The sequence below is a fragment of the Saccopteryx leptura genome, chromosome 12, assembly GCF_036850995.1.
Source record: "Saccopteryx leptura isolate mSacLep1 chromosome 12, mSacLep1_pri_phased_curated, whole genome shotgun sequence".
NCBI lineage: Eukaryota > Metazoa > Chordata > Mammalia > Chiroptera > Emballonuridae > Saccopteryx > Saccopteryx leptura.
This window is the reverse complement of record NC_089514.1, coordinates 21,005,595-21,149,773: the sequence shown is the minus strand read 5'-3', so window position 1 is coordinate 21,149,773 and position 144,179 is coordinate 21,005,595. Positions and strand designations below refer to the sequence as shown.

Sequence of the window (144,179 nt, the reverse complement as noted above, 5' to 3'; positions counted from 1 at the left end):
TATTACATTTCATATCTCATCTTGTATGGTTCAGTCTGTCCATCAGCACAACTCTGCAAAATAATAAATCCAGTCCAATAAATATATATGTCATGTTCTCTCTGCCTGGGTACCTAGAAATGGTACCTTATTTGATTTGATTACAAAGAGTAAATCAGTCAAACACTATCACCAGAAAATTTCAAGCTATGCATACTCCATAAAATTATTCATTTAGTTGCCAGAAAACATGCCAAATACTCTGGCAGAGAAATTCAAACAATCTGATTGTATTTGATTAAAACTGAAGTGAAACCAATGGGGAGAAACCATCAATCGTTCGTAGTGAAATCCCAACAGGGAAACAACTCACATAATAATTGAATTTGCTACTGGACAATATTTCAGGCTCGTAATTTGAAAAACCAGGTCTTGAGTGACCACAGGGACTAAAAGAAAATCAATTCATTATAAAGGTCTCTACTTCTGAAATGCAAGTATTAATTTTTTATGATTTTCAGCAAAGAATAATGATGAGAAATCTTTACCCAGTGGATGGGTGAGGTGGCTCACTGTGGGAGGGGCTTGGCGGGGACGGGGGTTGGGGGGTGGGAGGGCGTTCCGGGCAGGGTAAGGCAGCCATGCTCCGCGCAGTGACGGGCCAGGCAGCTCACACTATAGCGAACTTTGGCTGTGCATGACCCGTCCTGATTTCTGCCCACGCTTTTTTCCAGCAGCTGAGATACACTTTTAATAGATTCCATTTCAGCTTCAATTAGCCACATTTTCATGTGCATCTGCAACCAAGAATTCTAAAAGTACAAAATACGATACAAAAATATAAAATGTGAAAAGGAGGCGCAGGAAATAAGGGAAGGTAAAATGGAGATGTGTTTGACTGGAAATAAATATACAGGGAAGAAATAAACAAGAAGCCAGCTCTCCCCAGCTGGCAACATTGCCTGGGAAATCATGACGGGACTGACAACACGGGTGGATTTTCTGCCTGAGGGTGCTGAGGCTGTTATAGAAAGTGAAATAGGAAAAATTAATGATGTTGGAACATATGACTGTTTATTTCTCCAAAAACAGGAAGACAATCTGGGCAGATGGTAGCCTATTTGAAAGCAGAAAGCTTGAACATGATTCATCTGATAAATTCAACAACTTACGGATTTTCTCTTATCTGTGTGAACACACTTCTTTAATGTTACTCCACCTTGAGTTGCTAGTTTCCATCAAATCCATCTTTTTTTTTTTTTACAGAGAGAGAGTCAGAGAGAGGGACAGATGGGGCAGACAGACAGGAACACAGATGAGAAGTATCAATTCTTTGCTGCGGCACCTTAGTTGTTCATTGATTGCTTTCTGGTATGCGCCTTGACTGGGGGGCAGAGCAAGTGACCCCTTGCTCAAGCTAGTGACCTTGGGCTTCAAGCCAGTGACCTTTGGGTTCAAGCCAGCGATCATGGGGTCATGTCTATGATCCCATGCTCAAGCCAGCGACCTCAGAGCCTCAAACCTGGATCCTCTGTGTCCCAGTCCAATGCTCTATCCACTGTCCCACTACCTGGTCAGGATCTATCAAATCCATCTTAATGGCATATCAAGGAAATTGCCCGCTCAGGAGAAGAATGAGGACCTGCTATGTATCCCGTTGCCCAAAGTGGGACCACAGAGAGCTGCCTCTCTTAGCATGGCTCTTCTCTAGACAGTGTTAACTGAATTTTGTCTTGACTCATGTAGAGGGGCCAGGCACTCAAGGACTGGGCTGCCCGGGCACAAGTCACCTTCTCCCCAGGACTCTTACTTGCTGCCTCAGCTTCTCTAGACTGCACTGCCCTCCAGGACCTTGGACACTTCCAGTCGCATTAGTTCCGATGGCACAAGCCCACAGTGCCCTGCCGCGTGCCGCCTCCCTCCTCTCCAGCTATTGCTACTGGAGCGTGGGAAGCCGGGAACCCTCTTACAGTCCAGTGTGTGACCCTGCACCCGGGAAGTTCATATCCTGTGAAGAGTTAACATCCTGCGGAGTAAATCTTTGATCCACGGGAATGGGGGCTGTCAGATAAATCTCCTTTCTCCTCTGGGAAGAACTTTCCTAAATGCAGTGGTTTATGTGTCCTCTCAGAGAACGGCTCTGTGGGGAAGGGCAGCCACTCACTCTTGGTGTCAAGCGTGGCCAGTCCTGTAATGCACTCCCTTGTACTTGGCCTCCCTCTGTCTCTGCCTCACTTTTTATTTCCCTCCCTCCTGCTTCTGGGGGATCGCAGTCCTTCATAATATACACTGCTCACAGACATTAGGGGATCAGGGAACGTGCAGATACTCCAGTACTTTCAGCCTTTCGTAGAGCGCATTTTCACCAATGAAATAAAAGCTGGTTTGCATCTCGTTTGCATAATCGAACAACTTTCTTTGACTTGTCATTTGCTTTTCTGATCTTGTTTAATAAAAAAAAAAATCAAATGCTTCTTTTTTTTTGTTGCTTCATATTCATTTTGAAATATCTCCTAATTTTTGTGAGCAATATATATTTGAATACAAGCCTTTTCTGGCTCTGTCTCCTAGAATCAGGGCTAAAATACCCCCCTACCTTTAAAAATAGATCACTTATTTCCAATCATCCTTTCAAATTTCAGCCTTGGCTCCTAATTTGCCCCCTAATTTAAAAATGTACCATAATCAAGTTTTATCACTCGGCTTTATATTGAAGGTTTACATATAGCAAATAATTTAGGGGCAGGTCGGGGACCACAGTGGTATTTGTTTTGATCAAAACTCCAAAAGAGCCCTGGCCGGTTGGCTCAGCGGTAGAGCGTCGGCCTAGCGTGCGGAGGAACCGGGTTCGATTCCGGCCAGGGCACACAGGAGAAGCGCCCATTTGCTTCTCCACCCCTCCGCCGCACCTTCCTCTCTGTCTCTCTCTTCTCCTCCTGCAGTCAAGGCTCCATTGGAGCAAAGATGGCCCGGGCGCTGGGGATGGCTCTGTGGCCTCTGCCTCAGGCGCTAGAGTGGCTCTGGTCGCAACATGGCGACGCCCAGGATGGGCAGAGCATCGCCCCCTGGTGGGTAGAGCGTCGCCCCACGGTGGGCGTGCCGGGTGGATCCCGGTCGGGCGCATGCGGGAGTCTGTCTGACTGTCTCTCCCTGTTTCCAGCTTCAGAAAAATGCAAAAAAAAATAAAAAAATAAAAAATAAAAAAAAACTCCAAAAGAGGCCACTTAGCCAATATTCCTCACATTCAGCCTTGGTGAATTTCTCCCCCTCGCCAGGATACAAACACTTTTGTATACGTGTTCCTGATTCTTGGAAAGACCTTCACTATTTATAAAACTTCTTTTCTAGTTATGCACACACATGTGCTTTCACTAATTTCTCTCAGGGTGCCTGCTGGCCCCTCCGACCCCCCACCCCAGAGAGAAATTCTGACCTTCATAATGATACTTGGAACCCACAGCTTGACAATCTTGTCTTTATTCGTTCAATATCAGTCTGAATTGAGCTGAGAGTGACAGATGTCATCACCAGAAGATACTGTGTCAGAGATTTTAATCTTTTCTAATAAGTCAGATAACAAGTGTATAAATAAGTGTACCAAGGGCCACATCCTCTCCTTACCAACTTTTATTTTTCCAAAAGTATTGATGAGAAATAATAAAGTGACTAAAGGTTGTATTGTTTGTTTTTTGATGGGGTCCCCTCCTGTCATAGGAGAGGTAAAGTTAGAGTTAAGGTGAAAAACTACTGATGGGTAAAAGAAATTTTCACCTTGGCCAGTTGGCTCAATGGATACAGCATTGGCCTGGCATATGGACATCCTGGGTTCGATCCCCAGTCAGGGCACACAGGAGAAGTGATTATCTGCTTCTCTTCCCCTCCCTCTCCCCCTTCTCTTCTTATTCATCTCCCATAGCCAGTGAGTGCATCAATTGGTTCGAGGGTCGACCCCAAGCACTGAGGATAGCTCAGTTGGTCTGAGCATCGGCTCCCAAAGCGGGTTCCTGGGTAGATCCTGGTTGGGGCCCATGCAGGATGAGTCTGTCTCTCTATCTCCCCTTATCTCAAAAAAAAGATAAAAATAAAGAAAGAAAGAAAGAAAGAAAGAGGAGAGGAGAGGTAAGGAAAGGAGAGAAGAGGAGGGGATGGGAGGAGAGGGGAAGGAAGGGAGTGGGGAGGGGAGGGAAGAGGAAAAGAAAAGAAAAGAAAAGAAAAGAAAAGAAAAGAAAAGAAAAGAAAAGAAAAGAAAAGAAAAGAAAAAGGAAAAAGAAAAGTTTCCATACCTGACATACTTTAAGCACATGCGTTAATACGGGCCAGGCTGCTCTGCTGAAACGTCTTATACTGAGGCTCTAACAGAGCTTCTGCGGTTTCAAAATCATTTTCTAATGCCATCACACAATTAGAATGTATTTTATTTATTTATTTTTTTATTTATTCATTTTTAGAGAGGAGTGAGAGACAGACAGACAGAGAGGGAGAAAGAGGAGAGAGAGAGAGAGAGAAGGGGGGAGGAGCTGGAAGCATCAACTCCCATATGTACCTTGACCAGGCAAGCCCAGGGTTTCGAACCGGCGACCTCAGTATTTCCAGGTCGACGCTTTATCCACTGCACCACCACAGGTCAGGCTAGAATGTATTTTAATGAAATTTCAAATAACAATCTCTTTTTTTGCCTTATCTTACACATTCCTGAGTCCAAATATCACCATCAATGGTGTATCAACAGCTCTGAACTTAGGGGAAGAATCAACATTTCATTTCAAAATGATGGAAATTAACAAAGACATTATTTTCTCCAACAAATATTTGGATTAAAAGGCTTCTTTCTATCTACTATGTTGATGCTCCAAGTTTCTGCTAGAAATCATTTATCTCTAAACAGCAATTTCAGCCTATTTACAGAAATAATCAGATACAGAAAGAGTTTAATTACTCCTATAATGAAAACAAAACTGGTGATCAGTCCAAGAATTCAAGGAGTATAATGACAAAATTCTAAAAGTAATCAAAAACCCCAAAACAAAACCCATAGTTAATAGCTCGAATTAAAAAACCGAGAGGAAGAGACTTCTATAGAACAAAAGCCGCACATGAAAATCAAAGTCCCAGGAGACAGTGAGACAGAACAAAGCAGGCTGATGTCAGCTCTGCTCTCAACCATTCACACGATACATTTCTGGGGTCTGAGCTAAGTGGCAGCCTTTGGCCACCAGCCTCAAATGCCCCTCCTCAGAGACTCTACGGGCTTGGAAACCAGCCATCAGGCTAAGAGCACGAGGCAGGCAGATTTCCTGAGAATATATGTTTCCTGGAAAGTGGGTAGCAATACCTACCTATTTCAGATTAGGAAATTGCGAGGATTAAATAAAATTTTAAAACATAAACCAACGACATAGAGCTGGCACTAAGTAAATCTTCAATAAATTATAATAATTTTATTGTCATTATTGATGTAGAAAAATCACATATCACACGTGCTCACAATGTTTTTATTTCAGATCATGTTCTTCTTGCTATAAGTGCTCTTCCCTGCCCACACTATGGAGTTAGGCTCCTTTGCCTCACCTACCCTATTTATATGGAAATAAGACAGATGGTTCTTCTAACTCTGGTTTTTTTAAGAGAGCAACTAAAGTTAAACTTTTGAATCAGGTCATCTTGATGGGCCAACGCAGGAGATAGACTAGTATTTAATATATACTAACCTGGTGTTTCTCAATGACAGTATTGCCCTTCATGGAAACTTCTGGAAATTGTAAGGACATTTTTGGTTGTGTTTATGACTGAGGAATTCAATTGGTATTTAACGTGGGGCCAAGGATGCTAGACAGTCCAGAATCACAAAAAGATGCCCCACATTACTCTGAATGTTCAAATATTCCTCCAGACAGGCACATGGATAAGAAAAACACACCAGTTTGCAAGCGTCTAAAGACAGGGGTCCCCAAACTACAGCCCGTGGGCCACATGCGGCCCCCTGAGGCCATTTATCTGGCCCCCTGCCGCACTTCCAAAAGGGGCACCTCTTTCATTGGTGGTCAGTGAGAGGAGCATAGTTCCCATTGAAATACTGGTCAGTCTGTTGATTTAAATTTACTTGTTCTTTATTTTAAATATTATATTCATATCTGTTTTGTTTTTTTACTTTAAAATAAGATATGTGCAGTGTGCATAGGAATTTGTTCATAGTGTTTTTTATAGTCCAGCCCTCCAACGGTCTGAGGGACAGTGAACTGGCCCCCTGTGTAAAGTTTGGGGATCCCTGGTCTAAGATAAGACACTGTTGTTGATATATGCTCAGTGATATGTAGAAGTTGGCATCTTATCCAACCAAAGGAAATAACTTGACCCTCCAAAGGAGACCATTTGAGTGTTTTTGGTTTAATATTTGATACTATTATTGAATAAAATTGTTGATTTTTATTCTATCAAATGAAAAGTTAAGCAGTAAAACTAAAATATTATGAAATTACATGAACTCTTCTAAAATATATTTAAAAATTTAAATGAGATCCTTATTAAACTGGAAGGAAATGAGATTATTAAAGTAAAAGAAAGTTTAATGAGAGTTAATAGACAGTTTTACAGAATGTTAAGGTAAGCTGCCCACAGAATTTCCAGAGCTTCTGTTTTTACAGCAATCAGAAACTGATCGCCTTACACTATTGATTGGAAAATACACTACTCCAAATTGGGAGCTGTTAAAAAGATTTGATGATGACATTTAAAGATCTATACCAGGGGTTGGGAAACTTTTTGGCTGAGAGAGCCATGAACGCCACATATTTTAAAATCTAATTCCATGAGAGCCATAAAACGACCCATGTACGTTACACGTTATCCAATAAAAATTTGGTGTTGTCCCAGAGGACAGCTGTGATTAGCTCCAGCCACCCGCAACCATGAACATGAGCGGTAGGAAATGAATGGATTGTAATACATGAGAATGTTTTATATATATTTTTTTTTATTTATTCATTTTAGAGAGGAGAGGGAGAGACAGAGAGAGAGGAGAGACAGAAGGGGGAAGGAGCTGGAAGCATCAACTCCCATATGTGCCTTGACCAGGCAAGCCCAGGGTTTCGAACCGGCGACCTCAGCATTTCCAGGTTGACGCTTTATCCACTGCGCCACCACAGGTCAGGCAAGAATGTTTTATATTTTTAACGTTATTATTTTTTTATTAAAGATTTGTCTGCAAGCCAGATGCAGCCATCAAAAGAGCCACATCTGGCTCGCGAGCCATAGGTTCCCGACCCCTGATCTATACAATCTTTACAATAGCATTTTTCTGGGACTTGCCTATTTTAAAAGTGAAATGGAACATGTTAGCCAGCATTTTAGGAAGAATTAACTGAGCTAAAAATTGACTTGGAGATTAAAGCATAATTTTAAGTAGCGTAACTACAAAAGAACTGGAGCCATTAAAACTTTGGATTTATTTTTTTGAAAAGATCTAAATTACTTATAGATAGTATTTTCAATTACATATTTGGTGGGAAAAAGTTTCAAGGAAAAAGTGAAGATGTTGCAAAATATCAAAGCAACACTGCATTGAAACAAAAGAGATTACAGGCTCCATTTTACAGGTTTGCAACAAAATCTTATTAAATTATCAGCTATACATGGAATACTCCAGTATCACTGTTTTAGTGATGATTGTTTTTAAAACATTTCCTGTTATTGATATACTCTTAAACTTTTTTGAAACGTAACACTAAGCAACCTAAGCTGTGAAAATTCGATTGTGGAATCCTTTGTGCCCACAGTGCCGGCTGTTCTTCAGCGTCACGGATCCTGTGGCCAGAACCCAGGCCAACCCGCTCCCTCCTGTGCTGTGTGCTTCCATTTCTTCTCCATCCACCCTCTCTTCCTCACAATCAGTAAAGGTCGTGGTCTTTGGGCCTTTCCCCTTTTTCATCTGTAAAGACTCAAGTATGTTTCTCTGAAAAATTCATTTTTAAAAATATATAACCCATACTCCATTATCACATCTAACACTATGACGGTATGTTATTAGGCCAAACTTGATGGTTTTGTTATTCATATAGTCTGTTACACGATGGGTTTATTTTTCTATTTTTCCAATCTACCCTTGCTCCTGGGGTCTAGCCCCCTCTGACACCCTTACAGGAACGCTGGGTGTTTCCAGTGCCCTTCCTCTTTGGGGGACCCTGAAATCCTCGTTCTTCTCTCTCCACCCTTGTGAGATGGCTCCAAGCTCTACTCAGATTTGTAGCTTCTTAGCAGCAACTGTTTGACTTCTAAGTTTCTCAGTTTAGTGTCACTTACAAATCCACTGACGTTTGGACGGGGAAGGCACGGGCTTCTCTTCTCTCTGGGATCTCGGTGCCTTGGTTTCTGATGGCCTTGGTGGTCATCTAAAGTCTTAAAGCCACTGTTTGTTTCTTCTGTCGCGCATTTCTAGATGTCTTCAGTGCGAGCGTTTGCCTTCCATTAACTATCACTGCCAGAAGCCAAGATCGGCCCTGACGTTTTAGCTTAGAAAAATTCAGGGCGGACTCATCTTTTCTCTACCGTATCCACCAACAGTGCTCCCAGGACCCGACAGACGTTCACCCTCACACAGCGGTCCCCAGCTCAGCCTGCTTCTCTCACTGCGCCGGGCAGCTCTCTGACTCCCACCCCCCAGTCTGAGCTTCACTCAGTCTGTCCAGCTTTCATGGTGATGGTACGTTTCCCCTCAGGGCCTACTTCAAGATCCCAGCTTGACATTGGATATTAAGATTTTTTTTTTTTTTTGTATTTTTCTGAAGCTGGAAACGGGGAGAGACAGTCAGACAGACTCCCGCATGCGCCCGACCGGGATCCACCCGGCACGACCACCAGGGGCGACGCTCTGCCCACCAGGGGGCGATGCTCTGCCCCTCCGGGGCATCGCTCTGCCGCGACCAGAGCCACTCTAGCGCCTGGGGCAGAGGCCAAGGAGCCATCCCCAGCGCCCGGGCCATCTTTGCTCCAATGGAGCCTTGGCTGCGGGAGGGGAAGAGAGACACAGAGAGGAAGGGGGGGTGGAGAAGCAAATGGGCGCTTCTCCTATGTGCCCTGGCCGGGAATCGAACCCGGGTCCCCCGCACGCCAGGCCGACGCTCTACCGCTGAGCCAACCGGCCAGGGCTAGATATTAAGATTTAATGATCAATTATTCCATTCAAATCCCTCAAGAAGCCTGAAGGCTATCAAGCATTCTGTTCCCTGAGGTTGACCGACCTATCACAGCATTAATGTCTTGGTCATTTGAAATCGCATTATCTTCTCTTTTTGCATTGATTTCTTCTGGGGTAAATGAGACACAAAGACATCATATTTCCTGGTCACAGGGCTAGTTAGTGAGAGCTAGGACTGCAATTTATTTTAATATATGGGCCGCTTCTCATAATATCCAACTATATTTTTTAACTGACATGTAATATATTAGGTAGTGTCTAAAAGACCTTTGGAGAAATCAAAGTAAGAGGTCTGGCGTGTGTATCAGCTAACGGTAGTCACTTCGGGAGGCATCCTCCGGTCGCGGCCTAGTGGTTCTCAACCGTCCTCCCCGGCTCTCGGTGTCTCCTGCTGCGGCGACGTTACCGACACTCCAGCATACCCGAGTGGGAAGTGGGGAACCCCATCGCCCTGGCTTCGGTCTCCCAACGCTATTTCTAAAGGTTTGCTGATTCTCTCAGGAGTGCCCCACACTTCCTCAACTGACTGAACTACATTTGGCCATAGTCTCAAGATGGAAGCAAAAACCCCAATGGGCCAAAATGAACCTGGCTTGGTGTTCCCTACGTCTTTTGAGTGCAATTCAGTGGCCTATGCAAATGAATGTCTCACTTTGAGGATCATATAACCTTAGTCTGGCACTTTCCTGAAAAAACAGAATCTCAATACAAGTGGCGTCCATACAGACGAAGTACCCCTGTGTGGACTTCCAATTCAGTTATCCTGACATTCACATCGGCAAGGACAATCTGGTATGAATTCTCACCCCGGAGCATTGGTGTTTGGTGGCACAGAGGTGCAACATTCAAGGAAAATCTCAGGAATTCGTTCTGCATATGCCAGGGTTTCTGCCCCATTGGGGTGTTCACATGTGTGCCCGTATGCAAAGGCTCTCCTGAATTCACTCTGATACTGTTCCCTGGAAGGAAAGTAGGGCATGCCCAGCACTATTAATGCCAACTGCCACTTTTATTTTTTAAAGTTTATTTCTTCGGTTTCTTTATCTGTCACTACCTACATGTGATAATTGGTTGGTTAGTAACTAAAATTTCTAACAGCAAATAATCAAATATATACTTGAACTCCTAATGTTTAATCCTTCAAAAACTAGGGACGGTCACTACCACCCTCCTCCACCACCATCCCACCCTCAGACATGGCCATCAGTTTCAGGTAAAAAACAAAAACAAAAGATCCTATATGCTATGAATTGGAAACTTTGTGAGCCAAAGTGGCTGGTCCCTTGGGGCCCATAAAAGGAAAAAGGTTTTAATAAGGATTTGGCATTTCTATGGTTTTTTTGAGACATTTTAATTTTCACTGTTATCAAGCTGTCTAATTAACAAGGATGGAGGTGGTTACAAGCTAAAAAGTTACGTGCAAAAATCCTTGAAATTAAAAATAAAAATTCTTTTGGCTTATTTATGGATTTCTCAAGATAATTTTAATATATTCTTGAAGGAAGAATACACCTCTACAAAAGGATGTGGATATATACCAACAGTATGGGAAAAGCACTGGTATGTGAAGGAAAAGTGTCAAACATTGTTCTTTATATTTAAATGTGATGATCATTTAGTGAAAGGCATTTCTGTCAGCATGTTTAGATGTTTCCTTAATCTTTGCCATGAATAAAAAAGATTTACTTCATTTCTTTCAGTTTCAGCATCCAATAAATTTCGCCTTTATTTTGCATGCACAACATTAGAAATCTTGTCACATAGATGAGTAGTTGCAAGTGGTAACCATTTATAATTGTTTTCATAGTTTTTATTTTTTTAAAAATTAAACCAACAAATTTGCAAATATAAAGAACTTTCTTACACCTTTCATCTAGCTCCCCCTAATGTTAACGTCTTATGTACCCACAGTACAATTATAAAAATTAAGAAATTAACAGTATCAATAAACTAAACTATAAGGTTTATTTGGATTTCCCCAACTTTTCTGTAATGTCTTCTTTCTGTTAAAAAAAATTGTTCCTTTCTTATTATTTCTGCGGATCAAATCGAGCATTTCTCTTGAGAAACAACTAATGTCTTTAGGACCCACTCTCATGTCATGGGAAATACAAAATATGTTTCAAAACAAAATGTCTTTCACCTAGTTTCTTTTTTTTGGTTAATTAACCTCTTGTTTTCACTTAGACCCCGGAACACCAGTCTCATGGAAACAGCCCCCAGGGCAAAAGCAGAAAATACAGTTGAGTTCCTTGATAATAGAAAGAATGATTATCCAGGCATCAAGTTTGGTTTTTAAAAATTCTTGAATTTTTTGACATTTATTGGGACCTTTACAGTGCACACTCATCACAATGTACAGTGAGTTTTATGGGAAGCTTGTAAGCCAATTCATGCCCCAAGCTGAATTATGGAATTGCAAAAAAAACTCAGAGTGAAATGACAAAAACAACAACAACAAAAACCTAATAATCTGTCCTGCATATAAAAAATTATAAATATTTAAATAATTTATGAACTTAAAATTTATAGACTCTCAAACACCACAATCTTATCATGCACCTGGAAAGCACTCATGAAACTTTTTGTCAACCATAATATTCCTTGCAGTGCTAAAAACATTTGTGGTGGAAATGAACTGTTTATTTTCATCTATTTTTTATTAGCTTTGCAATCCACAAAGGAGAAAAGGGTAATGACATAAACAACAATGAAAATGTTGTGATCTGTTGATTTGGGATATGTACTTCAAAACTCCGATTGTTTTTGTTTCGTACGAAATGGTGACTGTTATGAAACTATAGAAAATAAAACCCAAGATGTTTCTTTTTTTCATTAAAAATGAAGTACCTTCTCCCTAAACATGGGGTGCCAAAGATTTTGAAAGCAAGTTTAAAAGATATGTATTGATTGTATTAGCCCGCTTATGTATAAGTGTACAAGACTGTCTCTACACACAGGTAGGCTCAAGTCATGTCGTATCTGGGGTTGTGTTCAGCGAAGTATAAAATAATGGTTTTCTCTAGCATAGGGGTCGGGAACCTTTTTGGCTGAGAGAGCCATGAACGCCACATATTTTAAAATGTAATTCCGTGAGAGCCATAAAATGACCCGTGTACATTACGCATTATCCAATAAAAATTTGGTGTTGTCCCGGAGGACAGCTGTGATTGGCTCCAGCCACCCACAACCATGAACATGAGCGGTAGGAAACGAATGGATTGTAATACATGAGAATGTTTTATATTTTTAACGTTATTTTTTTTTTTATTAAAGATTTGTCTGCAAGCCAGATGCAGCCATCAAAAGAGCCACATCTGGCTCACGAGCCATAGGTTCCCGACCCCTGCTCTAGTGGAAAGATGTGGAATCAAGTCTACTTAAAACTTCATATTTTTCTTGATTGTTTGAGTAGCTTTCCAAGAAAGACAATTTCTTTTTATCAATATAGTCAAAGCACAGGCTGGCTCTACCAAACTGAAAATGTTACTTGGGCCACGATCATGGTTCCCCAATTGAAGCAAGGCCTCCTGCCCGCCTCAGACAATGGCTAGGGTTCAGCTTCTTGCACTGAACAGCCCATTGCTCCTAAGAGCACCCCTCGGACAGGAACTGGAATAATATCGTGTGGAGCTTTTTAGTTACCAATGTGTATTGGCATAAATTTTTTGACATTTATTGGGACCTTTACAGTGCACACTCATCACAATGTACATGTCCTGCCAATGTGTATTGGCAGGAACCTCTCAGTCATCACCTGATTCTCTCTCCTTTTCCCCCCCAGGAGATGACACTCACCAAGCAGCAATGCTCAGTTCTTACTTAAGTGTAACTGAGCTGGAGCCTGATAATCTTGCAGATGCTGAAACACACCAAAGCTCAGAGCACCTGGACTCAGTATATCCCAGTCAATGCTCTCTACGATAGGATAGAGCCTTCTGTGCACCGCCCATCCGTCCGTCTTCAACAACCAGTGAATAGTCTCTTTCAAACAAAATAAAAGTCTACTGGAAAGTTCTGTCCGTTTTTGGAATAAAACAAAATACAAATTTTTCTTACCATCAATAAACTTTATTAAATAATATAATTGCCATTATTATTAATGATTTCTTGCCAGCATGAGGGCACTTTGTATATCCCATTTTTGAAAAATGTTTTATCTTTTGATGTGAAAAATTGAACCAGTGCTTGTTTGATATCTTCTTCATTTTTGAATTTTTTGCCCTTCAAAAAATTTTGTGGCCCTGGCCGGCTGGCTCAGTGGTAGAGTGTCAGCCTGGCGTGCAGAGGTCCCGGTTCGATTCCCGGCCAGGGCACACAGGAGAGGCGCCCATCTGCCTCTCCACCCCTCCCCCTCTCCTTCCTTTCTGTCTCTCTCTTCCCTTCCCGCAGCCAAGGCTCCATGGGAGCAAGGTGGCCCGGGTGCTGGGGATGGCTCCTTGGCCTCTGCCCCAGGTGCTAGAGTGGCTCTGGTCTCAGCAGAGCGACACCCCGGAGGGGCAGAGCATCGCCCCCTGGTGGGCGTGCCAGGTGGATCCCGGTCGGGCGCATGCGGGAGTCTGTCTGACTGTCTCTCCCTGTTTCCAGCTTCAGAAAAATACAAAAAAAAAAAAAAATTTTTGTAAGGACAAAAACAAGTGATAGTCGGAGGGTACTAAGACCAGGGAATATGATGGATGCAACGGACATGCTTCTGTAACATTTCTTCCTTGTTGAAATTTGTAAAAATTACAGTGGCGTAAATGAACTTTATCAGTAGCCATGGGTACACCATCGCTTCACACATAAAACTAACGTGAATCAACTTTTAGTTAATTTGCTACCTCAGTATGTATACATTAAGTGATAAAAATAGAGAGGCACACATGCGCCAAATAAATATGTGCTTATGTGTCGAAACTTGTTGTGATAGAAACGGACAGAACTTTTAATTTTGGTGGAACTCAATTTATCTATTTGTTGTTTTGGTTCCTCTTGTTTTTGGTACTTTTGCCTATTTCAAGGTCATGAGGATTTACTTCTCATATTCTACAGAATAACCGAGATGATGTATATTAGTTCTGGACATGTAAATAAGAGAGAAAGTGCCTGACTGGTGCTGGCACAGTGGATAGAGCATCGACTTGGGATGCTGAGGTCTCAGCTTCAAAACCCCAAGGACGCCAGCTGGAGCACGGGCTCACCAGCTTGAGCGCAGAGTCACTAGTTTGAGTGTGGGATCACAGACATGACTTCATGGTTGCTGGCTTGAGTCCAAGGTTGCTGGCTTGAGTAAGGGGTCACTGTCTCAGCTGGAACCCCCTGGTCAAGGCACATATGAAAAGCAACCAATGAACAAAATACTAAAGTGACACAGCTATGAGTTGATGCTTCTCATCTCTCTCTCCCTTGCCCTCTCAAAAAAAAACAAAAAAACAAAAAACAAAAAAACACAGTAGGAAGTAATGATCATACTTAATATTATCATTCAGATTCAGAAAATTCTGAACTCTGTCTTCTGCCTTCATCTGGTTTCTCCGGTTTCCACCCCAGTTCTCTCTCCTGGATTTTCTCCTTGGTTGGAATGGCTGTCTGGCTCCATTTTCAGACTCTTCCTGATACACTGCATCAGAAAACCACAGGGAGCAAGTGATCTGACCCTCGTGTAATCCAGGGTCTGGACTGTCCAGGAGAGGGCGTCAGAGAGGCAGAAGAGAAGCCCTTAATCAGCGTTCAGCAAACAATATCTACCTACCTGCTGTGTGATATCCTCTTTATACGATCTCCAGTCATTCGAATAACTGTGGTCACAGATATTATCATCCCGATATTATAAATGACCCAAATGAGCTTAGGGAAGCAGAAAAACTTTTTTGATATGTCTCAGTTTAGTAATTGATGAACTGAGATTTGACTATGACACCTGTGGTCTTTCTTTAATGCTAGCAAGTCTCAACCTTACAGGGTAACAAGAAATCTTGAAGCAGCATGTGTATGTATTTCTTTTAGTAGCTTTAAACAGCATTAAAATATTAACAAGAATGTGCTAAGAGAATATGTATCGGACTTAGAGGACAATGACAAACCTGAAAATCAAGTTAATCAAGTTCATTGACCTCAGGGGTTTGCAGTATAAATTAGAACGCATCACACAAACAAATAGCATGCCCTGCGAGCAGCTGTAGGTAGTAATGCCTCTATAAATCACCCTTTCTCTTCTGCACTGGCTGGAGATGTTTGTTATTGTGAAATACTGGTGTAACTTTTAAGAAACTTGATCCCGATCAACTTCTCCAAGTCCCTATGCTTACAATTTGAATATCTACCCTGGGGACAGTTAGCGGTGCCTTCTTAAAATGTCGTCTGGGATCACCTGTAGCAGAACCCCTGCAGTGCTTATTAAAATGCAGACTCGAGCTGTCCCCGCCTCTGCGGACATCCAGGCCTGGTGCCTGCCTGGTGCTTTTCTAAGCATTCTTCATTATAAAGCAAGAAAACAGCAAGTAACATTATCATCACTGGGTCCGACATTTTGCCTTTCAGAAACAACATCTCCCTCTTAAGCGCGCGCTCTCTCTCTCTCTCTCTCTTTCTCTCTCTCTTATTAGAGTTCTAAACATTTTAAAAGTTTATAAAGCCAGTAAAATTTATATTGTTTGGAACACAGTGATAATAATAACTAACATGTCCAGAGCAATTATCGTAGGCTAGGTACTATTCTAAGCCCTTTGTCAGCGCATTAACACATTAAATCCTCACAATATCCTGCTATTGATATGACTAACTTAAAAATCATTATACAGAAGAGGAAACAGAGGTCCAAAGTCAAGGTCATGTAGCTTGAATTTGATAACAGCCACAACATGAATCCACAGGTAAATGGACTTCATAAGCTCTTGAACATTATAATTCTTCTTGAAAAATTATTTAAAGCAAAAGACTGAAAAAAAACAAACCGGTATGCCCACCAATGAGGGACTGGGTAAAGAAGTTATCATTTTTCCCAAATAATGAAGCCCAGCAATGAAAAAGTATGAAGAAACTATCACTAAGCTGGAAGGCCAAATACAGAATATATACAGTGGTCCCTTGTCTATCACGGGGGTTAGGTTCCAGACCCCCCCCCCCCCCCGCGATAGGCGAAAATCCACGAAGTAGTGACCTTATATTTATTTTATTATTTATATATTTTTAAGGCTTTATAAGTCCTCCCCACGCTGTTATTAACTTTTCCCACACTTATTTTGCTGCAAAAATAATTAAAATAATATATTAAAATAGCTATACTCTGCAAAATCCCACGATATAGCGAACAATCTGCAATACAAAATTAGATATATACAATTTAAAATCTGCAATATAGGTCCTGGCTGGTTGGCTCAGTGGTAGAACATCAGCCAGGCGTGTGGAAGTCTTGGCCAGGGCACACAGGAAGAGCACCCATCTGCTTCTCTACCCTTCTCCCTCTCCTTTTTCTCTATCTCTTCCTTCCCCTCCCGCAGCCAAGGCTCCATTGGAGTAAAGTTGGCCCAGGTGCTGAGGATGGCTCCATGGCCTCTGCCTCAGGCGCTAGAATGGCTCCAGCTGCAACGGAGCAATGCCCCAGATGGGCAGAGCATTGCCTCCTAGTGGCCTTGGTGGGAATCTCTGTCTCCCTTCTTCTCACTTCAACAAAAATTTTTTAAAAAATCATTTTTTTTAAATTGATTTTTGTTAGACCTCTACCCATGAGAAACCTGACCTTTGGTTGATACAATTTTTCCCAGTCTGTTGATTTTTTTTATATGCTGATGGTGTAATTTGCCATGCAAAAGATATTTTTATTTTATGTACTTAAATTAATCTTTCATTTTATGGCTTTTGGATTTTGAACCATCTAATTAGAAAGACTTTCCCCACTTCAAGGATCTACAGAAATTCTCCCAATATTTTCTTCTGGTGCATTCAGGGTTTCTTTCTAAATATATTTTTAATGTTTTTTAAGTTTATTGTGATATACAAGTGAGGTATAAATGAGCTCCCAGTTTAATGATGCCCTCTATTAAACTGCCCTCTTTGCCTTCCTGCTAGGAGATTGCCCTCTTTATCATAAAGTGAATTCTCTTACGTATTTTGGATTTTATCTGGACTTGCTAGGTCCCTTTGGGGAACATCTTTTTGATTTACGAGGCAGCCGGAGGCCTTTGCCTTTGTACTTAAATATTATTTCAGTCCTAGAGTTAAGTTTATGGCCTGCTTAATGTACCATGCTATTGCCAACATCCCCCATTATCCTGGGGAAGTTGCAGGAGCAATGAACAGTGGTTCTACAGTGAGGGCTTTGGAAGTTCGCACATCCAAGGAAACGCTGTCCTTGTCGATCAAGGCATTGTGCCACTCGTCTGAGATTTTCAAGTCGTAGCATTCTGTCCACTCATCTCTACCATTTGGAAAAGCGCAGCCATGAGAATTGGGTTAGATTCACACTGTCTGCACCCAAAGGAGAACGTGTACTACCTCTAGCCGGTCACATCTCCTTGACACTGTGTGAAAGCACCAACTCAAAAGCAAAGGTTCCGATCTTCCGAACTCCTACACTGGGTGCGTCTGCCTGTGGCTGGCTCCCAAGATCGGCCCATTTTCCCCAGACGCCATAACAACATAGCAGCTTGACTTAGGAGTCGGGTGAGAGTGTCACATTTTTCATACCACAAAGCTCTCCCGTGGGTCATTCTGATTCAAACTTTTGAAACCCCTAGAAAGCCCTGTTTGAATGGGACGCACTTACTGAGAGTTTTTGAACTCTGCCGACTTCATATAAGACTCCGCATCTTAGGCTTCCGGCGCACAGCGGGATCGGTCATGGAACAGGAGCTCTGGGCCTCAAGACCTGTGTATGATCCGGCCAGCGCTCTTGGCTCCACCCCTGCCCTGGGATAAGCTTCCGTAACTACGGTCAGGTGTGTACGCGTGCTCCCTCGGCTTGAGCAGCCAGGAGGACCGGGGCGAGTCACAAATCAAACTTGGAGGTGGGACATGCTGCAGGAAGGAAACCGACCAAGATGGCTAGAGCGCGGGCCAAAGGGCGCTCGTTCACAGCCCCGCCACAATTCCATCTCTCGGTGTATGATTAGTCTCTAAGCTGCATTAGGGGAGATTTCACGCGTCTTTAACCTCTGGGTGTCCTGAAGAGAGAAAGAAACAACAGCACCTGTTGCGGGAAGAGTTTCCAAGCAGGAGGTTCTGTTCCCCAGCAATCGCACACGCTTAACTCTTCCGCTCTCTGGATGGAAAGAGCCTCTGTTTTAGAAACCAACCTCTTCCAGAACTAGCTGAATAGTACAACTGTTCCTTTATTGTGATTTTTACAATGTATTGTCTTCGAGTTATCTCTTGCAAAGTCTAAACTTCTTTAATAAAAGACCTTGGGAAGACTCAAGCTTGCATCACGATAGTACGGATTGTTTGTCCTAATTCAAAGCACCTCTCACATGGTCTGATGACCAGGAGTTCCGAGCAGGAGACTCACTGCGCACGTTTCTAGACCAGAGCCGCAGAAGCCCACCGCACAAGGAGCTCTGCCCGCACAGCCTGCAGGTTGGCAGTGGGTCGCAATAAAGCCGCTGGTGACTGGCTTTCTAGGTCTGTTCGCACTTGCTGGGGGGCCCACACAGGCCCCAACCCCCTCCAGCCGTTCCTTGGCCTGCTCTACAGATTTGCAGGTAGTCTCCAGTAAGAAATGCCCTTACTCCTGACGCCAGCCACACACGGGGGCCCCGGGCCACTTCTGTACTTGTTTGCTTTAAATCTAGGGGTTCCCACAACCATGTCCTTAGTTCTAATAATTTACTAGAACTACTCAAAGAATTCAGAAAAACATTATAATTATGATGACAGTTTTATTGTAAAGAATAAAACTCAGGACCGGTCAATTGAAGAGAGGCACATGGTGAGGTCATGCTACTAGCACAGCAAGGCATTGGCCAACCAGAAAGCTCTTCTGAGCTTTGATGCCCAGAGCTCCTCCTCGGGGCGGTTCAGTACAGACAGACAGGGGCGACTGAATCATTGGCCATGTGCTTAATTGATTTGTTCATGGTTTTTTTATAGTCTGGCCCTCCAATGGTCTGAGGGACAGTGAACTGGCCCCCTGTGTAAAAAGTTTGGGGACCCCTGGATTATAGTCTACTTCCCAGGAACCAGGAATAGAGGCCAGTCAACATCTTGATTATACAACAATTAAACATCCATAATTACCAAAATCCTAAAACAACCCTAAAGTCCTTCAACTGGTGAGTATATCCATACTCATCAATTGGGTATACCCATACCATGGAATTGGGTATATCCATACCATGGAATATTAATAAGAAAAAGGATGGGTTATTAATATATATAACAACACATGAACTTCAAAAACATGATTTTCCTTACATAGGCATTGTAAAATGCAGTAACTAACTATATAGCATTGTCTTATGATTTGTAGCAGTAGAGGAATAAGTCCTTTTTTATAAAGCTGTAATGATTTCATTTAGCTCAGCATTTTGCAGCCTCAGTGCTACTGACATTTTGGACCAACAGTTCTTTGTTGTGGGGGCTGGATGATGTTTAGCTGTTTCGCCGGCCTCTACTTATTAAGATGCAAGTGGCAACTTGTCCAATCTTAGCAATCAAAAATAATGCCCTGGGCCCTGGCCGGTTGGCTCAGCGGTAGACTGTCGGCCTGGCGTGCGGGGGACCTGGGTTCGATTCCCAGCCAGGGCACATAGGAGAAGTGCCCATTTGCTTCTCCAACCCCCCCCTGTCTGTCTCTCTCTTCCCCTCCTGCAGCCAAGGTTCTATTGGAGCAAAGATGGCCCGGGCGCTGGGGATGGCTCCTTGGCCTCTGCCCCAGGCGCTAGAGTGGCTCTGGTCGCGGCAGAGCGACGCCCCGGAGGGGCAGAGCATCGCCCCCTGGTGGGCAGAGCGTTGCCCCTGGTGGGCGTGCTGGGTGAATCCCGGTTGGGTGCATGCGGGAGTCTGTCTGACTGTCTCTCCCCGTTTTCAGCTTTAGAAAAATACAAAAAAAAAAATAATAATAATGTCCTGGCCAATTGCCTCAGCAGCAGAGTGACAGCCTGGTGTGTGGACGACCCGGGTTCATTCCTGGTCAGGGCACATAGGAAAAGCGCCCATCTGCTCCTCCACCCTCCCTCTCCCCCTTCTCTCTCTCTCTCTTTTCCTCTGATAGCCATGGCTCAACTGAGTCTAGTGTGTTGGCCCAGGGCCCTGAGGATGGCTCCATGGAGCCTCCACCTCAGGTGCTAAAGGTGGCTTGGATGCCAAGCAATGGCCCCAGATGGGGAGAGCATTACAGCCCCTTAGGGGGCTTGCTGGGTGGATCCCAGTGAGGGGTGCATGTGGGAGTCTGTCTGTCTCTCCTCCTTTAAAAAATTAATCCAGATATCCCTAAATGTTCCCTGTGGGATAAACTCACCCCAAATGGAAAATTTACTAATTTAGTAAAACACGACTTTACATTTTCATGATCTTAAATGTTTTGTGAAGATAAAGATAACTTACTTGATCCATTAAATCAGTGTAGGAAATTCACGGCATTCAAATTAGCCTTTCCATAGGGAAACATTTCCCAGTCTTGTATAAATTATAAACTTTAGAGTAATATTACTTCTTACACTAATGCAAAAATAAATCTAATTGTTAATAAACCAAAATTATTCAAACTATCTAATTTGTCCAAGTACTCACTTTGTTTAATAATATTATCTGAATATTTTCTATATTTACATAATCTCCACACCTAACACAATCTTAGCATTTTTCTTCTTGTTAACCGATAACACATGTATACTGTTTCTTGCATACTAGCAATCAAGACATTAAGGAATGGCTAACTTTTCCCATGTCCTCCTTCAGCAAGTATTTTAAGTTCCCTTCAAGAGCTAGCAAAGTTGCCCATTGGATGTTGTTTGTTTTGGGAGGTTTGTTTTGTTGTTTTTTCATTTTCTGAAAATTATTTGGTTCTTTTATTTTAAATTTATAAGTTCCATTTAGTCTATTTATGCAATCAAGATAGAAATTCCATTAAATTTGAGACTTTATAGCCCAATTTATTATAAATTAGGAGATAAGCAGAGCTATCATACATGTCTATCACCAAAGATGTTTATAAAGTATTATTTCATATTCACGTAATTGAAGAATTTTATCCAACTCCTGAGCAAGCTAGGGAACTTTGGAGAAATTTAGTGTGGGATTTCTTCCTATTAGGTATGTGTATTTTGTGTCGTTTGTTTTTAACACAAAGCTCTTTTTCAGATCTTCTTCTGGTTCATCCTGAGGTTTTGTTTGTTTTTAAAGAAACGAGAAAGAAAAACCAGGCTGCTCAGACCACCAGACTGCAGAGGGAATCCTAAACTCCCTGCAAAACAGGGGTCATCTTCCTAATCCCATCCACAGTCACCACACCTGCACTGGCTGCTGGGACTGTCACCAACACCAGAGGTATTAGGTCAACTCACAGTCTAAAGCCCCATGAAACAATTTCAACGTTTTCTTAAATGTTTGCATGCACTGTTATTTGGTGGCTAATCTGTTTTTTTGAATTAGATATCCCCACAGTAGTGCATATAAACAACCAGTTTTCATGTTCAATTAATTTCCAGAAGTTATGCCCTGGCCGGTTGGCTCAGTGGTAGAGCATCGGCCTGGCATGCAGAAGTCCCGGGTTCGATTCCCGGCCAGGGCACACAGGAGAAGCGCCCATCTGCTTCTCCACCCCTCCCCCTCTCCTTCCTCTCTGTCTCTCTCTTCCCCTCCTGCAGCCAAGGCTCCATTGGAGCAAAGATGGCCCGGGCGCTGGGGATGGCTCCTTGGCCTCTGCCCCAGGCGCTAGAGTGGCTCTGGTCGCAACATAGCGACCCCCTGGAGGGGCAGAGCATCGCCCCCTGGTGGGCAGAGCATCGCTCCCTGGTGGGCGTGCTGGGTGGATCCCGGTCGGGCGCATGCGGGAGTCTGTCTGTCTCTCCCCGTTTCCGGCATCAGAAAAAAAAAAGAAAAAAAGAAAAAAAAATTTCCAGAAGTTAGGGGACACAGTCGAGTAGGTGAATGCCAGTCACAAACACGATATTATGGTCATAAACAGACTGTTCGTAAAAGGCAATTTTCTTTTACAAGAAAAGCCTTTTTTTTTTTTTTTTTTTATTACACACACACACAAACAGGCTCACTTTTACCACTTTATCCGTGAATCAGAAATAAAGAACAAAACTCACCAGTTTGTTGCAGCAGCTTTGGAAGGAGGTAGGTCAGACAGAGGGTTGCTGGGAGCTGTTCTTCCAGCAGGCACAAAACGTTTTTCTTGTATTTTTTTTAGCGTGTAGTATTGTGTAAATAAAACAACCAACACACAGCAGTCGGCCCGTGGCGGAAGAAACACTATTCCAGGTGTAGGCTGCAACGTGACCGCCTTCATAATCCCACAGGTGCGACCAACCGCTCGCCTGACTAGGCCCGTGTCTGCAATTCCAGCAGATACTAAGAATCCTCAACAGGCAAACAGAGACAAATGGCTGTTTGATAATCAGAAGGTCAGAGCGCAAAAATCAGCTTCCCAATGTTGCTTGTACCAATGCAGTTATAAAGCAAGCTATGTGCTAATCAAAAGCAGAACCGGATTTGCCCAAGACCCAAAGAAGAAGCAGAGGGAGAAAAGTAGAAGAGTCAGCAAGGATAAAAGCACTAATTGTTGAACGAGTTCATCCCCGGAGGCCGAGTCAGTGCAGAAAGTTGAGTCACCTGCGCAGCCCAGCGCAGCGTCCACTGTAGGGAACTCAGAAACAAGAGCATCTGGGGAAGGTTCACGGGCAGACTGAGAGGGAGTCTTCAGGCTTTCAAAGGACTGGCTCACAAAGTAAAAGGGAAGACAGTTATCCAAAAGGAACATACCCCTCAAGTTTCAATGTTACTGAGTTAACAGACTGGTCAGGAGAGTGAAGCGGCACCTTCTGCATTTAATCGTGTATCTCACATCTTCTAGGAATAACCGTTTTTCTTACTGAGCTCAGGCTGCAAAGCCCTCCTCTTGCCCCAGCCCCTCCCGCACCGCGAGACGCTCACTTGAAACAAGGACAAGGTGAAGTGTTCCGTTTTGCAGCCTTCCCCTCTGAAGCAGCTGGGCATCCCTTTCCCCTCCTCCCTACAAGGCGAGCCACAGAGTTGTCAAGTGCTTGCTTACTGAGTCATTAATTCAAGTCCTCAGTCCCGACTTGACCTTGTTTTTGTGACAAAGCAGAGATCAGTGTCAACTAGTTCCAATCTTGCGCCGGAACATCTTAGGGGATGACTACTGGACAGTATGCATTTCGAGAAAAACGGTGCCTGTCCCTGAGGGTGGCAGTGACCACATCTGATGTCTGAGCATGTGGAGAAGGTCCAACAGGGCTGCACATACCAACAACCAGGTGCTGGGGAACGAATCAACTGCTTTTAGAACTGAACTGTCTAAAATATTAGGGAGACTGTAAATTAAAAATGCGGTCAAGTAAAAATTGTTAATGGATTTTTATAGCTATTTCTATGGGAAAATTATCATTCTGGATGACAGGGAAGTATGAAATTTCCATAATACTATGGTAGTAAATTACTTTCCCTGTAAAAGGAAAATTAAATTCAGTTAGTTGTAAGTAATCACTCAATAGATCATCTATCAACCTGGAACGTGCATTGCTTGATTTCTAAAATGAAAGAAAAATACACAGTTACTAAAAATAAGACCACTGAGCAAGCATGTTTTAAAGTAATAAAAATACATTACTACTAAATAAATTCAACAAATAAGTTTGTTAATACTTTATTAGTATTTTCTAATGAATGGACAGAACATAACACAAACCAAATAAAATTTTTACTCTTCTTTTTAGTTCAATAAAAATAACTGACATTCTGATTGTTGTTTCTTCCTCATTAAAGAAGGGAAGTACTGACAGAATAGTTAGGCACACAGTCGACACTTACTGTACAATGATATGCACAAGTTATCTTTTTAACAATTATAATCCTAAAATGTGCTCTTTATATTTTCCCTTGTAATACAGGAGCCATGCTCCTATAAGCAAAATTTACTAATAACAAAAGAATTTTACAAGGAGTGACAAAAAAAGACTTTTAAAACAAGTCCTTAAATAAAAGGATGCAGCAACAACGGAATGTAAGTTGTTGGGTTAAGAAGACAGTTTAAACTATATAGATCTCAAAACATTAAAAATTCATTTATTTTACAATTACTCAAAATACACATGCAGTAAATGAAAATATTGCACAAAATTAAAATTTTAGATTGTGAAATTTATATTGTTCTTCATTTTTTAAAAAATTGGTACACTTTCTGGTAGCACTTAACTGTTTGATTTTTTTCCCCAAACACCAGCAGCACAAACTTAAAATGAGCAAACTAAAATAGTCAAGAAAGTTTTTGTTTCTTTTTTCTTAAAATAAAAAATTAAGGCTAGTCAAGTGCATCCACTGGTCAATGGCACAATTGTTTTCAGCAACTATTCAGAACACCGTAATTACAAGAAATGCCCATCTAAAGTGCTATATTTAAATCATACAATCAAATATTTTAGGTGAATGAACTATTACAAATTAGTAGTGATGGTTTCTAATTAGTCTGTTACCTGAAAAATCAGAAAACCCAAAGAATGATTAATTTAGAAGGTTTTTGCCTAAAGGCACAACTGACTTTAAAAACACATTCAAAAATCAAATATCAGAAGACATAAAGCCTCTTCATGTATATTCATATATGCCATAAATGCATTAAATGTAATAACTTTATTAAACATAGTACACTGTACTTGACTTATGGATTAAATATTTTACACACAGCTTGACCAAGTCATTCAAAAGGTATCTCTAATTTCAGCATGACCATGGCTCTCTCTGATGTAAAACCTAGATGTGCAGAGAAGATGCACAACTGTTTACATAGACTACCATTTGACATTTCTGTTCCTGAAATATAAAACTCTTTCAAACAAAAATTATTTTAAAAACCCACTTACTCAAACATTTTTGGTATGATGCAGATATCTTGCAGGGCCATTATGAAAATTTGCAATCTTACATGACATTTCTTTCCCTGGTTGATGGCCACCGTTCCTCACATTATCTGGAAATGTTTTTTCACATGTACACACTAGACTCTTACACAAATTCTTCTGTTTACCTTTGTGTCAAAAATATACTTGAACTGGGCAGGGGTATATCTGAAAACCATTGCACTCAGGGCCATGCTGATGCTTTCTACAGGCATGTTTCACACGGCCTTACTTGTAAAGCCTGGGGCTTGGGGTGGGACCAGGGCAGGGAGACACAATGAGAAGAAGTATTATTTCTTCCACCAGAGTCAATAAGGAGCTTTTCTCTGTTGCAAAATGCAATGAAAGTGATTTCATTTACAGAGTTCCGAAGACATGCAACACACGCTGAATCTATGCATACTACAGTATGCACACCGGCACTAATAAATAGGATTATTATTATAAAGCTTTAAAGGAAGGCTTTATTCTGTTATTAGGTTTCACTCTTTAAGTAGGACCTCAGTAAAAACAAGACAATAATATCTTGTTCCAATCTTAAAGCTCCCAAATAACTGGGATACCAATTCTTTGTCCCTTTATCTTAAGCACCCGGACGTTCTCGTAATACCAGGGTCTTGGCTCAGTGGTCTGATAAGTAGCTTCACTACTTTAAGGTTTTAGTGTTAAATATTTTAACAAAAGACGGTGACACACCTGAACCTTTTGTAGTCAGTGGAAGTATTTAAAATGATGCAGACACCCTGCATACAAGGAATATAAAGACTTCCAAGGTGGACACATGGAGAATGAGAAAATTATAGGAAATGCAGCGGCTCCAAAACTGGAAAAGGTATTTCGTTGTTGTTGGTACAAAATTATTTTAGGGACTTAAAAGTGTACACTGAAGGGTTTTGCCAACTTGCTTTATTTAGTAGAATTTTACATTATGCAAAATATAAATAAAAGCATATTTTAAAAAATATCATAGTTCTGTTTTCATTATTTATTTTCATATATGTACACTATAATAGAGTTAGGAATTTGTTATGTTTACATATGACTAAGAAGCTCACTTAATCCTCTGATTTGCTATTTTTGCAATCACCTAAAGTATGTCTAGATCACACAATTTAAAATTATCACATGGTAACTTTCAGTAGAGTACTGTTTTATTTTAAATTTTCCTATTTTTAGAAGGATGGAATTTATTTGGCAGTTCTTTCAACAAATTATATTCTCCTACTGTATAAATAGTAATCTCTTAAAGGTAAAGAAAATTGCAAGAATTCTAACACCAAAATGAGGGCCACCATATGCTTCTTTTTGCACACAGAATGCCAAAAGAAAACGTAGAATGAGTACCATAAGAGCAAAACAGAGCTCTCAAAGCACATAAGAATCAATTAAAACTTGTTTTATACCAATGAACAAATTCATTCTGTTTTTGATTGGTTATATTTTATACTAGATTTTATTTATGTCACAAAACTATAATTTGGGTATAAGGTTAAATTCATACTTTACGGGCATTCTATCATTTTCCCCAGACCGAAAATAGATGTTTCAAAGATAATTCACCTGGCTAAATCCACTATATATCAAAATCCTGACAGAGACCTATAAAATCATTATGCAAAACAAATCCCTCCAAATCATACATTGCACACTCTCCCACTGTTAAACAAATTAGTCAACTGATCTGTGAACCGTTGTTTTGTGCTTTCCTTAGCTTTCCCAGATACACTCTGGCACTTTGTCATTGCTAGAGAATGCTGATTAGTTTAAAACAAAAGAGACCAATGACATTCCTGCTTGAGATGGGGGCGGTAACCTCTCCATGTTGCAAAAACCTGCACCAAATCACTTGAGAGGCAGCTCTCTTGGTGGGGGCTGGACGGCAGACGGGACAGGAGAGAGCCGCGGCCTTGTGGGTGTGTTAACGATCTATCGGAGACACTGAGAGACTGGAGCAGACACAACAGTACATGAGCGAAGCCCCAGATCTGTCCACACCATTAGTTCTGGACAAAATGAACACCAGCTTCATAGATTGGAGTGTCACCTTTTCTGTAAAGAAGGCGCTTGAGTTGTTTGAAGTTTCTGTTTATATTTCTGCATCTGCTTTGACCGTGAATGCAGTTTGTTGAAAAGTTCACGAAATTTATACTGTGGAAATAAAGTTTCCAAAAAGCCTTCCAAGAAGACGTAAACCATTCTCCTGTTTAACTGGTTGTGCTGAAACATTTCAAAAACACGAAGAATGCCCTTCCGTGTTGTCTCAGCCCCAATAATGTGCTTCAGTTCATCTAAATGGGGGGGAAGATAAACACAATTCATTACTCCAATAAAGGACACACAGGGCCTACACAATGCTCAAAGTTAAATCAAGCCTGTCAAGTACACAGCGGAGTCAAGATAAAGAGCAGGTACAGCTAAGCATGTCAGCTATGTAATGGACTGAGACTCCCATGGACACGTGGGCGCACATATCGGTGCGCTATGCAGCAGGGACCGGGAGAGAAGGCGGCGCGTGAGAAAGAAGTAGGAGCCCCAGATTAGAATGACAATCCTGTCCCTTAAGGCCTATGACACTGAGCTACTCTGAGTTTGTTTCTTCACCTGTAAAATGGGGACCGATAGTAACCACTATCCTTATAACTGTAAGGATTTATAAGGCTTTAATGCAGTAACGTGAAAAGTGATCTGTAAACTCAGAAACATACAAATACTCTTAATTTGTGGAATGCACAGTGAGAAATATGCTATAAGAAAAAGATGTGTGAAAGATGATCTATGATCTCAAAAAACTGTCCACAGTAACAGCAGCTCTAAAATCCTGAGTGTAAAATGCAGATGGGGTTCCACGAGAACCCCAGGAAAGGTGCCCGTGGCGTAGGGAGGAGGCAGCCCGCTGCCTGGGCAGGACTCTGACAGGCAGACACATGAGCACTGACGGACACAACAAGGGAGGTTCAAGAGATGGGTGGTCAGTCTGGTGAATTTTAGATTCCTGTTGAAAGAGTGGGGAAAGAACGAAAACTTTTTTTTTTTTTTTTTTGAAGCTGGAAACGGGGAGAGACAGTCAGACTCCCGCATGCGCCCAACCGGGATCCACCCGGCACGCCCACCAGGGGCAACGCTCTGCCCACCAGGGGGCGATGCTCTGCCCCTCTGGGGCGTCGCTCTGCCGCGACCAGAGCCACTCTAGCGCCTGGGGCAGAGGCCAAGGAGCCATCCCCAGCGCCCGGGCCATCTTTGCTCCAATGGAACCTTGGCTGCGGGAGGGGAAGAGAGAGACAGAGAGGAAGGGGGGGGGGTGGAGAAGCAAATGGATGCTTCTCCTATGTGCCCTGGCCGGGAATCGAACCCAGGTCCCCCGCACGCCAGGCCGACGCTCTACCGCTGAGCCAACCGGCCAGGGCTAAAAGAACGAAAACCTGTCGTGCTGTGCCTGTCAGGGTGAGCAGGGCTGGCGCTGCTCACAGGCAGCATGAAGTCACTAGGGAACCACATGTGTGGTTATTCTTAGTTATTCATAACCAGTACCCCAAACATAGAAAAGATTACTTTAGTGCTGCCAAAAGAGACAGGTAACTTCCAACAGGCGCATTTCTAACGAGGGGTACACATATCTAAAGCAAATAGTGTGTGAATTTACTAGAAAACAGTGAGGGATTATGTACATGTATTTCTAGATCTACCTTCACGTCAGGCCTTCACACAGTGTCACCTTCTCAGGGAGGCATTCCCGGGTCATCCATCTCTCTCTGCAGCTCACCTTCCAGTGCCTCAGCACTGATCACTGCCTGACATACTGTGCTTTACTTATTTTGTCTGTTTTCTGTGTCTGTGTCCCCTACTACAATGTAAGCTCCAGAAAGGCAAAGAAGAGTGCAAAGAACAGTGTCTGGCACATGAGACACTCTCAAAAATATTTACTGAATACGTAAATGTTTTTAGGTTTCTTCCAGCTGCATAACCGAGTCTATAGCATGATCTAGTTTATTCTAATAGTTTATTATATAACATCCAAAGTTATTGTTTATTTTTCTGAAATGATGCTGCTATAATTAGCTTTTTATCTCAGAATGCAACAGTATAGTCTATAGGGTAGAATTAATAGTCATGTAGCAAATTTCCATATTCACTGGCAGAGGAAAAAGTTGATTAAATGCTATGATGAAAATATAGTTTTAGGCCCTGGACAGTTGGCTCAGTGGTAGAGCGTTGGCCTGGTGTGTGGAAGTCCTGGGTTCAATTCCCAGTCAGGGCACATAGGAGAAGTGACCATCTGCTTCTCTACCCCTTCCCTTCCCCCTTCTCTTTATCTTCTCCTCCAGCAGCCATGGCTCAAATGGTTCAAGCAAGTTGGCCCCGGGTGCTGAGGATGGCTCCATGGCCTCACCTCAGGTACTAAAATAAAATAGCTCAATTGCTCAGCAACCGGAGCAGAGGCCCCAGATGGGCAGAGCACCACTTGGTAGGGGGCTTGCCAAGTGGATCCCGGTCAAGGTGCATGTGGGAGTCTGTCTCCCCGTTTCTCATTAAAAAAAAATAGTTTTAAATTATAGGAAAAGAAATAGGTATTATATGATTATAAAGCTGCCTTCTTTAGAGGTTCAAATAGTTTTAATATGATATTAAAGAAATTAACAAACATATCTTTTAAATTCTCTACATCCATATTCTGATCTTTCAAAGATATTCACAATGAAAGAAGGGACCAGATAACCACGCAGCCACACAAAACTGCCTGTCACATTCTACAGTCTCTCTTACTGAGAGAAGACAAAAGGGACAAAGTGAATTTCGCAGTATTCTGGAGAAGTAACTCAAACTAAACTGAGAATGACACAATGTGTATTTTCCTTGGGATCAATCAGTTGTTCCTATGTAAAGAGATTCTTTGAAGAAATTGGTTTGTTCTTTTAAGTAGAACAAATATTCTTCCTGAAAACCTGAAACTTCAGACTCCTTATTAGCCCTGTCATCTGTTACATATTTTATCATCAACTTTTTCTCAAAATGTTTCAAGGCAGAAAACTGAAGTGGTTAAAAGCACCACTCTTTTTCAAGTGATCGAAAGCAGTGGCTTTCCAGTTATTCAGTGCTGAGTCAGAATCCCAGCACTGGCTCACTAGCTCCAGACCGTGGGTGGCTGACTTCCCCCCGAGTGTCTGTTCCCTCACATACAAAGCTGCAGCATTAACCGTGCCGAGCTTCATAAGTGCCATGAGGATTAGTCAAGAAAACAGGAGAAATGCCTAGAACAGTACCTACTATATAGTAAGCAATCAAATGGTAGTTATACAAACTAACATGCTCAATGCCAAAACTCAGAACTACAAATGAATGAGACTTTTACCAAACATGTTCACTCACCCGGCATAATGGAAAGTAATTTAGTTTTTCCTGCAACTCTTGTTCTCATTCGGGTTCCTTTATCTCTGCATGGAACAGTCTCCGCTAAAATGCCATTTGGCCAAAAGGCATCTCTATTTGAAAAGATAAAATAAATTTTGTAACCATTTTTCGTTTTCCAATGATACAAGTTGGAAAAATTATTCTAATTTTCTATAGAAAACACAAATGTAAACAGAAAGAGGAAATATTTCTGAAATCTTATATAGGTATGACATTCAACAAATAGTAATTAAGTCCAAGGTTCAATTTTAGGTGTAAAAAGACATACACAAAAAAAGATAACATAAATTCTACTCTGAAATAACTTATAAACACTAACAAATGATAAGGATAGCAAAATGGAATCTATAAATGACTGTATCACAGCCATTTAATCTCAAAGGCCTCTCATCTCGTTGAGATTGAACATCTCAGCTAAATACCACTCCACCGTCCCCTGAACCTGGGGAATCTGCAGTCCGTTTCCCCGGCTCCCTTCTAACTAAGCTAACGTAAAGCAAACTGCACCCACCCCGAGCTGCACGGACTGCAGTGTTCCTTCACACAGACAGCCATTCTGCTTCACTTGCCCAGCACGCCTCATTCCTGTGCCTGACTGATGAGGCCAAAAGCAGGAATTTCAGCACAATAACTAGCTTCCACCTGGGAATCTGGTCTGAGGGAAAGAGAATCTCGGAGCAGCCCTTCTTCACTGTCTGAACACATCAGAAACACCTGCGAGCTGTAAGCACTGTAATGCACAGGCCCTCCGCTGGATTGATTAAGTCAGACTGGCTGGAGGTGGGCCCGAGCACCCGTGCCTTTTAAAGCCGTCCACGTGGTTTCAACGCGCAGCCCCGTGGAGAACCACTGCCCTGAGGAACCTCCTTCGCCTACGGAACCAGAACCACCGCACCAGGGCAGGCGGCCCAGCGGCCCCAAACAGTCTGGCGTCGTGAGGAAAATGTAGCTTCAGATTAGAGAAACCTGACTTCCTATTTCAGGCACACGAACCTCTGGGCAAGCAGCTTAAAACATGTCTAATCCTAAATTTCCTCATAACAAAATGGAGACAAAACCCCTATCTCGTGAAACCTGATCTAATCAGAAAGTGCACATACAGCAGTTGGCACAGACCAAGCACACAGCGCTCAGTACTGATAGCTCTCCTCTGCTTCTGTTAGTTTGAAATACACGATGCCAGGAATATCCCTGCCTTTCTTATCTTCCCTTCTACGCAGAGCTCTGGGTCTCTGCCATGCTGTGCTCTCCTGGAGGGGCGACACCGCTGAGGCCCTGGTGACGGCCTGGTGACAGCCCCGTGCCGGCCCAGACGAGGGCTCGGAGTATCTCTGCAGCAGGAGCACGGAACCGAGCCTCACTGTCTCCAGCTGCCCTCTTCAGAGGTCCAAATAGTTTAAAGATTAGACTATGGCCAGAGACAGACATATTTTTTTAAAGTTTTTCATTTAAAATTAAGGTTAGCAAATACAAATGAGAAACATTAATACCCAACACTAGGGATTTGATTATAGGACTATGCCTTATCTACACTAACATTTCAATTATTTCAATGCCACTTTACTGTGATAAAATGTAGCACAATACTTTAAGAATTTTCCTTTACATGCTTTTTCTATTCTGGGTTTAAAGAAAACAGAGATGAATGGGCCCATGTATAAAATGTTTATTATAATTCTTAGAAGTCTTTTTGCTCATCAGTGATCACTAAAACCGACTTTATGGCCAGGAAGAAAAGAAAAGCAATCAAAGTTAATTAGCAATAACAATGCCAAACTCTGTGCCACCTGAAAGAAGTGACTGGGTTGGGTCTTAGATATACCTGAAACGCTTCACTAAGTCCGCTACTTGCTCGGGTGAGGTCATCCAATCAACATGGTCAACTATTTTTCTGAAAGTAAAATAAATAAGGTCAAAATTTTAGAAGTTGAATAAAATAAACACCACTTTCATGGAATAAGCGACCTAATTTATATGTAAATTATCTGAGAGAAACGAACTACTTAGTGGTCTGAAAACGCCCAGTGAAGGAAATTCTCCTATAAAGGTTGAACAATCAACTTCCAGAACTAAAAGTTTAAAAGCTGAGTAAGACCAGCTCTAAGTGGGGGAAAATGTGGTACCTATTAATAGTATCACCGTATGTGGCTCTAATAAGCTGCTGAAGTAGGTTTTTGATATTTCTTCGCAACCACTGATTTCTCTCTTTTAAGTCGAATACTTCATCCATGAGAAGCAGCATTACCCTAAGTGGAATGTTGTCATCCACCTGAGGAAATATGAGAAGAAATACGCATACACTTATGTGAGTGACCGATCTACCATAAACGGATACTTTTACAAAACTATTGCTACTACTCACAGGTCAGAGAAAAAGTTATATTGCAGCTTTCAAAACCTGACATTGCACTCTAATTTAGAAAAGACATTTTCAACAGTCATTTTCATAGAATATAGAACTTTAAAGCCCTATAAACGATGAGTACATTCCACGACACGATGAAAAGAAAAGTCTCTAAGTAGATTGTGGGAAAGATGATTTGGCTCCTCTTCTTTTAGCAGACTTTGATAAGGCAAATACTAGTCCCTTTGCCTATTTCCCGGGGCATCTTTTTCAAAAGAACAAAACATTCTCAACATTTCTCCTTATCTAATACAACAAAACATAATCCACACAGAACAATGTGTTTCGCTTGGTTAGTGAATTGTGTGTATTCAGGTATTTTCAGGGAAAAGAAATGAATAAAATCTAGTACACAACTAAGTTGATATTACATAAGATATATTTCACTAAGCTACTACAGTTTTAACATTTAACAAGTAAAAATCTGAACACTTTTATAATGGGGATATTTGATTAACGATGTGAAAAGTAGAGGAAGACAACTAGAAGGCTTTGATGTGAAAAGATATATGTAAAGCCGAAACAGGTGCAGCCTGAGAACTGCGACAAAGCAGCACGTGTCAGTAAGGTTATAAATCTCTCCTCACTAAGAGACTCTTTCCAATGAGCTCTTCACCAGCGTTGTAGTGTAAATATTGAGAACACAACATGTTATACATTTGCCACTGTCATGCTGTGAACATAGAGCATCTTTCCTTTCACATGCTGACAGCACAGAGCTTAAGCAAGGGGAAGGGGTCCACCGTGGGAGGAGGGGTAAGGAGGGAGACATTTCATTACTGAGGCAAAATACATGCTGTTCTATATATATTCCAATCCAGTATATTCTAGTTTGGTACCCCATGACAATTCTAATAAAAGGTTAAACTATAAAAACCCTTTAAAAAAGGTATGATGTTATAGATATTATACCAGCACAACTCATAATTAAACATTCTGAAATATTCTTGAAAAACAAATAAAAATATATATTTAAAGACAGTTTATCATACAGAAATGTAATAAAACTTAAGGGAGACAAGGATAATGTTAAAATAAATCTGCCTAATAGAACAGAATATAGAGCCCAGACTCAAACATACACAAAAATCGGATTTGTGTCAAAGGAGAAACACAGTAAAACTCGGGAAAGGACGGCCTTCTTAGTAAATGGTGCTTGGGTCACCTGGATCCCTACCTCATTCCATATACAAAAATCAATCCTAGATGTATCCCAAATCTAAATTGTAGCATGGTAAAACAAACAAACAAAAAATTAAAGAAAATCCCACATATTTGTGACCCTGCAATAGGCACAGACTGGAGGTACATGAACAAAAGCACACGGAAGCTATCTGCACTGCACCGACACTCACATCTGACACAGAACCAATATTCAGGTTATAAAAAGCACTCTTGCTAATCAAAGACAAACACAGCCAAGCCAACAGAGAAACGGGAGAAAGCACTAGACACAGAAGATGACCCCCAAATGGCCAATGAACATATGAAAAGGGGTTCAACATCTCACACAATCATCAGAGAAATGAAAATCCACACGAGAGAGGAAAACCAGAGTGGCTACAGTTGGAAACACAGCACTGGCAGGCCACGGGCCTCTGGAGTCTCATGCATGGCTGGTGGCTGCGCAGGAGAACACACACTTCTGAAAACCACTGGGCAGTATCTGGTAAAACTGTACTTTTGCATACCCTCCGACCAAGCCATTCCACTCCCAGGTAAGACTCAACAGGAACACACTTGTTTTTTAAATCAAAAGACATGTACTAGAATGTTCCTAAGAGTACTATTCATAACACAACAAATAACTTGTACTCTATTTACAAAATGGACCACTGGAAGGAAGGCCACGAGAATGAAGAAACTATTATCACACAAAACAACATAAACGAGTATCACAATGTTGAGCAGAAAAAGCCAGACTTAAAGGAGTACATACCTTACAGTTTCATTTATATAAAGTATAAAGGCAGGGTAGAAGTCAGGATAGTGTTACCCTTGGTGGGGGAAGAGGACAGTGACAGGAAAAGAGCATTAGGGGCTTTCTGGGGTACAGACAACAATCTGTTTCTTGCTTAGAGTGCTGATTACATAGGCATGTTCAGTTTGTAAGAATTCATGAAACTTAACACTTACAATATATGCACATTAATGATATACATTACTATACTTCATTAAAAAGTTAAAAAAATCCTGTTAACTATAACTTGAATTACAATTGACTACCACCCAAAATAAAATTAACTCACAGTATCATCAAGTTGAGCTGAGACTCGACAATGTTCAGGATCTGAATCAGCCTTTGGAATTAAAGGAGGCATCTGACATTAAAACAACACAGTAAACACGCAGACAGGGAAAGAACAAAATATAATAATCAACCAAAACAATTATCAAACATAATAAAATATTGATATTTGGGACAATATATAAACAAAGTCAATATATATATTTAAAACTATTAAAAATCTAAAATTAGAAAACAAATATAAAAGGGTGATTATTTCATTACTAAAATATTTTTTTCCTTTAAAAAAAAGCTTAACTTTTTAGTTGGAAGGGGAGATTACTTAATCCAACTCCCGTACCTTTTAGAAGAATTTAAAGCTCAGAAAGGGTAAATGATTTGAAGACCAAAAGTCAGTAGGACAGCCAGGAAACAGAACGCCAACCTTCTTTCTTTACCACAGACAACTTGGTAGTGTGTTAACAGTGTGAGTGAACTAATTCACTGATTATTGGATAATGTAAATTAGGGGGGGAAGGACAGAAAAACCAGTGTCAGCTAATAATTATTTATCAGCACAGGAAGAACCATCCAGATCACTTATTATAACCCCTTCATGTTACTGGTGAGGAAAGGAAGCTGAAAACTTGAAGTGACGTTCGTATGCAGTCATACGGGTGATTCTCAGCCGAAGAGGCGTTGAAACACCCTCCTTTCAGGCTAGTGTACTTCCCAGAAGTAGAAATAAAGATGAAGTAGCAAAGAAAGGCTGAGAATTAATAGAAAAGTATGACTTACATACACTATTTTAGGAGTTGTCTCTTACAATAAAAAAAAAAAATCTGTTTCTATGTATTTCCTCTTCATTCAAACTGATCTAACAAACAGAAAACTCTAAGAGCTATATGTCTTCTTTGTCTTGAATGTAACCTTAAACAACTAGGTCCAAATTATGGAAGAGGCAAATTATGAGGCAGCAAGCTACTTGGTCCACTAGCTGTGTCTGCTAATGAAGGAAACAGATTGCTAGGACACTCTGCTACCCACACACAGGTACAGACTCGCAATGTGACCCCAAAGACTGATGATGGTGAAGGACATTTCCTCCCTTGGATCATGTAAATCAGGAGAAATCAGACTTATGTTTCCTGATGAATAGTAGTATAACTAATTTGCACAATAGGATTTACTTGTTTTATTATAAAATTTAATACTGTTACAGGATAAAAATGGTATAATGGAATAAAACAGTACAAAGAATGTTAACTTTTACCAATTTTAAGTATTTGTTTTAAACATTTTCAAATTCTACCATAACAGAGACTAAACAAGTGACTAGATTTTATAGTATCCGTTTCTGAAAATAATATATTCTCTTTAGATTTTTCTTATTATTAGTCTTTATGAGACTAGGTGCTAGCGCTTTAGACTTCTGAAAGAAATAGGTAAATCTAAGCAGGAGCTCAATAAATCTTAGTTGACTTAAAAATAGTTTTGCTTTACACATTATTGAAAATATCTTACCTTGAAAAATGATTGCTTTATGTCTTGACCTAATCTTTCTGACATTCTGCCCATGTTGTCTGACATTTTGGTCATTCCCTCTGCCAAGCTATCAGGAAGGGATTTCACTGCATTTGAAACGTTCCTCATAGAATTTCGAAGCGGATTGACAAAAGTGTCCATCTAAAGGGTAAGAGATATTATACTGTGATGTTACTGTATCCGATTTGTTATTCAATTGAGAAGCCTGGGAAAACACACAGTGTAACATATGAAAGATGTCATAATTTTTGAGTCTATAATAGCTTATTTCATTTTAAAAGTATGTAACTGTTGTCTTCACTGTGTCTTAAAAATGTATTTTCACATACAAATATATGACAAAAAAATGTGAGTGAGAAGGTGATTGCTAGAAAATAAATATAAGCTTTGGCTGACTTTTTATTTTTAAAGTTTTGAAAAAAAATACAGTTTTTCAAAACAGAAACTGATGCAAGTGGAATAAACTACAACATCCTTTTGCCACAATTCAAGGCAACAATGTCAGAGATATTTTGAAGAGATACTGAAAAGTAAGCAGGCCCATAAAATAAACAGAAAGTTGAAATAACTAACAAGTGACTTTAAAATTAATTTTTTTTAAATTAATTTTTAGGCTATATACATTCTCAATTAGAGTCTGTGCAGGGAATTTGAAATCCATTATGAAGAAGAAAAAGAAATTGCAAACCAAACATGTAAACCGCATTGTAGTAATGGAGAAAAGAAAAACTATAAAAGAAAACATGACCAGAGATGTAAAATGCAATGATATTCACAGGATTCGGAAGTATTAAAATAGACATCTGACTCTACAATGTGAGGACATTTCAATTAGGAAAAGGAGACACAACTAAAGAAGCTGAATATGGAAAATATGGGAATTTCTGAGATAAAAAAAAGAAAAAAGGGGAGAGAGCACACAGCACCACTCATACAAAACTACACAAATATTTTCCAGAAACTGTTACGTATCACAGAAACAAATTATGTCCCATACAAAAAGAAGAAACAAATAGTAAAAAAACTGAACCCCACTGTTTAAGGATCATAGCACAATGTTAATAATAATATATACCAAGAAGACAAAACTCTTTCACTCTAATGTGTTTCATAGTTTCAATCAAGAAAAGCACTGAAAAAGTAGGATAAGTAAAGAAAAAAACCAAAGCTGAATTTCAAGATAACTATAAAAGGGTTGGAGTTTGAGTTACTCCCTGGCTGAAGCTGAGCCGACAGTGCTATAGACACTTGACAGAATAAGCAACCTGCAGCGAGGGGACCTTGTCACAGTTCAACAGTGCAGAGCAGAACCAAAGGACAGAAGTGAGGAGGAAGACGGGTTTGAGAAACACTGCCACTGGTGGAGAGAGAGATGGAAATAACAAGGGTAAAAAGATGAAGCTGACTCTTGTGTCCATGCAAGCTTGTGTGTGTGTAGTTTTAATTCTAATATATAGTAACTTTTGGTTAACCAGGACAGTACTAAAATTAATCAGAACATTACAGTATTTCCAACACTGACGTTGAGTTGTTTTTTTACTGTAATGACATAATAAATGAACTAAGTCATAAAAACAAGCCAAATTCTTGAGAGATAAACATGACATATACGACATTTAAAATGCACAGCTTGAAGGAAAACTGCCACCTCTCTACTAAGTTATGATGTTCACAGAAGAGGTAGAATTTCAGATGCATAGAAGGCATGAATTTCATTTCAATCCATAGCCTACACTAAAAACAATTTGAACAACCTCAAAAATACCTAGAATTGTATACTTCTTACTCTTCAGAAATGGACATTTAGAAGAAACATGGGTTCTACTGGTACAACCGTTGGTTAAATGAATACACTCTCAATGCTATCTAGACATGAGAATAAATTACCACAAACAATCTAAATCTGTATCATAAATTAGATAATAATTTTAAATAGCTGTTTGTACACCATCCTAGACCTATAGAATTATTATTATTATTATTATTATTTTTGCATTTTTCTGAAGCTGGAAATGGGGAGGCAGTCAGACAGACTCCTGCATGCGCCCGACCGGGATCCACCTGGCACACCCACCAGGGGGCGATGCTCTGTTGCGACCAGAGCCACTCTAGCGCCTGAGGCAGAGGCCAAGGAGCCATCCCCAGCGCCCGGGCCATCTTTGCTCCAATGGAGCCTTGGCTGCGGGAGTGGAAGAGAGAGACAGAGAGGAAGGAGAGGGGGAGGGGTGGAGAAGCAGATGGGCACTTCTCCTGTGTGCCCTGGCTGGGAATCAAACCCGGGACTTCCGCACACCAGGCCGATGCTCTACCAGTGAGCCAACCGACCAGGGCCTAGAATTATTTCTTTTATTTTCTTTTTCTTTTTCTTTCTCCAATTTCTTAGGGTAAAGCATCTCTCTGTACTGGGATGGGGACTGGGGGGGCCAGGGGAACGGAAAAACCACAGCAGATTCTCACACCTAACCGTGAACGAAGAAAGTAGAATTTTGGAAGCATAAAAGTAGAGTCTACCACCATATGATAACATTTCTAAAAACAGAATTTGTCTTAAAAACAAGGGTTTAAAACAGAAAAAGAAAGAAACTTGCAAATGACCAAGCAGAGGAATAGATTACAGACTGCTGGCACAAGTATACAATTAGCCTGATTTAAAAAATGTCTCAGCATTCAATTACCACCTCAGTATTCTGTATTGACAGCAACACAAACAAAAGAATTTTAACTTAAATTTAGGTCCTATATCTTAAAATGCCTTCACACCATGATATAAAACTGGACAGAAAGATACTGTGTGTACACAGAAAACTGCTTGTCAGTTACTTTTTTCTAGGATTGGCCCACAGACTTTGCAAAACTAGACGAATTGTGTCATCAAGTTAGTGTGTTATAAAGTATTATTCCTCAAGCTCTAAATAGCGGATACAATGTTTACAGATAATTCTAACAGCTTTTAATTCCGTAAAAATATAATTAAAAAATATTAAGACTATGATTTAGCTAAAAAGAATATGTAGCCTGACCCGTGGTGGCACAGGGGATAAAGCATCGACCTGGAATGCTGAGGTCGCCAGTTCAAAACCCTGGGCTTGCCTGGTCAAGGCACAAATGAGAGTTGATGCTTCCTGCTCCTCCTTCTCTCTCTCTCTCTCCCCCTCTTCCATCTCTCTCTCTCTCTCTCTCTCTCTTTCTCCTCTCTGAAAATTGAATCAAGTCTTTATCGTTCCAATTTTTTTTTTAGTATATGTGCTGCCGAAACGAGCATGAATCAAGTCTTTAAAACAAAAAAGACTATGTAGCTGAAAAGCCCTGATTCTAGATATGCACAAAAATTATTCTGACAGTCTAAAAGATGTCAAGATGACCTTGACAACTACCAAGATGATTTTTTTAAAACATATGTTATTGTGGATTTCCAAAAATGTTTTAGAAGGCTCTCTGGACTCCAGCAGTAATTTTTTTAAAAAGTAATATGTAACTGTTTGGATATAAAGCTATTGTTTGTTAGTAAAAAGAAATTGTGTACATTTACTATAACTTTTCTTTTATTTCAAAAAGCTGTTATCAATATATTAGTTTTTCTTAAAATTGATGTGATCTTAAGAGAAAAAACATAAAAAAAGTGAAATATATACATGCATGCATCTCTATTAATAATAAAACCATTTAGAGGTAGAATTTAAATTCAGTAACTTCAATCATGAAATACAAAAATAATACCACCACAGTCTTTTCCTATCATAACATACCTGATTGAGAAGTTGTTATTATAACAAAACATTCCACTTAGAAATGTTAATATCCACTTGGATGTTAAAACCTGACATCTTTATCACATGAAGTTCTTTTTGCTTAGAGTTGTACATTCTTACTTATTTTGTACCAATTTCTTAATGTTTGGTTTTTTTTAATTGAATTCACTCGGGTGTCACTGGTTAATAAAACTATGCAGGTTGCAGGTGTACAACTCTATAATCTACCATCTGTGCACCGGGCTGTGTGCTCACCACCCAAAGTCAACCCTCCTTCCATCACCACTGAGCCCCTTTATCCTCTTCTATTTCCCGAGGCCCCCCTGGTAATCACCATACTGTCTTCTACCACTTTCTTTTTTTCTTTGCTTAATTCCTTCACCTTTTTCACCCACCCCCCAAACCTCTCCCTTCTGACAGCTAGCTGTCAGTCTGTTTTCCAGCTATGAGTTTTTTTCTGTTTTGTTTGTTAGTTTTTGTTCATTAGATTCTACATGTAAGTGAACTCATATGATACTGGTCTTTCTCTGACTGGCTTATTTCACTTAGCATAATGCTCTCCAGGTCCACACATGCTGTTACAAAAGGTAAGAGTTCCCTCTTTTTTATGGCTGAGTAGTATTCCATTGTTTAAATGTACCACAGCTTTTTTATCTATTCAACTACTGAGGGGCACCTTGGCTGCTTCTAACTCTTGACCATTGTAAATAACACTGCAGTGAACATACGAGTGCATGTATTCTTTCAAATTAATGTTTTGGGTTTTACACATATATTCCCAGAAGTGAAATCACTGGGTCACAAGGCAGTTCCATATATTTTTTGAGACAACTCTTTAATGTATTTTCTTTCCAGTTAGTCTTTTTAGGCAGAAGATTAGGCAGGGAGAGTTGGCAAGAGAATCTTTTTTTCTTTTTAATTTTCATTTTGAATTATTTCAGACTTTTAAAAAGTTGCAAAAATAATACACAGAGCTCCTTCACCCAGCTTCCTTCCCCATTGCTGTTATTGCACCCGCTACTATAGCTGCTCCCACTACGAAGATCCAACATTTACTCAGGCTAGCTATGTACTGGGCACTACAATACACACATTATCACATCTGGCAGACAGACATCTAACGCCAAACCAGCCTGGACACACTGGATTTCAGAAGCTAAACAGGGTCGAGCCCGGTTAGTCCTTGGATGGGAGACATTATCTCATCTGTTTCACATGATGCTCTAAAATGCGATTAACATGTTCATTTCTTGAGAACACTAAAGAACCAGAAAGGTTAAGTAACATGTTGCAGGTCACAGCTAGTGAGTAGAAGAGCAGAGATGAGAACCAAAGGCTGTCTGATTATAAAGTTTGTGTTCTTAACCAGTAATCTATCTTGCCCTATTTGAGCACTTAATCATTTATTGTCTTAACCTAGTATCATGTTCCAAGTATAGGTCTTGTATCCAAAAAAGATTGTGAATAATAAAGACTTCACTTAAGAGGCATGAAAAACAGCCTATTTAACACTTTTCTTATCCTTACCCCAATAAGACATTTCCTCCCAGTAACAAAGTTCCTTCTGAAGCTAATGAAAGCTGTGACCTGTCAGGCAAACCTTCCTTAATGTGTCATTTCAAAGTTCTTTTTGACTTTCTTTGAAGCTACTGATGGATTTAATCTACATGTAAAGACAGGAGTTTAAACCTATTAGATACATCTACTGACAGTAGGGTTAATAAAGTATAGAAGATAAACATAGCAGGAACATTTAATGAACTTGTCTAGTTTCAAAACATACATAAACATAAATTTGTTTCCTTCGAGCAATGGTCTTCTTACCTTGCGAGCAAAGTCCCCCTTCCCTTTACTGTAGGCTTTGTTCTCGAGGAAGTCGTAGACGTAGTGAGCCAGGGCCGGGGACGCTTTCATCATTTCTGGAGTTAACAGTAACTAGCAGGAACAAAAGAGGGCAAAACTTCTCATTTCACATTTAAAAAATTGATAATACAGCTAAAGTCATCAATAATTCTATGACCATTAACAGCCTGGTGTTTTTCTTCCCATCTGCTATTTTGACTTTCTGTGCATCTGATGTCAAAGTTGTCCAAATGGATTTACTAGTCCAGGTTCAGGTTTTATAGCTAAAATTAAGATCCATAGTTGTAAACTTTTATATTATTCACATACTAATTTCAAATTTAACATTAATAGAAAGTACATAAAACAATCCAAACAAAAACTTTTACGAGTTATAAAACAAAATATTGCTTTCACCAACTGTTCGTGATATAACCTAATGTTCTAGCTTAGTGCCTTCAATGAAACATGTTTTAATATATTGAGTTCATTAGCTAAGAAGTATACAATACAAGCACATTTAACAAATACATTTATAATATCCAATTTGGGAATAGGTGATTATTTTCTAAATCTTATAAATAATGGACATAGATTTTTAAAAAAAAAATTATTTATTCATTTTAGAGAGGAGAGAGAATAAGAGTGAGAGAAAGAAAAGGGGGGAGGAACAGGAAGCATCAACTCCCATATATGCCTTGACCAGAAAAGCCCAGGGTTTTGAACTGGTGACCTCAGCGTTCCAGGTCAGTGCTTTATCCACTGCGCCACCACAGGTCAGGCTGGACACAGATTTTAATGCAAGTGAAGTTAGTACATTTAAAAAAAGTCAAACATTTGATTAGTCAAAGAAATGGTGTCTGACATTCAGATTTAAGCCAGGAGAAGACAATGGTGAATAAGGGCAGAAATCTGTATGTTTGTGCTATCCTTTCAGTAAATAATAATGCATGAAAATTACACTTATGGTTATCAACAAACCCAATCAAACATACAAATATTTAATAGACCTTCCAAACAAAATATCCAGTATAGTACAAGCTAAGTTGTCCTAAATACTAAGGCAGGGTCAGCAAGCTTTTTCTGCAAAGTTCCTGATAGTAATTATTTTAAGTTTTGTGATCCACAGTTTCTGCTGAAACTCCTCTTAATAAAACAGGTGTTGGACTAAATTTGGTTGGTGAGCTCTAATTCACTGACCCCTGTTCTAGATGATGAAGTGAGGAGATAAATAAACAATACATATATACCTCAGCTGAAGCTTTGTCTAATAGATGAGAAAACCTTATAAATCATTCATTTAAAACAAAATAAAAACAGTATTATTCAATCTGGCATCTGGGTACCCAGGTCTAAAGGAAATTTACTTCTGGGAGTCCCTACAGCTTCTGCAGTAACTTGTAAATGTGTTTTCTCATTCTACAAGAGAAATCTGCATGCCTGGGATACTACAAGTTAAAAATAGCCTCTCAGATCTATTCCTCTCTTGAATCATCCTGTAATTTTAGAAGCATTAGACACATTCTGGATCACAGGATGCAACTACACACATTTACCTGAGAAAAAGTACCCACTAGCTTTGTATATAGCATGAAGAACTACTGTGTACCGAACTGCACACACTGAACTGTTCAGTCTGCTGTAAGCTACCTATCCCACAGCAATGCGGACTGGACTCGTGGCCTGAGCTATGTGCTCACCTAACCCTGAAGAAGCAAAGTCCCTGCACCAGCTGTCAAGAAAATTTCTTAATCAATAAAGAGAAATACATTTCTAAATTACCGAGCAGATTGCATGTCACATCTAACATGCTATTCAAAAGTGACTGCTCTCCCACTATTACAGAAAACATTCCTTAATCAAGAAATCTGTGTCCTATATTAAAATGAAAATCTAGTGCAACAATAAACATGAACTTACTTGCAAATACGCATTAAGATCCTTTTTTCTCTTTTCCAAAAAATCTCTATCCATATTATTAAAAGTCTTTTTACCAGGAAGCTTCAATATACTCGACAGATTTTCAAACTAGAAGACAAAATACATTCAATAATCTTAATTATTTACAAAAACAGAGCAGTATTTCCCTAGTGACAATTTTTCTACATATTAAAAGTATTTCAAACAGATCATTTTGAATTTAATTTATTAAATAAAAATAAGAATATAGAAAAATTATTTTCCAAATATGTTCAAACCACAGTTCTAACGTGATTATAAAGTAATCACAATTAAAAATTATAAATGTGGATAGCTGATGATTAATATTCATACAATTTTAATACTTTTTCTAATTTTGATTGTTCAAAATTTTTATAATAAAAGCTTTTTAAAAATATTGTTTTTAACAACCTTTTGACTTGTGAATAATGTATTAGCAAATACATTTTTAATGATCAAAGTTATAAGTTCCTGGCTTGTTTAAAAAAATATTATAAGGAAGTATTTTTTCTATTGATGACTTCAAATAAATTAATAATTATTATAATTGTTAATTCTTAAAAGTAGAAAAGAAAAATTTTAAATATAGCTTACAGTGGCATTACAACTCTGTAATATAGAAGGGTGGTACTACACTGATACCTCCCCACCAACCACATGAAAAATAAACTCTGATTACTAACAAAAAAACAACTAAGAGCCATCAGCATTTATAGACTTAACATTTGAGTGCGCTTCAAAGCTCCAGATACATACTAATCCGCTGTGCCTTGTTGAAGCACAGATTTTAAGCATACTAGCTGCTAACAGTTTAAAAGTCAAGTCATTCAGCCTAGCACCTGAAAGCAGCCTCATTGCTCTCCCCATGTGACAGACATTCTTAAGTGAAACAACTCTCTAAAACCATTCTATGTTCAAAAACTCATTCATTCCTGGTGCAGAGATTAAAGAAAAGAGAAAATGAAAGGGTGTAGGATAATTTTCATCCCCAAAATGAAAAATTCTGATAAATTCTTAAATGGAATGGTTAATCAGATGGTTGCTTGGAGCAGCGTGAACAAGGTCACTGTATGTTACACAGGAAAGGCAGCAGCATCTGCGGCCCCAGCCAAGGCAAAGAAACAAGTGGAGGCGATCTGCAGGGAACGGGTTACACTGCAGGGATATTCACAAATCTGGTGATTCACATGGGTATTAGAGTGAGTTCTCCTTGCATAGAAAATGGCAAGTTATTTTTTATATCACACCTTATGAAAGTAAATTTAATTCTTCAAGGTATCCTAAAAGATATTCAATTTCCTGGAATATTACTTATCTACATTATCTTAGAATACAGACCCAATTTTATATAACACACAGTATGTACTGGCATTACCAATGTGTTCTAGCCTGAACTGCAGTCCCCCATACAAAGCCCTCGCATCCAGTACTTTCAGACTGTAACTCTGTGAGGACAGAGCCTTTAGAGAGGAGATAAAATTAAAACAAGCCCTGAGGATGGGTTCTAATCTAACCTGGCTGCTGTGCTTATAACAGGATGAAACCTGGACACAGGAAGACACGAGCAATGAGAGCCCACAAAGAAAGGCCATGTGAGGCCACCGTGGGAAAGGGCAAGAAGGTGAAAGCCAAAAAGAAACACCTCAAGGGAAACCAAAAGTAGCCAACACCTAGATCTTGGACTTCTATAGCTTTCAGAACTATGAAAAAAACAATTTGTGTTTAAGCCATCTGGTCTGTATAATTTTGTTATGGCAGCCCTAGCAAACTAATACACCTAGGAAGTAGAACAGTATCCAGTAAAACACTTTATTTCAGAAACTTTCAAATATTGAAACTTATTAATAACACCTTTTTAAAAATTGTCTGAAATAGAAACATATATTAAGTTTCTCAAATATTGTTATTATAAAAGAAAAAATGGGGACATTTTACACTCCATAGTAAATTATAAACTTGGTATTTAAAAGTTTATAAGTACAAGATATTCAATTCTTGAAAAAATTGTACTTCTAAAAAAATTGTTCTTATAAAAGTTGAAAACCTCTGCCAAAAACCAATAAATATATTTTCAAAAACCATGTAAAACAACTTAGAAACTTACCTAAAGACCCTGGCCGGTTGGCTCAGTGGTAGAGCACTGGCCCAGCATGTGGCTGTCCCGGGGTTCGATTCCCAGTCAAGGCACATAGGAGAAGCAACCATATACTTCTCTACCCCTCCTGCTCCCCCCCCCCCTCTCTCTCCCTTCCCCTCCCACAGCCATGGCTCAACTGGTTCAAGCACAATGTCCCCAGGCACTGAGGGTGGCTCTGTTGAGCCTCTGCCTCAGGTGCTAAAAATAGCTCAGTTGAGAGCATGGCCTTAGATGGGCAGTGCACTGGCCCCAGACGAGGGTTGCCAGGTGGATCTCGGTTTAAGTGCATGCAAGAGTTTGTCTATCTCCCATTCTCGAAGAGTGGGGGGTGTGTGTGTGTGTGTGTGTGTGGAGGACTCAGGTTAGAGACCCCGAGGTCACCAGCTTGAGCGCGGGCTCATCAGGTTTGAGCAGAGCTCACCAGCTTGAGCCCAAGGTCCCTGGCTCAAGCAAGGGGTCACTCAGTTTGCTGAAGGCCCGCGGTCAAGGCACATATGAGAAAGCAATCAATGAACAACTAAGGTCTCGCAACGAAAAACTGATGATTGATGCTTCTCATTTCTTTCCGTTCCTGTCTGTCTGTCCCTATCTATCCCTCTCTCTGACTCTCTCTCTGTCCCTGTAAAAAAAAAAAAAAAAAGAGTTTGTCTATCTCCCATCCTCGAAGAGCAGGGGGAGGGAGAGGGGGAGAAGAACTCAAAACAATTAAAATAAAGAATATAAAATAAAGAGTGTTTCAATGTTCACAAAGAAATCAAATACTATATGTAATCACAGACATTCCAAAATCAAAGATTTTATTTTTCCACATCAAATACATCAGGTTTAGATTCCTTATACGTCACTGGAAAATTTTTAAAACATGCTTGAAATTTTATATTAGAAGGATTCAAAATATGTTTATATCCTGGAGCAAAAGTACTTTTATTCAGTTACCTTAATGCATATCTAAATTACTAGTGTTTTATCTATACATATACACAGCTCACCCAATAAGAAAGACATTCACAGTATCTACTAGAATATAAAATCCTAGAGGCAATGACTTGTCTTGTTCACTATTTTATTCCCAGTACTGAGAACTATGCCAGAAAATACTCAATAAATATTTGTTAAATAAATGAATGGGTAAGTTCAGCCTATTTCTAAAATAATGTGACATTTAACATTTCATTTATTTGCTTTTAATTTTATAAATCTTTACCCATAAATTATAAAATTAGATTATTAAAAATCTTTAAAGAAAATAAAAGTTCATATACTTAGGTTGGAAAAAGTTTACATTGCAATGTTAAATAAACAAAAAGAAACCTATTTTAAAATAAATTTAATACTTTAAGAGTTCAATGGAGTTGAATTTGTGTCAGTGGGCTGTACTGTTACCAAAGGAGAATTACAAGTCACTCCATTTTTCTTCTACTATGTTATAGGGAACATAAGTTTAAAAAAATATAGATAAGGCAGAGCTAAAAGGCAAACAGCCCGAGTCTTATTTAAAAGTGTTTAGTATTTCACTTAAATCTTGTAAATTTTCATTCACAGTTTAGTTTTTAATTTCTTAAACTCTGTGAGCAATCTAAACACCCCAGTAATCATACACTGCTGTGACTTCATAGGAAACAGAGAAGTAAAACACATCGACTTTGCCTGCACGGAGCCCTTCCAAAAATAAACTGTACTTGATCAATTTCATTAAATTCCTGGCTCTGCACTAAAAAGGGAAACTTCTGTATGAACTCTTCTATTAAGTGTTTTAAAAAGTATGGTCTTCACTTACAAATGTCAATATATAAACATAACATTTACAGTCCTAGCCTAGAACATTTAAATCAGGCAATCACTATTCCTTTTAACAGCAGGAAGAAAATTAGAGTTATTTACACAAAGAAAATTTCATATTATAGAATATCCTCATCATTTTGCAAGTAAAATAAAACTACTTTTAGCAATTCAAATTTTCTTGAAATTTGTCCTTTTTATTAAATTGAGGATGAGAAGTTATATTTGAACTATGGGTTTTAAAACAATATCCAACAGATAGTATTTGAAAAAAGTAAAACAATGATTTCTTCAATGTGGGGCAGAAAATTCTTTTACCTCTGCAAATAAATCAAGCAAAACAAGAAAAGATGTATTTTTGAACAAAATAATAAACATTTCCGAAGTTATTAATTTCCTTTTGAATATAATTCAAAAGTCCTTTTAACCTGGGCTTCTGGAGTCAACACACCAACCTGTTTTTAATCATTTTAAGCTATAATATTAATAGTTTACCTCATTCAAAAAAATATTTAAATGATATTACCAGTACCAATTATTTTTTCCACACTACTTTAAATGAAAAAGGCATTTTCTAATTACTAATCTAGTACTGTCACTTCAAAGCTTTAGTCCATCCAATTAAACATCATTATTATATACTGTTTAATGCCAGTTGTTTAGTTTAAATACCTAAATGAAATAAAAAACTCTCAAGAGTTAATATAAATTTCACCTATTCCCATTTATCTGGTGATAATTTATTTTCTTCTAAGTTAAGGACAAGAAAAAAATATTTAATAAAAAATAGAACAGAGAAATAATTTGTTTATATTCGTTATCTTTAAGAGTCCTTACACTTACACCAAACCCAAATACTTCTGCAAAACATAAAACACACACACACACAACACACACACACAATCCTAAAATAAAAAATACACACTCATTTTACTTCCCCAAGGTATACCACTGATATTTTGTCTAGTTCACAATGGTTATGATTAAAGTTTGTTTACTGGTTAAATGCTCCAAGTCGTTCTAACATGTACGCTGATTATTATACAGAAATTCTTACTTTATTTTCTTTCATTAGCTTTGGTCAATACCTTAGCACCCTCAGCACCTGATTCAGAATCAGGAAACAATTTAAAGTACACAAACGTCAAAACCTCATTACCTGTTCAGTGATCCTCATGTGGAAGTCGTGGAAGTCACTGTACCGGCGGTAGGTTTTCCACATCTCCTCACTGTTGAGACTGCGCCGGTGGACAGTGATGGCGTACAGCGCGTATGTCTTGCCATGATCATTACAAACGCCTGCCACAGCATATGGGTCATAGTCAGCATATACTAGTCATTTAAAACAAAATGGAAAGGAACAAAAGACACAAAAAGGAGGATGAAGAACAAAAACAAAAAAAAAGACAACATGAAATGAAGAATCTGAAATGACAGACTGAGACAAAAGGATGTCACCAAAGGATAAAACAGAATCCCATCCTCTGTACTCACATCCATAAGGTATTACTTATGATGGCTACATCGCAAAATAAACTACAAGTTTATGAGAATACTACCAATCACACAGTGATGTCTACTTTGGGCTATCTTCCCAAAGAACTTTTACCTATATCAGTGGTTCTCAAAGTGTGCGCCCTAGAAGATTTCCAGGTGCGCCCTATGGTATTCCAGAGAAATTTGTGCCTGTGGGGACCAAAAACCAACACGGTTTTTGGAGTTTAGATTTTTAGGTGACAGGAGGTGTGGGGAATTGGCTGTAAGCTGACAGTCTGCCCTACCCCCCACCTCACTTGCTTGATTAGGTTGCAAAAGGCTGTTAAGCTGTGGTGCTGGATTGTTTACACTACCCCCCATGTTCCCCGGAAAGACTGGAGGCAAGTTTCTTCTAGCCTTTCTTTGGTGTAAAGTTAAGATGATATGTATGGTGGGGGTTTTCTGCACTCAACACAATTAAGAGTAAAAAGAGGAATTCTTCAATGTATTGATAAGGAAATGAGAGCTTGCCTTTCAAATATATGCCCAAACATTGAAGAAATCGCTAGGACACATCAGCTCATGTTTCTCATAAACACAAGAATGAAAAAACTTAACACATTCGCACCGGGGCCTGCCAGATTTACTAAATCTTACTAAGAATGTATCTATATATATAAAAAAGATAATTTTTTGGCGTTTTTTAATTTTTTAAACCCTTTTTTACTAATCCTAAAAAGCATAACTCAAAAAATGTAACATAAAAATGTTTTTTAATGTCAAAATAAATTTAATTTTGTCATATTTATTTCATTTAATTACCATAAAAGCACGCTTGGACTTTATTTTTTTCTTTAATATTTGACTTAATTATTATAACATATTTCTCAGAAATTTGTATATAGTGTGCCTACAATTGTTTATAAGATTTTAAATGCACCCCGACTTCAAAAGTTTGAGAACCACTGATTTATTAGTTATAATATGAGAACCACTGACTTATTAGTTATAATACCATCATACCGCCTTGCAGTACAGCACTAGAGTCTTAAGTTTAATAGAGGAAAAATAACAGAAACAAAATAATAACCTTTGTACTAGCCTTCACTATTTAGTTATATTTCAATTAAAATCTCCTCAACTGAATAGAAAGTAAAAGCCATAGGATAAAATTTACCCACTATTTTGGCAACTCTTTCTCACTTTTAATATTCAACAATTTACAAAGTATAGTTTATTCTCAACATGTTTTTAAAATCACTTTCCCACTAATTTCCCACAAACCATCCAAGTACAATAGTCTTTAAAATCAAAACCATGTTCACATTTTTTACTAATCTATATTTTTTTATTTCTGTAATTTTACTTGGGTTTTTTCCCTACAGTGTTGTATTCTTATTTCTATGAATATTTTAAACTTTCTCAGGCCAGGGGATGCTGTAGTATACAATCACTTGAGGATAGCTGACTCTAAATATACCTATGTTGGAATATATTTCCAACCATGATCTTCACATTCTATGTTCTTTTCCTTGACAGTAGGCTAAAATTTTCTAGTATCTCTTTTCACTCAAGCTACCCTTTATGATTCTGGGCTTTTTGCAAAGGTCTGGGTTCCAGCTTCCCATGGCGTTAACCCATTCTCTTCTTCTACACTTGAGAACATAAAAACGCTGTCAAAAATCAAAATGGCAGTCTTAACGCCCCTAGGAGCTCCTTGGCGTCAACAACTCCCCATTTCTCTACACTGGTTTCACATGTGCCCCTTTAACTATTTGTATCTTATTGTTTTCAGCCTTTCAGTGTGGGGGAGATGGCATTTCCCACAGCATTTAGACTACCATACCGACCTAAATTGCTCTTTGACATTGATCCATATTGTGAATAAAAAGTAACCAAGTTTGGAGGTCAACGAATATTTATTTTGTATAAAATTAAGCAAAGTATGGTCCATGTAGCTTCTCAGTAAACTATTTCATTTACATAAGTTAGAAATAACACAAGCTTTCATCAAATATTTTCTAAGATTTATACTTTTAATCAAAATTGTCCATTTGCTTTCCATCTAATATCAGTGTTCCTGATTTGACAAAATATAAAACTAGGGAAAGACTGTGGTTATACTGCTCTTGGGAGCTTTAACTATAGGTAACAACACTATTTTTAAGTGTTTTCCTCTTCCAATCATCCTTTTCTCAGAAACCTATGCAGAATAAACTCCACTTTTTCATCATGTTAGAGAACTACCATCACTCAACAGTTAGCATGCAAACAAGGGAATGGCTTTAACTGTTGCATTTAAGGGAGTTTTGGTAAAGAAAATAGGGAGCAGAAGCAGAAATCAGACATGGCCAGGTGGTTTAGTGGATAGAGCATCGTCTCAGGTGCACTCAGATCATGGGCTTGATGCTCATTGAGGGCACATACGAAAAGCAGTCAATGAGTACACAACTGAATGGAACAACTAAGTAGAAGGGCAAGTGGATGCTTCTCTCTTTTCCTTCCTTTCCCTATTCCCTTCTCTCTCAAATTAATGGAAAAAACTTTTTAAAAGAAAGAAAGCAGACGTCAATTAGGCAGCAAACCGTAACCAATTAGAAGTTAACAATTAGAAGTTAACAAAAGCAAGGAACAAAAAAAGAAAGAAAAGAAAAATGAATGTAAGAAAGCATTCTAAAATAGAATAATTAGATCTGTCACAAATTAATAGCTAGGAAGATCAGGACCAGGATGTACAAACTATAGGAAACAAAATGAGGTTATTATAAAAGAAGCACAGAGGCCCTGGCAGGTTGGCTCAGTGGTAGAGTGTCAGCCCAGCGTGTGAAAGTCTCGGGTTCGATTCCCGGTCAGGGCACACAGGAGAAGCACCCACCTGCTTCTCCACTCCTCGTCCTCCCCTTACTCTCTCTCTCTCTCTCTCTCTCTCTATCTCTCTCTCTCTCCCTCTATTGCAGCCATGGCTTGAATGGTTCAAACAAGTTGGCCTGGGCACTGAGGATGGCTCCAGGGCACTGATCCTGACCTCGCGTCAGGCGCTAAAATAGCTTGGTTGTGAAGCTACAGAGCAGCAGCCCCAGAGGGACAGACATCTCTCCTGGTAGAGCGCTTGCTGGGTGGAACCCCGTCGGGGCGCGTGCAGGAGTCTGTCTCTCTGCTTCCCTGCCTCTCACATAATAATAATAATAATAATAACAATAATAAAAGGAAGCACAGAAGACAGAGGTAATTTGATTTTGATTTACCACTGACAAATAAGGTTACATATATTGATTCTGAGATGATGGTGAAATATTACAGTGGAAACAGGTTTTGTTTCCATTAGGTCAATGCTACTCATAGCAGGTGTTGTGCAAACTATCGTTACTAATCATAACCAGATAAGAAAGCAGGACTAGAATATAAAACAATCTCATCACTAAGTACATTGCTGAATTTAGCTAATACAGTTTTTAAAGCAAGATTTCTCAATGCAGGAGGCAGTAAGCTGTAGTACATGGGCCACTCTTTGAGTAGCACTGCACTAGACTATCAGTTTGAGCTCCTGTAATAAAGATGGTAAAGGCACAGGTATCTAAGACTCAGAGACTCAGAGTCCAACTGTGAGAATAAATATATATAATTATATATATAGAACAAGCACTAATATAAAATGCTCACCGTGTAATTACTAATGTAATGACTTAATTAGTCCCATAACAACCCTATGAGGTAATTGTTATTATTATCTCATTTTACAGATGGAGAAATTGAAGTATAGAAGCTAAGGAACCTGCCCAAACCCACCCGAGTATTAAGTGGCAGAGCTGGGTGAGAACACGAGCAATCTGACAAAAGCAGCGCTCCTCACCCCCCACTGTGCTGCTGCTTTACTACGTGTCCGACAGGAGTAACAGCTTACTAAAAATGTTTAGCATATTGCTTCTGCACATGTGAAGAAGCTAGTAAATACTTGTTATATAAATGGACAGAGCAGCTGGAAAATCAGAACTCCCACAGAACAGGAAGATCCACATAAGAAATATGGACATGAATGTCTTCCTCTGGACATAAAAGTTTAAGGTCTTCACTTCAAGAAAGAAGTAAAAGGACAAATACTAAACACTTGTCCTTTAACAAAGACTTTCATATTTGGAAGACAAATCAACAAAGAAAGTAGAGGTTTATTCGACAATTTAAAATTATAATGAAAGAAAAAGTGGGACAATTCTATCAAAAACTAGAAAGAAAAGCAACAAGACCTTTGATTTTATTGACAAGGGTTTTATCTAATGACCTTTAAGAGCAGAGTAATGTGTACACCAACTTATTTCAAAAATCTGGCACAAAAGAGAATACAAAATGAGATTCCAGCTCCAGTGAGAAGCAAAAGAAAACAAATTTAAAAAAATAGATGTAAATTAGCTTTAAACTGCACTTATACTATCAATCTCATCTCAGTATCTAAAATGTAAGCATTAAACTGAACTGAGATATATATATATCTCAGTATGTTTATATTTTAATAAGTAATCTGATACAACACTCATATTCTAGGACCAGGGAGAGGATAGATAAAAAAAAACATCATGAACTACTACTTATCACCTTTATTTAATAAACTAATGGCAATGATAAATATTGACTTTTTTCATTCACTATTTTATTGATTGAGACACAAAATCTTAAGAGGTTTCTCTCCAAATCCAAGCATGTCTTGAATTTCTGTAAACTCCTCTACCTAAAGCTTCATTTATTCAGTTAGCTGACTCTGCATGCATGACAACAAATTCTGAACTAAAATCTGCCCCAATGACTTCATAAGAATTATGCAGATAGTTATCAGCTAGACACAAACAAAAAGAGAAAAAGATTGGTTTCAGAGTTTATTAACAATGATAAAATGCTTAGGATTTGAGCTTTTTAAAATGTTAACAGTGACAACCTTAGATAAGGGAAATATCTTCCTACCCAATAAACATCATAGAATTTAATGAAGAACATGCTGAAAAAAATAAAACTTAAAACTATGACTACAGAACAGAAGAATGGCTTACAAAAATAAATGTGGAAAATAAAAAATAACGTAAGGGTAATAATAATAAAAATTTTTAGGTAATAAACATACCACAAAGTCTCTTACCAGTGTCTGAAATGTAAGCATGAAGTTGTATTAAGTCATCAGAAGATACATTTGAAAGGTCATCTAAAGACTGGAGGGGAAAGAAATCAAGAAACAAGACATTTTCACTTTATATGACAAAAGTGTTAGAGAATTCCACATCATATATGCATTATTCATCTTTGCCCCACCTAAGCTTTATATTTGTATTCTCCCTTTTCAACAATTATCCTCACTATTTATACCAACAGGAGAAAGAAAAGCCAAGCCTAAAAAATATATAAAACAAAGTAATTTAGAAATCAACTTATAAATCAGATTATTTCTTCCTTTGTTGCTTGCTCATATACTAAAATGTACTACTTCTCAGTTATACTCCATACATGGCAAGAAAAAAATGTATATAAAAATAAGTGAACATATTAAGTTAATGTTTCAGTATTTTAAATTGTTGAAATATACTAAAGCTGATCTGCATCATTTAACTTAACACTTTTGTTACTTTAGAAATGATTTTAGTTGATTCAGATTTCTTATTTATAAAATGAGAATAATAATAGAACCTATGTCACAGGGTATGTGAGGGTTAAATGAGAATATATGTAAAACATTTAAAAGGCTACCTAACGCAAAACATTTTTTACTATTGTAACTTATTAAATGAAGTGAATCCATAGCCTAACATGGATTTTAAATAATTAATTTTTAAAATTAATCTCATAGATAAAAATTATTAGATTGACCCATAATGAACATTTTCTTAACTCCAGCCTTCGGGTCCAGATGAAAACACTCTGCCACATAGACTACACGTACAGAGAAAAGACCACAGTCACAGAATGCGGACAGGCTGCACAGGAGCAGTCAGTGCAGCACGGGGGAAACTGCTGAAGACTCCAGGCATGCTGGACCTCGGACAGCAGCTGGGCATCTAGGTTTAGGGGAGGTTCCCAGCATTCCCTAACTGCTAGGTGGCGCACAAACTAAACTGTCCGTATGATCGCGTGGTTTATCCTGACACCGGCTCTCCTTCTGGGGTCTGGGATCTTGGCACACACCAAACGGAGGGTGCACATGTGACCTGACCTGCCTCCAATACACCCTGGCACTGGTTTCGCTGAGCTTCCTGGGGTAACGGTCCCGGGGTTGTCACATCACTGCTGGGGTTACTAAGTTTGTCCTAGAGACTTCCGCGGGAGGGGTTCTTGTTCACTTGTGCCTGGTTTCCTCTGGGCTCTATCCCATGCACCTCTCTCCTGTGCTGACTGCTCTACACCCCTTCACGGTAGGAAATCCTGGCCATGAGCGTGACTGTCCGGAGGCACGTGACTCCTCTTAGGAGTGGTGCTGGGGACCTCCGGCACACAAATGTGACTCAGATGTGTTCTACACTTTAAAAGCCATGTGGTCTGAATGAACGTGGAAGTCCTAATGTGATACTACCAGTGATATTAAGTTTAGCCCAGGCTCACCACTGACACCGTAAGAGACTTTAGCCAATATCAAATAGTCTTTCTTCTATCTCTGTTTTCCCAATGGAATAATGCCTGCTCTACAACTCTGTTAGGATAGATAATGTGAATAAAAATACTCTGAAAAGAAACAAAGGTTTTATTTTTAAATGTTCATATGGCATATAATGAAACATTGTGAAATAGAACAACCTTTGCTCTAATATTATTTTTATATGAATTATAGAAAATTGAGAAAAAAAATAGAGTATTCTATAAAATTTAGATTATCTACTCTGATCTTCCAATTACAAGCCACTGCAGGGAACATAAAACAACGTTTTCAAAAAGGCATTATTATTAGTAGAAGCAGCAGCAGTAACCCTCCCTTGTAGGTGCATTGAAAAAGTGAACGGCTGCTTAGTATTTTAAATATGACAGCATCTTACACTATGCAACCCAAAAGTTCTTAGAAAATTTTGCATATAAATGTCTTTTTAGCACACTTATAATAAACAACAAATATTTTCATTAACTAGGAGGAGAAAATATGCTAAAATGTGTCTGGAACATAAATCACAGTTACAAGGCACAGGTCGTATCAAGTAGACTATATAAAGTTGCAACTGGTGGAAAAACACTGACTACAGAACTACATGCTGACTATTTAGTAAAAGAAAACTGATCTTAAAACAAGCACATTAACGCTGTCCTGAAGTAAAAGAGAGTTTGTAAAGTAATCCTTGGGTTAGGAGTTTTTAAACTTGCAAAAAAAGAAAAGCTCTTTTTTACATTATGCTAAGACAAAAATCGAAAATTAAAATTTGCTATGAAAATGAACTCAGCAAGCATGACTACAAGGCACTGCTATAGCTGCTCAGAATTTACCTGACAATCTCAACAGCAAAACGAGTAAAACACTGCACATTCAATATTCTATTTGCTTAGAATGTTGGAATAAAGTATCATAATCCAGTTGGTAATCTTAAATTATTTTTTAAATGCAGCTACCCACTAAACTTTGTTGATGTGTTTAAAAAAGAATCCCAAAATCTCCAGCTACTTAAAAGCTTGAATCTGATTGATTTACCTAAATAACAAAATATTGCAAGTCACTGATCTCAAGAGTAACTTTGTCATACCAGAGACTGATCTGGCTTACTTATTGACGAAAGAGGCCTCTCTTATTTGAAAAGCATTTATTTCAGGTATGGAATAAAGAAAAAAAATTTTTTTGCTAGTGTTTAAACACTTACATAAGCACTACAAATGTAAATACTAGAAAATTTCAAATCAACCAAAGGTTTTTCCGTATTGGAAACTTTTTCTATAAAATGGAAACATTGCTAACATTTTCTTCATGCTCTAGGAGCTATTCCTTTTTGTTACAAGTAAATCCTAATGATACGGCATGATTTAGGAAAACATTTTAAATGCTACAACATATCTAACCTAACATTATGGCTGCTTTTCTGCAGTATTTTGTTAAAGATTATACTTTGTACAGTACTAGAACATTTACTTAATAAGGTTATTTTAGGTATAAGTGTGGAAGACAACATAGGATAGGGGAACTCTAAACCACTTAGCTATTACAAGACGTCAGAAAGAAAGTAATGTTGGTAGAAGGAAAAACAAAGCAAACAATCTCCCCTGACACCCTGCAAACTCTGGACTGAAACATTTATAGAATACTAATAATTCTTCCTACCAGCATTTTCTGAAATAAGTTATTCAACGGCAGGAATGGATATGCTATAAAAAAACTGAAATGTTCATTATTCCATACTTCACCTTGTATTCATAAAACATTAATGACAGCTTATATGCTAAAAACATGGCAGTCTTAAGCCTTATAATCAGATTAACTACTTAATTCAATATAAAACTCGCTACACATAAAAAAATATTACAATCACCAAATTTGTTACAGTGTAGACTTTAAGAAACATTTAGAAGTTTTTAGCTATCTTAGTTTAATATATCTTTTGTAAATATAAAAATATGTCACAAATTTACTGCCCATCATAGAACTAGTCAATCATTTAAAAATATTAACATTAAAAATAATGAAATAGGCCTGACCTGTGGTGGCGCAGTGGATAAAGCGACAACCTGGAAACGCTGAGGTTGCTGGTTCAAAACCCTGGGCTTGCCTGATCAAGGCACATATGGGAGTTGATGCTTCCTGCTCCTCCCCCCTTCTCTCTCTCTCTCTCCCCTCTCTATAATGAATAAATAAAATCTTTAAAAAAAAAAAAATTAAAAAAAAAAATAATAATGAAATAGGCCCTGGCCAGTTGGTTCAGTGGTAGTGCATCAACCCAGTATATGGAAGTCTGGGTTCAATTCCTGGTCAGGGCAGACAGGAGAAGCGAACATCTGCTTCTCTACCCCTCCCCTTCTCCCTTCTATCTCTCTCTTCCCCTCCCACAGCCATGGCTCGGTTGCAGCAAGTTGGCCTAGGCACTGAGAATGGCTCCATGGCCTTGCCTCAGGTGCTAAAATAGCTTGGTTGAAAAGCAATGGCGCAACGGCCCCAGATGAGCAGAGCATTACCCAGTAGGGGGCTTGCCAGGTGGATCCAGGTCAGGGCACATGCAGAAGTCTGTCTCTGTCTCCCCACTTCTCACTTAAGAATGAATGAGTGGGGCCCTGGCCGGTTGGCTCAGCGGTAGAGCGTCGGCCTAGCGTGTGGAGGACCCGGGTTTGATTCCCGGCCAGGGCACACAGGAGAAGCACCCATTTGCTTCTCCACCCCTCCCCCCTTCCTCTCTGTCTCTCTCTTCCCCTCCCGCAGCCAAGGCTCCATTGGAGCAAAGATGGCTCGGGCGCTGGGGATGGCTCTGTGGCCTCTGCCTCAGGCGCTAGAGTGGCTCTGGTCGCAACATGGCAAGGCCCAGGATGGGCAGAGCATCGCCCCCTGGTGGGCAGAGCTTCGCCCCATGGTGGGCGTGCCGGGTGGATCCCGGTCGAGCGCATGCGGGAGTCTGTCTGACTGTCTCTCCCTGTTTCCAGCTTCAGAAAAATGAAAAAAAAAAAAAAAAAAAGAAAAAGAAAAAAAAAGAATGAATGAGTGAATGAATGAATGAATGAATATATATATAAATTATATATATGTAATATATATACACATAAATAAATAAATGGAATCAATTTTTAAATCAAATGCATGTGAATTACGTAATGGTGACCTAAGCTCATTTTTAAAATGAAAATAAGGCCCTGGCCGGTTGGCTCAGGGGTAGAGCGTCGGCCTGGCGTGCGGGGGACCTGGGTTCGATTCCCGGCCATGGCACATAGGAGAAGAGCCCATTTGCTTCTCCACCCCCACCCCCTCCTCTTCCTCTCTCCTCTCTGTCTCTCTCTTCCCCTCCCGCAGCCAAGGCTCCATTGGAGCAGAGATGGCCCAGGTGCTGGGGATGGCTCCTTGGCCTCTGCCCCAGGCGCTAGTGGCTCTGGTCGCGGCAGAGCGACCCCCTGGAGGGGCAGAGCATCACCCCCTGGTGGGCAGAACGTGCTGGGTGGATACCAGTCGGGCGCATGCGGGAGTCTGTCTGACTGTCTCTCCCCGTTTCCAGCTTCAGAAAAAGACAAAAAAAATTAAATTAAAATGAAAATAAGTTTTATTTTTAAACCCTAATTCACAGATACCTTACAAGTGGACTTAACATTTCTTTAAAAAATTTTATAATGTATTGATTTTACAGAGAAAGGAGAATGGAGCGAGAAGTTATCAACTCATAGTTGCTTCACTTTTGATTGCTTGTCCTATGTGCTTTGACCAGGCAAGCCCAGGGTTTTGAACTGACGACCTCAGTATTCCAGGTCGACACTTTATCCACTGCACCACCACAGGACAGGCTTAACACTTCATTAAAGGCATAATTTCTTATAACATTAAGGAATGACTTGGGGGTTCCTAATATATCACTCGTTTTCACATGTTAAGGCTCAGCCTTTTGTATCGTCAAGCCACTTTAATAATTAAAGTACCCATAAAAGTACTTACCAAATTTATGCTTCCTGTAGGAGATCCATTAAAAGATTCTGTGGAAAGGGAAATTCAACTTAGTACATTGTAAAAAGCTTCTGAAACAGTTGCTTAATTTAAGGTTCAAATACCAAAAATGACAGTCAGCCAAGCCAAGACATAACAGAACAGTAAGAATATTGTCATACACTACTACCAAACACCTGTTCTCTTATGCTCCATGCTTTTCCTAGTCAGGAATTTCAGTGAAAATATATACAGTATACAGGGTGGAGCTAAAGTAGGTTTACAGTTGTTCACATGAAAATTAATACAGTAATTAATAAATAATAATACAGGCCCTGGCTGGTTGGCTCAGTGGTAGAGCATCTGCCTGGCATTTGGAAGTCCCGGGTTCGATTCCTGGCCAGGGCACACAAGAAAAGTGCCCATCTGCTTCTCCACCCTCCCTCATCTTCTTTCTCTCCATCTCTCTCTTCTCTCCTACAGCCAAGGCTCCACTGGAGCAAAGTTGGCCCAGGCACTGAGGATGGCTCCATGGCCCATCTGCCTCAGGTGCTAGAATGGCTCCAGTTGCAATGGAGCAACACCCCAGATGGGCTGAGCATCACCCCCTGGTGAGCATGCCGGGTGGATCCTGGTCGAGCGCATGTGGAAGTCTGTCTCTCTGCCTCCCTGCTTCTCACTTCAGAAATATACAATAATAATAATAATAATAATAATAATAATACAAGAATAAACTTTCGCGTACTCACTACTGTAAACCTACTTTTGCCCCAAACTGTATGTACAGACACTAAATACGGATGTACTATACTATAAACTCAAGATACACTAAATTTTATTATTCAGCTCCCATAGAAGTACTCCTTAAAAGAAATCTTCCTTAATTATAAAATCAAATCCAGTTAAAAGATTATTCTAATTTTACAAATAAGATAGAGTATTAATTTAAAAAACCAAGATATTATATGAATAATCAATACAAAAATTATTAAAATTCAAATGCAAACACCTGTAACTATATTTCTTAGAGTACTTGGAAAGGAAAATCTCACCGATAAAGCCTGGGGGTGGGAGTGGACAGAGGAGGAGGAGGCTAGGACACTTCCAGAGCCGAGGGACCGCTAGAAGCACTGCTCAACACCCAAAAGATCGGTTTTTTCTCCCACCCAAGCAGTCCCTTTCATAAATCTATTCATAAGTAAATGATTATAATTAAAGCACTCTCAAACTATTACTTAGTCAAATCTTGCCTATTTGTTTAGCAGAACACACCAGAAGGTTTATCAAGCCCTAGATATTTAATCAGAATTTAGTAAGTGTTTCTGAACAGGATCACAAGTAAAATCGTCACTGGGCCTAAGAATCAGGAACATTGTGCTCTTATAAGGGCTGCCTGTCTATTTTTTTCCTCACTGACTGAGGGAGGGAGAGGAAGGGCAGAGGGAAAGGGAAAGACAGAAGTTTGAAGGAGCCATCCTCAGTGCCCGGGACCAAAGCGCTCAAACCATTTGAGCCATAGCTGTGGAAGGGGAGGAGAGAGAGAAACAGGGAAGGAGAGGGTTGGAAAAACAGATGGTCGCTTCTCCTGTGTGCCCTGACCTAGAATCGAACCTGGGACTTCCGCATGCTGGGCAGATGCTCTATTGCTGAGCTAACTGGCCAGGGCTCAACTGATTGCTCCTAATAAGTACCCTGACTGGGGATCAAATCTGGGACCTTTGTGTCAGGACATTAAGCCACCTGGCCAAGGCCTCCCACTATTCTTTACTGACTATTCCTTTTTTGTAACAGAGAGAGAGGGACAGATAGAGACAGACAGGAAGGGAGAGAGATGAGAAACATCAATTCTTCATTGCAGCTCCTTAGTTTCATTAGTTGTTCATTGATTGCTTTCTTACATGTGCCTTGACCGGGGTTGGGGGTTGCAGCAGAGCGAATGACCCTTTGCTCAAATCAGTGACCTTGGGCTCAAGCCAGCAACCTGGGGTCAAGCCAGAGACCATGGGGTCATGTCTATAACCCGATGCTCAAGCCAGTGACCCTGCCCTCAAGCTGGTGAGCCCATCCTCAAGCCCACTCAAGCCAGTGACCTTGGGGTTTTGAACCTGGGTTCTCTGCGTTCCAGTCAGATGTTCTATCTACTGTGTCACGACTTGGTCAGGCCCATTATTCTTAAAAAACTGATTATTTACTACCAATAAAAGCTTTTATTTGTGTTTTAGTTAATAAATCATTTTTCTTTTTTTTTAATACATTCTTTTTTTATTTATTTTTTATTTATTCATTTTAGAGAGGAGAGAGAAAGGGAGAGAGAGAGACAGATAGGGAGAGAGAGAGGAGAGAGAGACAGAGAAGGTGGGGAGGAGCTGGAAGCATCAACTCCCATATGTGCCTTGACCAGGCAAGCCCAGGGTTTTGAACCAGCGACCTCAGCATTTCCAGGTCGACGCTTTATCTACTGTGCCACCACAAATAAATCATTTTTCATATATATAATTACATTTAAATCTGACAATGACTCATAAGATATTTATTATGAGAAGACCAATAACCCAGATTCACAGCTGAGAAAAAAGAGGTTTAAAGAAATTGTTTGGCTAACATCACACAGGTAATAACTAGGAGGACAGAAGTAAAATGTAAATATTCTATCTTACAATCTGCTTTTCTCATTATATGAACTGATAGCAACCTCTGAAAAAACTAAAGGCTGGAATAAATGATCGCTGTAGCTTCTTCCAGCTCATACGATACAGGATTTGAAATATGGTAAAATAAAAGAGAAAAACACTTTACTTTTCTGTTTTATAAAGCTTTATAGTTAATGGTACACTGTTAGAAGTACACTTTACCGTTTATGGTACACTTGCTATTTCCATTTAATCTCAATCCTATAGCTAGTCACGAATATTATTACCCACAAAAATATTTGCATGACAAAACTCAAAAAGCATTCTTCTTTAAGAATTCAAAGCTAATAGGAGGTATACATTCTAACCTGTTATGAAATTTTAAACATTTAAATTTACTATGGTGACTAAGCTTTGTCATTCATTTATAGATTTTGTAAATATAGTAAATACAATTTGTATTTGGACTTGAAGAACATTTGTTTTATCTTTTCTGAAAGGTCTTTTATTTGGTAAGCAGAATATATAGAAACACACACACACACACACAATATGTGCCACCTACCTCCATCACCATCATCTGAGCCTCTGAAACTAGGATCTTTCAACATATCCAGCTCAGCTAACATGCGCACATAAAGTGCATTCTGTCTAAAGGAAGGATAAAATCTTTCATCTCGTAGCATCAATTCATACACCTATTGAATAAACAACAATGTTTAATCATTAATACAGGTAATGTACTGATTTTCACTAAGAAGGTGTTACCAAAGCTAGACTGCGGTTTTACTACAATGAATCAAAGGCTCCCTATGTACAAGGTGCCAGCAATAAGACCAGTCAGAGCTAGCGTTTCCTTCCACCCGCCTGCACCTGACTGCACTGAAAAGGGTCCCACCCAACACGTCACATGACAGCAGGTTTTACAAAACGTCCTAGGAAGCAGTGCTCTATAAAAACGACGGCCACCTAAAGGCTCAAGGCACATTAAAATAAAAGTGAGTGACGATATTTATATACATCATCAATTTATTAAATTCTAAGACTGTGTATCTGGGTCTGTAGTTAGATTCAAATAAAATAGCCTACAATAAGCATTTTCCTCATTTGTTAAATAAATAAATAAATAAATAAATAAAACAGCCTACTTTTTTTGTAATTGATAAGTATTATTACCATAATTCATCTGTTTAGTTATGTTTTTTATAATTTTCAATAACCTTTTAAAAAACAAATACCATGCATATGGAAATATACATTTTTTCAAGAAAGAGATAATAATAAATGTTGTATATAATACCTTTCTTTGAATGTCATCAAAGATTTCAGGAGTTGGATCTTCATGATTCAAAGTATCTGCTAATTTTGCTACCAAATAATCATCAACAGTAACTCTTGGAGATGCCTAATAAACAGAAAAATAATAGTAATTATCTTTGGAATTTCTCAATACAAGTTAAGCATTGATAGTAGGAGAATTAAATAATGGAATCACATTACTGCAAGAAATGGCAGAAAACGCTTGGTTTGTAAATGACAACTTGATATTTAAGAAGGCTGAAATAAGAGAGAACCTCCTCTTCAGTGTGTCGTACAGAAGCCTAGTAGACAAACACTGACTGAGTCTGCAAAATGGAGATACTACTACATAATGAAATTGTAACAACTGAAAGAGACAGATACAAGCCATACAAGCACAATGTCTCATAGGAAATACTATCATTAGGAGCTGGTTTTTAATTCAATAATTCTGGATGGGTATTTAATATAAATAACTGCCAAAATAATAAGTCATTTGTTACTTCTCATTTAACATTACAAACAATCCTTTTGAATGCTCTTTAAAAGAGCGACCCTTATTCTAAATTTGGTTTTATAACACTGCAGCAAAGTTCCACTCTGCTGAGGAAAAAAGTGTCTGAAAAGTTAATCTGCTCCAACAACTTCCAAAATCTAATGTTCAATGTGAAAAATTCCTTTACGGAAAGAAAAAAATTCTGAAGAGCTAGAAATATGGTCATCTTTGGGATGTCAACTTTCAATTTTTAGTTCTGAAGGCTCTGGAGAGTAAATGATAAGGATGGTAAGTCTTAGGGAAACACCGGAAGAATGCATTGTATAAATAATTTCTCCATGCTCTCCAATACAGTATCTAAGGAACACAGTCATTATCTATCAGGAGGAGAAAAGAAGAAAAAGTAAGTAAATAGCAGGATATAAATATGTAGGAAAAGGGCTACAGAACTGCTAATGCTCCTCTGTTAACTCGATATTCTTGTTAGTAAACCCAAATAGGTTGTGTGGTGGTTGTTTCTTTTGGGGGCAGAGGGGAAGAGTGCTTATCTGTTGTGTATAGGAGGATGTGGGGTGGGCGTGTGTGTGTTTTCCCTGAAACACACAACCCTGTGTAGGTAACAAAGACTGAAGAACATGGTGTTAGTTGGTTTTGCTCTTTCATTTGCCCTCTAAGCTCACTAAACTGAGTTTCTGGGAAATAATAAGGGACAAATTTGAAAATAGCATTCTATATTTATTTAGTTTAATTTTCCCTATACACTCAGGTAGAGAATTGGATTAGGCTCTTTGCTATAGGGTGACCAACACTTTCAGAGAGCTATTATGAGTCACAACTTACCAGATAGTCCCACTCAAAAAAAGTAATACAGAGCCTGACCTGCGGTGGCACAGTGGGTAAAAGCATCGACCTGGAACACTGAGGCCACCGGTTCGAAACCCCGAGCTTCCCTGGTCAAGGCACATATGGGTATGGGAGTTGATGCTTTCTGCTCCTCCCTCCCTTCTCTCTCTGTCTCTCTGTCTCTCTCTCTGTGTCTCCTCTCTCTAAAATGAATAAATAAAAATCTAAAAAAAAAAAGTAATACAGAAGAAATATTTGTGCTAGTTATATAAATTAATAGGTATTATAGCACAGCCATCAAAAGTACTGGAGTATAAAAAATAAAATAGGAGCCCTGGACGGTTGGCTCAGCGGTAGAGCGTTGGCCTGGCATGTGGAAGTCCCGGGTTCGATTCCTGATCAAAGCACACAGGAGAAGGACCCATCTGCTTCTCCACCCTTCCCCCTCTCCTTCCTCTCTCTCTCTTCCCCTCCCGCAGCCAAGGCTCCATTGGAGCAAAGTTGGCCCTGGAGGGCTGAGGATGGCTACACAGCCTCCACCACAGGCACTAGAATGTCTCCGGTTGCAACAGAGCAATGCCCCAGATGGGCAGAGCATCACCCTCTGGTGGCCATGCCGGGTGGATCCCAGTTTGGCTCATGCTGGAGTCTGTCTCTCTGCCTCCCCACTTCTCACTTCAGAAAAATACAAAAAAAAAAAAAAAAAGGAATTTCTGTGGATTAGGAAAAAAAGAACTGGAGTACGAGTAATATTGAATCTTGGGCATTTTTGTGTCCATATTCATGGCATTAGTCTTCAGTTTTCTAAAATGATGTCTTTGTCTGGCTTTGGTATCAGATTGACACAGGCCTCATAAAATGAGATGAAAAGTGTTTCTTTTTTCCTTTATATTGTAGAAGAGTTTGTGAAATACTGATATTTCTTCTTGAAATGTCTGATAGAATTCACCAGTGAAACCATGTAGGCCTCAGCTTTTCTTTGTGAGATGATTTAGAATTACTAATTAAAATTCTTTATTCATTAAATATACATTCTATTTCTTGAGTCAGTTTGGCAATTTGCATTTTTCCAGGAATTTGTCTATTTCATTCACATTCTCTAATGTATTGTCAAAGCTGTTTATATATTTGCTTTTAGTCCTTTTAAATTCTATAGGGTTCGTGGTGATGGCTCCTCTTTCATTCATGATTTTGGTGGTCATTCATTATTTCTTGGCCAATCTAGCTACAGGATTGTTACTTTTGTAGTTCTTTTCAAAGAATGAACTTTGGTTTTATTGATTTTTATCACTGTTTTTCTCTTCTCTATTTCACTGATTTCCATTCTGATCATTATTATTTCCTTCCTTGTGTTGCCTTGGGATGATTTTGCTTCACTTTTTCTAGATTTTTAAGGATTTTTAAGGAGAATATAGATTGTTGACTAGAGATCTTTCTTTTTTCTATTTAGGTATTTTAAAGCTATACTTTTCTCTCTAAGCACAACTTTAGTTGCACCCCATACACTGTGTCATTGTGTTTTCATTTACATTCAATTCAGGATAGTTTCTAATTTCCTTCTGACTTCTTTTTGATCTAGAGACTATAATGTCTACCAGAAAGTTCTGTCCGTTTCTATCACAAGTTTCGACATGTAAGCACATGTTTATTTGGTGCATGTGTGCCTCTCTATTTTTATCACTTAATGTATACATACTGATGTAGCAAATTAACTAAAACAAAGTTGATTCATGTTAGTTTTATGTGTGAAGCAATAGTGTACCCATGGCTACTGATAAAGTTCATTTATGCCACTGTAATTTTTACGAATTTCAACAAGGAAGAAATGCTACAGAAGCATGTCTGTCGCATCCACCATATTCCCCAGACTTAGCACCCTCCGACTATCACTTGTTTTTGTCCTTACAAAATTTTTTGAAAGGCAAAAAATTCAAAAATGAAGAAGATATCAAACAAGCACTGGTTCAATTTTTCACATAAAAAAAAACATTTTTCAAAAATAGGATATACAAATTACCCTCACGCTGGCAAGAAATCATTAATAATAATGGCAATTATATTATTTAATGAAGTTTATTGACGGTAAGAAAAATTTGTATTTTGTTTTATTCCAAAAACAGACAGAACTTTCCGGTAGACCTTATATTTAGATAGGTACTGTTTACTGTTCAAATACGTATAGGTTTCCCAAAATCTTTCTGTTGTTGATTTCCAATTAGTTCTACTATAAGAAAAGGACATGCTTTGCATGATTTTCAGTACTTCTAAATTAAGAGTTGTTATACAGCACGCGGTCTATTCTGGAGAATGTTCCATGTGTACTTGATAATAATGTGTATTCTGCTACTGTTATGGCAAGTATTCTATAGATGTGAAAGGTCTAATTAGTATATAGTGTTAATTCTTGGATATCCAGGGTGATTTTTTAAATTAATTGTTCTATTAATTAATGAAAGTGGATATTAAAGTCTTAAACTATTATTGTTGAATTATCTACTTCTCTCTTCAATTGTGTCAGGTTTTTTTTTTTCATCTATGTGGAGGCTTTTTATAATTGGTTTATCACAGTGATCAATTAACCCTTTATTATAGTATTATAAAATGTTCTCTAGTAACAATTTTTGTCTTAAAATCTATTGTCTAGCCCTGGCCAAATAGCTCATTTAGTGTGTCATCTTGACACACAAAAGTTTCAAGTTCGATCCCCAGTCAGGGCACATATAGGAACAGATCAATGTTTGTCTTTTTTCTCTCTTCCCCTTCTTCTCTCTCTAAAATCAATCAATAAAAATTTTTTAAATCTATTATTTATTACTAATATAGCTATTTCAGCTGTTTTGGTAACTGCTTGCATGATTTGTCTTTTTCCATCTTTTTACTTTCAATTATTGTGTCTCTGAATCTAAATTGTGTGTGACTTTGAATCTCGACTTTGTCATTTAGTATTTTCATGATCTTAGCTAAATTAATTCTATTTTCTAAACATTAATTTCTTCACTTACAAAATGCAGATAAACACAGTAACACTGTTGCCTGGGTTAAATGAGTCAATGTTTGTGAAGTAGATGTGCCTAGATAAGTAATGTATAAGTATGATAAAAATTATTAATGATACTGTAAAAGAAGATAAGAACACAGTAACCAAAATATATCCTCACTTTTTCTGATAAATACTGTTCATAAATTCCAACAGCAGCTGCTCTTAAAAGACCTTTGGTTTGGTTGGTTTGATGTTTCCCATCTTTCTGACGACTTAAGAGGACTTCTAGCTGCTGCTGGGCTGTAACCCGGTACCCCTCCACTGTCATCCAGAAGAAGAGATGGGCCTGGCCTCCAGTTTGCTGCATGAAATCTGCCAGACGAAATCCGTAACAACACAGATATTAATGTCACACATTTCTGGGTGCATGCAGCTGTACAACAAGTTAAGAAGGATTAAAGTTTCAAATAGTTAAAATTCTATACTTGATAATGTTTAACAAATGTTTGAGATAAAAATATAGTTACATCATGAATTACTTAAGCTAAAAAGACCAGTTACATAGGAAACACAAATAAAAGCACATTAAAAAAGTAAATCTCATTTTGCATCATAATCTCTAGGGGGTAAAACTGCTACACAAGGCTTCACAAGAAATAAACTATTTCACCAACATTCAGTTCTTTTTCCTCAATAAAGATTATTAATCATAATATGTCTTAATTTCTTAAATATTAAAAATAAGGATTGAACTTTTTAATAAATCATGCATTTGTGTTTTTGATCATAAAAAATAAGAATCAGGAAGTTTTGCTGAAAATGACCTCCAAATAAAAGCAATTCTGATGTAATAGTAATAAAATTAATAAATATATATATATTAAAAAGATATAAAAACAAAGTCCCTCCCTTTCATACACAAAAATGATACAAACAAGTTATATATACCATGTACCCTGAAAAGTACTCTTCCTCAAATAATTTATAGTACTTTCTCCTAGGGTTTATTTTAAAAGTACTTTAGCAAACACACATTCGACTTATAACAAGCATTTATTTCTTCAAAAACAAAATAAATCTCTACTTCTGTTTTCCAGTGAAAAAGAAACATTTCAGAGAATGGGGGAAGAGAGGAGACAGATATGGCAAGCTTAATATTAAGTATTTAAAATATTTAATAATAGGCCTGGCTGGTTTGGCTTAGTGGTAGAGTATCAGCCAGGTGTGTGGATGTCCTGGGTTCAATTCCCAGTCAGGGCACACAGAAGAAGCAACCATCTGCTTCTCCATCCCTCCTTCATCTTCTTCTTCTTCTTCTTCTCTCTCTCTCTCTCTCTTCCCCTCCTGCAGCCATGGCTCTTGATTGGCTCAAGCACACTGGCCTCAGGCACTGAGGATGGCTCCATGGAGCCTCCACCTCAGGTGCTAAAAATAGCTCAGTTGCAAGCATGGTCCCAGATGGGCAGAGCATCAGCTGCAGACAGGGGTTGCCAGGTGGATCCTAGTTGGGTTGCACATGGGAGTCTGTCTATCTACCCTCCTCTCACTTGGAAAAGAAGAATGAATGAATGAGCTTTAAAAATATTCACAATTATTAAAAATTTCCAGGGTTATTTTCATGAAACGGCTTTGCCTACCCATGAAAAACTGCAGTGCAACATTGTCTACAAGGATGCTGTCCAGAGGGACTGTGCAAAGTTTCCCAAAGTTTGCTGCTAGTTTCACAGTATTTATTTCCTATAAGGAAAAGTAAATGTAGGTTAAGATTTCATCTATTCACTAATTAAGTTTAAGATTTTCATATAAAACCAATTAACTGAATCAAAGACACACTTATATACAAACACACACATACATGACAAATGTGGGCCACAAGTAATGTGTTAAAATTAATCTAGCAAACTAAACTCTTTAAAAAATGTCTTCTACTCCTTAAGAAAAATAGCAAAATTACAAGACCAGAGAGTCATGAATAAATATGCAAAATAGAAAACAGCACAAATAGTGACTATACTAAAAACTAAAGGTAATTTAAAAATGTGCTTTCCTGTCTTACAGCCCCAAATCTCTGCTCAACATTACAGTAAAACTCCTCCAAACAGCTAACAATAATTACTGTTTCTAATTCACCTCTTCCCATTTCCTCCTGGACTGACTTATCAGGGTTTCTCTCCATTATTCCACCAAAATGGTCTCATCAGATCTCCAGTAATCAATCCCCTTTGCGGCACACCCAACAGGCAATTCTAAGTTTCCTCTTTTTTTTTTTTTTTTTTTTTTTTTTTGTATTTTTCTGAAGTTGGAAACAGGGAGGCAGTCAGACAGACTTCCGCATGCGCCCAACCGGGATCCACCCAGCACGCCCACCAGAAGGCGATGCTCTGCCCATCTGGGGCGCCGCTCTGTTGCAACCAGAGCCATGCTAGCACCTGAGGCAGAGGCCATGGAGCCATCCTCAGTGCCCAGGCAAACCTTGCTCCAATGGAGCCTTGTCTGCAGGAGGGGAAGAGAGAGACAGAGAGGAAGGAGAGGGGGAAGGGTGGAGAAGCAGATGGGTGCCTCTCCTGTGTGCCCTGGCCGGGAATCGAACCCGGGACTTCTGCACGCCAGGCCGACGCTCTACCACTGAGCCAACCAGCCAGGGCCCTAAATTTTCTCTTATTCGACTTACTTATAGCCTTTGACGTACCTGGTCTCTCACTTCTTTAAACACTTTCTACACTTGGCTTCTAGAATATCACACTCTCAGGTTTTCCTTCAATCTCACCAGCCACTTACCCTGTATCTTTGGGTAGATCACCTACTTTGTCTTTAACTCTAGTAACTGAAGTGCCTCAAGACTGAGTTCTTGGTATCTTCTTACTTACACTCACTCTTTTAGGTAACCTCATCCACTCTCTTAACTTTAAACAAAGAGCTGATAAACCTGAGGATTGCCTAAGTTATGTTTCTCGATAAACTTTCCTTTGAACTTGAGTTTACCATTAGCATGTCTACTTGAATGTTGAACAGCGATCTCATACTAAAATATCCAAAACGCTTCAAAAACTCCTTCTTCCTTAACCATTTTAGTAAAGAGCAGTACTATTCATGCAGTTTCTCAAAACAAAAAATCTACAAATCAACCCTGAGTCCTTTTAAGTTTCTCATCCCATATTTAATTCATTAGCAAAGCCTGTTAGCACTATATCCAATCTCTAACTCTTCTCACAACCTCTACAGATAGCCCTACTGGACTAAAGCAGGATCTTGTAAGTGATCTCTTAGTTCCTATTCTTGCCCCCACTACTCCATCACAATTTACTCATCACAAAGAGCCGAAGTAATTATTTTATTTCACAAATCAGATCACATCACACACCCAGGAAAATCTCCAATGGATTCCTATCACAATCAGAATCTTAAAAAAAAAAAAAAAAAAGGCTTACTCTCGCAGCTAAAACCACATATGACTAACCTCCAAGGTTCCTTCTCCAATCTCGTTCCTGCTACAGCCCCTCTCACTCATTCCACACCAGCCACACTGGCCTCCTCGAACTCACCCACCGCCTTCCTATCTCGGACCTTTGCCTTTGTCCTTCCTTTGCCTGAAACTTATTTTTAAAAAAATAAAAGAAGTCACAGGACTCTTTCACATTTATTCAAGCCTCCCTATGCTCACATGTCACAAATCTCAGAACCTAGAGAAACACTTCAGTCTCCATACTTCTACTTTGCTTTATTCTTTCATATTTTACCTATATTTTACTTTTTTTTAACATATCAATGTACTTATTGGCTTTTTTGACTCTGTAACTAAAATGTAAGCCCCATTAAGAGATTTTGTCACCCTGGCTGAATGGCTCAGTGGTAGAGCGTTGGCCTGGCATGCAGGAGTCCCGGGTTCAATTCCTGGCCAGGGCACACAGGAGAAGCGCCCATCTGCTTCTCCACCCCTCCCCTTCTCCTTCCTCTCTGTCTCTCTCTTCCCTCCTGCAGCCAAGGCTCCATTGGAGCAAAGTTGGCCCTGGCACTGAGGATGGCTCCATGGCCTCTGCCTCAGGCGCTAGAATGGCTCTGGTTGCAAGAGAGCATCACCCCCTGGCGGGCGTGCCGGGTGGATCCCGGTCAGGCGCATGCGGGAGTCTGTCTGACTGCCTCCCCGTTTCCAACTTCAGAAAAATACAAAAAAAAAAAAGAGAGAGATAGATTTTGTCTATTAGATGAATATACAATGGTGCCCCATGCTCAAAATTCAATAAATGTTTGAATTGTGGCTAAATAAAAGTGATAAAAGTGGGTAAATAAATCAATCAAAAAATAAAATAAAATGTTTAATTACTCTAGCATTTTTCAGGCAGTGTTTCAATCTCTTTAGCTGGGTTTTACAAATACTTATACTACATTGTATAAGAGAAGTTTTCTGAAAGTTCTTTTGTAGAGTTCTGCATTGGTTAATATCCTGCTTTTTTTATTTGCTAGATATTTAAAATTTTATTTTTATATTATATTTGACACACAATATTATATTAGTTAAAAATATTCAATGTAGTGACTAGACATTTATACACCTTATGATGTGATCTATGTCTAGTAATATAATCATTTGCCCCACGTACTTAGTTCAGTATTACTGACTATATTCCCTGTGCTGTACATTACTTCTCTGTCACTTATTGTAAAACTGGTAGTTTGTACTTCTTAATCCCTTCACCTAGCCTCCTGCCCTGCTAAACATTTTAACAAAAAGTATTTATAACTACATGTTAACTCAAAAGAACTTTACTTACTTTGCCTGACTGCAACCGCTGTATTCTTGAGTCACATACTTTCTTTACAAATAATAAGCTATTTATTTGATTTTTGATAGTGTTGATATCTAAAAATAAACAAATTAGTTATGAACTAGAAAATGGTAGTGTTATATGTAAAAGACTTTAAACATGCACTTATTGTAATTTAACATGAAAACCAATGCATAGAGCAATTATTTTACTTACTAAATGAAATAATCTAAAATTTTATAGTAAAATTATTTAAATTTAAACCACGCTAATTCTCTTTACTTTAGCAATAAGTGTAATAACAGTCTCACATTCAAAAATGATACTACCTTAATGTTAGCATATGTTATCATGATAAACCAGATTTCAATTTACAGTAAAAGAAGTAATAGGATAAAATGACATTTAGGAACATTACAGTTTTCTTTGAAGATACAAAAATCAATAAAGAAACAAGACATTCTTTTACATAAAGTACTTACCATCACCAGCTGTATCTAGAGATCGAAGATACTGTAATTCTTCTACTGCCTTATCTCTGACTGCTTCTAGCTCTCCAATATTGTCACTCAATTTAATAATGTTCATAAAGGCCTCATAGTTGCAATTAGAATCACGGATCTGAAAAATAAGTTAAATAACAGGTAGGAGGGTGACTCTCTTATTAAGGAAAAACAGAATATTGAGTGTCTCCAATGTAACATCCCCTATGTACTACAAATCAAAATGGAAATCTCTGTCCTTAAATTCCCCTGGGTCACACACCATAAACAGAGTAGGTAAATGAGACTGGTGGTGACGGAGGCAGACCGGTAAGGTACATGAAATGCCCTCATGGTCATTCGAAGTGAAATGAAAGTTACTGGAGGATTTTAAACAGAAGAGTGGAATTCTCTGACCTAAACTGAACAATCACTGTGATGATATGAACATCTATTACTTTTTCTCTAGTCACACGTTTAAGAATAGGAATAGAGTAGACGGACAGGTTAAGTTGGACTTAACCAGAGTGTGCTTTCACCAATACAGTGAGAGAGAGAAAAGGTGGTTGAGGAGGTTGTGCAGAGAATAACCATTATGAACCCCAGTAAAATTTAAACCAAGTAAAGCAGTAAGAGGAGCTATGAAACTGTAGCAGACTTGGAATATACTACCATCATTTTTTAATGGATGCATATTACTCCATTGTATCACTACACATAATTTATCAAACTAATCCTCTATGTGAGACACTTAAATTGCTTGCAATTTTTTAGTATTATAAGCAGTGTTACCATCAGTGGCCTTAAATGTTGCAAACCTGATTACCACTTTAAGAATAAACAGCACTATTCCTAGCCAAAGGGAATACAATACATTCTTAAAACTTTTTAATTACATGGGCACGCATATTTTTTAAGCTCTTGGTAGGGCCTATACTCTATAAAAGTTGACAAAGAAAAGAAGAATCAAGTTCTGTGACCTCCAAGAAAGGATCTAACTTTAAAGAATACTAATCATCTCTAGACACGGGCAGTAAAATATCTTTTTAAATTTAAATAAATAGTAACAGCAACCAAATTGCAAAGATTGAGAGAGAGAAAAAGAGAGACAATCAGGGAGAGAAGCATCAACTTATTGTTCCACTTAGGTGTGCATTGATTGCTTCTCACATGTGCCTTGACCAGTGGATCAAACCAGCAATTTCAGGCTCAAGCCAGCAATCTCAGGGGTCAAACCAGAAACCTGGAGCTCAGGCCAGCAACCTCAGGCTAAAGCTAGTGACCTCAGGCTCGAGCTAGCAACCCTGTGCTTATGCGTGTGACCCCAAACTCAAGCCGGCAGCCCCAGGATTGAACCAGTGACCACAGATTCCAAACCAGCAACCTTAGCATTCTGGGTTGACACTCTATCCATTATGCCACCATCAGTCAGGCTTATCAACACACTTCTTAAAGAGAATTTAGCTAATACATTCAATATGTTAGTATAGATAGTGGAAATATAAAAATTACCTTCAGATACATTTTTTAAAATTACTTTAATAAATTGTTGCCTAATGATCCTAACCTCCAAATACTATTGCTACATTTTTAAAAACTATTTTAAAGAGCTGTAATTTAGAAAGTACAACCTGAAACTGTATAATTTTATTAACCAATGTCACCCCAATTAATTCAATTAAAATAAAAAGTACATACCATCCATATGATATATTGATTAATATAATCAGGATCACTGAGTTGATTTATTAATGGAAGAAGAATTCCTCGTGCAAGGATTTCCTAAAAAATAAAAAAATAAAAATTTTAATCTAATATACTTCTTAAATTAAGAGCATAATATAAATTCTCTAACACAATGCTATTACTTAGGTAAAGTACAATACACATAAAAATAAAACATGATAACCAACATGTTTATAAACAGATGAGCTAGTATACCACAGTTAAAATAAATTAAGTAGTAGAGATGAAGCTGCCTATATCAACGTGAACACATCTCCCCAACACCACCTAGAGTTGAATGGAGCAAAGAAAAGAAGATATCTCTAGTATATTAGTATTTCTGTCAAAAATTGGCAAAATACGGCAGTATAAATAATTATAGATTTATTTATATTAAGAGTATAAAAACAAAGAAGAAAAGAAAAAGATACACATTAATTTTAGAATAGAAGTTACCACCGAGAGAGGAATTGAGCAACTACAGTAAAATAGATATATTCTTTAATATATATTTTCTTTTATTTAGTGAGAGGAGGGGAGGCAGAGACAGACTTCCGCATGCACCCTGACTGGGATCCACCCAGCAAGCCCACTAGGGGGTGATGCTCTGCCCATCTGGGATGTTGCTCTATTGTTCAGCAACTTCTTAGTGCCTGAGGCAGAGGCCATGGAGCCGTCCTCAGCACCCTAGGGCCAACTCGCTCCAAATGAGCCATGGCTGCAGGAGAAGAGAGAGAGAGAGAGAGAGAGAGAGAAGCAAGAGGGGAAGGATGGAGAAGTAGATGGGAGCTTCTGTGTGCCCTAAATGGGAATCAAACCCAGAACATCCACATGCTGGGCAGATGCTCTATTAATGAGCCAACCAGCCAGAGCCTACAGTAAAATATTAACACTGATTAAATATGAGTAGTTGGTTCATAAATATCTTTTATAGCATTTTCCTATACTTGTCTGAAATTTTCCCTAATAGAAATTTAAAATAAAATAATAATATATTAATACAATTATTCTATATTCTCTAGAACAGTGATTTTCAACCAGGGGTCTGCAGACCTATCTGCCAGAAATTTCATGCTAGTCCATGAAAGAGTTAACCACCCTGATGTTGTATAAAGATTATAGACCCAATGATCTTAGTCAAATTTGCTTATACTAAGGGTGATTTCTGCCTTTGCGGTCCCTCAAGTAATTCTATTTTCACTGGTTCCCAAGTGTAAAAAGGTTGTAAACCACTGCTCTAGAATATACCTTCCCATTCTTCCCAGCTGTTTATGCTCCTACCTATTCTCCCCTTCCTTCAAGGACTGACTACAAAGTCAATTCTCCAATTAAATAAACCCTGACCATTCCAGCTCAAATTTTTATATATTTTTACTCGTATATTTAAAATACCCATATTCCCTATATTTATGGCATTTATCCTTACTATTCCCTATGTAATTCTATATCTTCTACTTCTCTAATACACTACAACTCTCTAGGAACCTTTGGTATATGAGTGAGACTAGTCAGTTGTTCTATTCGTTTAAGTATCTTCCTATTATTTACTCTATCTTCTCTACGTCATTGTTTAAACATGGCAGGCATTAGATAAATATGAAATGAATGGAAATAATGAAACTAAGTATTTAGTGCTTATCCTATTAATATATTTTCACCTGTATTTCATCTTTACTTCTTCATGACTGTAATATGTAAATTTATAAAACTCAATTTTTTTAAGAATAGAAAAGCTAAATAGCTATGAGCTTAATAGGATGTTTCTCTTTTCTAAGTAAAAGAATTATTTATCTATTCCTTGTTTCCAGATCTCTAATTTATCTGGGCCATTTTATAAAATAAGTTCATCGAAGGCAGCCTGCCTTCACTTCATCTTCCTTTAGAGAATTATAAATTCTACTCTGTAAGCTATACAGGTCTCTGACAACTGTTAAACCATGATGAATTAATAATTTCAAATGGCACTAATAAAGGCTCTAATAACTTCCTGAAGTGTCTTGCAACATCTTACAGTCTCAATTTAGAAAGAATTGTTTATTCTTTCAATGTTAGCTTTGGTCTCTAACTTCTTAAAAATTAATTTCTTCCTTCAAATTGTCTCTGGTCCATATACTCAGATCTTAAAACATACTTTGTAAGGAGAAAATTGATAAACAAAAAACTTCTTTTAAAGTTTCTTTTCAAAATGATTAAAAAAAATACATGGGAAGGAATTTTAAACAAATTTAATGCTTCTCATTAGTTAATGCAATTAGTCGATTTGTTTTAGAAAACTACTTTGGTCTTCTAATTTGCCTCAAAACAATTTGGTTAGTCAAGATGTAACCATATGACTCAACAATTCCCACATAGTTCTAGTGAGGCAAAGGATCCACACAAAGGAAAGAAGTCATCTTTAATCTATTATTTAATCTTAACCAGTCTTTGGGAAAAACTTGGATTTAATTACCAAGAAAAGAAAATTGATTAAAACGTATCAAATTAAAAGGAAAAAGAATACAGTGTTATATAATTATATTCAGATTCTACCAAAAAGAAATGAAATATTGATCTAAAAGAACAATCTATAGCAAAACCCAGTTGCTCTTTAAACAATCCTGCTCATTTTGAACTATTGAATATAACCTCATATAACAAGGCAGATCTTCACTGACAGATCCTAAGAGTCAGCTAATCTTCAGGGAGCTGCAGTAACAAGTGCACCACAGCCAGCAAGGAAGGCAAACTGTCTCCTCCTGCATCAAAACTGATTTTCTCATTGGGTATCTGCTATGTGCCAGCTACTGTGACAACCAACAAGTATGTAATAATGATAAATACAGATATATGGCCCGTCTTTACAGAGGGAAGATGCATTAAGTGAGTAAACATAACAATCTGATTCACATTGTAAAACATGGTAAATGTTATAAAGAAAATCAACTGGGTCATGACCTACAGTAACAGTTATGAGGGGGCTTTAAATTATGTGGTCAGGGGAGGTATTTCTGAGGAAATGTGTTATGAGGGATGAATACAGTTTAGTCAAGAGAATAAGGAAAATCATTCTGAGTAGAGGGGGGAAAAAAGAGTATGAGAAAGCCCTATGGTGGGGAGAAAATGGCACTTCGGGAGGAAAAAAGCCAATGTGATTGGAATACAGTGACTTTCCAGCATGAAGGTCAGAAAGGTACACAAAGCCCCATCACAGAGGCCTTGTGAGCTTCTGAAAGGACTAGAAATTTGAAAGCTTTGCTGGATGGTCATACTATTTACGGGGATGGAGAAAAGACTGAAAGGCAGAAAGGGCATGGAGACAAGAATAGGATTTCCATCTGGGGCACTGAAAGTTTAAAGGGCTCTAAGCCAATGGTGATTTCAGAGCAGCGTCAGAGCAGTCTGGAGCTCAGCAGGAGAGCCCAGACGAAAGATATCAATCTGGAAGATATTAGCATTTGATGCTGGTTAAAGCCTGAGAAGGACGGATGACCAAGAAGACCCAGACTGGAAGAACTTAGTTAAAAGTTAGGTAGAAGATGAGTTAAAGCATATAAAGGTGACTAAAAAGACAACCAAATAAGGAGAAAAGTCAGTAAAGAACAACACATGGAACCCAAAAAAGACAGTTTTAAGAAGGAAAAGATAGCCAGCATGTGAAACACTACTAAGACACTGCCTACAGTCCCAGGTGGACAAACATTCTGATGTCAAATAGATACTCAGCATAAACAAGTGCTACAATGGATACACTACATTGTCCTTTAGTGGTAAAGGTGAATCTAATGATATACATGCCAGGTATTTAGTGGTAAAGGTAAATCTAATGATATACATGCCAGGTATTTAGTGGTAAAGGTGAATCTAATTATATACATGCCAGGTATTTACCGCCCTGGAAAATGACTAGCCCAAATAATTAGTCTTAACAATATATATATAAGACTTTTCCCATCAAAACCAAGTATTTTCTACTTACTTCAAAGTACCGTTATCCTACCTGAACTCAAGTTAGGTAGGTATTAGAAAATTGAATGGTATTACTTAAATAACATCATACAAGTATAAAAGCACACCTCAGGAACTGGAATCTCATTTTGTAGGACGGCAGATTAAAAAGATCATAAGCTTTCATTTTTTAGAAAAATTAAAATTTTTTATTTTACCCATTCAACCACGTAAGGGCTTATGTAGCTAGCATTTTTCAATCATAACTAGTAGCCAAAGCCAAAAAATTATTCCTTTATACAGAATTTTACTCCAAATGTTTATAGCTAGAGAATAAAAAATCCATGACTGCTGTTCTCATCTGACTTGTTAATTCTCTAATTACAAGAAGCAAAATCTTAGCAACCTAGTTTTTTTTAAGTTTCTAACCAGAAGCATTATTTTAATTAGCCTAATTTATAGGTAAAGCAGTATTAAAAGAACATTGAAAAGATCTTGGAAAAATCCAAAATCTAATACCTAACTCTAGGACAGGCCATTCTCAAAGTGTTGTCAAGGGATCTCTGGGAGATCAAGGGAGACAGCATACATTAATTTTTTAAAAAAAACAAGGTGTGATAATATCACTCAACTAATGAAATGTGTTTGTGTTTGCTTACATATCAAATTTTCTCAATTTTCATTTATAATACAATAAATACTGACAATAGTCACATAGAAACTTTCCAAGGATCTTAATAATTTTTAAAAGAATGTTAAAAGGTGCTGAGACCAAAACTTTTGAGAAGTACTATTCTAAGTTTCTGTAAATCCATTCATTTGGTATGAGTTTAAGCTTACCCTGACAAAGTATCGCATGATCTTGTTCTGGAAATCTCCAGGAGGTAGCAATAAATATAGTAAGACCTCACACAAATCCCTTAGGAATCCTAGAAATAAAAAAGGTAGCTATAATAACATTATAAAATACAAAATTTCCACCTATTCTTGATATAAAACTCATAATTAAAGACAGAAATAAGCAGTTTTCTGATTATACTGGCTTATTATTTAAGTAATTAATTAGTATATATCAGTATTCATTAAAAATTTCCTTCTTCTCCAAATAGTAACTACTCATTAATCAAACTGATTTTTTTTATTCTGCTCAGTTACACCCCACTTTTTGAATCACTGAGAAACTTCAATTGAAAAAGTAACCCCTAAACAACTTTAGTTGTACCATGTATTCTGCACTGGACCATGGTAATTATGTATGCATACCTAAAAAGCATTTGCACATTTAAAAATATACCTGTACTTCTCCTTTCAAGAAGGAACTTCCATTTCTTACATTTCATTATCTCCTATCAGTAATAAAATGGCAATGAAAAACTAAACTACACAGTAAGTTTAAAAATAAAAGAGGATAGAAAAGGCAAAGTAAAGAAGTAAAATGTTAAACACATTATAAAAGTTAAAAAAAACAATTTCCACAACAAAAAACGCTTTTCTGTAGTTGTTCATATGCTGATACCTCATGGGAATAAAGTCACATAGCTGATACTGCTCATCAAAACACGTGCCAAGTAGGAGACTCTTAGCTGTTGCAAAATGAGGAAAAACAAGCACCTCAGCTAAATCACCTGGTCTAACCTCCCACAAAGGAGACAAGTTCATTCATCTCTGTAAATTGTATTTGAAATCATTGTGAACATTCGCTTCTACTTTAGGGTAACAAATGTATTCCTGAAGTAGAAATAATAAATTCAAGATAAAGATAAAATTACTATGATCAAAAACGTAAATTTACAATTACAGAATATTTATGCTTGCTATATTACAAGATTACAAGAGAGGTAATCTTTAATTAACATCTTCAAATTTTAAAAATGATCTTTAAAACAAAACAAAACAAAATTGGAAACTACTTTTAAGAATGAAAAAATAAAATAAAGTGAATCGCAGTAGTATCTTCACTGTGCCACCTGCCCTGGAACAAGAATTCACCCTGTACTTGCTCACTGGCTCCGCTAACTGGTCTCTGACCATCTGAACAGTTTCTGTTCTCAGAGGAGTGGAACTGAAAACCAAACCTTCTTCATCTTTGGGAGAAGTGCACACTAGATCACGGCAAACGTCCTTCTCCATTTCAACTTCAACTTCAAAGAAGGTATCTACAAACTCTTCCGCTGTACCTGCACAAAGAGAGGAACAATTCAAGATATACCAAATGACAATAAAAAACATTTTAAAATCATAAATTTCAGAAATAAAGATATTACCTATTACTTGATCATCCTTCTCGGTTATCTTCTGTTGAGCCTTTCTAAATACTCGTAGGTGTGTGCCAAAATCATCTACAATGCGTGTAGTAAAATAAGGTTGCCAGTCTATTTCTTTTGACCTTATAAGAAACAGATTAAATAAAAGCATTATAAAAATGCTTAATCAAAAAATATAAATCCATTTAATGACTACTAAAAGACAACATGATTATCAGAGACTGAATTTATCCATACTGAGGTTTTGTTAATTTAATTACTACTATATCTTAGCACTCTCTTTCCGACCCAAGGTGTATCAAATCTATTTGACTAAGACTTTAAGCAATATTAAGTATTTTATGTACCAAAGCTTCAAGGTTAAATAAAAAATAATATTTTTTTCCAGTTAAATCTGAAATGAGTCTAAAAACAGGTATATCATGTAATTTCTCACCCCAGACATAAGGATACATCAGAAATTCAGAACATTATCACTTGCTTTTGAAAGAGCATTTGAGCTATTTCTTGGTTCTTTTTCAACCCTTTCTGAATTCTCCATATTCTTATTTTTAGTTATACAGGCCAAGTTCTAAACTAAATTCCTTTGGTATAAACCTGGTTTCTGTTTGCATATACTAGCACTTAAAAATCTGTGCACTCAAAAGTCACATAGAAATAGTTTCAAGAACGTGGCCACACTCGGCCATGAAAAAAGTGATTACTAATTGTATTACATTACGTAGTACTCTTATCTCAAAAGCTAATTTAGTACACCAGCAAAACAGATAAGAAAAACAACAGATAAATCAAAAACAGTTTACACCTCTCCTTGGATTAAATCATATTTTTAATGCTGTTTTCCTTAAATTAGCACTAAAATTAATTACTCTTTTAGAAATATACCAAGTAGATAGAAAACAAAGAGTCTATTCATGAAGATACTGGGAGGAGAGGAGCCAAAAAACAGTACATAATTCATTATGTTAATTACCCACACATGTATAATAAAGATACTAGTGAAGAAATTAACTTGATTCCACTGTCACTGTTTGAGAGAAAGCCTTCAAAGGGTGATGGCATTGAGGAGTATAACAGATGGCTGTTTTCAAATAAAAACATAAGTTAACACTCATGTACTGATTTTTTTTTAAATTATACAACTATGATTTTGTATATGCTTGGAAAGAAAGAGTAAATTATAAGTACATAAACACAAAAACAAATCAACATTAAAGGGTAGCCTAAACTCAGGGATCTGAGGAGGGTTAACATTATTTAGAATGAAAAAGCCAAGCATACAAGCATACATTAAACTTGGTAACAATGTTCAGCCTCAACATAAAAAGTAAAATAAAAACTTAAACCTAGCAGTCTCTATAATCTCTTTTTTATTTAAAAAGAAAACATGCACAATCTATATAAGGATCTTTCAAAAAACTTTAACATGAATATTTGTACAAAATCATACAGAAAATTTTATAGAAACATATAGTAATTTACTTGGCATGAGCCATTACATTAGTTCATTTAATACATAAAAGGTTCCTTCTACCAAATTTAGAAGAAAGCAGAATACCTAATTGTTCAAGTTTGATCTGTTCTGTTTCATGGTACAATGCTTTTTTTAACATTGAAAATTTCCAACAAAATAAAATTTACTCACTTCTATAACCATTCACTATAGATAATATAATGACATTTAAAATTAGTGAAAATTAAAGAGCAATGCAAATATACAAAAGTTACTTTAAATGCAGATTTCTACTTTCAACACACAAATATGTAGCAGTGGGGAAGCCAGGGACACAGTATTGTATATCTCCACCCAGGGTCACTATTCTTCCTCTTCCTGACTCGGTCCCACTGGATACATGCAAATCTCAACTGAAAGGAATTCTTCTAGGTTAGAAAGATGAGAACAATAGCACATCATTTCCATTTAAAATTTAAGAAAATATCTTCTATCAATTTCTAGTAGTATTTATATTAACAAAATTTGAAAATATTTTGATAAAAGTGCAGTACTTACTAAAATTATGGGGTATGATAAATATGTAATGGAATGTGAATATAAATCAATTTTAAAAATCAATTTATATAACCACCATACTTCCTTCTACTGATCTGCATGTAGTTAATAGAATTCTTAATATCAATTATTCTAAAGTTATGCCTACAATCAAATCTCTTTTTCACTTTAATATACTCATTCCTCCATTTCCATTCTAAAAAAAAAACAAATACAAAACACAGGGATTATTACACAATGAATCCTATTACCTACACTTTTATTTTATTATTACTTAAAGCTTTCTTATTTGAATTTTAAAATAAGAACATATGTTCTATATGATCAAGTGATGTATTCAACCCTACCCTGAAAATATAATACTCTAGAGCCCTGAAGCTACATATACGACAGAATGGGTGCAAGAATTATGAAGGTTAATTAGGAATGCAAATAAGCAGTGAAGTTGTCATTTAAGCATAAAAGCAGAAGCCGAACTACCATGTGTACCCTCTGACCATGACCTCACATGTCTCCCTCTCTAGCCCCAGGACCCTCATTCCTTGACTTTTAGTTGGTCTCCCACATCCATCCTTGTTTCCCCTCCATTCTGTTTTCCATAAATCAGCCACCAAGATCTTTTTAAAAATACAAATGTGAAGCCCTGCCTGGGCAGCTCAGTTGGTTACAGTGTCATCCTGATAAGCCAAGGATGTGGGGTCAGGGCACATACAAGAATCAACCAATAAATGCATAAATAAGTGGAAAAACAAACCAATGTTTCTCTCTCTTCTCACTCTAAAAATCAGTAAATAAGCATTTAAAAATACAAATGTGATAGTACAAAATAAAAGCTTTAAAAATCTTTCAATAACTCTCCGTTGATCTTAGGTCTGAGTAGATACTTTCTCTAAAATCGTGCATATCCGGGACACTACCGTCTCGTCATCCATTCCACCTTCCCTCCCTTCTCCTGCACACTCACTCACAGGCTCTTCTTCTATTTCTCCAACTCGAATATGCCTTTTATCGCAGTGTCTCTGGACAGACTATTTATTGCTCACTGCCCACCCTCCACAAATTTCCATTCTCTCCCCCACATCCACTTGACAATTCCCACTTAACTTTAGTATTCATCTAAAAGGTCAATTCCACACTCAGCTGTTACTGACCCTTTCCCACCACCTTATTCCTGCAGACTAGGTCTACATTTCCGGTTATATATTCTCATAGCACCAAATTTTTCACTTTTTATAGCACTTACAACTTGCAGTTAAAGAACTCAATTGCCAGAAGTAAATTCAATGTCTGAGATAAAAATCTCAGGAAGTTAGGAACTTTGTTTTTCCTACTGTGTTCACTTCCCTCCCAGTGGCTAACCAATATGTTAAACACTGGGAGACACTCAATATATAGTGATTTACTGATTCTTCTTTCAGGGTCAGACTATTGCTAACAGGTGCTTGGAAAATAGTCACATAAGACACATACAACAGTTACTCCTTTACGCCTTCAAGTTCTGCAATAGTACATAAACTCCGAAGCTTTTTTTTTTTTTTTTTTTGCCTCTAAACCACCAAGCTACCATACTTAATACTAATGCCTAAAAGGGGGCAGCGAATGTCCCATATATGTGGGATGCCATGGTGACTATATAAATTGCTTCACTGGTTCCATCTATTATAAGCAGTGCACAGCTTATTATCAGACACACACACAAATCAACCAAGTACTTCTGTAACAAGCATTGGACTAGCATATACATGTGTCCTTAATTCAAGTAAAATTCACCATTTCATTAGCTGTGAAATTTCAGCAAGTCACATCACTTCCCAGGGTTTGTTTTCTCTAAGGACACTTACAGTGCTGAGTCTGTGATTATATTAACTAAATAGCCACACACACATGAACAGCGTACATGGAAAACTGGCGACTAGTAAGTACTTGTAAATCAAAATACTGTAAATCAAAATACTCAATCAAAAGAGGGAGTTTTGAATATATTTCCTTTTAATTTTAAATCGTATAAAGCTTTCAACCTAAGTTTAAGACCTTTCATGCGACTGTTTTGCTTAGTGATATTAAACTAGCCTTTGTCAGGAATAAATTCTTCCCACACTGTGAAAGTTACGGTTTCCACTTTCTTTTACATGGTATGACAACTAGACATTTGTGAACAAATCTGAATGATTAGTCCTTCAAGATTTTCCACTTGTATTTCATAGATGTCTCTTGCACACCTAACTCAACTGAAATCTATCTAGCAACTAGCTATGAGTAAAATTTCAGTGAGTGGGTTAGTTTTCATAGGAAATACCTTGCCATACTCATATTTCTTTAATCTGTGAGAGTATATTAAATTATATTATAATTAAAAGTATAACTGGGATACACAGGCTCAGAAACAAATAAAACTTCCTTTTTGAGCATGCTAAATTATTTTTCTCCTCTAAATTATGAACGCTCAGCTGATGCCACAGACCAATCTTATCAGATTATCTGGGGACAGGGCCCAGGCATCACACAACTAACTTGTGATAAGCTTAAAACTCAAAAGATGTAGGCCCTGGCCGGTTGGCTCAGTGGTAGAGCGTCGGCCTGGCGTGCAGAAGTCCCGGGTTCGATTCCCGGCCAGGGCACACAGGAGAAGCGCCCATTTGCTTCTCCACCCCTCCCCCTCTCCTTCCTCTCTGTCTCTCTCTTCCCCTCCTGCAGCCGAGGCTCCATTGGAGCAAAGATGGCCAGGGCGCTGGGGATGGCTCCTTGGCCTCTGCCCCAGGCGCTAGAGTGGCTCTGGTCACAACAGTGACGCCCCGGAGGGGCAGAGCATCGCCCCCTGGTGGGCAGAGCGTAGCCCCTGGTGGGCGTGCCGGGTGGATCCCGGTCGGGCGCATGCGGGAGTCTGTCTGACTGTCTCTCCCCGTTTCCAGCTTCAGAAAAATAGAAAAAAAAAAAAAAAACTCAAAAGATGTAAACAAAAGTAGACAGAAATACTAGAAAGTGATCTATAGGCTAGCTTTATTGCTAGGGCATAAGTCAGTAGGTCTTACAAAGGGAATAGAGAATACTGGCTAACTAAATATGAGTTAAAAGAATTTTTACTACAGTAGTACAAAATTGGTACCATTCCAAAAATAGCTTTAAATTTTGTTGACCATAACCATACACAGAAATAAGCAGAGGTTCACCTGCTGGTTACAGCTCAGGTGGTTAGAGTGTCGTCCTGATACACCAAGGTTGAAGGTTCAATGACCAGTCAGGGCACATACAAGAATCTACCAAGGATGCCTTAAACCTAAGAATCTACCAACGAATGCATAAATAAGTGGAACAAAAATCAATGCTTCTCCCTGTCACTTTCTTCCTTCCTCTCTCTCTAAAATCAACCAATAAAAAAAGTAGAATTAATTAATGTTATAATTAAAATAAGATTAAAGATGAGCAGTATTTAAATTGGAAAGAAATGATATAGAATGAGAAAAAGAGAAAATGAGCATGGTATATTCAAGAGTCATCAAGTAGACTTGCTTAACTAGAAAAGTGGGTGACCATTTGACAGTTAAAGCAATCTTCACATTCTTGGCAGAATACATTCCTGGAAAAGGTCCTTTATGTCAAAATGATAAAAGTAAAAACTAATTTTCTCATAGGAACAACAAATACATATTCCTGATGTCACCATTTTTTCACAAAAAAGACTACTAAGACTTTATTTTAAAAGTTAAAAATGGCACAGTATATTGTTTACTAAATAGTGTATGTGTGTGTGTATATATACACATAAAAGGGCAAAAATAGGTTTACAATTGTAAGTACGTGAAAGTTTATTCTTTTAATATTATTATTTTCCATGTGAACTGTAAACCTACTTTTGCCCCACCCTGTGTACACACACACATATATAGAGGAAAGGGTTTTCTAAGATACAGTAATCAATAAGGGCAATACACTATGACCAATCAACATAAAATTAAAAATATGTTCATCTCCCCATATAAGGTTTTGCTATGTAGAAAAATCAGGCATTAAAAAAAATCATTAGTGCAGTAAAATCTGAAGTTTTTCTGGGTAGATTTTGACAAGCATCTTTGAGAAGATTTTGAGAAAAGTTTTATTCCAGGGCTTTTTGATCAACTAACTGAGACACAGACATCCTTTTTGAAAGCAGTAGCATATCTGTGAAAGAAGAAAGTCTTTCTTGAACCACTGACCAGACAGTAACTTTCTCCACCATAACTCACTATAAGAAAGGATTCAGCCTGACCTGTGGTGGCGCAGTGGATAAAGCGTCGACCTGGAAATGCTGAGGTCGCCAGTTCGAAACCCTGGGCTTGCCTGGTCAAGGCACATATGGGAGTTGATGCTTCCAGCTCCTCCCCACCTTCTCTCTCTGTCTGTCTCTCCTCTCTCTCTCCCTCTCTGTCTCTCTCTCTCCCTTCTCTCTCCTCTCTAAAATGAATAAATAAAAATTTTTAAAAAATTTTAAAAAAAAAGAAAGGATTCACTCTTTAAAATACATAAACCTTTATTTGTTTTGATCCTTCCAGAGTTCTTGAGAAAACTACTCTGTTACAGTACCAAAAGCATCAACCTGAAATGGAATTTGAGCAAAATTTTAAAGGCACGGAATTATAAGCTTGCTCCTAAACCCATTAAAAGAATTCCCATTCTGTCAACCTCAATTCACTCATAAATACATGTTACATCTCTCTAGAGTACCTTTGTTTCCCTTTTAAAACCTATAAGGGTTTAGTTATAAGGACTGAATTTAAAGTAAACTAATTTTATTCACAACACTCTTGAACTTACATTACATTTACTACTATCCTCTACCATAATCCTCACAATGATATGGAGAATTCCTATTTTACTAAAGCTAAATTAGAAATCACACAAGGAAACAAGTCTCACTACTTCATGGTCACAACTCTGTCTGCCCCCTTCACATGGCTGCACCTCCTCCCAGCTGTGTGCTGAGGTCGGAGAGCCAAATGCACACCTCTTTCCTAACTCCGTGTGCACTGGTATCTTAAAATTAACCATGCTGGGACTATTCACACCTCACAGTAGACTTGTAAAACTCCAATTTAATTGTTTGTAGCATTCTATAAAGAACAGCAGTAGGTTGGATAATCAAATAAATTTTTTAAAATTTCATCAATTCAAGATTTTTAACCATCAAGAAAAGATTAGTCTAAAGTACAGCCTCAGAAATATAGTCAATAATACTGAAATAACTATGTCTGGTGCCAGGTGGGTACAAGAAAGATCAGGGAACACCCTGTGAAGAGTATGACTATCTAACCCCTGTGCTATACACCTGAAACTAATACAAAAAAGTAGTCAATGAAAAGAAAATAGGACTAAACATCACTTTTATTTATATTTTTATTTTCTAGATAAAACCACCAAAGCCATTTCCCATATAAGTAAGTATATAGGAATGGAAGAAGTTTTTCTGTATCAATGACAATGACTTTTTAAACTCCTTTCAAATTAAACATCCAAATCATATAATATATGTCATTAAAATTTAGTTTTACTAATATATCAGTTGACAATTTGATTAGATACTCCTTCAATTCTTTTGAAATTAAAAAATAGAAAACCAGCCCTGGCCGGCTGGCTCAGCGGTAGAGCGTCGGCCTGGCGTGCGGGGGACCCAGGTTCGATTCCCGGCCAGGGCACATAGGAGAAGCGCCCATTTGCTTCTCCACCCCCACCCCCTCCTTCCTCTCTGTCTCTCTCTTCCCCTCCCGCAGCCAAGGCTCCATTGGAGCAAAGATGGCCCGGGCGCTGGGGATGGCTCCTTGGCCTCTGCCCCAGGTGCTAGAGTGGCTCTGGTTGCGACAGAGCGACGTCCCGGAGGGGCAGAGCATCGCCCCCTGGTGGGCAGAGCGTCGCCCCTGGTGGGTGTGCCGGGTGGATCCCGGTCGGGCACATGCGGGAGTCTGTCTGACTGTCTCTCCCCGTTTCCAGCTTCAGAAAAATACAAAAAAAAAAAAAAAAAAAATAGAAAACCACCTGATTTCCAACTGGACTTGTTATCCAGTTAATTATACATCTTAGTCTTTAGTTTTAGGAAACTTGTTGAATATGTTATGTTATATTCAGAAAAAATTTAAAAACAAAAATATTAATTTTAAAAGCCTCAATACTTTTTAATAAAATGCTTTTATTTCCTCTCAAAGAAAAAAATAGATTAGTCTACCACATCTTCTATGTTTGAAGTATAGCATTTTATGTAGAAATATAATAAGATCTCCCACTAGTAAAACAGACCAGAAGAGTACTTTAATTTCAAAGTAAATTAAATCGAATTATCAAGCCTACAAAAAAAGAAAATTACTCCCCAAACATATTCAGTGGTGTGACATTACTACTACCTGCGTTCCAGTGGTGGCTCAGTGGATAGAGCACCCACTGACCTGGGAAACAGGTTCCGGGTGCGAAACCCCAAGCTTTCATACAGCTTGAGTGCATGGTCACCAGCTTGAACGTGAGATCATCTATATCTTCCCACAGTTGCTGGCTCGACCTCAAAGGTCGCTGGCTTAAAGCCCAAGGTCACTGGCTTAAGCAAGGGGTCAATGGCTTGGCTGGAGCCCCCTGGTCAAGGCATGTATGAGACCCACAACTACGAGTTGATTCTTCTCATCTCTCTTCCTCTCTCAAAACAAAACAAAACAAAATCAATACAACCCTGAGGGATAATTACCCCACTTTACTGATACAGAGATTGAGACATACAGAGTCAAGTAACTTGCTCAAAATACCATTTATTGGTTAACAAATACTTTATGAAAAGTCTCATACATCATCTCATCTTCCCTTACAACTACAAGTTTACTACAAGTATTAGTATTACATACTATTTTACTCATACAGTTAAGAAATTTTCTTTTAAATACACTGTAACTTAATGGTATACATAGAATTATAACACTGATGTCCCAGGGCTTTCTTCCTATGTCATGATATTTTATCTGAATGAGGAATAAAAATACATAGGTGTTCATCAGCTAAGACTCCAGTCTAATTCAAGGCCCGGTTCCAGAGAACGCAAAACGCTCTAACGATCGTTTTGCCCAAACTCCGACTAATAAGAGTTATCCTAATGGTAACATAAGGTGCTATCATCACAAAGTACTCCCTAAAATTTGATGACAACAACCTGTTAAGTACATATGAATGATCACCAGATTCAAAGAATTTATGTGTTCTGCCCACTCAAGGCTATATAGCTTAAAAAATAACAGAGCTGAAGCTCAAAATCAAGACTGTAGACTCTAAATATGTCCTTTTCTCCCTGTTGTGTCTTGAAATTAGCATTTTGTTTTATGTTGATATTCTGTAATTTATAGTCCTGCTCTGTGGGGTGGGTCCCTAAACAACTAATCTCTCCACAGTGGTCAAAGGTCACAGCCAGTCCTTGCTGCTGATGGGCCCGGGGGGAAGTCCCTCCCACTGACATGCGGGGGTGAGAGGTTGTGCACCTGGAGTGCCCAGCTCCGGTGAACAGGGAGGCTGTGCCACTAGAACCTACAAAAATACTAATTAGGGGCTCTCCCAAGCCCAGGAGACATAGCAGCTCTACTGAATACATCGAAACACAGGGAGGCAGCCAAAATGAGGAGACAAAGAAACGTGTCCCAAATGAAAAAACAGAACAAAATTCCAGAGAAAGAACTAAACAAAAGAGAAACTACAATCCACTAGATACAGCGTTCAAAACACTCATTATAAGGATGTTCAATGAACATGAGAACTTTAACAAAGAGATAGGAAACATAAAAACAAACCAGTCAGAAATGAAGAATACATTACAGGGGCTCAAGAGTGGAGTAGATGAAGCAGAGGAACGAATCAGAGCTTTGGAAAACAAGGAAGCAAGAAACACCCAAGCAGAACAGCAAAAGAACCCCCTCAAATAAAAATAGCGAAGGAGCATCTGGGGCAACTTCAAAGATACCAATATTCGAATCGTGGAGGTGCAGGAAGGAGAAGAGAAAGAGAAAGAAACTGAAAACCTATTCGAAAAAATAATGACAGAAAACTTCCCGAACATGGTGACGGAAATGAACACACAAGTCCAAGAAGCAGAGAGTCCCAAATAAGATGAACCACACCATGACACATCATAATTAAAATATAAAAGGGTAAAGGCATATAATCTTAAAAGCAGTCATAAAAAAAGCAGTCAATTACCTACAAGGGGCCTCCCATAAGACCGTCAGCTGATTCCTTAACAGAAACTTTGCAGGCCAGAGGGAATAGCAAGAAATACTCAAAGTGATGAAAAACTAGGACCTAAACCAAGATTATTCTCTAACCAGCAAAGCTATCATTTTTTTAAAGATTTTACTTACTGATTTTAGAGAGAAGAGAGAGAAAGAAGTGGTTAGGGGAAGAATAGGAAGCATCAACTCATAGTAGTTACTTCTCGTATGTTCCCTGACCCAGCAAGTCTGGGGTTTCAAACTGGCAACCTCAGCATTGCAGGTCAATGCCCCATCCACTGTGCCACCAGAGGTCAGGCATCAGAGCTATCACTTAGAACTGAAGGACAGCCTGACCAGGCGGTGGCGCAGTGGATAGAGTGTTGGACTGGGATGCAGAGGACCCAGGTTCAAGACCCCGAGGTCGCCAGCTTGAGCGTGGACTCATCTGGTTTGAGCAAAGCTCACCAGCTTGAACCCAAGGTCACTGGCTTGAGCAAGGGGTCACTCGGTCTGCTGTAGCCCCTCATATGTCAAGGCACATATGAAAAAGCAATCAATGAACAACTAAGGTGTCGCAATGAAAAACTAATGATTGATGCTTCTCATTCCTCTCAGTTCTCGTCTGTCTGTCCCTATCTATCCCTCTCTCTGACTCTCTATCTCTAAAAAATAAATTAAAAAAATAGAACTGAAGGACAGAGAAAGAGCTTCCCGGACAAGAAGAAGAAAAGGTTCATCACCACCAAACTAGTATTACACAAAATGTTTAAGAAGAAGAAAAAAAGGTCAACGATATGAACAAATAGCAATAAATACATAGCTATCAACTACTGAGTATAAAAAAAACCCAAAATAAATTAACAAACGGAACAGATTCAGACTCATAGACATAGAACATTTTGACAGTTGCCAGATTGGGGGTGGGTGGGTTGGGGGACTGGGTGAAACAGGTGAAGGGATTAAGACATACAAATCGGTAGTTACAAAATATTCATGGGGATGTAAGGTATAGCATAGGGAATGTAGTCAATAATATTCTAATAATTATGTATAGTGTCACACAGGTACAAGACTTACTGGGACAATCAGTAAGCTATATAAGGTCTACTCACTAGGGTATATACCTAAAAATAATATAATATGGTATGTCAACTATTAAAAACGATTAAAAATGTAGAAACATACATTTCTCTTCTATAAATAAATAATAAACTGAATAGTCTCCATTGACTTACGCTGTTCAGTTTCTTCTTCCTCTAGGTATGTGCCAGAGGTAAAAGAAACTAATTTCTATAACACTCAAATAAAATGGAGCATCTTGGTCAGAGGAGAAATAAATTATGAATAGATGTGGTGACTCTGAAGAATCACATGATTGGACCCTGGGGAAGAAACTGACATAGACACTGAGAGGATAGGTTTAATCAAAATAAACATTCTGGGCCCTGGCTCAGTGGTAGAGCGTCGGCCTGGCGTGCAGGAGTCCTAGGTTCAATTCCCAGCCAGGGCACACAGGAGAAGCGCCCATCTGCTTCTCCACCCCTCCCCCTCTCCTTTCTCTCTGTCTCTCTCTTTCCCTCCCGCAGACAAGGCTCCACTGGAGCAAAGTTGGCCCGGGCACTGAGGATGGCTCTATGGCCTCTGCCTCAGGCGCTAGAATGGCTCCAGTCGCAACAGAGCAACGCCCCAGATGGGCGGAGCATCGCCCCCTGGTGGGCATGCCGGGTGGATCCCAGTCCAGCACATGCGAGAGTCTGTCTGACTGCCTCCCCATTTCCAACTTCAGAAAAATACAAAAAAAATAAAAAACAAATAAATAAACATTCTGTAAATGTAAAGGTTAAATTTAAAGGAGTAATTTAAAGGTTTCTAGGGCTCTAGTTCTATAATCTCAGTTATCTGTAGTCTATACCAGGGGTAGTCAACCTTTTTATACCTACAGCCCACTTTTGTATCTCTGTTAGTAGTAACATTTTCTAACCGCCCACCGGTTCCACAGTAACGGTGATTTATAAAATAGGAAAGTAACTTTACATTATAAAATTTATAAAGCAGAGTTACAGCAAGTTAAAACATATAATAATAATTACCAAGTACTTTATGTTGGATTTTCGCTAAGTTTGGCAGAAGAAATCTTTATAAAACAACTTACTATAGTTAAATCTATCTTTTTATTTATATATACTTTGGTTGCTCCGCTACCACCCACCATGAAAGCTGGAACGCCCACCAGTGGGCAGTAGGGACCAGGTTGACCACCATTGGACTCTATACCTTTTAAAACAGTAGACCCTTGAATAACATGGGTTTAAACTGCACAAGCCCACTTATATGCAGCTTTTTTTCAAATACATTTATTTATACAGTCTGTAAATGTATTTTCTCTACCTTATGACTTTCTTAATAACATTTCTGCTCTCTAGCTTTATTGTAAAAGTATAGTATATAATACATAGACAAAACGTGTTAACTGCCTGCTTGTTATTGGTAAGGCTGAGAGGTTAGGGGAGTCAAGTTACATGCAAATTTTCGCCTGCACAAAGGCCGGCCCTCTCACAGCCATGTTGTTCAAGGATCACCCCTCCTGTTTATTTTCCCTATCGATACAAACAATAGATTTAAATTTTTCAGCATAAATACAACGCAGTTACCTTACCTAGTAGCAAACTGAATGAGTGCATTTTGAAGAGTCTGCCTAATTTCAAGAAGAAAAGTTTCATCCTCACTTAGTGTATAATACCAATACTGGACATAATCTCTTAAGGAAAACTGGATAACCTAAAACACAAATATTGGGAAAAAACACAACTCTTTAGAATTTCACTAACAGTGGCAAACTAAAACCTACAAGGATTATTTGCCAATTGATATTTATTCTCTACACACTAAATTGTGGTGGTCAGTTATTTTTATTAAAAAAGTATCAGTATGCCAAAAATTATTTCAAGACATTTTTAAAATTATTTGGGTATCCCAATGCAAATACTACCCACATTTTTTAAAAATTAAAAAGAGTTATCTATGGCCAAGCCCACCTGAAATTCATAAAGATGGAGCCTGCAGAAAAAGTAAATTTTTAATGCCATACTATAATTAAATGTTTTCACTGGTTTGATGGGATGAGATGCTGATTAATGCCAATAGCTCTAAGTCTCAAAAAGAAAATGATTTTTCCAAGATTATATTATCCGATTCATTTCAGTCAAATTACAAAAATGACATAGTTCACTTAATTTTAATACTTTTGATACTACCAACAGTGGCCATTAAATAGCAAATAATGCAACATAATGTATAGTGTTTTTGGAATTCAGGTAAACTATTGGTTCAGCTATAAAATGAATATTAGAATTTTAAAGTACACATTATTTATGATAATCATACAATCAAAATATTCAGTGAAAAATATTTTTGTGGAGAATAATTTTTTTAATTCTAACTTTTCCATGTTGTTCAAAGTAGGTATTACTATTTTAAAAAGTAATAAAACTAGTAGGCAATAATGTTTAATTTGCCAAAGCACTAAGGTTGTCCATTAGCTAAAGACAATACCTTTATAAAATTACTAGAAACATTATCAAGTATGTCAGTAAAATTTTTTCTAAATGCAAATTCAATCAAAAGGCTTTAATATTAAGTAAACCACCTCATAAATTAAAATAAGGTGGCATCTTTAAGCATAGAATCCAAGGCTAGCATTATAATACATTTCTAGTTTATTATATAAATAGAATAATTTCTTAGTATTTTCAGAAGCAGCACACAACACATGGAGCTCAGGCAGCACACACTGGGACTCACCTGCTGGAGGGGTTCATCGATTATATTGGCCCCCGTCAGTCTTCTATCGATCTTTATAGTCCTGGCTTCCCGTTTCATTTCTTCTAAGCACTAAAGAGAACCATCACATCTTACTGCATAGTTCATGATCTAAAGTTTTCTGTAGTTCACCTCTAACTGACTCTTCATTGTAACTTTGTCATTTTCTTCAAGTAAACAATAAATAACCTGATTTCTTGAGACCCCAGCATAGACCAAACACTATTTCTCAAGTTAATACAAGCACATATCCAAAAAAAACCTATCCTTAACTTCAAAAATTTAATGAAATCAGCAAACATCAAGAATGTGAAAAAATTAAAAATATACATATATTGTTGCCATATTTCAACGAAACTTTAAAACTCTAAGTGTTCCAAGTGTTTCAAGTTAGTTAAATCAATTTTCCTGTTCCCTTTTCCCACTCCCAGCCCAAAACAGCTAGCAAAGGAATATATAATAATAATTTATTTATTTTACTTAGGGATGATTATTGGCAATTAATGAAAATAAATTTCTCTATTCTACAGACACTTCAGAGAGATCAGTGGCCTGGAAACAATAAAAAAACAATAAAAAATACAAACCAAAGCATATTTTATTTATTTATTTATTATTTATATAAGAAACATGCTTCAAGTTTATATAATATCTAAGAATTTTTCATCGAACATGCTTATAAATCATTTTAGAAAAGTCAAAATTACTACTTTTTATAGCACCTATTAAAAATAGATTATAAAGACTTAACCTGTCTTGATTATGATTTATTACTGTTTGGGATCTTAATGTGTTTTTGTTTTTTTTTTACAGAGGCAGAGATAGACAGGGACAGACAGACAGGAACGAAGAGAGATGAGAAGCATCAATCATCAGTTTCTCGCGCGCTGCGACTTCTTAGTTGTTCATTGATTGCTTTCTCACATGTGCCTTGACCGCGGGCCTTCAGCAGACCGAGTAACCCCCTGCTGGAGCCAGCGACCTTGGGTCCAAGCTGGTGAGCTCTTTGCTCAAGCCAGATGAGCCCGCGCTCAAGCTGGCGACCTCGGGGTCTCGAACCTGGGTCCTTCCGCATCCCAGTCCGACGCTCTATCCACTGCGCCACCACCTGGTCAGGCGGGATCTTAATGTTTTAAACAGTTCCCATCTTCTATATTTACCACTCAAATGAATGGATCTATGAATGGCTAAGAAATGATTCAAAAAACAAAGAAAGGAAAGGTTCATTTCCTTAGAAAGAATTTGTAAGCAAACTAAAAGGAGACATATTAATAGGAGTCCTAAAGGAGGACCAAAAACGTCTCCAATTATTTTACAAGTTATAGTATTAGAAAAAAATTATTTATCAATATAAAAATCAGTGCAATAGGGAATTTTATTTCAATAATGTAAAATAATACTTTATATATTACTTTCTCTACATCTCCTATATCTTAACACAAACTGAACAAGTTAACAATTGTAAAGTTAAATTTCTAGCTTTAACTCCAGACCATTTGTCTCCATTTTGTACTTGATGAGTTCACACATTTGGAATACTGAATTATTGTATACAATTAGATGAGGTAAAGCCTGTGTTTTTATATTTAATAATTCTATGTTTAGGCACTCGTAGATTTCATAGTCTGAGTTGTTAAGTTGAACATTTTTCTTTTTTTCGAAGTTAGAAGCGAAGGGGCGGTCAGACAGACTCCCGCATGCGCCCGACTGGGATCCACCCCGCACGCCCACCAGGGGCGATGCTCTGCCCATTTGGGGCGTTGCTCCGCTGTAATTGGAGCCATTCTAGCACCTGAGGTGAAAACCATCGAGCCATCCTCAGCGCCCAGGCCAACTTTGCCACAATGGAGGCTTGGCTGCAGGAAGGGAAGAGAGAGATGAGAGGAAGGAGAGAGGGAAATCTCTGGCTTGAGAGCAGGCTCACCAGCCTGAGTGCAGAGTGACTGGCTGGAGCGTGAGATTACACACATGGCCCTATGGTCAATGACTGGAAGCCAGAGTTTGCTGGCCTGAGCATGGGGACACGGGCTCGGCTGGAACCCCGGCCCAGCTGAGAAACATATGAGAATGTATCAACAACTAAGGAGCCACAAGGAAGAATTGATGCTTCTCATCTCTCTCCCTTCCTTCCTGTCTCTCTGTCCCTCTATAAATAAATAAAAAAAAAAGAACTGAAGTCATGCAAATATGAAGCCTATCTATGTTACCATCTATAGTACTCAATTGCAATTTTATTTAAAGATATGACATTGAAAAAGAATAAAAAATTAGCAACATTCAAGATGATGAAAAATTGGCCCTAACTTATTAAAATTATAAATAATGCATAACCTAATTCCAAGCTATATTTTTTTCAAGTAAGTTAAAGAAAAAGTATCCCTTTCCTTCCTCTTGTTCCTATGTTACTTATTTCATTCAAAACAGTATATTCATTGACACAAATCATACATGTGACATTTTGAAATTCTAGGTTAAGATAGCAGGAAAACACTTCAATTTTCAGTCTTATCCTCAAATTTGCATTCCCACTTTTAACATCTAAGAAAGTTCACAAGGTAACCTTTAAAACTGTATGTTCTAAGCACGATCAGAAAGTCTCCCGTAAATTCACAATGAACATTAGTGAATTACAGAAAAGTGTGCCGCGCCACGGAGAGGATCACATTATCACTGCACAGAACAGGACCTCAAGGTCTCACATTCCCTCACCACACTCACCTTAGGAATTCCAGCTGATGTCGGCAGAAGGAATGAGTGCTCACACTGCTCTAGGTACTTCTCTGAGTTTGTTTTTCCAAATAGGAGAGTAACCACAAAACCCCTGGAAAAAATGGAATTATTGACACAAAAACAAAATTTTCCTATAATCTAACACATCTAATACCAAACATATTTTTCAGACTTAATAATCAGCTTCTTAAACACTAGTGACTTTGGAAAGGCTAGGAATTGACAGTTTGCTATGTTCTAAACTTTAAAACAACTATAAGCATTTGTGAATTTATACAATAATAATGCCTTACACAGTTTTCATCCAGTATATTTCATAAAAAATCTCAGGCAACATTTTCAAACTTCAGTAAAATTAGTCCTCATTAAATAAGTAAGCTAGCTAATAACCAAAGACACAAAAATGAGATTTAAATCTATAGCTAACTCACACACTTACTATTAACATAGGAAAAATGTGATGTGATCCAATTTATAATTTATTTAAATAAACCTGGAATTAATCAGAGAAGAGTATATAGAGTCAAGGTAAGATAAACACTGCTTTAACGCTACTTCACTACAAGTATTGACAACATACTATCACTAGTTCCTATATTTAAAATTTACCAGTTAAATCTAAACACTATTAAGTAGATAGGAATTCTATTAAAAAGCTAAATTTTAATTTTGTAATGTTCATCACAGAGTAATCTCACAGAGATTCAAAGACTGAGTGAGAAGAAGTGACAGTGAAATGCTGTACTTCTTTTGGGAAGCCTCAACTACTGGCAGGAAGACGCTCAAGGCTCTGCTTTTCCCGGCGGCTACCTGCCACTGCACTGCTCTTCCGCACCAGCGTCACAACAGCAGGGCGCAGGGGGGGGGACACAGATAAACTTCAAACCAGCTCATGTCATCCATTCGGTTTTTGTTTCTTTTAAAAAAATCTAGCTTCAGAATTATCCATAAATTTTGCCTGTGTTGTATCTGATATTATTACTAAAAATCAAGTTGGTTCTCTATTTCAGTTTTACCGGGTTATAAGAACATCTATAGACACAATAATGATTGCAGAACCAAACAAACATGACAAAATGCCATTATTAAGTAACTCATAATACCATATAAGTGGCAAGCCAAATTAACAAACAAATAAAACAGAAACAAACAAACAAATCCCTCAGTGGTTTTCTTTCCAGACGTATTCTTATAGCATAAAATACGGGATCAGCTTTGACTACAAGCAAAATATACACATTTCAACATCGTAAATAAACTGCAGAACTTAAAATGTAAGTTTTATTTGCAAAAAATAAAAGAGTGGTTTCCACAGAAAAATGTAAGTCCTCTCAAGCTTGCATTTTAAGAAAAACCTGACTAGGCAGTGGAGCAGTGGACAGAGCATCAGCCTAGGACGCTGAAGACCCAGGTTCAAAACCCCAAGGTTGTCGTCCTGAGCGCAGGCTCATCCAGCTTGAGCACGGGCTCACCAGCTTCAGCGCAGGGAAACTGGCTTGAGCGTGGGATTACAGATATGACCCCATGGTCGCTGGCTTGAGCCCAAGGTCGCTGGCTTGAAGCCCAAGGTTGCTGGCTCGAGCTCAAGGTCACTGGCTTGAACAAGGGGTCATTGGCTTGGCTGAATCTCCCCAGTCAAGGCACATATGAGAAAGCAATCAATGAACAACTAAGGTGCCGCAACAAAGAACTGATGCTTCTCGTCTCTCTCTCTTCCTGTCTGTCCTTGTCTGTACCTCTCTCTCACACACACACTAAAAAAATATTTAAAAAGAACAGAAACATATCTCTAAAAACTTACACAGTAACACACCAAAACTATGAAATGATTTCAATTACAAAATATAAAATGTTTTACTTGAGATTGAAATTTAAAAGCCTATTTATTTTATTATTTTTTTTTTTTTGTATTTTTCTGAAGCTGCAAACGGGGAGGCAGTCAGACAGACTCCAGCATGCGCCCAACCGGGATCCACCCGGCACGCCCACCAGGGGGCGATGCTCTGCCCATCTGGGGTGTTGCTCTGTTGAGACCAGAGCCATTCTAGCACCTGGGGCAGAGGCCACAGAGCCATCCCCAGCGCCTGGGCCATCTTTGCTCCAATGGAGCCTCAGCTGCGGGAGGGGAAGAGAGAGACAGAGAGGAAGGAGAGGGGGAGGGGTGGAGAAGCAGATGGGCGCTTCTCCTGTGTGCCCTGGCCGGAATCAAACCTGGGACTTCCACATGCCAGGCCAACGCTCTACCACTGAGCCTACCGGCCAGGGCCTAAAAGCCTATTTTTGCTATTAAAATTCATAAGGCATTAAACTATGCTAAGTTAAAGGGACAATTTTTGTAACTATAACCAACATTAGAAAGAGCTAACTCAGGAATTACGGTTCCCATTGATGATACTGAATAACCTAGGATGCTACTTAACTGATCTCCTTTGAGAGCCTGCTAGTACGACAGTAGAAGGCCGGACTGTGCAGTGCACTTCACTGGGATCAACAGTCTCAACACATCAACTTATGAGACAGCATGAACCTGCAATTTCAGCCTACTGTGTGACTTCATATTACCTAAAGAGTTTTCAGTGGCTCTCTCACACTCTCTAGTATCTCATCTTACCTAAAAATTTTTATATACAGTACAAGTATCCAAAAAAAATTTTTTTAATTATTCCTTAAATTATCTGATACAAAAAAAGGGAACAACCAAGGTTCCCTTGGCTTTGAACTGAATGCACCCATCATCCTTCTCTCTCTTTTCCAAATTTTATATAAAGCAGTTTGGTCTGAAAGAAGAAATTCTCCACATCTCCATCTTCCAAGGGTTCCTGGGGTTCCTAACGTCCTCTAGAAAGCTGCAATTTCTCCCTTTCAGAAGTGTTAGAAAATCCTCTCCTTTACTTTTGCCAAGGGCTTATTCAATTAGTGAACTGAAGAAACCCCTCCTTTCAAAGATACATCTCAAGACAAACTCCTTACCAGTAAGTAAGAGCAGCTACAACCCCATGCAGAAGTGCAAACATGCAGCTATGTAACCACACAGCTCTGGCCTTACTTTAGGACTAAGGAGTGTAATTTAAAAGCCAAATGGCTGCAAATCTATAGTCTTCAATCATCTTTACAATCAATAAGGATATTGAGAAATTCATTTATTTGATTCCTACCACTTATTTCTTAATTGTTTCAATACACACTTATCATACCTAAGCAATTCTAATGAAACTACTAATCTGAAATAATAGTTTTATAAATAGTCCTTTAATTAAATTCTCTCTTGTTCAACAATCAGTGGTATACTCCCAATAAAATTGTCTACACATGACTTTCAAACCCATATCCTGAAAGAGGTAGTAGACAGCACAGATATTCAGAAGCCTTTAGTGTCTTAAGCAGTCTTTCAGGTCATAGTTTATTTATACTATTCAATTCAGCTAAGTCCTCTAAACCAATAGGATCAAAGAACTCCTCCATATTTGGGGGTTCTCAAAAGCTATTTTTAAATGAACTCATAAGTACTCACTCCACAAATAATTACACTAATTTATCACATATACATGTATACATAGGTATACACATATATTAACAACAAAATGCTCATTTCAGCTAAGCTGGTTAGCATATCTAAAATAAGCATCTCTTTCATTTATACATTCTGTTACACATAATACATGCCTCAGACCAAATGCTCTGTATAGGAAGCTATACTAAGTCGTGACTTAAACTTCTCTTTTAAAGGTTTATCAAGGCAAGGTAAAAAACATAAATACTGTAAAGCAAAAAACCATGAAAACTAAAATCAGGTGCATGTTTGAATTTTCTTAAACAAAATGACAGCATTCACTAAGGAAAATATTTAACATTATTGTTTGAAGTCTAACCAATAACACAATATCTTCTAATTATACAAAACTTGACGTGTCATCTCATAACTTACTTATCTTGTTACTACTATAACAGATAAGGTCATTTCAACCTTAAAGGAGTTATAACACCATAAGGAATAAAAAAAATCTTAAAAATTTTCCTTTTATCACAATAAAGGATATCATTAAAACTTTTATTTTAGTTTTAAAGGTGACCAACCATATTTCTGGTACAAATAATAATCACCATCATTTATATTTCTTTCAGTATCCTAATTTTACTTTTAAACTTTGGTAAAAAAAAAAATCGTAAAAATAGCATTCACAGTAAGTCATATTTCCATTTCTCATGGTCATTTATTTCAATTTTGAACAACAGAACATGACAAACAAACTGTAAAATCATCATTGAGTATACTTACCCACCCACAAAGCAGAGGATATAAAATGCCAAATAAAATATTACAAAGGGTCCAAAGGTTATGAGAGAAAGGACAATGCCAAGGCCTCCCCATCCCCATATGGACAGACTGGTCTGAAATAAAGCAAAAAAAAAATTTTTTCTTAACAAATATGAATTAGAAAAGACCCAACAAAACTGATAAATAGTTTTAACTTTCTCCTTTTATATATTTATGATATTATTTCAATTACTGTTAAAGTATTTACTTTGAAAATGCTAAGTTACACTTTTGGCAATTTATCTCCAAAACCTGACATAAAAAATCTATACATAGCAATTTATAGAACATGAACAATGATTTTCTTAAAATCTAATGACAATGTAAAGGCATAACAAGAAATGGTTAGGCACACTGTTGATTAATATGCTAGAATGAAAAATAATAAAGTATTAATAAAAACATTTGTGTATTTACATATGCAAAAACATATAAAATGTAGACCAAAATTGTTATTTAGAATGTTTCACTTCAAAACTAAATTTAAACATAACCAATCATGACTTTTTAAAAAAATTTTAAATTTCAAGGTAAGAAATCCATATCTCACTGAAAATTGTGATTTTTAAATTACAAAACTTCCAACTCCCATTTAGCAAAATTTATCAATAAGCTCAAAACATCTCCCAAAATTCTCCATATTTAAAAAATAAACAAGAAGCCCTATTTCACTTAGAATTATACTGTATTATCCAATAAAAATACTCCTTTTGTTGAAGGCAAACTGGATTTTTAGCAATTTAAGTCATAATGAATAAATGTATTCAATTCAGTGAGTTCCTATATCCATCCGCCTTGTACTGTGAAGTACACAAAGAAAGCATCTGTCCACTCTTGCTATCAGGGAGTAGAGAAGACTGTCTTAGGAATGAAACAATTAGACACTAAACCAAAAAAAAATGGGGGGGGGGGGAAGCATTATAAGATGCTAACCTGAACAAAGTTAATGACCAAAAAACTATGGTCAGGAGATAATAAGCACTGTGGGCTATGAGAGAAAGGACAGTTGTAATTATTCATTCATTCACAATCACTGACTGTATTCTACATGCTATAAGTTCAAGGTGCTGGGAAACCATAATAAATAAAACACTTGTATTCAATAGGGAAGAAAGGTGAGTATATCCTCATAAATTTACATATCTTTAAAAGTTTACATTCAGAAAGAAAAAACCCACAAATAAGTAACTATAGTTATGTAAAACAAGGATGAGCAAGGGTAAAATAAAGCAACTGTATCTGGTTGATGTAAAAAGCACTCAGTGACTAGATGACACATGAACAGAAATCTTGGACAAGATTTAAGAAGTTATAACATTGAGTCTTTCTACCCTAAAATAATATTTTTCCATTTATTTATGTCTTCTTTTATGCCACTCAGTGGATTTTGTTTTCTTCTACCTAGGACTGACACAACTCTTGTTCATGTGTATTTTGATTATCCTTTTCCTTATCCTGGCCACCACCATCTTTTTAACCTGAAGACAGAATGACTGCTGAAGTTTCTGCGCTGGCCTCACGATCTCCATGAATCAGCTGGAGATACTTCTTCTGCAGAAGTGGTCTCCTGACTTATTTCTAAGAGCTGAAAGTAGGCCGTGGGGATTTAGAATGAAGAACGGAGCAGTCCAGTCCTGACAATACTTCTGCTGAACTCCAGTACCTGATCAACACAACCGTACAGCCAGATGCCCAACTACGGGAGAGAGATGCTACTTCCCAAGATTCACTCAAAGTCTGACCCAGAGACTTCCCCCATAAGAGTTCTTGTAAATTCTCAGGAAAGCTGAAACCAGACTATGACCCAGATACTTTATTCAACCTACCTGCTCCAGTGAGATTTGATCTAATATTAGCAATACTACTCTTCCTTTACACAGTTAGATTTATGCTTGCTAGTCAGTTTTTCAAGGTTAAATAACTTATTAAGGATATATTCAGGTATATTCAAAGGTTTTGAAAATGAAATCAAGCAAAGTGGCCATCTCTGGGGACAAAGGGAGAGCTGGCAATTGAAGGACAATACATGGAGGGCTCTTCAAATACTCAGTAGGGTTCTGTTTTCTTCACCAGGTGTTTGCTTTTTAAACTGCATAAATGTGTTATTTGTTCTTCTGTTTGAATCACATCTACTACAGTTAAAGAAATTTTCAAAAAAGAATCACAAGTTAATATGTGAAAGATTTTTTAAGGCAGTAATTAGCTAACTTGGGGGAGATACTTAACTATCTAAAAACTCCTTTTCAGAATCTTACAAGTCTATTATTCATTTAAAAACAGTGGCAAAATTACCAAAAATAAACTCTTATCCATTTATTTAACAAATATTTGTGACTACCTACTATGTGCCAGGTGGTAGTGATTTAATGGTAAACAAAACAGACATTATTGTCACATTTAAAAAAATCTGAGAAGATTCCTTAATTAAGTTTGATAGAAATTTTTATGTTCTAGAGACTAATAAAATTAAACATTCCCAATCAAGCAAGTTCGGTGCTATTTTTTCTGTACATAATCATGTAATTTGTTCATTGAAACATTAGAATAGTATCTTGTTCAAAAACAAGGTTTTATGTAATTCTTATGTTCCTATATAGTCAGCTGATATTAAAATGTTATTTGGTGAGATTAAGAAAAACATTTCCCCTAAACAATTTAAAATTCTTGAGCTCTATTTCCTCAGATAATAAAGGATGATAAAAATTAGAATAATTTATTAGTACTATGTCAGAAACCTTTCACAAAACCAAACAGCTATTAATTCTAGAGTTGACTTAAAAATGATAGCTAAAATAATAGAAATAAATCTACATTACAATCGATTTACATTAAAGTAATCCTTGATTTATTACCATTTTCTTATCTAAATATAGTAATTAACACTGCTATATCCAGCTGGCTGGTGCTCTAGAATCACTCACTCACCAAATATGAGTTAGAAGAAACCTTCAAAATCTTCTAAGGCAGTAGTACTCAACCTTTAAAACACTTGGATGCTTTTTTTTTCCCATTCAGTAAAAGGAGGGGAGGCAGAGAGACAGACTCTGGCATGCACCTCAACCAGGATCCACCCAGCAAGCCCACTAGGAGGCAAGGCTCTGCCCATCTGGGCATTGCTCCATTGCTCAGCAACCAAGCTCTTCTTAGCACCTGAGGCAGAGGCCATGAAGCCACCCTCAGTGCCCAGGGCCAACTCGCTCCAATCAAGCCATGGCTGCAGGAGGGAGAACAAGGGGGGACTGCGTGGGGGAAGGGTGGAGAAGCAGATGGGTACTTCTTCTGTGTGCCCTGACCAGGAATTGAACCTGGGATATCCACATGCAAGGCCAGTGCTCTACCACTGAGCCCACTGGCCAGGGCAAACTTTAGGGTTCTTAAATGCAGATTCTACTCCACGATATCTGAGATGGGGTCTGTGATTCCTTCATCTTACCAGGCTACTAGTACTGTTTAGAACTAAGGAAAACTACATATATAAAACTCTCCTAAAATTAACCTTTATGTCCACAAAATTTTATTGACAATTCTGTAACTCAAAAAACTGTGAAAACTAAAATTATACCAAGCATTCTACATACTTCATTAACTTCATTAATTTCTCAGAACTTACGAAGAAATCAAAATGGTAGTATAGCATAGTCCTCAAAAAGTAGACTGTGGGGTTAGACTTAGCCGAGTGCAAATCTCACCCTGCTATTTATTTACTAGCTGTGTAACCACCACCTGCCTGTCTCCTCACGTGTACCATGTGGTTATGGAGGGCAGTAAGTCAGTCCATGGTCTAACGGTAAATTTTAACTTAATCACTATTATTATTCCTAGCTTAACAACAGAGAAACCAAGGTACAGAGAAGTGTTCAAAAATTTCCCAAGGCCACATAACTAAGTATAAGAGTGAGATTTGATCCTAAGCAAATCTTGACTCCTCATGAACCTTAAAGTCTGTCTGCTGACAAATACCTGAAGTAAAAAGTCACAATAAAAAAAAAAATACTAAAATCATAAGTGAGTACTTTTACCTAAATATTAATCAAATTAATATGCCTCCCAAGAAATTAGTCAGAAAACTACTTATAATGATTGTAATAAATCTCTAATCTGAATATAAAGTATATAATTTTTATTAGACAGTTTATCCATGTATATGCTACATTAATAAAGGAAAGAATTTTGGTTTCAAAGCGTATCAATATATTAATGTGACAAGATAACTATATGCATTGCTTTGGCCTTAAGTGCAGGGACACACAAAGACATCAAAAATGACCCCAGCTGCCCACATGTTTAAGAATAAAAAAATGCCTGACTGGTAGTGGTGCAGTGGACAGACCGTCAACCTGGGACGCTGAGGTCCCGGGTTTGAAATCCCAAGGTCGCTGGCTTGAGCAAGAGGTCACTGTCTCAGCTTGAGCCCCCTGGTCAAGGCACATATGAGAAGCAATCAAAGAACAACTAAAGTGGTGCATCTACGAGTTGATGCTTCTCATCTCTCTGTCTCTTACAAAACAAAACAAAACAAATGACAATAGAGAGCCTCCTGACAAATGGAGAGCAATTTACCTCCTGATATTTCCTGCTACCAAATCATAGCGACATTTATGTCATTTGATCCTCACCACTGACTTTTCTGATTGAAAAGAAAAGTATAACTGAGTACTGAGAACATAGAGTCAAAAATTGCAGGTTCCAGTTTGCCACTAAATTTCCGAGTAACCTCTGCAAAATCACTAAAGCTCTCTCTGATCCAGAATTCCCATTAGCACAATGAAGGGGCTGAGCTGTAAGGTCATCTCTCAGATCAAGTCTAGCCATAGCAGACTGGTTAAGTAACGCTACTCATAATGACTCGGATGATTCAGAACAGAGCCAGGCTACATGTGAAGAGTGGGGCTAAGTGGAACAGCTATTTTAGATCACACACACAGTCAGTGCTCCCACAGAACGAGCCCTGGACCCTGACATGAGTCTCACTAGAGTGGGTCAACCCCTCTCAGAGTTCTGTTCCACTGGTGTGTGTACCTTAACATTCCATATGGCGTGGGCAGCCAGGCAGGGCTGAGAGTCTTAAAGCTGATACCACTTTAGTGCAACTTGGGTCACAGAAATATACATATGAGTTCAACACCAAAAATAAGTACCCGTAAGAAGAGTGGCCTTATTGCAGCTATAGATAATTTTCCTCCCACCTTACTCAATCTATCATACAATGGAAGTTCTCCAAGTAACTTCAACAGAACGTGCTCCTGATGCACATGCACCTTGTCTCATTAAACACTACAGAATAATATAACCAAGGCCTGGCACAAAGGAGCTCACTAAATACGAAACTAATTCATTTACTACTAGAGAAGTGAAATGGGAGAGGGAATGGGAAGAAAGGGGAGAAAAGAGGAGGACAGGGGAAAGGGCAAGAAACAAAAAATGTGAAGGGAAAGTGGAAAAGGGCCCTAAACTGAAGTGCTCCTCGCCACCCCCACTTCATGGTCTTAGGCAGAGCTATACACTCCTACCAGCACAACACAAAGCAAGCACCCATCTTCAAAAAAATCACCCAAGAGCTGGGTCCCTGTTCTCCCATGGACTGATGTGCTGAAACGGTGTTCTTCGGCTGTCTCCACGTACCCTTCCGCCAGCCCACATCGTCACTTCCTTTTCGGGAAGGCAGACACAGAGGCAGCTACCCAGGGATCTTCAGTACATTCAGTGGGTCAACCGGGACAGGGGAGTAAGATCCACTTCCACTCACCCTATTAAGGTACCTCTTATATCCTTCTGGGGATGATTAACGACAAGCGATGTGGGGCAAATTTTTGATCCAGCCACTGAACCAGGAGAGACAGAGGACCTATGTAAGGGGTAGACACCTAACCCTTTTCTCCCAGCTGGTCAACTGCCCCGCTGGCAAAGACAACAGTCACTAGATAGCCGGGAAGTTTTTCCTCCCTCTCCCAAACAGGTGCCCACAATAATTAGGTTATACATACACTTATATATTACCCATGTATTTTTAGCTCTTTGGTAATAGAACCCTCTTCCTTATAACAGAAGTCTATTATTCAACTTTTATACACTTTAAAGAATGAATTATGTATGTATTAGTAGGTGACTACCTTAACAAGCCCTTTAATTTTTAAATTAGAGCCCTAATTATAAAAGGTCATAGATGACTTCACAATTAGGACTCCTAGCACTACAAGAAACAAAAAAAGCTACAATGAATTCAGTGTTATTTTTTTGAAATTAGATTCTATCAATTACAAAACATTTATACAGTTGGAAAGAATAGTAGATACATTCATAGTATATACGTGTTTATTCAGGGTACGAACTAGGGCTGCAGACCTCCCTCCCCAACACCACTGAATTACCGACTAGAAACAACATTTTTTTTAAAAATTCTATTTATTGAATGTTTTTCCTTATTCTGGAAACTAATAATAAATTATTTAAAATGTAGATGGCACAACATAGCAAAGAAGAGTCCCTGCAGGCTTCCAGCAAATACAGCTTCAAATTGCAAAACTACTTTACCAAGGTTTCATGAATTTCTGATAAAAGGTATAGTAGATACACAGGCTGAAATAAGAGAGCTTTATAGAATCTATATTTTTATAGCTATACATACTGTTTGTATGCCTTAATAACTTTCAATAAATAAATATTAAAATTTTTTTAAATAATAAACTTTCAATCTTCATCAAAAAATTATTTTCCTTACAAATGTTTCTATTTGGCAGATAAAGATATATACTGTATCATTCCTATATATGACATACAAAGAAGTATTCCTTTAAAAAACCAAAGCAAAATTTAAGATACCAAAGAAGACAATATTTCTAATTATGTGAGCTGACAGAATCCATCAAGATATCAGAAAATACCAATTCTATGTATTTTGAAGAAATTGTATTGTTTTGTATCAGCATATCATCCTGATTTTTAATTCAATTATATACTCATAAAAAAGATGTATTGCTATCAATCATATTTTTATTTTTAATTTTTTTAGCATAACTGCGCTCAAGAGAGCTAGAGGAACAGAGGAACAGGCAGGGACAGACAGACAGGAGGTGAGGGAGAAGACAAGCATCAACTTGTTGTGTGGCAATTTAGTTGTTCATTGATTGCTTTTTCATATGTACCTTGACTGGGGGGCTTCAGCTGAGCCAGGTTGCCCCCTTGCTCAGGCCAGTGACCGTGGGCTCAAGCCAGTGACTTTGGGCTTCAAGCCAGCAACCTTGGGCTTCAAGCCAGTGACTTTGGGCTCAAGCCAGCAACCATGGGGGCATGTCTACGATCCCACGCTCAAGCCAGCAACCCTGCACTCAGGCTGGTGAGCCCACATTCAAGCCTGATGAGCCCACACTCAAGCCAGTGACCTTGGGGTTTTGAACCTGTGTCCTCAGCATCCTAGGTCAATGCTCTATCCACTGCGCCACTGCCTGGTCAGGCATCAATCATCTTTTTAAATGTATAGATATAGAGAAAAGTATGTACTATTATCAATCATATTTTTTAAATGTAAAGATACACAGAAACTTTAAGAAATACTGATCTTTGAGGAATGGAGAAAATAGGGTAGAGAGACCAGGGATAGGAACTAGACATCTCTGATACCTAGTTTGTAACAGTATAAATATTTTACATATAAAAAACAAATTCAAAATCAGAAGCAAAGTGGAAACAAGCAATTCTAACTCCACACTCTATACAGAAAATGTAGAGTAACCACATAAAAAACTGTATCAGGTGATTTCAGAATATAATAATTTGTGAACTGTTAGTGGTACGTACTGTAAGAATAACAACAAAATAACCTTAAATTGTGTCAGTATAAAAACATAAAATCATGTTGCTAATTCTACTAAACCAAACCAGGGCTGTTGGAAGACTGGCCGATTCCAAGTTTAGAGCAGAAAATGAGCTTCGAATGGGCCTAGAGCACCCGCCCCCCCGGAAAGACGAGGAGAATATGTCAAAAGAACTCCCAAGACAAACTGAAGAGGCCTCAAGTGGCTAGAGACGAAATCATTAAGAACTATTAGTGCAATGGATTGGAGTACTTCAAATATTTCAGTTCATGAAATCATAGAGATATTATAAATTCCACTGATCACCTCTGAAAAGTGCTAAAGAGGAGGCTCTTTCTGAAAAGTGATAGAGAATTAAGCATTTATCAGGGCAATCAGAGTTGACGAAAAATCAGTTCTCTTTAAGGAAATATTCAATATAATAAAGAGGAAACAACAGAATTAGCATATCACCATATTGCAATCCTTAATATATTAGGAGTCTAGCAATCATTAGAGAGAATGAAAGAGAGAGAGAAAAAACAAACCAGACATTTCATGCCTTTCAAAAGAAAATACCATCACCATCTCGGAATGAGGGGGGGGGGGGGCGCATAGGGAAGTGGAAATCAAACCTGAATCTGATTTAGAAAATGCAGAAGTCTGAGAAAATGTTACATACAAAATACACCAAGATGAACTAAGCAAAACTCATACCGTGGGAAACACTAAAGGGCAAAAACCCAGTCCTTTCAACAAATGAAGGACAAAGGCAAAGGAGAAGGGAAGGGGAGACTCGACTTTAACTTGCAATATGCAAAACATATTCAACTTGACTCAAAAGAAATACTGTGAAAAATGGAGAAGAATGAGGAGGGAAAAGAGAAAAGGGAGAAACTGAGTAATTCTAAACATTTTCTATAATTTATGATATTAAGTCACTGCCTCCTTTAGCTGGTCTAATGGTATTATGGTTTTAATAAAAAGAACAGTTCTGTTATAGAGACTCATGATGAAATATTTACAGGTGAAATCATATCTCTGTAAGATGCTTTAACATCATTCTGGAAGTAGAGAGTGGGGGAAAGTGAAAAAGAATATAGATGAAATATAATTGGTCATGAGTTGATAAAGGTCTAAACTGGGCATGAGGACAGGGAATGCTGATCTTTCTACATTTAATGTTCAAAATTTTTCATTAAGAAATGTTTTAAACATACACAATAATCACAAAATTCACTTCCATAGTAAGTGCACTTGCATTTCTTAAGTAACCATTGCAGGAAATAAACAGGCCACCACACGCCACATGCTTACAGCTCAAGGAATTAACTTGGGATTGGAAGTTTCCTAAAATGAGTTAGTTAATAGTAGAGCCATATACACTTGGCAATTCACCTAAGGAAAAAAAATTTTTTTTTAATTGGAACAAAGCAATGAGTTTTAATATCCTATTTTGTGTGTGGGTATGTGTACATTTTATAGAAGAACTACTGTCCTTCACAATAATTATTTGGGGGGAGGTTCATTTTGATTCCATAATAATTAAGTAACTATGTATATATTAGGCCTAATTACACAAAGATGAATCAGACAGTTTCTGTCTTCAATATGCTCACAAACAATAAAGGTAAAATACACATGTAATGATAACAGAAATGTGGTAAGTGCCATAATAAAAAGAACTTTTTATTATGTTCGGGAATACACAAAAGATAAAGCCTCCAGAGCTTAAACAGTATTGAAACTCCTTTAAAATTGCATTCAAAGGCAGTTCTACTTTGAAACAAAATCAATCTTTTTTCTTACTGTAACTCACTTCTTTCCATCAAAATGGTATTACTCAAAACTGATTACTAATCATATATACTAAAGTTTTGGTATTTTCAAAACGAAACTTTCCAAGAGAACAAAGATTCACAAATGCTAAGGCTATTCAAGAGTGAGCCACAGGGACTGCACTCCTGGATTTAAAAGTGGGTAAGAGAATATAAATTCCTCTCCTAAATTAAACTGACATAGTCTAAAGCCAATGAGATCAAGAGTCAGGAATCAAATTCTAACATTTTGAGGCAAATTTTTAAGATACTTTTTAGTTGTAAGATCTCATTTTTATGCAAATGGAATTCCTTGCACGGACAGCTGTTGCTAAGAGGGAACACGCACAAGCAAAACTGTGCAAGTTCCACCTGCAGGAACCCTCCCCCCCCCCCCCCAAGGAAGACAGAGAGAAAAGCCAGGTCAGTTCCGGCGTGTCTCCCTGCTTTTCCTACGAGATCAGTAAGAAGCTTCTTATAAACATCATCTACTTTGACTCAAAATAAAGAAATAAATCAAGATAATACAATAAGTCCTAACAAAGTATATTGAGTTCAATTTAGCGAATCGGGAGCTCAGAACCCGAAACCCACTGGCTGACAAACATTATTATTCACCTGGCCTACATTCTTGGGGCAAAACACCAAATATCCACTTTAATCTTGTACTTACTACATATGCGAGATAAAATCATAGAAAAATATCCTAACTAACCAATCCAATTTCAAGTCACTATTCATGGTGCTGAGGATCACGACCTCAGTAAATAAGCAAGATCCACTGCCAGAAAGCACTGCAGATGGGACAGACCTTCGCCCACCTGACCTCATGACCATTATTACTCAGTCTTCCACAGCAAGGGACTGAACCTGTCTCCTTTTCCACTACCATCTGCTGTGGCTGCAAATTTCCGCTCGCGCCCTAGTATGCAAGAGAACCAAACATATCTCAGATAACTCAGTAGGTGATGCTGGTCGGTCTTTGTTACAAAGGGGTCAAAAACTGGAGTGTTTCATCTGGCCAAAATAGTATTGTTTAAAATTCTAGATAAACATCTTTAAAGATCACATAAAAATCAGGAATCATAGCTTTTCTTGAAAAACAGAAAAATCTGGAACCAGTGGAATCACATCCCTGCAATGCAGTAATGAGAAAAGTCTCAGTGGTAACAACCTTCATGAACATAAGCCAGGAACTCTGCAGTACTAGTTATATGGTTTACCACAGTGGTCCCCAACCCCCGGGCCATGGACCGGTACCGGCCCGCAGAGAAAGAATAAATAACTTACATTATTTCAGTTTTATTTATATTTAAGTTTGAACGATGTTTTATTTTTTAAAAATGACCAGATTCCCTCTGTTACATCCGTCTAAGACTCACTCTTGACACTTGTCTCGTAAGTTTGACAATTGTATTTAAAAATACCAGTTTTTATGCTGGTCGCATAATTTTATTTTGTGCATTTATCCGTCCCACCCTAAAGGCCGGTCTGTGAAAATATTTTCTGGTCTGTGGCCCAAAAAAGGTTGGGGACCACTGGTTTACCAGATGCTGAGTCCAAAGATGTGATTTATCATCATAATCTTACAGCTGTTTAGTGAAAGAAGCAAAACATATATTTGTAGCTATCAAAAGTGGGAAACAAAATGATATACCAATAGAATAAAGGTTTTTAAAAATGGCAGACTGTCCATTTCTTAATGAAACTGAGTGTATAAATAGACATGCCCATTTCATGAAGGGATTTTAATTCACATATCTGATTTAAGCATTTCCTTTTCCCTAATTTTGTCTGACAACAAACGTTCTAAGAGTAATAAACTAATAGCCTCAAGAACAGCTGCTCAAGAAGAATGCAGTGGAGTGAAGAAAGGAAGGAAGAAAATTAGAAAATCACAAATAAGGGCTGTAAAGAGGAAATTTCTGAACTCGTTTAAAGTGGTTAAGAAAATAAGGAAATGAAAGAAATTAGGGAAAGTTCATAATGCTTTGACAGTACACCCTTGATTATCTTTTTATTATTATTATTTATTTTTTTTTTTTTGCATTTTTTTCTGAAGCTGGAAACGGGGAGAGCCAGTCAGACAGACTGCCACATGTGCCTGACAGGGATCCACCCGGCACGCCCACCAGGGGGCGACGCTCTGCCCACCAGGGGGCGATGTTCTGCCCCTCCAGGGCATCGCTCTGTGGTGACCAGAGCACTCTAGCGCCTGGGGCAGAGGCCAAGGAGCCATCCTCAGCGCCCGGGCCATCTTTGCTCCAATGGAGCCTTGGCTGCGGGAGGGGAAGAGAGAGACAGAGAGGAAGGAGAGGGGAAGGGGTGGAGAAGCAGATGGGCGCTTCTCCTGTGTGCCCTGGCCGGGAATCGAACCCGGGACTTCTGCACGCCAGGCCGACGCTCTACCACTGAGCCAACCGGCCAGGGCTACCCTTGATTATCTTTAAGAAGAGTCAGCAATTCCCAGGATTCTGCTTTCACTCTCTTACAGTCTTACTATGCATACAACTCTGAGTAATCTTACTTTCTAACCCACTGCTTTTAACTACCGCACACGTACTGGGACTTCCAAAACTGTGCCTCCAGCCCAGATGTACCTCCCGAGTTTCTAAAACTTATAGACAACTGCATACTGAACATTTCTGATTTCTCATGGGTACCTCAAACTTGTCATATCTAAAATGATTCTTATTACATACTCCAAATACTTCCTATATTCTCTTGTTTAAAACAAAGCATCAGTGCCTATCCAATTACTGGAAAGAGAATTACCCTGGACCACCCTCTTACTTATTTATATTTTACATCAGTGCTGGTCAACCTGGTCCCTACCGCCCACTAGTGGGCGTTCCAGCTTTCATGGTGGGCGGTAGTGGAGCAACCAAAGTATAAATAAAAAGATAGATTTAACTATATAGTAAGTTGTTTTATGAAGATTTCTTCTGCCAAACAGTGAAAATCTGAGCACTTGGTAAGTAATTATTATTTATGCTTTAACTTGCTGTAACTCTGCTTTATAAATTTTATAAAGTAAAGTTACTTCCCTACTTTATAAATCACCATTACTGTGGAACTGGTGGGTGGTTAGAAAACGTTACTACTAACAGAGATACAAAAGCAGGCGGTAGGTATAAAAAGGTTGACTACCCCTGATTTACATGGTAAATATCTCTTGGGTCCATCTCCTCCTCACCACCAATGCTTTGGACAGGACAGACCTTCCTTACAACCTACAAGCCCAGTTCCTGCCTCCCCTCCATGCCACCTGCCTTGCTGCTAAACTGACCTTTAGAAAAAGATCCTGAGACACCTCACTTTTCCATGAGCAGGGCTTGTTCTTTTGCCTTTAATATCCAGGACGGACTACCATTCCTCTCTAGCAATAACCTATACCAAGTTCCCTTCAAGCAGCAGCTCAAACCCGTATTCTTCCGTGAAGCAAGCCTTCCCTCACAAGCGCCTCTCCCTCTTGCCAAATAGAATGTCCACTCCTTGCACTCCCTTCCCCCACTGCACTATTTAAAGTTCTACAATAGTTACTGATGTTTATCTACCCTTTCTAGACAGGAAGCTTTTGTTTATTGATCAAATGTTTACTGAGGTCTATTATATGCCCACTACAACAGGGCTCTGCAGTTGCAAAGATAAGTAAAGCAATGTTCCTTGCCTCAGGAAGCTCATTCATTCTTATAAGAGAATATATATACAGCAATGGAGTAAGTCAAGTGACAGACATGCACTAGCTGTCACAAAGCACTAAGAAGGGACACGTGATCTGAGCCAGTTTGAAGGGGAGGAGGCGTGGTAAATCAGAGGAAGCATCCTGAAACAGGTGACACTTAAAGAGTAATCTCAGAGGATAACAGGGCACAGGTGAAGAATAGAGTACGTGATAGAGATAACAGGAGTAGGCATTGAAGTAAGAAACTGTTCCATGGAAAGCCACTGAAGATTGTTTTTAAAAGGTAGACTGTGAGAAGCATATGGGACATTCAAATTCAAACCATTCTCAACTATCTGCATGATTGGAAATTGGCAAACTTGAAGGCAGAAAAACCTAGCAAGAGCAATTGGTCAAATGATCTAAAAGCTGGAAATAGGGCAGAGGTGGTAGAGATAGATAGAGGTCTACAGATTGGAGAACTATCTACATGGCCCAATCAGTACATCTTGTGATTAACTGCACTGAGCATGAGAAAGCCATCATCATTGCTTTTTAAACTTGAGTAACAACTAAATAGCCAGTCACCCTAAACAAGATATAGAACAGGGCTGGGGAACAATGAGGGGTTTTTTTGTTTTGTGGATGAAAGAATCAAGTTCGGTATGGGACATATTGAAGGTAAAGATACACACAGACTACAAGTGAGGATAGCTAGCAAGCAACCGACTGGAGTATTCAATGGAATACCCTGAGCTAGATATAAAGAATCTGAAGTTATTACCATTATGCGGAACTCAAGAGTTTAAAATTTTAGCTTGAGTATGGTGGCTTTGGTTATGGTCAGTGGGCATAATGATTAATGTAAGCAAAAGCTTTGTTCCCAGAACTGGGATACCTGAACAGGCCTAAAAGATTTAATGAGATCTGAGAGTGACCCACCTTTGTGCCCTAGGATAGCTGTGAAGGGCCCACCTTTGTGCTTCAAGGGACTACGAGCAAAGTCTTTGCACTCCAAGGACAGACCACCTTGAATATGATCCAATTAGCTTTGACTATGATCTGATTAACTCTCCCTTGAAATTCCAAAACCCTTACCTACCTTTTCCTTCCCCTTATAAAAAGGTTGGCTGGGGATAGGGGGGTTTGGGAATGTAACGCCCCTACCCCCGTCTCCCCAGATTGCTGGCCATCCGAATAAAGCACCCATAAAGATTCAATCCTGGTCTCTACTTATTTGGCTGAATTGGTGACAAGCAGCACAAACTCTGATATTTTCAGGTTTCACTACAAGACAGTAACCTAAAAAATGAGAATGAATTCTATCGTGAAGAAAGCAGTCACAGATAAAATACTAGTAACATCAACATTTTAAGGGACAAAGAAAGGAAAATAAAGCCCATGTAGATGACTGAGAAGGCATGCATAGAAAGATACAAAAAGAACCAGTAACAAGTAGAGACCCAGAAGCTAAGAGAATCGTATCTCAAGTGATCTGACCAGGCGGTGGCGCAGTGGCTAGAGCGTCGGACTGGGATGCGGAGGACCCAGGTTCGAGACCCAGAGGTCGCCAACTTGAGCGGAGGGCTCATCTGGTTTGAGCAAAGCTCACCAGCTTGGACCCAAGGTCGCTGGCTTGAGCAAGGGGTTACTCAGTCTGCTGAAGGCCTATGGTCAAGGCACATATGAGAAAGTAATCAATGAACAACTAAGGTGTCACAATGAAAAACTGATGATTGATGCTTCTCATTTCTCTCCGTTCCTGTTTGTCTGTCCCTATCTAGCCTCTCTCTGATTCTCTCTCTGTCTCTGTAATTAAAAAAAAAAAAATGTCTGAGGATCCTTATGAAAGTTTCTAAATAAAAGGTAATTTCTTGAGAGGGAAAAAAAAGAAAGTGATCAGCAATGTCCTAAAGCGGAACAGTTCAGTAAGATTAAAACCAGTAAGTGTCCAGGGGACTTTGACAACTAGAAGGTACATGCTCAATAGAGCAGTGAGCTACAACCAGATTGCAGTAGGTTTAGAAATGAGTGGGAAGTGATCTGGGCATTTGTCAGGCTCTAGGGAAGGATGCAGTAAAGGAGCCCAGGTGAGATAACGTATGACTCATGCAGTAGTAGGTGAAGGATTCAAAGGTACAAAGAGGGTTTGATTTCTAATCATAGCAAGAGGGACAGCTCAGTTTCCAAAGCATAAAGTTCTGTAAGGGCAGAAAACATATTCAATCTTATATCTCCAAAGCTAGCAAAATTCCTGAACCATAATATGTACTCAAAGATTCTGTGATATGCATAACCACATAGACGAATTCAGCTGTCTCCCTTTCTAATACACTAAACACTCATTCACAAAACAGTGAACCATAAAATACTAAAAATAAGCATTAAAATAAACAATGTGGTATTTTTTAATGAACCAAAAAGAAATAACCCCTAACAGCATGCATTTCCACCCTTGAAAGTTATTCCTTTAGAGCTTCTTTTACAATTAATGAACAAAACAATGCACAGATGCATGGGGTATAGAGACCTGTCCCATGCCAACGTCTGGGCCATCTTTGGCATCCAGCTGTAAAATACATTCAGGAGTTCACTACACAAACATCTGAATATGAAACCAGTAAATTGTTACATACTACAAATGGCAGGTCTCATGTGCCCACCCTCTGGTGCCCAACCCTGAGAAGCAGTTATCCCATCCCTTCTCCTCCCCCAACCCAACCAGGGCTAGATCTGGCACGAATGCAGCCGGCGTCTGTCTGTGAGACCTGGCTCCATCAGTGAGTGGACTAGACTCTCAGTAACCTGAAAAGTTACAGACTGTTGACAGCCAGTGGTGGGCGCTGAGCCTAGAAAAGAATATGTATATTCTGGGGTCGCGGTGGCCATTTTAAGAGGACATACAGGCCAATAAATAAGCAAGAAAGCCAATTGAGAGAAAAACTGAAAATGAAGCAAATACACTCTAAATTTTAAAAAGCCAAGATGAGAGACTTAGTGGTTTACTGAGAGAGCTGAAACTTCAGTCAACTTTTCAGTCCCCATACGACCAGCTGTATTTCATTAGACATCCTGGATTCTCCTTTTTATAAGGTGTTGGTCAAATAAGTTTGTAAAATATGATTTTTATGTTTGCTCGCTTACAGTTTGCATTGGGAGCAGGCAGCACCAGGTGTATGTGGTCTGTGAAATTGCAAATCACCTTCCTGCCTGGGAAGGGCCATTGTTTCGCTGTTTGCTGGAGGAGGGGCTTGGTGGCCCCAGCCAGTTTTGCAGGGAGAGCAGAAGGAGTGCAGATGTGGAGAGCTGAGGGGCTCTGTGAGCCCCGCTGAGACTGGTGGGCCTTTGATTCTAGGAGGAACCGGAGAAGGTTCTCCTGGTTGTGGAACCGGAGAATGTGTCAGGGCTTTGGGAGCCACTGAATGAGAGGGAAGAGGTCTTCCCTGTGTGTTCGCTCCTAGGCCCGGGGAGACTTGAATAAAGGAATGGCCCACCATCTTTTTGCTACACTGTTTCTTGACACTCTGCCCGAATCCAATGAGAACCTGCAGGTGAATGGCCGTGAGGGCTGTAACTACTGACCTTACTTTAATAAAGTAACTAGGGTATATTCCTGCTCCTTACAATCAAGAGTCCCAAGGGGAAAAATCCTAAACAAGCTTAATCAGAAATACCAAAGCCATTTTTTAAGTCAGTAAGTAGGCACTATGCACAAAAACAAAAGAGTAGTTAGAAATCCTGGTTTCTAATCCTAGCAGCTCTAAGACACCACATGGACCTAGGAAACCAAAATGTCTCTCAAAATTTGTTTACTCAAAAGATACATATAAAAATTCAAGTCACAGTCAAGCTGTTAAAAACATCCTTTTGATGTAGTCTAAATCCCCATAACCCATCAAAGGCTTTATCTGCTTGGTGTTATAGCCTAGAAAAGTTACTGTTGGTTTCATAATTAAACACATGTGAAATAAGGTCACTGTATACAAAAATCACCTAATATTTAAAAACTATAAAGGCTTTAATCATGACATATATTTTCTTAGTAAAAGCAATGGGTTTTAATTACTAGTCATCATAATATACTATAATCACAAAAGTCTTGTTTTTCACTTGATACAATTTTTATTTCTACATCAAGCTGTTACCAAATTTACTACTTAACTTATTCTGACCAAAAATATAATGAAAAATTTTGATGGTCTGAATGAACTCTTCATTCAAAGGTAATTTCATAGCTTATTTGCATACGTAGCTTAGTTCTTGAAGACTATAAGTATTATACTTTAAAAAGCTTTAATTCTAAAAGAAAATTAGGCCCTGGCCAGTAGCTCAGCAGACAGAGCATCAGCCTGGCATATGGATGTCCTGAGTTCGATTCCTGGTCAGGACACACAGGAGAAGCGACCATCTGCTTCTCTGCCCCTACCTCTCCCCTTCTCCTCCCACAGCCAATAGCTCGATTGGTTCGAGTGTGGCCCAGGGCGCTGAGGATAGCTCCGTTGGAGTGCATCGGCCTCAGGTACTAAAAAGAGCTCAGTACCTAAGCATCATCCCCAGATAGGGATGCTGGGTGGAATCCCAGTTGGGGCACATGCTGGAGTTTGTTTGCCTCACTATCTCCCCCACCCTCACCTAAAAAAGAAAAATGAGGAGGGAATTTAAGTGGCTGTACTTTGTTAACAGTGATGTCTGATGGTCTCATTTTCCAAGTTTAACAGCACAAAAAAATTAAGTTACCAGTCAAATTAAAATCAGTTAGTCAACCAATTTATTCTTAAACAAATTTGAATCAGTATAACAACTATAAATTTCTAGTCCCATATACAGTTTATACTTTAATCTAGGCTGAGTGGTTTCTTCGTGAAACTCATTTTGATTCTGTATGCATAAAATTCTAAAGTATAAATAAATAAGAGAAGTTTGCTTAGGTAATGTATAAGGTCCCTTTTCACTTCTTCTAAGTCTATTCCATTATTTCTACACTTAAAAAAAAAATGACACCTATCAATTATTGCTCATAAATCTGGACCTGGGCAATTAATATTGTTCTTGAAAAGCATCAAGTGTAAAAGAAATGGTGATGGCTCTGCCACCGTAAGGCACAGCAGAGTACCAAACTCACTCAAGCAGCATGTCAGGGTGAGCAGAGCATTGCTTTGCAAAACTGGCCAAGCCTTGACAGTCCGGACCCTCTGCCTGCCAGTGTCAGAAAAGATGGGCTTCTAACCACTTCCCTGGGAACCTGAGGAACATCAGCCTGGACCTCTGGGTCGCCATGGATATTGAAGACCCAACCCTTTCACAATCAATCCAAACGCCTTAACGAAGAGAAGGATATAAGGCTAGACCAGCGGTTCTCAACCTGTGGGTAGCAACCCCGTGGTCGCCTAAAGCCATCGGAAATAGATATTTTATTTAAAAATGTATTGTATAATAAATATGTATTTTCCGATGGCTTTAGGCGACCCCTGTGTTTTGTTCATTCGACCCCCGCCGGGGTCGCGACCTACAGGTTGAGAACTGCTGGGCTAGCCCTTTCAGTGAAGTTCGACCCAGCAAGGTCTGTCTTCCACTATGGAACTAGTGAACGTATTTTCCAGACTAACTGTGAACCCACTATGCCCTGTTATCTTTGGTTACCTCCAACAGTCAAATTTATTCAGTTATCAGTTCTCTCATGTACTCTAGCCACTGTACAGTCCTTGCTTTTTCCTCCTTTATCCAACTTCCCACAGCTTCCCTCCCCACGAGAGCTTCCCTCTGGGTTTACTGTTTCATTAAAAACAAACACACCAGTATCCTCAACATCTTCAGTACTTGCTTTAAGTAGAAGCTGCTCCTCATGCAGCCTTCTCAAAGGCTGCTTATTATTTTATTCATTATGTACCCCAACCTCATGATGCAGGCTCACATTCCCAACAGTAACTTCCAGCCAGTTTCCTGTAAAAACCCTCCCCCCCGCAATTCCTGCCATTAGGATTACCTGGGGGCATATTAAAATCCCACTGCCCAGGTTAAATCCCACACAAATTAAATCAGAATAGCTGGGGACCGGAGCTAACAATTAGAATTTCCAAAGTGCAGCAAGGTTCTCCAGGTTAATTCCAAACTGCAGTCACAGTGAGAACCACTGATCTCCAAGGGACACAAACCTCTTAACATGTGGCATACAACACTCTTTTCTAGCCTAAGTACTACATAACTTTGAATTATTTCTACACACATAAAGATAATACATCAGTCTGCTTTTAATATTATAAGCACTTCACCTCCAGCAAGTTTCATGCAACTCCACTTTGGTCACCATAGATCAGTGGTCCTCAACCCCCGGGCCGCGGACTGGTACCGGTCCATGGGCTATTTGGTACCGGTCCACAGAGAAAGAATAAATAACTTACATTATTTCTGTTTTATTTATATTTAAGTCTGAACGATGTTTTATTTTTAAAAAATGACCAGATTCCCTCTGTTACATCCGTCTAAGACTCACTCTTGACGCTTGTCTCGGTCACGTGATACATTTATCCGTCCCACCCTAAAGGCCAGTCCGTGAAAATATTTTCTGACATTAAACCGGTTCGTGGCCCAAAAAAGGTTTGGGGACCACTGCCATAGATGACACTCTAACTCAGGAGTCGGGAACCAATGGCTCACGAGCCAGATGTGGCTCTAGATGGCTGCATCTGGCTCGCAGACAAATTTTTAATAAAAAAAATGTTAAAAATATAAAACATTCTCATACATTACAATCCATTCATTTCCTACCTCTCATGTTCATGGTTGTGGGTGCTGGAGCCAATCACAGCTGTCCTCCGGGACAACACCAAATTTTTATTGGATAATGCGTAACGTACAAGGGTCGTTGTATGGCTCTCACAGAATCACATTTTAAAATATGTGGCGTTCATGGCTCTCTCAGCCAAAAAGGTTCCCGACCCCTGCTCTAACTTCATCATCACCTTGTCTTCTCTGAATGGGAAAAGGGAAAATTAACTATCCTTTTCTGACCATAATCTTCCAGTTCTAAATTAGTTACACCAACTACATCTATTTTCATTTGTATTCAAGAGTTGCAGACACTAGATTCTTCCACTTTCTCCTTACACAGCCCACTTCCGTATTCACTTCCCTATTAAGACTGGACTCCATGCTTCACCATTTCAACCACTCTCTTGCCAATATCCTCATTTATCATCTTATGCTGTAATCACCTGATTTTATTGTATGCACTATACACTGTAAGTCACATGAGGATGTTTTGTTCAACAGTGTATCCTTAGTGTCAAGTATAACATTTGGCACATAACACTATATTGTCAGTAAGTAGTATTGAATACAGAGATCTTCTGATTACTCAACTAAATCAATGTTACATAAATCAAGATTTTTTCCTAGAGATAGTCTTCACCAGTTTAGTTTCCTATCTGATCATAATTGGCATCTTAACACTTAGGTTCTACCTGCCCTTTGTTTCTTTGTCAAATCAATTCACTGAGTAACTACATATTATCCACAGGACAGAGGGAAGGAGAGAAGAGTATAAAATGTAAAAATAAACAGAAACTATTGGAAAAATCAAGTAAACACTTGAGAAATTTTTCAAAGCAGAAAAGGATGACTCACATCACTATCTTTAAGAATGTATTTTTTAAAAGATTCTACTTACTTATTTTTAGAGAGGAAGGAGAGAGAGAGTAATGAAAAATGGGGGAGGAGCAGGAATTACCAACACTTAGTAGTCTCTTCTCATCTGTGCCCTGACCAGCAAGCCCAGGGTTGTATCTGAGCCCCGACCGGCAAGCAGGGTTGTGAACTGGAGACCTCGGCATTCCAGGTCGACACTTTATCCACTGCGCCACCACAGGCCTTTAGGGTCAAATTCTCTCTCATGGGTTTAAACAAAAAAGGTACACAAATACCCAGACTGTTTTAAAATGTAAAAAGCAAATAATACTTATACTTTTTACTAAATACACCTCGCACTGACTTACTTTTCAAGAAGCATATAATTTTTAAATAAACAATACATTACAAATTACTATTTTTAGATTGCACATACTACTTTCCTTCAAGACACGCCATATCCTTAACTTATTTTATTAACATTCAATTAGCAGTCATTTAAAACATTGAAGTAAACACTGTATTACTTTTATTTCTATCAAGCAATATCAGAAGACTGTCATAAAACTTCTACTCCACCAAAAGAAATATTGATACTAATATCCTATTTGTGAAGGCAAAACAAAATATTTGGTCAAATTATGGAAATAACAAGGGAAAACCTTTAAAACAAATTTTTCCATGAAAAATCTTAAAAAATATGTATTTGTATATTGTCAAGGGTTAATTAAGTACTAAATAAAAAATTTTAAACATTTAATAAGAAGTATGACACTAAGAAGGTGGAGGTGATGAGGGCAGACACATTGAAGCAAGAGACAGTTTGTGAAGAGGCAGCTGGACGATGAACAAGATCCAATTCTGAGCTCTGACTCCTGAACCTGGAGTGCTGCTGAAACCGGCCAGCATAGGAAGGGATCTCCAAAGTTAACACCCAGACACTCAGAATGCACTGGGGGGAGAACTCATGGGTAAGTGCCCCAATAATCACAAGATAATGCAGACAGGATTCAGCAAGGAGGGGTAAGCGGATTATACAGGCAGAGGACAGGGCTGGAATTATATGATCTCTGCTTTTAAAGGATTCTTCCTCCCCTCAAGGGTGGCTAACCATGAAAACACTCACGGCAGGGTAAATGAAGACAGGAACCCTGCAGAATTTTACTTTACTGCATTTAGCTACCCACTACAGAGAACAGTGATTGTGAATTACCCAGCATTGCTACAATGTAAACCCCAACCCCTCTTCTCCCTCAAACTTTCAGTATAGTCTTCTATAAACACACACACCATATCTAGACATAACAAAACCCACACAAATATGATTTCTTTCCAGATTCAAGATAGGAAAAACTACAATGAAGTTCAGCTCTACTTGCATCTATTTGTCTTGTTTATGTGATACTTGATACCATCTCTGAAGCTAACTAAAGAAAATGCACTGCAAACTTTAAGTACCTTTTACACCAAAATCACAATCAACAAAAGGAAACTAGATAAATCAGACTATGTCAAAAGTAGAAAATTTTGCCTGACCAGACAGTGACACAGTGGATAGAGCATCAGACTGGGAAGCAGAGGACCAGGTTCAAAACCCTGAGGTCAATGGCTTGAGCACGGGCTCACCAGCTTGAGGATGAGGTCGCTGGCTTGAACGTGGGATCATAGACATGAACCGAAGGTCACTGGCTTGAACAAGGGGTCACTCACTCTGCTGTAGTCCCCCTCCCCCCCTGGGGTCAAGGCACATATGAGAAAACAATCACTGAACAACTAAGGTGCCACAACGAAGAATTGATGCTTCTCATCTCTCTCCCTTTCCTGTCTGTCCCTCTCTCTGACTCTGTCAAAAAAAACCAAAAAACACAGAATAGAAGTAAATATTTGTAAATTGTATATCTGATAATGAACTACCTGGAACATACAAAAAGAAGTATTAAAATTATATTTTTAAAAGACAAAAAACCCAATTTTAAAATGAGCACAAAGATAAAGACTTTTCTGTTTTTGGTAATGCAGCCTACAACTTATTGCGGCAATAAAGACACAGCTCTATTATAGTGAATATACTAAAAGCCACTGAACTGTATACTTTAATTGGATGAACTACACAACATGTGGATTATAGTTCAATAGAGCTATTTATAAAGTACTACTTACTAGTTAGACACCAAAGTAAAGTAAAATTAATAAGCAAAATAGGCTAATGAATAGACACACAGAATAGATTCTATCTATATAAAAACAGTTGTGAGGAATAAGTAAAAAAATACAGTGCAGAAAAGGTAGTCGGCCAAGGGCAGTTTTGTCCCTCAAGAGATATTTAGCAATGTACTAAAACATTTTTAGTTATTAAAATGGGAGAGGGGCTACCATAGCGGCCAAAGATGTTGCTGTATGCATCCTACACAGCATCCTAATGCACAAGACAGCCACCCACAACAATGAAGAAGGGAAAGAGGAGGAGGAGTAAGAGTAAGAAAGATGAGGAGATTATCTATTTTGGATTAAAAAGACACAATAATGGTACAGTACTGCTAGATTAGATACTGGCTCAAACTGAAGATATTTGTAGATATTGAGTATTAGATGATAATAGGCAATTGCTTATAATTTTATTCAGTGTGACAACGCTATAGTTCTATTAAAAAATACCCTTAAGCCCTGGCCGGTTGGCTCAGCGGTAGAGCGTCGGCCTAGCGTGCGGAGGACCCGGGTTCGATTCCCCGCCAGGGCACACAGGAGAAGCGCCCATTTGCTTCTCCAACCCTCCGCCGCGCTTTCCTCTCCGTCTCTCTCTTCCCCTCCCACAGCCAAGGCTCCATTGGAGCAAAAATGGCCCGGGCGATGGGGATGGCTCTGTGGCCTCTGCCTCAGGCGCTAGAGTGGCTCTGGTCGCAACATGGCCACGCCCAGGATGGGCAGAGCATCGCCCCCTGGTGGGCAGAGCGTCGCCCCATGGTGGGCAGAGCGTCGCCCCATGGTGGGCAGAGCGTCGCCCCATGGTGGGCGTGCCGGGTGGATCCCGGTTGGGCGCATGCAGGAGTCTGTCTGACTGTCTCTCCCTGTTTCCAGCTTCAGAAAAAAGAAAAAGAAAAAGAAAAAAAACACCCTTATTCTTAGGATACTCAGTAGAGTATTTCAAGAAGTGACATCTATCTGCAATTTACTTTAAAATCATTCAGCAACACTAACAACAAAAATGACACATAGAGAATCAGGTCTAAAACAAATATGACAAAACATGAACAAATCTAAGTCAACTGGTACATGATTTCTGATGGGAACACTTCTCAAGGTTTGTGTATGTCTGAAATTATGCATTATAAAAAATTGACAAAAATTATGAGTACTTCCCCCTATAAAATACCTCACAAAAATATTAAAATTATGTAGAAAATGGCTTAGATTTTCTGACAAAAAAATTGTGAATCATTGTACAACCTAGGGCAGCAATTTATAACATTTTTCATTTCATGGCATACATTAAATAATTACTAAGATTCTACAGCACACCAACAATATATGTTTTGCTGATCTGGCAAAAAAAAATAGGTATAATTTTGATTCACTCACACTACGGCAACTGTGGAGTTGGCTATTGTCATGTTTTTATTTGACAACCGAACAGAAAAGAGGTCGGTGTCCCTGGCTAAACAGATAGGTACAGCATGTTTTTTAAATTCTTGTGACACACTGGTTGAAAATCACTGAGTTAGAGCCAGAAGGTCTTTTTTAACATGGTAAAATCTGCAGGAAAAATATTCACATACTTAACAACATAAAACAAATATATATTATAGAAAAAAATCCATATATTTATATATACTTGTAATAATCTTTGGACCAGTTACAACAAAAGTTAAAATTCATGAGTAAAGAGATGTTATAAATCATTAATAAATAGATCAATACTCAAAAAAAAAAATAGAAACAGACAATTCAAAATAGAAGGTACAAATGTTCAATAAGCATAAGAAAAATGATCAACCACACCAGTAATTAAAGAAATCCAACCTCTTAAAGCAAAGATGGAAAATATATTAAGTCAAATTTGTTCGTGACTTTAAAAACCTAGCCTGACCAGGCGGTGGCGCAGTGGATAGAGCATCAGACTGGGATGCAGAAGACCCAGGTTCGAGACCCCAAGCTCGCCAGTTTAAGCGTGGGCTCATTTGGTTTGAGCAAAGCTCACCAGCTTGGACCCCCAAGGTCCCTGGCTTGAGCAAGGGGTTACTCAGTCTGCTGTAGCCCCACGGTCAAGGCACATATGAGAAAGCAATCAATGAACAACTAAGGTGTCGCAACGAAAAACTGATGATTGATGCTTCTCATCTCTCTCCGTTCCTGTCTGTCTGTCCCTATCTATCCCTCTCTCTGACTCTCTTTGTCTCTGTAAAAAAAAAACAAAAAAAAACCCTATATATGATTTAAAAAGTATAAAATATGATGTTACATTGGTTTTAACATATAATTTTTAACACAGCAATCATCTATTTCTATTTTATTAAATATATTTAATCAAGAATAGAAACTGAATTTTATCAAATGCCTTCCTGGTATTTCCTATAATATTCAGGATTTTTGTTGCATTGACCAAACAATAAAGTTATGTTATAATAACATTTCTAAAATATGAGCCATTTTAGCATATCTGCAATGACTCCTATTAAATAGCATAGTCTTCCTTTAATGTACAGTCTGACATTAATCTATTTTAATTATAATTTTACATAAATATTTATAATAAGACTTCTATGAATTTATATTAAGTGAAGACAGGAGGTTACAAATTTCTATATATACATATATATCATCTCACTTTAAAAAGTATACACAAATAACAGAATAGTGAAGATAGGAAATGTTAAATGTGGTTATTCTGAGTGATGAAATTATAACCAATTAATATTTTTATACTTAACTTTATGCTTCAAATGATATAAGCATAACTTATTTTAAAAACTACCAAAAAAGCTATCTTCACTTAAAAAAGTAACTAGCAATGAGTGCCTACATAAAGAAAAGGAAACCCCAGTATAACATACTTGAGGCTTACTCAAACAACAGAAATAAGTCTTTGAATTAAATGGTATCATCTCTAACAGGTTATGCTACTACTGTATCTAGAAGTCTCAATGTATTTGAATTAAAAATAAATAAAAACAGGCCTTGGCCAGTTGGCTCAGTGAGTGACCCAGTGTGTGGAAGTCCCAGGTTCCATTCCCGGTCAGGGTACACAGGAGAAGCGACCATCTGCTTCTACACCCCTTCTCCTCCCCTTTCTCTCTCTTTCTCTCTCTCATCTCCTCTGCAGCAATGGCTCAAATGGTTCGACCAAGTTGGCCCTGGGTGCTAAGGATGGTTCCATGGCTTCTCCTTAGGTGCTGAAATAGCTTGGTTGCCAAGTACTGGAGCAGCAGCCCCAGGTGGGCAGAGCATCACCTTGTCGGGGGCTTGCCAGGAGGATCCTGTCTGGGCGCACGCAGAAGTCTTGTCTCTCTGCCCCCCTGCCTCCCCACCTCTCATTAAAAAAACAACAAAACAGGATTTCCACCAATAGTTTGTGAGAAGTTTAAAAGGCTGAAAATTATGCTGCTAGAAATTTCAATCATATTCTTAGAAATTATTAAACAGGTAAAAAATTGCAGTTCTTATATAAAATATCTAAAAACAAATAATTGTTAATTATATTTAAGTCATTTCTTTAAAGAGCTCTTTAATATGATGTAAATTTTGTAGGTATTAGTATTCATATAACTTTCAGGGTATGTTCTAGAGTTGGTACAGATTAGGGTAAATTTCCTACACATTCCTGGAGGCTGCACGTAATTCAATATCAGAACTATGATCTTGAAAGAACTATAAGATCCCTTAATTCACAATAAAAAATAAAGCTCTACATGTTCATTAATTGAGATTGAGTCTTTTTAATCAAGTTAAATCCAGACAAGAAGCATACAATCATAGAAGGAAATATACTGAGCTGTTTTTAAAAAGTATACAAAATGTTTTCTTGGTATGTTAACTTCTTTTAAGTTAACAATGGAAATATTTTTAACATGTAAGAGTGAAGTATAACTCAAAATAAAAGTTAAAGTCTCTATTGTGGCCTGTTTGATTTATTTGAGACAGGAGGAAGAGGTAAAGGCTGGTGGGGGAAACAAGAGAGCAAGCTGCAGACCTACGGACATAGAAAAGAATAATAATAAATGACAGGGGGGGGGGGTTTAACACATCCACTAAGTGGCCAGGTAAAGAAGGAAAAATAAGTACAGAAAGGAAAATAGAGACTGACATAGACTCACCCACAAAGGACTCTAATGGCATAATCTCCAGCTAAGTAAAATGTTAGAACATAAATAACCTACTCTCTGAGTAAACAGTTTATTGTACTATTAGATGAATGCAGATAAGGAGCTGTTATATGATATAAAAGGTCTGAAATTATTTATATTCCTAATATCCATATTTAGAATTATAAGTACAAATTTTATTTGTAATAACTTAGTCCTAACTCTTTTTCCTAACCACTACACAGTTCTCCAAATACCAATCAAGCCAACTACGTTTCTTTACACAAAGGATATTAACATTCCTCACCTTTCTATTCCCTATAAAAGAAACAATTCAATAAAAGAGCTTTTATAAATTTCAAGCTACATTACATAAAATGTTATCAAATTGACGAGAAGCACAGTACTTTCCACAGCAGAAAACAACTTAACACTGGCATTTTAAAACCATATTATGAGATCATACTAAAGTTTTCCAATTCACTTCATCTACAGCAGCTTTAATGGCCAGAAGAAATATTGGTCAGTTCAAAGTTCTAGTTATGACCAATTCATATTATACAGGTATCAACTCTCTTAACTTCCTCCTGAATTCAGTCTAAATCTAGATATTGATGCAATACATAAATTAGAAAGTTATTGAAAACAGAAAGAGAAGAATTAGATCTGAGTCAAAGGGCATTACATTGTTTGACATTTTAAAACTTCCTCAATGAAACCAAAACAAAACACAGAAAACAGTTTCAAACACTAAACTCGGAAGTTACAAAAATAAACACCTGTGATTTACATCTGAGGAAATAAGAATAAAATCGAGTATTGAGAGTTACTGTGGGAAACAGTGCCTAGTACTTAAAACGTGAATACGTCTACAATGCGTACTTCTAGAACCCTCGGGTACCATTAATGTACAACTGACACAGTTGAGAAAACGGAGGCTGAAAAGGTTCAGGTCAAAATGCTCTGACACGACAAAACTTCGACTCAAATCCAAATCATCAGACACAAGCCATCCTTCTTAACCAAAAGCATATACTCTTCTTCAGAAGGTACAGATATTCAATTTGTGATTAGAAGTGTGTATATGTGGAGAAAGCTATAGATATAAATGAGTAACACTCTAAGTCCCAATATGAAGACAATCTCACTAACTCAATAGTCCTAGTTTGTATTAATGTCTAATACTTAACTGAATATTCTCAGCTATCAGACATTAACTTGTGTGTGTGTGTGTGGGGGGGGGGGGGTTCCTAAACTATAAAATACTCTTAAGACTAACGGATTTTCCTAAAATTGCTCTTTTATCAGCACATCCTCTACTTGTAGAAGACACTATTTCAGTTTTGTTTGTTGTGTTCCAGCTTTCAAGTTCCAACCTCCTTTTAGCCCATTTCCTCTTATTTTGCTAACTTTTACCAACAGTAGACTACTGAAACAGTTTAAGTGTTGAGCACTTAGGTATTATTATTCAAGAAAAAGCATCAGATGTTAGTAATTAACATCAGATGTAAAAATAGCTGATTGAATTGTCAGTTGCAATATGATTAAACACCCTGAAAAAAAATTGTGAAAACAAAATTCCACCTCAAACTCAGGAAGAGAAATCAAAAACAAATTCTTTTGTATTTCTTTTTTTAATTAAATGAGAAAGGGAGGCAGAGAGACAGACCCCTGTATGTGCCCGGACTGGGATCCACCCAGCAAGCCCTCTATTGGGCCATGCTGCCCATCTGGGGCTGTTGCTCCATCACTCAGCAACCGAGCCACTTTTAGGGCCTGAAGCAGAGGCCACATAGCCATCCCCAGTACCTGAGGCCAACTCACTCGAGCCAATTGAGCCATGGGTGTGGGAGAATAAGAGAGAGAGAAAAGGGGGAGGGGTGGAGAAGCAGATGGTTGCTTCTCCTGTGTGCCCTGACTGGGAATCAAATCTGGAACATCCACACACCAGGCCAACACTCTACTGGGCTGACACTCTACCACTAAGCCAACTGGTCAGGGCCAAGAACAAATCTAAATTGCAATATTATGATTTGGAGAAACACTGGAGAACATATAATATCTTAAAATCAGACCATTTTTTCCCAAAATTAATGTAATAACTAAAATGAATGAAATCTTATTTCATATTTAACTCTTCCATTAAAACTGTACAACTTCAATCAGTTTTATAATTTCTAAGCCTCAAATGATGATGAATCCAAAATCCATTCTCCACACATGCAGGTTGACACACAACTCTAGCCTGAAACTAAAAGTCACAATACAAAGAATCACATACTCTCTCAAGTGCCAAAACAACTGCCAGGCTAAAAATAGCCCCAGGGTTCCAGTAGCAAAAAGAACTCAGGTTTAAATAGAGTAACATTCAAGGACTCTCCAACAATGCAGGGCTACAGTCAAAAGCAAAGCGGGATTCACCTTAGGGATTTATGTCAGAGGCATCAGAAAAAAAGGTCCCTCAGGAAATTGGATAAAACAGTACAATTATTCCACACTGTGAATTAATTACTCTACTTGATATATATTATATGAGGCCCTCGAACTAACTTAAAGACATTACACCACAGTTGAACAGAGTGGAATTACTTCTGATCTTTCCTGACACACGTTATTTCTAAACATGCAATGGGATTGTAGATGGGTGAGGTAACCTAACAACCCGACACTGAGAGCCACTTTAGTCAAGAGACTGGGGTAGCATCTGCACGCCTTGAAAATGTGCCCCCAAATTTTCCAACTTGTTGAAATCCATGACCAAATTTTTACTCATACATGCAAACTTCCTGACAGCATTAAAAGTCACACAAATCGTGAAACATTCAACAAAGTGCCACAAAAATTAGGATTATTGTACTATTATAAAAACAAAGCTTTCTTTCAGTTTATCTAGCTCAGGAATACATTTCTAAGTGGTGCACATGAAATCATAATAAAATTTAAGCTGTATGGGGTACAAGATAAAATCGAAGTTGTTCCTGCATTTATAATTAGTTATGTGAAAATATCATCAATCTAATCAGATTTTTTCCTGTAGAAAAATTAAGAGGAACTTGCATTCTTTTTTTTAATAGACTTTTTTTTATATTTTTAAAGACTTTATTCATTTTAGAGACGAGAGAGAGAGAAGGAACGAGCAGGAAGCATCAACTCTCATAGGTGCTTTGACCAGGCAAGCCCAGGGTTTTGACCTCAGCATTCCAGGTCAACACTTTATCCACTGCACCACCACAGGTCAGGCTCGAACTTGCATTCTACCTAAAAGTTTGATGTTCAACTCTTTTTTCTTTTCTTTTGCATTTTTCTAAAGTTGGAAATGGAGAGGCAGTCAAACAGACTCCCGCATGTGCCCTACTGGGATCCACCTGGCATGCTCACCAGGGGGCAATGCTCCGCCCATCTGGGCCATTGCTCTGTTGTATCCAGAGCCATTCTAGCACCTGGGGCAGAGGCCACAGAGCCATCCTCAGCGCCCGGGCCAACTCTGCTCCAATGGAGCCTTGGTTGCGGGAGGGGGAGAGACAGAGAGGAAGGAGAGGGGGAGGGGTGGAGAAGCAGATGGGTGCTCCTCCTGTGTGCCCTGGCCGGGAATCGAACCCAGGACTCCTGCACACCAGGCCGACACTCTACCACTGAGCCAACCGGCCAGGACCCAACTCTTTTTTCTTTTGGCAAATTCTTCTTTTGTGTTTTGTGATCCCAAACACAATATTAAACCACAGTACACTATTAAAAATGTCTAGTGAACACAGATAGTAAACAATCCTTGAAGGGTATTTAATGTGATCATTTAAATTTACCACAATGTTTATCTCAATAATTTTCACTTTTTCCTTAATTTTACTGCAAGGAATATTCAACATTCATTCAACAGATATTTAGCGTGGACAATTAAGCATCGAGCTCTGTTCCAGGCACTAGGAATATGTACAACTGTGAGCCTCATCTTCAGAAGTGTACATCCAAGTAGGGAAGAAATGTAAAGCAAGTACATAAATTAAAGGTTGGGTGGGGACCAAGTATTACTCTCACCAAAGTAATGGAACTCAGCTGGGTCTTTGATACATTTTGGTAGACCTTTAAGGGGATTTCAAATGTCTTTTCAATGAAGAAAATAATGACAAAGTCACAGATTTTTCTTCTCTGTTCTCTTTTCTTTTGCTTCATACTGTCAATTATCTTGGAGCAAATATAGACACTTGTACTATGTTGTCTCCAGCTGTAAGAAGCTTATTATTATTATTATTATTATTATCTGGTGAGATAGAGAGAGGAAGGAAGAGAGACAAGAGAAAGAGATGAGAAGCATCAACTCATAACTGCATCACTTTAGCTGTTCACTGATTGCTAGAAGCAGCTTATTTTAAAGCTGCCATCTCATCCACACTGGTAGCTTAACCTGGAGTTATAAAGCTAATACAAGTAATTACTTTTAATTATTCGCCAACCTTTTCTTCCTCTTCATTTTTCACCCTTTAATTATGTTATTTGTTTTATCCTGACAAAAGATCTCAAGGCTTCAGCTGAATAGTGGCCAAACTGGCACAACTTAATTCTGCTACTTAATGTTCTGAGGGCCGGTTTTAGGTATGATTCATCGCTTCAGCATCAGAACTTAGCATGTGCCTACCACACAGTAGGTGTTTTGTGTTTGTTGGGTGAGCAAATTAACCGACAAAAATTAATGTCCAAGTCATAACCAAAGCCTAAACAACAGCTTTTCCTTTTAACAACGATACTAGGCTTTTTAGAATTTACCAGGATTGATTAAAAACCAAAGATTTTCCACAAATATTTCTGAATATATACACTCAAGTAACTGCTAACCTTCAAATAAGTAACCCTTTACAAAATATTTCTGGACCGTCCCTTTTAGAAATCCTTTGTCATCAGTTTACTAACTGTACAATCCACGACCCTCATTACTAGTGTGCAGGGCACGTCCTCAGTCTGTTCTTCTCCTTTCACTTGGGTCAGTCTACTCCCTGCCTCCCTGTACCTGCAGCAACGGCCAGGGGGTGCCTTCTTTTTCCTGGGACCCACCCCCTGAGAAGCTAGTGGACCACAAAGCTAGATACATAGAACCTAGGGCTTGATTCCACATTAGTACAAGGCAGATAGAGAAAACCCTTATGTACTAACCACTAATATGGGCATAATGACTGACAGTTTACAGAGTAACATACCCTCCTTCGTTTTATTTGATCTTTACAGTAAGAGAGCAGTTCAGGAAAGTGCTGTCATCATCCTAATTCTACAGCGAGGAAACTAAGGCTCAGAACATTCAACCAACTCACCCAATGTCATATCAGAAATAAGAGGCGAGGTTCAGACTCATCCTTCTAAGGCTGAACATGTAGGTCACATGTGTTGCCTAACCACTGTGGTTGGTATCACTTGTTTGGTAGGTATCACTTGTTGATAGACTTAAGTATGCATGACCATGACAACAGCCTAATTTTTCACTCAATTTCAACCACTTCTTTTTAAATGGTGTTAAGAGCTGTCCACTTGCTTTAATTCAAAGTTCCCTCTCCTCTCAACATTTTGAGCTCTTAACATTCTTTGAATGTCAATGGACCTAAGGTTCTTTACCTGGTTACTTGCCTTTACAATGTCATTAATTAAAGAAATAGCTCGTGGCCCTGGCCGGTTGGCTCAGCGGTAGAGCGTCGGCCTAGCGTGCGGAGGACCCGGGTTCGATTCCCGGCCAGGGCACACAGGAGAAGCGCCCATTTGCTTCTCCACCCCTCCGCCGCGCTTTCATCTCTGTCTCTCTCTTCCCCTCCCGCAGCCAAGGCTCCATTGGAGCAAACATGGCCCGGGCGCTGGGGATGGCTCTGTGGCCGCTGCCTCAGGCGCTAGAGTGGCTCTGGTCGCAACATGGCGACGCCCAGGATGGGCGGAGCATCGCCCCCTGGTGGGCAGAGCGTCGCCCCATGGTGGGCGTGCCGGGTGGATCCCGGTCGGGCGCATGCGGGAGTCTGTCTGACTGTCTCTCCCTGTTTCCAGCTTCAGAAAAATGAAAAAAAAAAAAAAAAAGAAATAGCTCGTGTAGTTTAAGAATTAAGCCATCACAAAATTATTTCTATTAGCAAATATATTAATCAGCAAAATCAATTCATAATGTTTTTAATCACTGATGAACGTGTGTGTGTGTGTGTGTGTGTGTGTGTGTGTGTGTGTGTAAAAAGATCCCTGTAAGTCCACAGCCCCTCCCTTGACGCACAACACATCACATCTCAGGATTTTCTAAAATGATATACAAGAAATTCTGTGAGTCTCTATTAGTCTGAGTTCTCCAGAGAAACTAAACCATTATGCTAAACAATTCTGCAATATAATACAAATTCTATCACCTTCTATGAGATTCAATCACCTATCAAGAGCTATGAGCAATCCTCCAAAGAAACTTATTTAACTTTCTTTAGGCAAATACCTTCCAAATTTATTTCAACCACAAAATTTTACTCCCTTAATAACTATTAACCTGGGATTTCTAAAAGTGCTTCAGTTTACTGTATCATATCTGTTAACCACACAATAAAGAATTAGTGCTAATATATAAAAACTAATAAATCTGGATGGAAGTAACTAACTTAACATAAATATAAACCACTTTTATTTAATATTACTAATGTCCCACATTTGCACATAACCCAAACAACTATAAAGTTCAAATAACTATGATTTTTACTCACCATTTTTAAAAGCACAAAACAAATGTCAATAGGCTGATAACTGGTTTTCATGCAGACACAACCTCCAGATATGCCATAGCACTGGTACAAATTTAGCATTTCCTACCTCTTCTATACCTTTAGTTCTCTGTAATAATAAATGCTCAGAATTATAACTCTAATAGCCTTTAAAACATCAAGAAATCATTTAAAAGTGTGTTTAATGAAAACTCACAAATAAATGTTTCACAATATTCAATGTTGTGAAATAAACAATGTTGTGAAAAGTCGAATTGAAACAAATTATCACGTAAACATCCCATACCTAACTAATTCTGATATACAGAAACTTGCTTATTTTTAAAATAGATGGGAAGAAAATAAAAGAATTATTTTAAAAAATGGGCATGAGGCCTGACCTGTGGTGACGCAGTGGATAACGTGTTGACCTGGAATGCTGAGGTCGCTGGTCTGAAACCCCAAATATTCCTGGTCAAGGCACATATGGGAGTTGATGCTTCCTACTCCTCACCCCCTTCTCTCTCTCTCTCTTTCTCTCTCTCTTTCTCCACTCTAAAATGAATTTTTAAAAATCTAAAAAAAAAAATGAACATGGTGGGGTGGAAGATGAGTGGGTATTAAATAATTTTCAAGTATACTATGACTCATTTTTTTACAAATTTCTAGGAGTAACATTAAGAGTAAGAAGTCCCAACAGGGCAAAGAGAGTAGAAGGAAAAATATTTAATTGGACATTTAAAAACAAAACAAAAAAAAAAACAAAAAACAAGACGACCTCCTAGAGCCGTATTTTCAATGAACACTAATCTATCATATTTCACAAGTTTCAAAGTTCATTGTACATATTTGCTCAATTGAGTAATTTTTTCTTTTAGATTAACTTAATATAGCCCTTAGTTAATCACTTTCATGGTTTCTCATTTCTGATAAATGTTTCAAAGATCTATTTTGACAAAATAATACTAAAAAGTTTCATTTTATGTTTATTATTATTATGTCATCTGTCTACATACTTGGAATCCTCCCTCCATTCAAAAAAAATAGCATATTGTTGATTATCGGCTACAAAAAAATTAATGACAAATTCCATACTGAGCCACAGAAACAGCATATATCTGGAATAAGAAGACTTAGGTGTGACTTGGCTCCACTACTTGTTACAAGCAAGCTACTTTACTTATTATTATTATTATTATTATTATTATTTTAACCAGCAAGCCACTTTTAACTCTCAGTCTCGGCCTTTTGTCTGGCTAACAGACTTATCCCCTACCTCAATGTCAAAACGCAAAGGAACCAAGCAGAAAGTACAATTCACCACTTTCTGAGTACCGTATATCTGGCTTGCTGAACATAAGATTCTTTCATCACACAGTTAGTTCTTCCTTATACATTTTAATATCTAACATAAATTAAATCATGTCTCCTAAAACTTGCTTATCTAAAGTTAGCACTAAAAGAAGCAGTAAATAATAAGTAAATTTTTAAATCTAAAATATTTCAAAATAGGACTATTTCTGAACCTTGTTTAAACAAACGGAAGAACTAAAGTTAAAGCAAAAAGTCTTTCTCTAATAATGATAACTTTAAGTTAATCTCCTGACAATATTCAGACCAGAAATTAGCCTATTTTAAAATCCATCAAAAGAGCTAAAAACTACTGAGAGCAGGGGTCCCCAAACTACGGCCCACGGGCCGCATGCCGCCCCCTGAGGCCATTTATCCGGACCCCCCCACACTTCCGGAAGGGGCATCTCTTTCATTGATGGTCAGTGAGAGGAGCATAGTTCCCATTGAAATACTGGCCAGTTTGTTGATTTAAATTTACTTGTTCTTTATTTTAAATATTGTATTTGTTCCCTTTTTGTTTTTGTACTTTAAAATAAGATATGTGCAGTGTGCATAGGAATTTGTTCATAGATTTTTTTATAGTACAGCCCTCCAATGGTCTGAGGGACAGTGAACTGGCCCCCTGTGTAAAAAGTTTGGGGACCCCTGACTGAGAGCAAAATGGTCAGAGTTCTCTAGTGAGAGCAAGAGGTGGAGAGCGAGTCCCACCTTTACCACTAAGGATTGCTTAATCTTGGACAAGTCTCTGGGCTTCAGTTTTCTAATCCATAACATGACTAATGAAACCCGCAGATAAGATTCAAGTACCATTTAACCTGGACCTTACTTTAGAGACCCAATCCAGTCTAGGGGTTAGCACACTGGGGGGCAGGTCTGCCAACGCTGGAACCCTGGCTCTGTCACTGACAACCTGTGTATGGTACACACAAAACACTAAAGCACATCTTACTGCTATCATTGACTTAAAACATATCAATGAAGCACAAAATTATTTTAAAATACAAATACAATGGTGGGGTGGAAGATGAGTGGGTATTAAATAATTTTCAAGTATACTATGACTCATTTTTTTTACAAATTTCTAGGAGTAACATTAAGAGTAAGAAGTCCCAACAGGGCAAAGAGAGTAGAAGGAAAAATATTTAATTGGACATTTAAAAAAAAAAACCAAAAAAACAAAAAACAAGATGACCTCCTAAAGCCATATTTTCAATGAACACTAATCTATCATATTTCACAAGTTTCAAAGTTCATTGTACATATTTGCTCAATTGAGTAATTTCTTCTTTTTAGCTTAGAAAGTTCAATCTTTTCAAGTCAGGACACTATCATTTTACCAGCAGACTCAATGAGTTCATGTGAAAGCATCACAACTTTTAAAACGTGCTACACTAGGCCAAATTTAAGATCAAAAGATCATCTCATAAAACACTAGACATTAGAGACGCCACTGAAAACTTATTATAAGGCTAATTATTCCCATCAAAATATCACACTGAAGGTAAAAATAGAACTGCTACTGCTAAGTTTTTTTTTCTTTTTTAACCTAACACTGCTAACGACAACAAAAGCTTTTGCTATACCATAATCTTTGGGAATGAAATAAACTCCAGGACTGAAAAATCTGTGGAATTTCGAACTACAAAATCAACTACAGACGACTGGAAATAAGTAATTCAGGAATTAAAATCAATCAGTAAGTATTTAATGAACACGTCATATGACAGGCTCTGTGCATAGATTATTTAGTACAAACACTAAAGTAGGAAGTTCCTCCCAGTTATATCAACACATTTTTCACACTCCTCTCTACAAATGTTTTTATTTCCTTTTTTGGTCCAAGTGACACTACTTCCCATTGCCCGTTAAAATTGTTTCCTATCCTTAGTTCAGTCCCAAAGATGCCCAAACTAATAGTTCCTGACAGCTGACACCGGAATCCTCACAGGACTTCAAGGGAGTAGCGTTTAAGATACTTCCTTAAATCCACCGGCTTCGGAATTTACCTTCAGTGCCGCCCACGCCAGCAAAGGTGTTCCCTTGTGTCAAGTACCTCGCTTACATCAACTTAGTTCTTCCAGCACTGCTGGTCTAGGCAAACTCGACTTCTTTAAAAAGCCTGCTGTTGGCAGTGGACAGTAGGCACTAGAAAAGGGAAACTGATTGGCCAGTGCTCCTTGCCCTATTTCCATTCAGGTCCAAGGGAAAAAACTGCTCCCGGGAGAGGGTACCAAAGGAGCCTTAAGCAACCAAGAGGGTGGATGCTCAACAGAACTTTCCTATTCCCACGACTCAAGCGCAAGGTGACTGGCTGTGGGCGTGGGGGTTCCCCAAGCGTTCCCGCAGCAAAGAGAAGGTCCAGTTCACCAAGCTGTCCAAGGAGGGGGTGGGACACAAGCCGGTCTGGCCGACTGACAAGCCCGGGATGCTGCCCGCGCGTGGAGGCGGAGGGCCGTGGAGGCCGGAGGCTGGAGGGAGACCTCGGGCAACCCGTGGGGAGACGGGCGGCAGCGACGAGGTGGAGACCCACGCCGCCGCAGGCATCACGCAGGGGAGGCCACGGAGGGAGCGGCAGGTCAGGGGGCAGCGACGGCAGGAGGGACACCACTGCCAGGGGCGACGGGCAAGTGGCGAGCGCGACAGAGCGGCACCGGGAGCAGCGGGCGCGGGGCTCTGTTGAGTCAGCACAGCTCCGTGCAGGGAGCACTTGTAGGATCCCCGCCGCGCCCCGGGCCCCGCGGGCCGCTGCCGAGGGCCGGGCCGGCCGGCCGGCGCGAGCAGGGCTGTCCTGTGCCCGCCGGCACCGGCCCCTGCCCCGTGTCACAGGTAAACACCGGCCGCCGCCGCCGCCGCTTACCTCTGTGAGCATTATTACACCCCGGGGAAGCGAGCTCCTCTCTAGCCTCGCCGCATGGCAACAGCCGTAGCAGCAGCGGAAACTGCCCGAGCCGCCGCCAACGGCGGCAACAGCTCCTCCAGTCCTTTCCCGGGCGGCGGCTGGACTCGGCTTCGCTGGCTTCCCCCCGGCCCTGCTGCTCGCGACGGACGCGCCGCCATCTTGGAAGAGCGACGTCCGCGTCTCCCCGCGACGTGCGCTCCCATTGGCGGGCGCGGGCGCCGCCGGCGTCTCGTGACTGTCTCCATAGCGCCGGCGCGCGGGGGAGCGGGGAGGTGCGGCCGGCGGCCCGGCCGGCGCCGGCGGCGCGGTCCCTGGAGCTCGGCGCCCGGGCCGACGGGGAACCGCGGGGAGTGGAGAGAGGCCCCAGCGCCAGGCTAGCCGGGGAGCCGGCGCGCACGCCTGCGGGCAGCGTTCGTCCTCCGCCGCTCGCCGGGGTCGACCGGCCCTCGGGTGGAGCGAGAGCGGCCAGAGCCGAGCCTTGGACGGAGGGCGCTGCGGAGCTCGCGCGTCTCGGGGACACGGCGGCCGATGTCCTGCAGAAGAGCTGGCCCCGCGCATCGCCCTGGCCCCCGCGGCGGCCGCAGAGCACGCGGGACGTGTGGCTCTCTCTGCGGTTCGGGGACGTAAATCCGATCCGAAACGGCTGGCCGCTCCGTCGCTGTCTCCTAAACTTTGACAGAAACTTTCCTTTGTCCTTACCAGTCCTCGGCGAGCGCTCCGCTGGGTGCGCGACAGGTTGTGGAAGTGATACGGGCGTATCAGCTTCACCCCGATCCTGGCAGTTAGGGACTGTCGCCGGTGAGGTGATTGGCCGGGACCAGCACAATGAAGGCTTAGAGACCTCGGAAAAAAAAAAAAATTATTAAAGCCACTTTTGTGTTTCAACCGCCATCTCTACGGCTTTACTGGCTTCTTGACCCGACGTTCTGGCGCGTCAGGTGGAGCCGATTTCAGCAGGTGTCATTGGAAACAGTCCAGCTTCGGCGGGGCCGCAGCCTGGAACGCGGTGTGTGTGCCTCGTCGCTCCCGAAATCTCGTTCTGAACCTGCCACTGGGGACAGTGTGTGGAGTTGGAGGCAGTCACTGCTACCTCCATTGTAATGAAAGCAGTTTACTTGAACCTGCTGTCAACGTGTGTTACCCTATTATAGAAACCATTTTTCAAGAAACTTGAGAAGCAAATTTTCAGATTTGACATACAGAACCCCCTTCCATCTCTTTTTTACACGGGGTACAAAGGCGTTTTGGGAAACTAAGGCCAGGCGTCTCCTCCCCCTTTACCAGCCCCCCTCCCCCATCCATTCCCCTTCCTGAATAATAAATAGTACTATAGGGAAGATGGAATTTACTTAATACATTACTCTCATCTCAAAACATTAAGTAAAGGTACTACTAACCTTATGTTACCTCTATGCTATTTGTGTCCTCACTAAGGAAAAAAAATGATTGTTTAAGATACTCAAGCAGAAATTAACAAAAAATCCTGACTTTCTTTCATTCAACTAATTGAGGTCAAGTAGATTTTGTTGTTTTAACCTACATCTGATACATAATTTTCATATTTCTGGGCCAGCAAAATGCTGACCTCTGCAAAACTTAAAAAAATGTGTTACTGGTATTGACAGATTAAGCCATGAATAGGACATGGGATTGGAAAATACTATCTGGACTAAGATATTAAGGGAAACCAAGAGATACTAGAGACAACAAGAAACCTGGAAAAAGATACTGTTCCAACCTGTAAATAAGAAAATAGAGAAGGAGGTTCATTAATACTTAAGATCCTAGCTAGTGAATTAAAACTGTAATTTAGGTTTCTGGCCTCAGGATTTAATTTTCTTCATATATTTTTCCAGTTCCACAAGGAAGGCATTTCCACTTACTTAAAGGTTATGTCTAGACAGAACTTGAGGTTTATACCAACCTGTAATACATCATGTATATGCTTTTCACATTTAGAAGTCTGTGTTGATCTCCAAGCAAGCCAAAATCATCAGCTCCCAGCTTTCTCAGCTGGAGTCCTTTCTGTGACCTAAAAAACATGCTAGCTAGCCAACCAAGTCCCCGCAGTCACCTCCCTGACCTCATTTCTACTAATCACTTTGTTCCAGCACTGTGCTCCTGTAACAACAGGGCATCCTCTTGCCCTGAGGCCTTTGCACTAACTACTCACTTTATCTGGAAAGATCTTTCCACTAGATAACTGCATGGCTACCTCCCTCATTCCTGCCCCATCTTTGCTCAAATGTCACCCTTTTCAAGGAAACCTACTCTGATCATGTCATTTCAAATGTTCCCTCCACACCTTCTAACATAAACCCTATTTTTCTTATTGTTCGTCTGCCTTCTACTAGAATGTAAGTTCCATGAGGTCAGTATTTTTCTGTTTTGTTCAATGATATTTCCTCAACACCTATTCTAAAATGCAAGAATCATGCATGGCACATAGTAGACTAATATTTCTTAAATGAATGGGTGAATCACTTCCTCACAGGCCCCAAAAGGGAAAGCCTAATTAAAACTCATAAAAGAAATCCTTGATGTTGAAAGATTAATTTTTAGCCCTGGCCAGTTGGCTTAGTGGTAGAGCGTCGGCCTGGCATGCAGAAGTCCCAGGTTCGATTCCCGGCCAGGGCACACAGGAGAAGCGCCCATCTGCTTCTCCATTCCTCCCCCTCTCCTTCCTCTCTGTCTCTCTCTTCCCCTCCCGCAGCGAGGCTCCATTGGAGCAAAGATGGCCTGGGCGCTGGGGATGGCTCCTTGGCCTCTGCCCCAGGCGCTAGAGTGGCTCTGGTTGCAACAGAGCAACGCCCCAGAGGGGCAGAGCATCGCCCCCTGGTGGGCAGAGCTTTGCCCCCTGGTGGGCATGCCGGGTGGATCCTGGTCGGGCGCATGCAGGAGTCTGTCTGACTGTCTCTCCCTGTTTCCAGCTTCAGAAAAATACACAAAAAAAAAAAAAAAAGAAAGATTAATTTTTTTTAAAAGTTGGCCATTGCATGTTCTTATCTTGCAATTATGGGGTAATTACTTTTATTATCAGTAAGAGTGCTGGAGAGAAGTTTATGACAATCGTTTGCTACACCTTTTCCTTCATTCACCTTATACACCGTTGATATTTTCTACAGTAGTAATAGGAGGGGAGATAATAAAATATGTTAAAGTTAACCTTATATTTTAAGCATTCATCAAGGTTAATTTGCTAGCAAGGGAAGCAAATAGAGTGAACAGGTTTATCATTTCGGAGAGTTATGGAAATGTAAGGGTTATGT

The 144,179-nt window shown here is 38.7% G+C and overlaps 1 protein-coding gene across 5 annotated transcripts; it reads right to left on the bottom strand.

Annotated features, from left to right (window-relative positions):
* Positions 1–25,326: 25,326 nt before the first annotated feature.
* SNX13 (sorting nexin 13) lies at positions 25,327–141,608 on the bottom strand. 5 transcript variants are annotated; one of them, XM_066354131.1, is made up of 27 exons: positions 140,869–140,999; positions 136,662–136,788; positions 102,732–102,844; positions 98,444–98,546; positions 95,708–95,797; positions 94,563–94,684; positions 81,695–81,816; positions 81,506–81,607; positions 80,271–80,359; positions 75,480–75,563; positions 73,782–73,920; positions 73,306–73,394; positions 70,174–70,273; positions 68,715–68,908; positions 64,219–64,323; positions 63,484–63,616; positions 60,301–60,338; positions 54,859–54,928; positions 49,420–49,592; positions 44,324–44,431; positions 42,386–42,496; positions 36,792–36,953; positions 35,290–35,361; positions 32,760–32,905; positions 32,459–32,527; positions 30,595–30,707; positions 25,327–27,518 (listed from the first exon to the last, which is right to left on the bottom strand). In XM_066354131.1, the coding sequence occupies exons 2-27, from the start codon at positions 136,758–136,760 to the stop codon at positions 27,271–27,273; spliced, it is 2,994 nt and encodes a 997-aa protein (XP_066210228.1). In that variant the 5' UTR covers positions 136,761–136,788; positions 140,869–140,999; the 3' UTR covers positions 25,327–27,270. The 5 variants fall into 5 exon arrangements, with proteins under 5 accessions (XP_066210228.1, XP_066210229.1, XP_066210225.1 ...); XM_066354132.1 differs by lacking the exon at positions 140,869–140,999 and adding an exon at positions 140,018–140,101; XM_066354128.1 differs by lacking the exon at positions 136,662–136,788 and having other exon boundaries at positions 140,869–141,608.
* Positions 141,609–144,179: the final 2,571 nt, after the last annotated feature.

Excerpts from the sequence above, each read along its gene's own strand:
- SNX13 (XM_066354128.1), bottom strand. The coding sequence starts at position 141,468 with ATGCGCGGGGCCAGCTCTTCTGCAGGACATCGGCCGCCGTGTCCCCGA. Across the intron at positions 98,547-102,731 it reads ATCCTCTGCTTTGTGGGTGG|GGGTTTTGTGGTTACTCTCC; the intron begins GTAAGTATACTC and ends CATTTTTTCCAG. Across the intron at positions 81,608-81,694 it reads GAAGGATGATCAAGTAATAG|GTACAGCGGAAGAGTTTGTA; the intron begins GTAATATCTTTA and ends CTCTTTGTGCAG.